This window comes from Centrocercus urophasianus, unplaced genomic scaffold (genome assembly GCF_019232065.1).
Source record: "Centrocercus urophasianus isolate 14NV4802_14NV808 unplaced genomic scaffold, USGS_Curo_1.0 seq_14, whole genome shotgun sequence".
Lineage (NCBI taxonomy): Eukaryota > Metazoa > Chordata > Aves > Galliformes > Phasianidae > Centrocercus > Centrocercus urophasianus.
The window spans coordinates 604,936-749,114 of record NW_024884586.1 but is presented as its reverse complement, the minus strand read 5'-3'; the positions used below and the strand labels follow the sequence as shown (position 1 = coordinate 749,114).

Genomic DNA, 144,179 nt, shown 5'->3' with positions numbered 1-144,179 from the left:
AACGGACAAAGGCATGTATGGACCCCAGTACAGGGCAGGAAACTTCGGTGTTCCTTCAAGATGGCTTCTCTTAGCCTCTTAGGTGTTTGTTAGCTCCTCCACTTAGGGTGCATTGTTACTGTTTAGATCTTTACTGGCATATACAGACTTTTTTCTTCTAGATGGTCTTCTGAAGAAATTGACATGAATGATTTCAGTGTTGAGAATTTTGGCCAAACTTGCCTGCGCTATCCTAAGAGATGGCTGTAAAGGCCACATGTGGCATAGCAATGTGCTAATCTGGTTTTGATAAATAGTCACTTTAGTTCAGGTATGTTGTAAGTGTGAATGTCACATTTGTAGGCAGCTTATGGGAATTTTGGATTTAAATGCCATTCAGAAATGTGCTGGAGTTATTCTTTGTACGAAGGCTTATACCAAAATAACATGAGAAAATAGTCTTGGAATGCCATCTGATCATCTCAATTCTGTTTAGAGAAGGATTATGTTGCCTGAGGGTTAGACTCCAGCATATCTTTAGTCCAAGGTATTGTATTTGTCTCTTTTGTTACCATTTAACACTAAACTCTAGCTAATCTGAAGTTGAGAAGACTATTTTCAATACTGACAAGACACAGGAACCTAAGGAAACTGGCTTCTCTAGGAAACTGAGCAGAATACTTTCTTAAATATAGAAGTGGTCTTTTTTTAATTTGTGTAATATGGAAGCAGACTATATTTGCATAATTAAGCTATGTAGAGTAAGGCCTGGGCATAAGATCTAGTATGCCTGTACAGCTATGTAAGTGAGTATTTTCGTAGGGTTGCCTAAAAAATACAAATTGGCATGGTCTGCTGAATCAGAGAGGTCTCTCCTTTGTCTAAGCAATTTGTGCAAATTCTGGTTTATTATGGAGTTTCTATATTTACTCATGAGACAATAGCAAAAATTCCCAATTGCCCTAAATATGCAGTATGCCCTAAATATTATGTTTCCCTAATTTTTAAATATCCTTACCTGAGAAGAAGTCTAATGTTGCAGTGGACATCGTGGACTGTATTTCATGAGAAATTTTCTCATGTCTCTGCTTGCTCAGTTTTAAATACACGGAGGAGTGAAGATGATAGTGTTAAATAGACTGGTTTTGAATTTATGGCAACCACTTTTATGTAAGTTAGTATGTGTGACCTTGACACTAGGAGGTTTTATTCATCAACTATGAAGCAGATGTATATTTATTTAACTACAGGACTGACATTTTAATTTTCATGTGTTTCTCTTTGAACAGTAAACTGTGAAAAAGTCTGCTTGGTCCTCAACTGACTAGCTTCAGACACTAATTTAATATGACTGGAATAGTGTGTCTTGAGATGAGTAGATAAATGTTTTTTTTTTCCCTGTAGGCCGCTCTATCTTGGCTTTTACATTTTCTTTTTTTTTTCCTTCTTAGGTTGAGGAATATACGCTATGGATTCAATACAATTCTGGTGATCCTGATTTGGCGCATCTTTATTGCAAGATCACAAATGGCAAGAAATATCTGGTACTTTGTGGTTAGTCTGTGCTACAAGTTCCTCTCCTACTTCAGAGCCTCCAGTACTATGAGATACTGAAGAACAAGAATTTAGCATTAGGGCATCTATGCATATAGCAGCAGTCTAACTACACAAAATCTGTTACATGTAATCATCTCACATTTTGTAAAAACATTATTTTAAATTGGAGTGCAAAATACATAGTATGGTATATGTAAAGTTAGTTATATATCTTCCTGAAAACAGAAAATAAAATGTTCAAGTGCCAGGCTGAATTGACTTTAGGCAAGTATTTAACTTTTTAACCTGAGCAGAACATTTTAGACCACTGACCAACGTAACTGTGCAGTTCGGGACATTTTTGATTGAAATCTGCCTTAACATAATTTTATTTTTATTCCACATTGAGAAAGGTGAATATTGATACAAGATTTGCTAGTTACTGTAGACCTATTTATTTGAAATCCTGCTAAATTGCAAAGGGTTTTACAGTCGCCACAGTGCATAAATGCTGGTGGATCTCCTGGAAAAACTATTTTTGCCACTTCTTGTCTTCTCAAAGTAAGATTGTAATGATGACTACTTGTCTTTACGAGAAAGTCCCCTCCCTTTGTTACAGAAAGGCCTTTTTTGTGATCTGGTTTTAGGTGTGATTCAGTTTCATGCTCAAAATTGACCCCATCCTACTTGAGTTTATGTCAACATGACCAATTTGCTTTTCTGAAAGCAGAATTGATCCTATCATTGAATAGATAAAAGGAATATAGCCCTGAGGGGGGAAAAAGTGATCATTCACCATCCTTTTTTTTTTTTTTTCTGTTGGTAACACAGAGCCAGCACTTGATTGTTACAGTTCTGACTCCAAAACGTAAATGTATTTGAGAGGAGTTTATTATGCTTGATAGTTATTCATAGTACTGGTAACTGTAGTTGGACAAACTGTAGGGTTTTGTTGAGATATACCTGTTCGTAAATTTCTGCATGGTGTTAGTGAGTACTTCATGAATGAATAATTCTTGAAATTAAGCGATGAAAAATTCCATGCATGCATAACACCATTGCCTAAGCACTCTTTCTCATTTTTGCCCCAATAAAACCTTTGTTTTGCTGGGCAAGCAGAACAAGAAGCATCGTGCTTCAGAATGGAAATATCTTAACAGTTCTTCTATGATTTAGTTTAAATTATTAGGTTTGAATATGAAGTGTTTTGCTGCGTTTAATTCATTCTGGTAGGTAAAACTCATCAAAATAGCAAATTGTAAGAAAAGACTGAATTCCTGTTAAAGGCAATAAGTAAAGGTCCCTTGAAATTTTTGTTACATAGAACTCTACTTAAGAACAGTCATTTTCCTCTTATTGATGCACTGACCAGCACCCTTGCCCAGTGTTTTTCATTAAAATCAGTTTATACTGTATGTTAATATGTTCTTGAATCTGCTTGAAAAAAACAAATAATGACTTAATTACACAAGAGCTAAATTATACTTGCCCTTGGTAGTTGTCCTATTTGAATTAAGTATGTAAAGAACTTATTTTGCTATTCTTGTGGAAACTCCTTACTTTAAGGAGAACACCTTTCATGCAGGTGTATATCTCATTTTGAAAAGACAATGGCTTCCTTGTTGAAGCTAAGTATTCTGTAGTAAGTAGTTAAGCTGTAATTCCTTTTTAAAATGATCTGTGTATGTGTATATGCACACACACACACACACACACACACACACACACACAGCTTGTGATGAAAAGCCTAAATGGTCTAGGACCACACCTTGTGTGAGAGACCTCTGGCTGTGGCTGAAAATAAATTATGGCTTCTATGACTGAGGATGTTACACTTTAACAAATGCATTAGGTGTATTACATTTTTAGTTACCTCTCCAAGTACCTTACTAGACCTGAAAGTATGCTTAAGCGTTCCTGCACTGTAGACTTTTTCAGAGGTGCCTACAATCCAATGATGTCCTCATCTCATGTTGGCATGTGACTGAAGTTTGCAAAAAAGACAAGTACATCATTGTCCAAAAATAATTTCTGTGCAACAGCTCAATTAAAAAATTTGTTTTTCATAGTCATTACTACATGTGATACCTTTAACGTTGATCTCTTAATAATGCAAACTATGAAGCCAATGAATTGATTATTTCTGGTTCATAGCTGCTTAGGAATCTACTCTTGAATACATAACTGGAGGAAAGGACACTTCACCTCTACTCTTTAAGCATTTAACAGTTTAGAAACTCAGATTTTTTTCTCTTTGGAGTCCATGGTTATCTGTTGACTATTGGTATCTTAAACTCATCAGTCATCCTATTTAATTGATGATAGATTTAGTGTCACATTTATTACGTTACTTATGTTGCTTCCTGTGGTCAGTCTGTGAAATTCTAGTTGAACGTACTGTTTTCTTTCCATATCAGGACCCTGTTCTATTGCAGTTCTTCAATGTTTGCACGTAATAAATGTTGGTCAGAAATAGACTGGAACTTTGTTTTGATACAGGAAGCTGGATTCGCTGTACTGAATAGCAAATAACAGGAGGTATTCCAATTGGTTAAGTAAGAAGAGCAATTGAAACAACATGATCACTTAACAGTTACAGGTATTAAAATTTGGGACCAGGAAAAATTATATTTTCCTGTAATGTTTTTCTGCTGTAGGAACAGATGTTCAGAAACAAATGCTAAATCTGTGAGCTTTTATAAGACAAACAGAAATATTGGGTGCCTTTGTTTGTAAACCAAAAAATAAACAAATCGCTGAAAAGTGTTGTGTTGATTGTATTTTTGCCCTCTAAGTTTTTGTTATATTTCTGCATGTTTTTAGTGTAATTTGTGGAAAATAACTGAATAGCGTGAATTCTAGTTTTTATACTCATGAACATTTTTTTTTCCCTGATGAGTCTTTGAAAATCAAGTTAGTGACAGACTTCATTTTTAGTAAAAAAGCCAAACGAAACAACAATAAAAAACACAGAAACAAATGTCAGCTTAAACTTTGGTGAGCTGATATCAAAATGCATGGTGTTTGGTCATAGAAACTTTATTTTAAACTTCAAATAGCTTTCTCTTAGCTTTTTTTAATTTGTAATATCAGTTATGTGTTTATTTAGATGGCTTCTTTTTCACATAGCTTAAAAGGGCACTTTGGATTGGCAGTAGCTGGCACGTGGATTAATATTTCAAGGAATTCTAAGCAATCATAGCTGTTGCAGCATTTTGATTTGGTGGTCAGTCAGGGGAAGGTAGCATTAACTTCGTGCATTACCTAAATTGTTTGTTTTTTTAACCTCCTGAGTTGCTTCAGATAACTTTGTCCACCTTTCTGTCTGGAGTTGATTGTAAGTTAAAGGCTACTTTAACGAATATGACTCACTGAGATAACCACTAATTATGCATTTGGCGTCTCTGGAATATGGGATAATGATGGTAATGAAAATTTTAAAGTGTGTGTGCATGCATGTGTTCTTACATCAGTTATATCCGTTAGCTGCAAGAGTAATGTTTATTATCAGAAGCCCTTTATTTCATTCTAACAGAATTATTTCTTTCAGGGTGGTAATTTTCTAGTTATTCTAGCTTAGGAAAAACTAATATCCTCAGGTAGAAGCAAGGCCTCTTGTTTCTGTGTGGACAAGTGGGGGGGGGGAAAAGCATGGCCTTTTATTATTGAAGCATTATCAACTTTACAAATGATTCTTTGAGGAAATAAGACATTAAAACTGTTCCTTGATGAAAATTCACCATGCACAGAAGAGAGGAATAAATCTTAAGTTGTTTCTGCCTCGTAAGTTAGGGCATACAGGAGGACATAGGGGATGATCTTATCTGTATTGTAGACCCTAGGAGGGTCAGAAAACAGTTATGTTCGTGTATTTGTCAAGAAACATCTGTTTTACTAGTTCATTTCAGTGCAAATTATTTAATGCTTAGCCACTACTAGCTTTAAGGATCATGTCTGTCTTAATTCAGATTCGAGACAGTTTCATGTGCCTGAAAAATTTTATCCATATGAAACTGTATCTCAACTGTTTTTTGTTTCCTGATGAAGTGATCTCAGAACTGGAGACATAAATAGCTTCAGGTTTAGACACCTAACTTGGATGACATTCAGCAGTCTGAAGTGAGCAGGCGTGATTTCCTTTATTATCCTTTATAGGTGTTTTCTTAGTGTGATTCAGCATCGTAAGGCACATGCTTAAAATAAATAAGGATTTCTCAAAAGCAGTCATACTGTAGGGTGTGAAAATGAAATAGTTAAGTGATGGGAGAGAGCTTAGTGCTGTCAGAATTTGTTCTTACTTTAACAGGAATGTGACACTGTGGCTGTATTGACACTGCATTGTCATGTGATGCGTGATTTGCGTTATATGTTATGCTTACTGTCCAAGCAGATAAATCAGACAGCAGAAATTAATTGTGACTGGAGTGGTACCTGATGACAAACTTAATGTACTTTCCTAGGACAGTGCTCATTCCAGCTTAAAGATTCAGTCTTGAACTGGGCAGGGGCAGCAGTTAATGAGATTCTTGTTTAGAGTGATGGTGTATGAGAATCTGCAGAGTCTGGAAGGTGAGATTTTCCAGTTTACAGGATAGAAATCTTGCAAGTTATTTACGTGATATAAAGGGCAGCAGATGTCCTTCAGATTCATATTATCACTCCCACACAGGATGTTTTCAAATAGGCTTTCAAATAAGCTCTTGCACTAATTTTGAACAAATTGCCCAGGCTAGAACAAGACAGCTTGGTAGCTACTGTATGTCCTCTGCAGGAAGAATGAGCATTGCCTTGCAGTTCACTTCCTTGCTTCGTGTTCCTTCAAGGTATTTTGTTAAATGCATGTAACTCTTAAATTGTAGTACACTTAATAGTTGCATATAATTACACAGTTATCTGAAGTTTTCACTTAAAAGGATTTGTTTGATTTTGTTTTCCAATTAACTTTCAAATTCATTTCACCTTTTCTGTTTGATCCAGGCTCTCCCAGTTTTGATCAGATCTACTTTTAGTTGTATAAAATAAATATTTTTCAGAATGTTATGCCTAGTAACTGGGAAAAGAATTCAAGACTAATTTAGGCACAAGAAGCCCAAACCTATTGAATTGGATGAGCTTTCATTGAGTAAACTGAATTAACAACATAAGCTAATGCTCACTGATAATGTGACATCAGGTAGATCTCTTTTCGGAAGCTATGATGGAGGACTTAAAGATTTTCCACTGCATTCTGTTTATTTGCTTGCCAGGCTCTTGTCTGTAATCAACTATTTAACACTAGGTAGCGCCTTTCTCCTCTGTATCATGTTGCAAAAATGACAATCCAGAAGGCTGCTCTTGTGTTTGGATCTTAGGCTTACTCTCCCTATGCTGAGCGGGCACTTCTTCTGGGCTCCTTTATTTCCTCCCCCACTCAGGCTCTGCCATCAGTTCCTCTGTTCTTGCTACCTACTCATTTATCTGACCGTCGCTATAGTGCTAAGCCTACTGAGATTAAAAGATTGTATGCTTTATTAATGCCAAGCACTGAATGTACTAGGGAAATGGATGGGCCACTTTTGTTTCTTAAAGAATGTTAAATTCTGTTTATTGGAAACAAATGGCAGATTTCTAATTCCTGTGTGACTACAGTGATCACTTGAGTTATGTACTTATAAGGTCATGTGGCAGGACAGGTCCTGCATCTTTTCAATCCATGTATGTGGTTCTAAGCCACAACTAATATTTCCTTGTCAGTGACACCTGTGGTTTTCCTCTGTTAAATATTTGATTTGGAAAGAAAAACACGCAAGGTAGCTTTCACTCTTTGTGACTCTAATTTAAAACCAAGCCTATTCATTTTTAATAGGAATCTATGGCACTTAAGGACTAGTAAGTCAGTTTGTGGGTGAATTAGCTGCCACTGTGCTGTTTTCTGTGTTTCATATGGCTTCTGCATTTTAGAGCCAATGTGTATTTAGTGCCTATACATCTCTTCGAAGAGTGTGAAAGGACTTGAAAGTAGACAGAATATTAGGTTGCTGAATTTTGTTCTCCAGTAATATTCTGTGATTTGTTTATAATAGTAACAATATTAAATCTCTGATTAGAGAGAAGTAGAACACTCCATTTTTCTTCAGTGATACTGCTTTTATCTTACTCTCCAATATTCGACTGCAGAGAGAGGAAATAAGTACTGGGGGAGTCAGTTTTTCTCAATGGTTTTGTCTGCTTTCAGAACTATATGTAATCCTATTATTTTAATCATTCTCTTGGGAACTTGGACTTTGTGTTTCACTTGACTTGTTGAAATGCCAAGAGTTATTACCCTCTGTGTCAGCAGTGATCAGTTTAACTGGCATATAAACTGAATGGGGAATCTGGAAAGCAGATGCTCTCTTCACTCATTTCACAGGTGCTTGGCATGAAGTTTTAGTAATTGACTTTTTAATGTCAGGCATCTCTTAGGATAAGATGGATATGCAGTGGCTTGCCTGAAATCTCTGTCTCTTGAGGCACTTGATGTGGGGAGCAGAACAAAAAGCCTATCCAGAATAACCAGGCTAAAAACAAAAGTCAGTGTCACCTGCATACTTAAAGTAATACTGTTTCAAAATCTGGAGATTTTGTTATCACATTTTCTGGATTTTTTTTTCACAGAAGTTATAAAACATAAGGTGATGATTTGCATCTCGAAGAATGTTGACTGCATTTAAGCACAAAATCTGCTTTCGGGTCATCTTAATTCTTCTTCCTGCTTATGCAAGCATTGGTATTCTCCTGTTTGTGATGAATCACTGTAGAAACCCAGGTGGGAGTGTTTAGAACAGAGAGTCAGCATGTGTTGTTGCAAAAGACACAGGTATTTTACATAATTAACTGCTTGGGGCCTTGATGAAGAACAAGAAGCCCATCTGGGCCTTAAACCATGGTGAAAGAACGGGCTGCCAATTCAAAGTGAAATCACCTGTTGCTAATTTTCCTGCCTAGTTTGCCTTCCATTCTTTTGATGTGATTGTCAGGGTTATTTGCTATATCTTCATGATCATTCTTTAAGAAGCTTTCCCTTCATTATTGGTGTTTCGTAAGGTTCCCTAGGAAGTTAGTCTGGAGATGGAATGCAGGCTTTCAGGTAAGACAGAAGCAGGAAATAATTCAATTTCTTAGAACAGAAAAGGCTGAGCTGTTGCTCTGAATAGCAGCTTGTTTGAACTGACCCACAGTGAACTCCTTATTGATATGTCTCTTCATCTTTTCTACCTAATCTGTGCTCCCTTTCATGCTTACTTGTAAACAGTTGCTTCCAGGTTGTTTGCTGCTGCTGCTTCACTGCATTTAATTAAATCACTTATCCTCAAATACAGGCTCTTTGACAACTATAGTTCTCTTGATTTAAGACAGCCTTGCTGCATACTTTTTTTTCTGTTAGCTGGTATTCAAATTCATTTCATGGTCTTTGAGTTCTGTGGGGCTTCAGGAATGTCCTACGAACTAGACTGCAGTTGGCTTCCTTTACATCATGCTTTGCCTACTCAGTGCCTCAGCATCCTTGGGTAGCAAGTTCTAAGAACAGGAATTGCTTCACCGGGGAAGCGGTGATACGAGTTCCTATGCACACAGTCACCCACCCTTGAGGTAACTTTTTTCCTCTTTTAATGTGAAATGCATATACTGGAAAATTACTTTTTTTTTTTTTTTCCAGTTATATGTAATATGCTGTCTTTTAATTGTTGGGTTTATAAGACTTCTCTAACAACATATGTGGTGCACGTGGCTTCTGTTGTTCCATCCCCTGGATTATTTATCTTTTATTTGCATTCACTGCAAATAGACTTTGACAGAATATGATATAGTGCAAGTATACGCACAGCAGATTCAAGTAGTCTTGTTTCTTCAAAAATATTACTTGGGTGTGTTGGTTGAATTATGAACATAAAATATTAATTTGCAAACGTACAATAATTTGAAAAGTTTCTGAAGTGTGTAAATGTGTATATGGCTCAGCCTCCATTTGCTTGTGCGTACACATAAAGATCAATATATTTTGCTAGTTTTTCTCTACTTTTCTGGCTTGTTCAGTTACTTCTGATTTGCTGTTTTATCAGTGACTATTTCTGGAGATGAGAGGAAACATGTAAACATTGTGTAATTAGCCTTCTGGTAAAGCGGACAGTGCCTGTGATACCTTGTGTGAGATGTTAGGGACCTGGCTTTTGCCAGAACAGTCAGTGTCCTTTTGCTGCGTTGTATGAAGGACCATTGATTCTTCTGAGGAGAACATGTGAAGCTAGTCCAGGCACAGCATTATTTTAAATTCTTTAGGGCTGCTAATTGATGCTCTTAAGCATGCATCTGTTTGTGATCTTCTAAAGGAAGCCTTTGAATCATCCACAATTGATACGTGCTACAAAGATGAACAGTTAATTTACTGGGGCATTGGAACTGAAGTGCAGGGTGCACAGCTTGTCACCAGTATCTCCAGCATGTTGATACAATGTGAAGAATGGAAATAAACCTTTTATTGCAGAAATTACTTTCTGAAGCTCATCTGATGTGTTTGGCTTTGCCAGCTTTTGAAAGTAAGTATGTGTGCATAAGATAAAAAATTGAGAAGTGGGTTAGGGAAAAGTGTTATTTCATTAAAAAGGGTTAAATAAAACTTGTATAACTTGTGGTATTATTTGCACTTGTCCAAAGGAAGCTGGGTGAAGAATCTTCAGGTATTTCTGCTGTCCTTCTCTTTAGGTTATTAAGTATAACTGCTCTTACTAAGTTATTGTGAATACTGATTTTTCTTCCTGCAGGAATTGGTCGTAGCTCGTTAATAAAAATTGCTGGAAGATAGTTCTTTGTGGGCTTTTTAATTCTTCCAAGGCAGTGTTTGATGGAAGATAAACTATAAAGATTGTAATTGAAACAATGATTGTCTGACAGGTGTTGAGCCAAAAACTCCTGGCCGCAGGTTGAAGTGTCTTGGAGCTGAAGTGTCTTGAATAAATGTGTACCATCAATAGGTGCACAGAGGTTAGGCTAAGTAGGATTATCACTGTGGAAAGATAATAAATGGAAAATGCTCACTGATGTTGTAGGCTTGCAATAAACTCCACAAGGAGCGATCTCCAGGAAGAGATCTTCAGTGCTAGTCAGCCCTTAAATTGGATCTAGGAGAGGTGCAGCTAGGCTCCACTCCTTCTGGTCACACAGGTGAATTGCCTTGACCTGTGCTCCATGGCTGACTCATTGCTTGCCTCAGGTGATCAATCAGAGGTTCAGGCTGTGATTCAGCAGTTCCCACACAACATGTGATGTCTAAGCTCCGTTTAGATTTGACTGCTATATCAATTTGAACTGTGTGCATTAATAAGCTTAACAGAAGAGCAAGGTACAGTGTGGTAAGGAAATACTGCAGTTGTTGTTAGTACTTAAAGTGTAAGATTCTTTGTTTTTTCTGACATTACTCTTTCGCCTCTTTTAGAAGAATGGCTGTGGAGATTAGTTTTTGGAAACAGTAAGAAACAGCAGATCCCAGATCTATCTCAGCCTGGCAATTAACTTCAGGAAAAAATTAAATAAGATTCAGGAGCCTATTTACAACACTGCATTAAGTCATCTTTATAGTTGGTATTTTTTTAAAGAAATTTAAGCTTAGCTCTAAAAAGACAATACCAGCTCTTTTTGTAGTTTTGACAGGCTGTTGTAGTTGTAGTTGAGTTAAATAATTTCTATGACACTAGTGGACACAAGATTGAAACACTAACCCAAAATCAATCACTTTTAAATAAGTCATGTAATTTAGAGGATGATTTATTTTTGTGCAAGCCCTAAAACGTGCGTGTGTATATATACAGATATGAATGGCTTTTCAATGTCGATCTAGCAAAATCTTAAATGTTTCAGAGCAAGATAAATGAGATAATTTTTGCTGCTTCACGAAAGTAAAATGTTTATAATCTGAATTTCATTTTGGGTATGTGAAATAGAGTATGCAGTTTAGAGCTATACATGGCTTTTTAATATTGAAGTTGAATTGTTAGCACAGAGATGCATGTTCATAAATTCTGCTCCGAAAAATTAAATTTGGAGTGAGAGAGGATTAATACAGCCTGGAAAAAATTAAAGTATAAGAACTACTTCCATGGTTGTGTAAAGATATGTAGGATGTAGTCTATTTACCAGTCAGTTTGAATGTTATTGTAGGTAGAAATAAATGGAAGAGTGAGAAAAGAGTGGCAAGTTCAGTTACAAGGTACTTTTTTTTTTTTTTTTTTTTTTTTTTTTTTTGCAAATTTATGAAAACATCCTAGGAGCTTGTAACCTCACACCTTTTAAGAGGAAAATCTTTTTTCCCCTGCAGTTTGAGTTGTTCTCTTTTAAAGCAGTTGAATGCACAGTGAAACAGAAATCGAAAGGGCTGTACACCACGGATAATGATATTGCTGTTGTTTCAGTGGGTTTATGAACTCTTAATTCATTTCAAGTGAGAGAGCAAACCAAAGAAAGAAATCTTCAAACAGAGAACCTATGGTGGACAGTTGTTGCAGGCAAACTGTTAGGTAAGCAGTGATAAACAGTCGGACTGCATGCTGATGACAATTACTGTGTGCTCTGTTTTGAAAACTTAATGATATATCTGCCCTAACATTACCACTCCAGTGGTTGCTGTTTGACATTTTGCTGTTAGATGCTGGGGCTTGGCAAACAGACTGGGCCCGATATTGATTTTAGCTGCAGGATCACAAGCTGAAAGAGGGAACTGAGTCTTCAGGGGGTTTGAAACAAATATTGCATCATGGATGTTTCACAATGCAGAAGCATCTCTTTCATGCCTGCATGCAATTAGTGTCTTGTTGGAGAAGAAGATTGTTCTGATTAAGGGTAATTTTTCTGAGAGAGGGTAAAAATGACCAAGCAAACAGCATGGTTCAAATGCTGCTTGAGGTTGGTGGCCTATTAAAACTGTTTTGGTACCTAGACAACACTGAATTTATAGGCATCTTTCTTGACTTCAAGAATCATAAGCGGCTACAGAAGACTTTATGGTAGTGAAGACTGTAGCGTTTGCTGGAAAGTTTGTGTGCCCAAAGCAGTCCTGTGGCAAAATAGAGCTTTCTCTGGGCTCAATTGCTCTACCAAAAGGAGTCAAGGCAATTAGGGATCTTAAGGAGTTTTAGATAATAGCACTTCTGGGTGCTCAAATGGTCACAAACGAGTGTGTAAAATCATGTGCAATAGAATTCAGAAGCTCTGAATTCATACTGTTTTTTCTCTAATGAGGTTAATTTAGCTGTTGTGCTGTTCTGACCTTTGCAGTGGCCACTCATGCAAAGGGAAACCTAAGAAATGAAGTTCTGGCTTTGTTTGTTAAATTGTCTCCCATAATAAAATTTTGTGTAGCAAACTCAAGATATTCCAAGGTGAGAATGTGAGGATGAATGAAGGTGCAAAAGAAAACATCTGAAGTTCAAGAAAACTTAAACTGAAATGTGCAGTAACACTGAGAACACTTGTGAAGCTTAGACAGTTGGTTTGTGTATTTCAAGTTTCAATTTTTTTTTTCTAGGAAGCAAAGGAAAAAATAGAGAAGTAAAAATGTCTAGGCTGAAACAGCTCACAAGTAAGACTGTAAAAGCACAGAAGAACGGATTTTACATGGAAGCTTTTCTTTGTGTGCCTGGTGTTACATCCTGGTATGCAGTGTATGCTTTGTGGCACAGCAGTGTCAAACTTTGATTTATCTTGAGTTTAAAAATTACTCAAACGCACACCTCAGTAACCAGTAGTTCCTTGCATGATTTCTTTTTTCTTGCTTGTAACAATTGAAATGCTAGAGGCTACTTGAATTAACTCTTCATGGTCTTAGACCTGGAATCCTTCCGCTGAGATGAGGGATTGAAACTGCAGAAATCTTTTGATTTACTTTGTTGCACGTGGGACAGTTCAGGACTCCAAGGAGTATATTAGTTGCATGGAAGAAATCTAAAATTCTAGAAAAACAACCTGGAAAGTAAACAGCACTTTTCATCTTTCTGAAAAATTCTGCAAAAATGCAGAATCTGCTAGAAAGGAGTTCCTTGTTGGTACGTGTAATTAAATGTTAATGGCAGTTCTTTCATTTGCTGCGTTTTCTCGTTCACTGCACTGAAATGTCTCCTGTTTTCAATGTCACAATTTCAGTGCTAGGAAACCTTTTTAAAGAGTTACTCTGAGCATAAGTTGTCTCACTGATATTTACCATATCTGGGTTGCAGGTTTATCTAAGCTATCCTTTTTTTTTTTTTTTTTTTTTTTTTTTTTTTTTTTATCATCCATCCACCACCACTGGATTTGTTTTCTTTTTTTTTTTTTTTCTTTTGAGAAAATAAAGGCTATAGTTTCTTTTGACCTCTGTTCTGGAGAAGGCAGAAAGTTGATAAATCATGAATTACTGATCCAACCCCATGCATATTGCATAAGCGTAAGGAACAGTGCAACATCTGATGTATAGTAATTCAATATAACCTAGCACAGAGTGGTACAAAATTACAGTATTCTGCAGTATTTGTGAGCTGCAGTATTCTAGGGGTTTGACATAGCACTTTCCTACATGAAAAGCATTGCATTGTGTATGAAGTTGTGAAAGAAACACTGCTATTCAGAGTTTTTCAGCTATTTGTCTGTAGGGAGTTAGTATTTGCTGTCTAGGGTGTTTTTGTTTTTTGTAGAATTGGACAGAGATCTTGCCTGATCAGCACAGTGCTGCTCACAAATATGTGGCAAACCCCCGTGGTAATGAAGTTTAAGTTGAGCATATGGAGAAAGAACATTCACAAATTCACTGTGTTCAATCTTGTTTACATCAACTTAAGAATAAAGCTTAGTTGTTTTAATTGAAACCTGTATCTGTATTGGTTGAATTCATTGTTTTGAGCTTCTAATAAGCATACTGACCAGTCTCCGATTTCCACATGCCACTACACCAGAAGTGCTGTGTTCTGAAGGAAGTGTTGATATTAAACCTTAAATGGACAGTTTTTCAGTTGTTCTGAGTGGAAAAGAACTTTGCTGCTTAAATTAATGCTGACTGTGTGGAATATGGTGCATCTCTGACTTAAAATAAAATGACACTTTGTCTTAAGTGTAGTGTTTTCTCTTGTGTTCTATGATGTTCATTGAAGGCCTTTGGTTTTTTTACTGTATTGCTTTGAAAAAATTGGCCAGTGTTGTAGTTTAGTTTTCAACATTCTGAATCTTTGACAGCACTCAAACTCCTTTATATTCATTTTCTTAAGATCCTAAGGCTCTTCTATCACCATTCTGTTGCCATGTGCTGCTTGGAGCTTGTTCTGTCATTACAGATGTGATAGTGATCTTAAATCCTCAAATTCTGACGTCTGCCAATTTTTGCTGACATAGTTGTAAGTTATCCTCTCCAGCAGAGGTGAAGAGGAGCTGCTGTACATTCATGTCTCCACAGCATGCATGACCACACTTGTAGTATAAGGCAGAATTTTATAGTAGCTCTTATTCTGCTCTGGCTAGACCCAGAGTGTTTGAAAGAAGCTGTATTTACCAACAGTTCAGCAGCCTTGGCATGCTCAAATACCTGTGCTTGTGCTTCCCAAAGCTCCTGTCCAAAGGAAGACCTCTAGCTGTCTTGAAATCATTAGATATTCACATATTGAGACTTCAGGGTTTTTTTTTTTTTTTAATGCACTTCTGCCTGATTTAAAAGTAAAAGCAGAGGCCTGGACTTCATTCCAGATGCCAGTACTTGTTGCTAGTTCTTTTTGCCTCATCTCACCACAGTTATCTCAGCAAACTTGTGTTGAGTTTGCACATTGAAAAAACTGGTTATCTTGTAAGATAGATTTTTTTTTACTTCCTGCAAGTCTTATAGCTCCATCTACCATTGCAGAGAAGGGCACTTCTTTGGCTTTGGTACATGTTTGTACGTCCTCTATCTTTTTCATTCCTCTGTGCTATCTCCTGGTAGTAGAATGTACTTTGCGTGTTTCACTGAAGAGGAGTACTAGTTGTTCATTGCTAGTTGGCAGTAGCTAAGCAGCGAGTACCTCTGGCAGAAAATACTACATGTGGTTGTAGTGATAGAAGCAGCTAGGTAATTGGCTTCCTGGAGTAGAAAGCTAGTGGGAAAACAGGTATGTTAATGCAAAGCTAACTTCAGTTTAACGCTTCCAGGAAACTCCAAATATGTTGTGTCAGTGTACGTGCATATACTGGGTGGATCCTGCTTAGATCGAGTGGGGAGGGGAGAAGAGTTTGTGAATTACTGTCCCTTGCAGTTGGCATAGAGAATAAGATAGCAAACTGAAAAAGCCATAGAGAAATCAAAGACCAAAAACTGTTGACTGTGTCGCTGTTATTTGTAATAAGGTTCCTTACAGTTACACAGTATTGCAAAGATCTTCATTTTCCTGAAGCCCTTTTTTTTCTGCCATCATGAAAACAGTTTTTTTTTGTTTTTTTTTTTTTTTGTTTTTTTTTGTTGTTTTTTTTTTTAAAGCAGTTTAAAAAAGATTCTTTTAAAGCTTGTTAAGATGTTTATGAGCTAGATTTTTTTTTTTTATCTCCCTGATGTTATTTTCGGTATCTCCCTGGGTTTGAAGTGATTTGGTTTTGCAAGACATAAGAGTATGCAAGGGAAACTTTTATTTCCACAGGTAACTTTGTTCTATGTGTTTGCTGCAACAGGCAATGTGAAAATCAATTACCTCTAACAGAAATGGTGTTGCTCTGCCATCTTATGGTAGAGCTGAAAACAGAACATACTGCTGGTTTTGGCTGTGTTGCAGATTTCTTTGGCTTTTTCTATGACTTTTGCAGTCTTTTGCAGAAACAGACAAATGAAAACCTCACCACCAGTAAAAACAAAAAGAAAAAAAAAAATCCTCTTCACAGCCTTCTGCCTGGAAATCAGCCCTGACATTCTCAAATTTACCTTTCTACAGATCTGGCACAAAATGAGGAGTTTTATGAGTGTGCTGCTTTCATGGCTCTCTCCTCTCTTCTAAAAGCACCTCTCAATCTAAGTCAGAGCTGAATGCTGTCTGCCTGTTTCTATAGTTCTTCCTATGCAGTATTTTATACTGAATCTAAAAAAAAAAAAAGTAATAAAAGCTGTTTAGTAATGGTGGCCAAGCAGGAACAAGAGCAAGTAAACCATGGTTACATGTTACTTTCTGCAACAGGGGAAGCTGTTGACTGACACAGAGAAAATACAGTGATTAGGGCTTTTTTTCTGCTGTTTTAAATGACTCTGACAATTCTTCTCTGACCTGCTATCATTTGGACCTGGTTCCATCTCTGTATTTTTACAACAGTGATACCTGCAATTTTGGATGACCACTTCTGAACTTAACCAGGAATCTGTCCTGCTGAAGTGATATGAAGTACAAATACTGCAGTAGCAGCATATTCTTGCTAAATGCACTACATATTTATCTTCAGTATATTTCTTGGAAAATACACAATAATTCATCGCAGTCCAACAGCAATTAGATAGGGCATTAATATATTTTAAGCCTATTTCTTACTGTTGTCTTAAGTTAAATATTTCTCCCACGTACTAAAGTCAAGTGTTAAAATCTGCATTCCCTTTGCTGTCTAAATGTCAGGTAAATGGCTTTATTTTGGACCATGCATCTGCATAATAAGAGATGTAGGGTTTGTTTGGTGCAATTATGTAGCTGACTAATTCTCCCTTTATACCTTGCTCTATTATGGAATTTTGAGCCTTATTAGAAGAAAAAATATAACATGAGCTTGCAAGCAAAAGTTTACATAGAGTAAGAGCCCCTAAAGCTGGTGAGGGAGAAAGGTGGAGTAGTTGTCTTGTTGATTTTGTTTCATACCAATGGCAGAGGAGAGATTAGATGTCTTCTTTTTGCAAGTGAAGAGCTATTGCACGTGTTAATTATCAGCGTGTATCTTCTTTATAGGATCAGGTGTATAATAAAAATTATAATGCAATCATAAAACAGATATGCTAAATGTCATTCTTAAGTTCTTATGTTCTGAAGTTGTGTTTCATGATAAAATGCTAAGGCCATCATAGAAATACTTAATCAGAATGAATGTTTAGACTTTGTAAATCTGTGTGTCCAGCATCAGCCCAAACATGAGAGAAGCAGTGAACAAAGTGAGAGTTGATACATGAATAGTTGAGTATTTGTACAAGATGTTGAATATACACTCATGCAAATGATTCCTATCATGAGAATGCAAGGGAACAAATTATAAATCTCAAGTCTGGTATGCATACATATAAGCATATTTAAGTGGCTTAAATAATTATACTGGAAAGCATTCTACGTCACTGGTTGTGCTGAGAGGACTAAATTAGATTTTTAGGAAAAGAAAAAAAATCCCACCCTATCTAAAAAGCCTGTTTGGATGTTTTTTTTTCCTGCTAAATATGCTAAATGGGACTAGCATCATTTCAGCTGCCCTCCTCAAAGCATCGTTTGGTATGAAAGTGTGCTTGTTAACATATATACTTGTCTTGCAATAGGAGCTGTGTGAAGACTCATCTTTATGCATGCAGTCACAAAGATGGATTGTGGTAAGACTGAGGGGGGATAGATGGACTTGATTGCAAAGCAGTGCAGACCAGGTAAGGCAGCTGGTGGGAATGGAGGGCCTGTTTTCTAGCGTCGGCCATATTTCTCATACTGTTGACATGCCTGCTAAGTGGGGAGAAGAACGAATGTCTGCCCTTTGTCTTGATAATGACTAACTTGTACAAAGCCTCGTGAGCTCACATTTATTGCATTTCAGACTTCATTTTCCTGGATCTGATGAGGGTGAGAAAGGGCTAAATATAGATCCTGGAGATCTGCAGAACAAAGCGAGTAATAGCTGGTATGTTAGCTCAGCATAAGGCAGTACAATTGTGTGAAATAAATGCCTTAGTGTTCCTATGTTTGTTTTATTTACGTTTATACTGAGGAGCTCTCATTGTGCTTGGACTGTTTCATTAGAAATAAAACATTCCTGAGGGGATGCCATAGGTTTGGGAGCTAAGCAACCAGGATCCTCTGACCCTCGCTGACTTGCTTAGTATGTATGGCAATCTTTGAATATTGCAAGTTCTGCAACTGCATGCAGTAAACTAAGCACAGTCCTGTTCCCTTTCTCTTCCTTTGTCCTTTCCCAGTTTATCAATTATGCTGTTGATGTAATACTGAATCCTATCCGAAGAAAGCTTAGGCCTCTATCTTAACATGTGCCTTTTTTAGCGCACACTATGCTACATTTGTTGACATTGCTCATCTTGTTAGATTTTGTTCTTGTTTATTTTGGAAGATAAAATCACTATCAGTAAGAAGGCTTAGCTTCTAAGTAAAAACGTGTTTCACAGTATTATCTACTGCAGGTACAAATAACCGAGCCTATGTCTATGATACTTGTGTACTGTTGGGTTCTAAGAGCAGGAAAACAGAGCTATTGTGAAAAGTAGGAAAATGCTAGCAGGTGTGGTTTCCTTTGGTTCTTGATTTCCAATTGCTTTTGTCTAGTATAGCAACTATTCTGCTTTGCTTTGCCTCATGAAGAAGAGCTTAATGCATTTCTCTTCCAAAGCTGCTCTCTATCTTTGTGTGGGAAATGTTTATATCTGGAGAACAAATGACCTGGGGAAAAAAGTCGTGGGGAATTTCTGTGGGCTTTTATTCTGCTGAGCATTCTTTTGAAGGAACTTGATATTGTACAGTTTGTTTTGTGCCCTGGCAGATCGGCTCAAGAATTTAGGAGAGTGTAATAAAAGTAAAAACACTGTTTAAAGCTAACCTTTCTTGCTTTACTGCTCCCTCTGAGTTCTTGCTTTAGTTAATTAGAAGCAATAAAGCTTAACTGAGCGTCTCTCTGTGAGGCAAGAACACTGTCCCTTTCAGTAGTGCTGTAATGGGCACACAGTAGCATGGGAGGATATGCTTAAAGTACAGAGTCTTAGACTCTGCCTTAGTCTGCATCTAAGGGAATCTGATAGATCAGGGTAAGGGGTGGGTGTAAGTAGTGCAAGGGTGGTAGTAACTATCCTCTTTGAGCTATGGAGATACAAGGTGACTGTACCTTCTAATTCCTGTTATCCGGCTGAAAAATTATGATGATGCTTTGTTCTTTCAAGGATCTTCACATCTTAAAAAGGGCTTTGTAATTTCCAGTGTGCTGGTTGATACTTCAGTGTTGCTGGACATTTAGCTGAGGTGCAATTGCTATCCAGAACCAGATAAGAAGTCATAATAAAATCCAGTTTCCTGGTTGGTTTGGGTATTTTAAACTGTAAGTGGAGAGAGGAATGGAAAAGGATGAGCTGATCTGTCTAGTGCATGCATTAATTCTTCATTGCGTTGGTACAAGCATTTAATTTCTGAGTAACAGCTTTGATCAAGAAACCAGTCCAGCTATAAATGGAAATGCAGGTACATGAATAAAGATTAATATTTAGCTCTCCACACAGCTTGACCAGATCTGAGACTAGCACAAACAAAAGAGCAGCAACAAATGCTTCCATTGGAGACTGGTGCAGCTGCCCTTCTGGTAGCAACCTAAACTTGTGTTAGTTTAAAGCAGCCATGAACCTACAAGAGTGTGAAAGACATCTTAATTTTTGGATCACTTGTAAAGTTTTTTTTTTTTTTTTGCATTTTCAACAGTTACTGTTTGTTGTTGGTATAGTAGCAATCAATCATTAGCACTGTTTTTATTAATAAATGGACATTCAGTAAATTCAGAATAGTCTTAGACGAAAACTTGTCTCTAGCCATTTCTGAAGTACTATTTTGCTTAATTTTCAGTCAAAATTTGGCTTCCCAAAAGTGTCCTAACAACTGAAAAAACATTGGTATGAATCTTTCTGGAAAATTAATTGATAGCATTATGAGCATTTTGTAGCAAAATTTTAGTTTTCTAATGTTTTAAACAATGTTTGCCAAACCTTGCTATATTTGTGAACCATAAAAAATAGCCTGACTAGGAGCTCCATGGTTGATGTGCGAATGTTAAGATGAGGTTCTGTTGTTTGTATTAAGCAAGAGGTCAAATTAATTTTGCAAATGAGTTTTGCTGGTCAAAAAGTACACAAATCCAACCACAGAAACTGAAAGTGTAATGAGATACAATGGCATGGTACTCCCAAGATGAGACTATTTGTAGAAGGGGAAATATATTTGTGAGTATCTGAATTATTTAATATTTTAATTCTGGGAAAAGAGGATTTCAAGGAGGGAATGCCTTCAGCTTTTCATAGAATCATAGAATCACAAGGTTGGAAATGACCTGCAAGATCAGCTACTCCAACCGTCCTTCCACTACCATTGCTGCCACAAGCTACTAAACCATATCACACAGTTCCTCATCAATCCCAGCTCCTTCAGCTGCTCCTTGTAAGACTTGTGCTCCAGACCCCTCACACCAGTTTTGTTGCTCTTCTCTGGACATGCTCCAGGGCCTCGGTGTCTTTTTTGTAGTGGGGGCCTAGAACTGAACACAGTACTCAAGGTGTGGCCTCACCAGTGCTGAATACAGGGCGATGATCACCTTCCTGCTGGCCACACTATTTCTAATGCAGGCCAGGATGCCATTGGTCCTCTTGGCCACCTGGGCACACTGTTGGCTCATGTTCAGCTGAGCATCAACCAACACCCCCAGGTCCCTTTTCTCTTCACAGTCATCCAGCTGGTAGCCCTGGAAGTGGAAGTGCAGGACCCGACACTTGGCCTTGTTGAACCTCATCCCATTCACCTCAGCCCAGCGATCCAGCTTATCAGATCCCTCTGAAGGGCCTCCCTACCCTCAGGCAGATCAACACCACCTCCCAGCTTGGTGTCATCTGCAAACTCACTGAGGATACACTCAATCCCCTCATCTAGGTCATCAATAAAGATATTAAACAAGATGGGCTCCAGTACCGAGCCCTGGGGGACACCACTTGAAACGGGTCACCAGCTGGACTTCACTCCATTCACCTCTACCCGCTGGGCACAGCCCTCTATCCAGTTCCTTACCCATAGAAGGGTATACCTGTCCAGGCCACGGGCAGCCAGTTTCCCCAGGAGAAGCCTGTGAGAGACCATGTCAAAGGCTTTCCTGAAGTCTAGGTAGACTGCATCAACAGCCTTTCCCTCATCTACCAGTCTGGTCACCCAGTCATAGAAGGAGATGAGGTTGGTCAAGCACGACCTGCCTTTCATGAAGCCATGCTGGCTGGGCCTGATCCCCTGGACACCACACACATGCCATGTGATTGCACCCAAGACGATTTGCTCTGTGACTTTGCCTGGTACTGAGGTCAGGCTGACAGGCCTGTAGTTTCCTGGATCCTCTTTATGGCCCTTCTTGAAGATGGGAGTCACATCAGCGAGCCTCCAATCCTCCAGGACCTCTCCCATTAACCAGGAGTGCTGATAGATGGCCGAGAGCAGCTCGGCAATCACCCCGCCAGCTCCCTCAGCACTGAGGGTGCAGCCCATCCGGTCCCATGGACTTGTGACAGTCCAGGTGGAGAAGGAGCTCTCTGACTGTCTCCACCTGAATCGCTGGAGGTATATTCTGAGTAGCATCCCAGACTTCCAGATCAGGGTGTAAAATGCCAGGAGGTTAATTGGTTTGCCTATTAAAGGCAGATGTAAAGAAGATGTTGAGGCCCTCATCCTTCTCCTTATCCTCAGTGGCCACATTCCCTGATGCATCAAGTGAAGGATAGAAATTCTCCTTGGTTCTTCTCTTACCATTGGTATATTTATAAAAGGATTTTTTATTCTCTTTTACTGCAGTGGCCAATCTGAGTTCAAGTTGGGCTTTTGCCCTCTTAACTTCCTCCCTGCATACCTTATCAACTTCCTTGTAATTTCCCCAAGTAGCCTGTCCCTTCTTCTAGAGGACATAAACTCCCTTTTTCTTCCAGAGTCTCAACAGTAGTTCTCGGCTCACCCACGTTGGTCTTGTCCTGCAGCTCTCCTTATGACATTCAGCCTGTTCTTGTGCCTTTAAGATTTCCATCTTGAGGAATGTCCAGGCTTCCTGGACCCCTTTACCCTTAAGAAGTGACTCCCAAAGGACCCGTGCTACAAGTGTCCTGAACAGGTAAAAGTCCTCCCTCTGGAAGTTCAAGATAGTAGTTTTGCAGGTCACCCTTCTGACATCTCCAAGAATAGAGAATTCTGCAATTTCATGGTCGCTCTGCCCAAGACAGTCCTCAATCTTCATATCTCCCACCAGTCCTTCTCTGTTAGGGAAGAGCAGATCTAGCAGGGCAACACCCCTGGTAGGCTCTCCTACCAGTTGCATTAGGAAGCAACCTTCCACACACTGTCGAAACCTCTTGGACTGCTTCCTCTGTGCTGTGTTATATTATCAACGTATATCAGGGAAACTGAAGTCTGCCACAAGAACAAGTGCTGGAGATTGCGTGGCTTCTGCAAGCTGCTCATGGAATGCCTCATCCATCGCTTCATCCTGATTAGGTTGTCTATAAAAGACCCCCTCCAAGATGTCACCTCTACAGGCCTTCCCACGATCCTTACCCATAGACTCTCTACTTTGTCATTCCCAACCCCAAGCTCTTCAACATCAGGACAGTCTTTAATATAAAGGGCCACACTACCACACCTCTTTCCTCCTCTATCCCTTCTGAAGAGCTTGTAGCCATCCAATGCATGGTCTTTGAAATAAGATGAAGTCTTAGTCTGAAACAAGCGAACATAAAGTTAATCATTCTCAGTGTGTCTGTTTTTACGTGTAATTTGTTTGTAAGTATATTAAAATTGAATGATCTCTTTTATTATTCTTTTCAGGTCTTTGTATGCATATTAAATGCCTCTTGTTTTACAAAAATGCTAGGATTGTGAGAGTTAAACTGGATTTTCTTGTTACATTGGAAAGAGGCATAATATGTGTCAAGTGATTGGAATTACAGTAGATCTAAATTGGTATAAAATAAATTTGTTTGAAAATCGAAATTAATGTAAAACTATCAAAATTTAAATAATTTAATCCCTATTAAAACTAAATTAAAACTAAAACTGCTTTCACTAGATTTCTATTTCCCAGGAACTACTGGATTCATAAATGTATATATATGAAAGCATTTATAAAGTATAATATTTAATCAATTATGTTTTTTTTAAGATACAAAATTATTAATTTTATAGAATAAATAGGTTTTCTGGTTTTCTAGCAGTGGCCTTGTAACAAGTTCAGAAGATCAGTGAACCTTAAAAACACGTTTTTCATTCTGGTCCTGTCAGTGGTGAAGAGCAAAGGGGTCCTTAAGGTATTCAATTACAAGGGACCCTCTGAAAGTAATGCCTCCTATTTTATTGTGTTGGCCCATGATGTCAGAGGTAGATGTTGGTGGTATGGCAGTAGAACTAGAACCTTCCCACCAGTATTCTGTTACATGTTGTTGTGTGACAGATGGCACTGACATGGAAGTGTGAATGAAGCAAAGGTGTAGAATTGAATTCTTTCATGCATGAAGAAATGTCACCCATTGATATTTATCAACACTCTAAAGGTATTTATCTCTACATTTGTAGAGACCAACCAGTGAATGTGAGTGCAGTGACACACTGGGTGTTTCAACAGTGGTGATGATGAAGATAGGTCACCTCTAAGGGTATAGACTTTTACAAGCATGACATGCAGGCTTGTGTTCGTTGCTGGCAAAAATGCGTAGGTAGTGATGGTGACTATATTGAAAAATGTTTTGTAGATGAATTTGCTCTATCAAATAGTGTTATTGTGCTCTTTGTATCTGTTGTAATTTCCATGGAAAAAAAATTATTTTTGGAATAACCTATGTGCAAAGATATGAGCTGCTAACAGGACGAGGCCAGCCCTACACTGGGATTCGGAGTAGGTGGGTGGTTGGGGATTGTCGTAAGATTTGACCTTTGCCTTTGTTTCAGGAGTGATGCTGGCAGTGCTGCTTGCCAAAGCTGTGAGTTTTAGGAGCAACGGAAGCAAGCTAGTGAGAGAAATAGGTAAATCATTGTTGCCTCTGTCTGTGCATACTGTGTGAAGATAGCTTCAGGGGGAGAAAGATTAAAAAGAATAAAATGAAAAGAACAAAGAATAGTTAGACAGGAAAGCCTGTCTCCCAGGCAAGAGACAGGTTGTACAGAACATGCCATTCTGTGCTTTTTCTTCCTGATCTCCTGGGCTGCTGCACAGTAAGTGTTGCCTGTCTGCCATAAATTTGAAATGAAATGATTGTTTCTGCATTTGCCAGTGGACCAGATGTTTGTATTTCTTATCAATGATCAGACATGTGTTGTTTGCACAGCATCATTGCTGAGATTTTTTTCTCCTTTCTTTCACATCATCCTGTTGGATGGCATCATTCCAAGGGATGTCACTGTGGTGGATAATCAGAGAACTTTGCAGTATACAGAACTGATACTGGGGATTTGAGGCAATGTTTTCCATGACAGATTTTGTATTCTGTTGCTTCCTATGAATTTGCTTATTTGGGGTAAAAGTTGATTTCTGTTATCCTATTCTAAAACTGATGAGACAAAACTTTTAAGTGGCAAATTCACAAGGTAAGTTATTTTATGGTTTCTATTTCAAATCTCTGACTGTAACTGCTAGTTTGTTCTTTATTTAGGATTCAGACAGCCTTCTAGGAGACTTGCACTTAATTTGCTATTAAAATGCAACTTAGTCATCCAAGTGAGTTGGAACTGGTGCTGCTGACTGCAGCAATACTGAAATATTGAAACGTTTTTAAAAAGCTAAGCCCTGACCTCCTTAATTGCTTTTAAAAAAGGAGAGATAACACTGCTTCTCTGAAGAAAAAAAAAACATACTGTGACGCAGAGAGCTATCTTTGTACAGCAAGAGCTATTTGTGTGTCTCATACAACACAGCGTGCTGTCAGCCAAATTACAATCTCTTGTTGTGTTTCTCAGACTAAGAAATTGGCTAAATATAAAGTATGCAGGAAATATGAAGTATTGCCTGTTCAGGAGCTATAGAAATTGTTGGGGCAAATATCAATTGATACTTTGTTCATATGTGTTTTTCTGTGTTTAGGTCAGCCTGGTTAAGTGTTGCTAGCAGAGCACATAATATCTACTTCTGTTATTTGAAAAACAAACTCCTAGTTTTGGGAGGGGGGTGAATTTTAGCTGGTATTTTACAGCAAAGACTTCTGTAATGAATTAAGTCTTATGAAAGAATCATGCTTCATTACATTTGAAAAACTTACTTATGCAGTTAAGTGCTCTATGGCTGGATTAATGAGTAACTTCTGCCTCAATTAGTTGATGTTCTCCTGCAGTGCAATATTTGGGCTTCTTTGTCACTATAAAAACTCTCCTTGTTTTCAGACTGCCACTTCAAACCCCAAGATGTGCATTACTAACAGTGAGCTGCTGTTACTCCTCATGGGGGTTATTTGTATTGCAGAGTCCCGTGCTGTATCATACACTCTTCAGAAAGGTAGGATCAAAGTTTCACATCTAGCTTTAACAATTTTCTACACACTAAAGGTTTTGTTTGTAGGCAATGACGGCAGTGACTGCTGAAACAAAGGAGCTGCAACAGTTTCACCCACTGGGATTTTGATCCTGAGTGGTGGTAGATGAGGTACAAGGTAGTGTTAGAATAACTGGTATGGTTTTAATTCCCTGGTTTCATTCCATTCCTCTTTTTTAATTCCTTGGTTTTATTCCATTCCAAGTCTGTAAAGTAATGTTATTTTTAATGAGTAATTTTCAAGCAACTTCTGACTGATTTATTGATGATTCAGAATGAGTAAAATAAATATGAATTATAAACAACCAAATTAACTACTCTCAAAACTGCAACAGATTAATGAAGGTCCTAATTTGGCAAGTTACCTGTGGGATGCAAACAAAATATGAGTCTTTCCTTACGTTGTCTCAGATCTTAAGATCCAGAATATACTTCATTTTGGCAAAATTATTAAAATTGCAATTGTTCTCTTTCCTTTGTGAAGAATTACTGATCTACAGCAAACTAGGAAAGAAAACACTGATTTTATGCTTCCATTTTAGATTTGCAGCTTGATTTCCTTCCTAAGTTCTGCAGAGCACTTTCTTCATTGCAGAATTCTATTCTGGCTGTCAAAACAGATATGGTATCTAAAGCATTAAAATCTGCTCATTTCAGCAGTCCAACATATAGCAGCATGTCTGTCCGTGCAACATTCTCTTGCTTCATTACAGAGCCATACAGGTGAAACTGATACAGCTTACATAGAAATTTCTCATCCAACCAATGATGATTTTATTTTTTTTTCCCCCATTTTTAAACACAGGACCATATTCTTTTTGGTACAAGCTAAATCTCTGTAAAAATGTTGTCTTGTGGTCCTTTTTTTTCTTTCCTCACTTCATATTTGCACATGGCAGTGCAGTGACTTATCCCAGTGTGGATTTAGGCTGGGCAGCTCATCATAAACTGTGGTTCCTGCCCTAGTAGAGGCACTGCACCTGACCTATGTTTCAGGCTGTGTCTTCCAATTGTATTTTGCTCAAAAGTGGAAAAAATTAAATCTAGATTAAATCATTCCTTCTTTTTCTTGTTTTTACCTCTCAGATCCTAAGTGCGGGCAGAAAGTTCATGAGACAAGACCATGGAGTGACTTTAACCTTTTCACTCGGATTGTTGGGGGGAACCAGGTGAAACAGGGCTCACATCCATGGCAGGTTTGCAGAAGCAAATGTGGTTTTATCTTCAGAACAAAGCCCTTCTTTCTTTGTTTTTACAGAAATGAGAAAAGAAGAAAACCGTTATACTTTGTTATACTTTGTACTTATTTCCACTTAGAATGTATCACTGAGCTCTGCTCTGTTTTTCAGTGGAGCAGACAGAGAGGATATAGATCTGTTATGATCTATGACAAACCTTTGCTTATCATTTATTATTTCATCATTAGTTCTGAAAAGAGTGTGTTTAGATTAGGCTGTGTAAAGAGGCACGAGTGAAACTGGTCAGAAATAAAAGAGCACCTCAGCACCCCAACCATTGTCTAAGATCACAGACTTGCAGTTTGGAAGATGGAATACCTCATGAAGCTTGGAGTTTTAAGTTTAGAACGAATTGGTTCAAGACTGTGGTATAAACATCAAAGACTCTCTCGTGCTCTGATTTGCCCAGTGACCTACAGAGGAAAAATTCTCAACTTACTGGTAACCTTTACACAATCTTGAGTAATTCAGTGAATTGGTATCTATTACATGCATGTTGTTTTTATCCAGGTGCAAAGTCACAACCAAGGGAGACAGCAAAGTTTAGAATCACTTATGCTCAAGGAACATGAGAATGCCATCAAAATCTGTTTGACTGAAGTGCTGCATGAACCTTAGCTATGTGAATCTTTAAAGAATACCTGCGTACACAACTCTGTCCTTTCTTTCTCAAGTGCAGTCAAAGCAGATGTAAAGATCTTGTGTATTTAACATGTCGTCTTTATGTGAAACAGGTTTCCTTGAAACGAAGAGAAAAGCATTTCTGTGGAGGCACCATTGTTTCTGCTCAGTGGGTGGTCACGGCAGCTCACTGCGTCACAGACAGGTATGGATGTGATCCATGGATCACACTGCATTGTGGAGCAGGCTGCAGGCGCAAAAAAACGTTGAGTGTAAAAGCTTGTATAATGTAGCGTCTTTTTCTGGAGATTGCTCATGGATGCTGCTCTTTCATTTGTAACTAGCATTTTCCACTTTTTATCAGAAAGGGAGAACTACCTTTGAACATTCCATAAATAAGAATAAATGGCCTTTCAATTTGGATAGAAACTGATTTTGAAATTGTAGATCACAGAATCACAGAATCACAGAATTGTAGGGGTTGGAAGGGACCTCCAGAGATCATCGAGTCCAACCCCCCTGCCAAAGCAGGTTCCCTACAGCAGGTCGCACAGGTCGGCATCCAGGCAGGTCTGGAACATCTCCAGAGAAGGAGACTCCACCACCTCCCTGGGCAGCCTGTTCCAGTGCTCCGTCACCTCACTGTAAAGAAGTTCTTGTGCACATCTGTACAGAACTTCCTATGCTGCAGTTTCTGGCCATTTCCCCTCGTCCTGTCTCCACTCACCACTGAAAACAGTCTGGTCTCCCCATTCTGCCCCCCACACCTCAGATATTTACAGACCTGGATCAGGTCCCCTCTCAGTCTTCTTTTCTCAAGGCTGAACAGACCCAGTTCACTCAGCCTTTCCTCATAGGAGAGATGCTCCAGGCCCTTCACCATCTTTGTGGCCCTCCGCTGGACTCTTTCCAAGAGATCCCTGTCTTTTTTGTACTGGGGAGCCCAGAACTGGACGCAGTACTCCAGATGAGGTCTTACCAGGGCAGAGTAGAGGGGGAGGATCACCTCCTTCGACCTGCTGGCCACGCTCTTTTTAATGCACCCCAGGATGCCATTGGCCTTTTTGGCCACAAGGGCACACTGCTGGCTCATGGCCAACTTGTTGTCCACCAGGACACCCAGGTCCTCTCCACAGAGCTCCCCTCCAGCAGCTCATCCCCCAACCTGTACTGGTGCATGGAATTATTCCTCCCCATATAGAAGTCTAATATCACGATAACCTACTTAAGATTATCAGGTGATTACAATATTTTTGTCAGAGGTAGAAGCTGGCATTATATATTCAATTAAATGGTGAATAGTCAAGTACTGATCTCTTGCATACTGATAATTCAGCCTATGCTCTAAAAAAAAAATAATTAACTAGGCAAGGTTTTGGTTGTGCCTTCACAGAGATTATAATGATCTTGTAGCCAATACTTTGTACTAATGAATCATTTGGAATTATAAATTTGATCTTTATTGAACATGGTATGTGATTCCATCTTGGTTAAACTACCCAAAAACTGAAGCTTGTGTTAACTGCAGAAAGACAGGCAGTAACTGAATTACTATGAAGCCTCTTCATACAGTAAGTCATCAGGCTGATGAATAAATTTGAAGCAGAATAGTAAATTCGTCATGGTGGCTTGTTGATTTTTTTGTTTTGTTTTGTTTTGTTTTGTTTTTTTGATTCCTTGCTGCATGTTGGCTCTTGTGAGGCCTCATCTGGAGTACTCAGTCCAGACCTGGAGACACCAGTACGAGAAAGATGCAGAACTCTTGGAATGGGTCCAGAGGAGGGCCACTAAGATGATCAGAGGGCTGGAGCACCGCTCCTATGAAGAAGGGTTGAGGGAACTGGACTTGTTTAGTTTGGCAAAGAGAAGGCTCTGGGGAGACCTCATTGTGACCCTCCAGTACTTGAAGGGAGCATAAAAACAGGAGGGGGAATGGCTGTTTACAAGGGTGGGTAGTGATAGGACAAGGGGGAATGGTTTTAAACTGAGACACGGTTAGATTAGAAATTAGGAGGAAGTTTTTTACTCAGAGGGTGGTGACACACTGGAACAGGTTGCCCAAGGAGACTGTGGACGTTCAATTCCTTGAGGCATTCAAGGCCAGGCTGGCTGTGGCTCTGGGCAGCCTGGTCTGCTGGTTGGTGACCCTGCACACAGCAGGGGGTTGGAACTGGATGAGCATTGTGGTCCTTTTCAATCCAGGCCATTCTATGTTTCTACGATGATTCTATGTTTTGAGTTGGTACTAGGAACCCTAAGTCAGGATTCACAACATTTTTGAAACATGAACTGCGAATGCTAGAGAAGTGGTCTTAGATTTTTTTCTGTACTTCTTCCACTGGAGAAGCAGTGTGATCAATCAACTTTAAACACAAGAATAGGATCTCGTTCTTTAGCAGATCACTTAAATACAGATAGGAGTGAAGCAAATCTGATTTTTTCACTGTTCTTGTACCTCCCAGTTTCTAATGTAGGGCTGATTCAACTCGTGTTGACTGCACATATTATACTCTAAAATCTGAAGATGAAAGGTATTAGATACCATTAGTAAAACTGTTTACAAACAACTACATTTTCCCTTTCATTTTAAAGATTCTGTAGTTGAATTTTTATTTTGCGATTCTTACAGGAACCTACTCAAGTATTTGAACGTCACTGCAGGAGAGCATGACTTAAGAATCAGGGAGAATGGAGAGCAGACACTGCCTGTTAAATATATCATTAAACATCCAAACTTTGACCCACGAAGGCCGATGAACTATGACATAGCCCTTCTTAAGCTGGATGGAACCTTCAACTTCAGTAAGATCATATTTATCTGTGGCTAAAATAAAGCAGCAGCAGCACAGATAAATTATCAAATGATAGATGAAGTTTTAAATGCCATAGAAATAATTCCCTTTTTAGAAAGTGAGAAATAAAACATGGGATTTTTTGTTACTTTTTTTTTTTTTATTTTATGATGATGCTCTTTCAAATAGTTATCAAGAAATGTCATGTATGGCAGGTTCATCAGTTTTGCCAGCATGTCTTCCTGATCCAGGTGAAAAATTTGAAGCAGGATATATCTGCACTACTTGTGGCTGGGGCCGTTTAAGAGAGAGTAAGTTACTGGAATTTTTCTTTGACATTCTGATTTCACAGTGTTTTTGTCAGTCATTCATTCCTGTGTTCTTCCCTTTCTTAAAATGGGCAATGAATTGTGAAGCAAATCCTATCTGCATAGAAAGCAGATAGAGATACTGTCTTCAGATCAGTGAATGTTTTCTTGCCAGATTTTCTTACTGAATTTTAGATATTTTTTTTAGAATTCTCTCTGTTCCAATATGCAGTGTTTATTGCTGAAGCTAAGAGCTTGACTGCATAAGCTGTACAGAGACCAGAAGTAACTGTCAACTGGGAATAAGCTTATAATCTCAAATTCGAATCTCTGCGGGCTTCTGTCTATCTGTAAACTGTTTCAAAATGGATCACAAAAATATATGGACCTGTATATTATGTTGGAGACACTTTGAAATTTATTCAAGTAAAACTGCTTGAATATGCAAAACTGTATGTTTATCAAAACACGCTCATAGCCATAGGAAGATATGGAGCAAGTTTTCAGCGTGTTTTTCTTTGTGTATTAGCAGTGACATTAAAAGTTCACCACCCAGTATTTCATTTTGAACAATTTTTTTTGTTCCAGATGGAGTGCTCCCTCAGGTTTTATATGAAGTCAATCTACCAATTCTAAATAGTAGGGAATGTTCAACAGCATTGTCAACTTTGAAGAAGCCCATCCAAGGTGACACTATACTGTGTGCTGGATTTCCAGATGGAGGAAAAGATGCCTGCCAGGTCAGTTGAACAAAGAGCCTTGTGTACTTGAACTGTTTCTCAGAAACTCAAGTTTCTAAGCGCCTAAGTGAATAAATGTAATTTTGTATTCTATTTCGATGTGTGAATTCTTTAAAAGCATCTATATGGGAGAATACACTTAATTCCATGAAACTATTTTAATTACTGTTATCACAATCCTGACTAAACACAATAAAAAGGAAAGTCTTTTTTTAATGTTTTTTTTTTGCTTGGTTGGTTGGTTGTTCCTTTTTTTCTTCCAAATGACTTCTCCCTGTGTGGCAGGTTTATTGCTATACTACAAAAGACGACTTAACAAACTCTTCAAGGCTAGCTCAGTGGTACCCGTGCTCTTTTTGTGACCTGTGAGTTTTGGGGGTTCTTACAGGGAGACTCTGGGGGTCCTCTCTTGTGCCAACGTAAGCACGGTGCCTGGATTCTCGTTGGTGTGATTTCCTGGGGGATGGGATGTGCTCGTGGCTGGAGAGGTAATGAGAAGAAGAAACATTATGAAAGAGGGTCTCCTGGAATATTCACAGACCTCAGTGCAGTGCTTTACTGGATTCAAGAAAATATGAGTGCTGGTATTAAGTCTCTATAAACATTTCTCTCTCATCTCTGTCGCTTTTCTGTCTCATAATCATATTTCATTTAATTTTACCGTTTTCAAGATATTGTACTCATATTTCTCCCACTAGAAACTGGCTTCAACTGATGATTAGGGAAAAAAAAAGGACCTTCGTAATGTCAAAGAAAAATGAATAGGGTTATTTTCTGAAAAATATGTTCTCAGTTAAAGGAAAATAAGAGAAAGGCAGTGTCTTTTCTATATGAACTTACAATAATGGATCACTGAGTTTTCAAGAGAAAAAAAAAAATTAACCAAAATTACTGTAGTAACTGAAGATTATTGGCTCCAATGAGCAGCAAAAGTGATTTGGTAAATGAAATGGGCAGCCAGTTCTCAGTTGCATTATGCTGGGTTTCACTACCCACTTTTTTACACCATAGCACTGGTGCAAAGAATCTTGACTGTTACTGCAGTCAGGCTTAGCATCTCTGTGTCCCTGGTAATAAGGTGGTAGTTGGATTCTGCTACCCTACCTTGAGATGTGTAGTTCATCAGGTATATACAGAGAGAATGCTGCTCAGACTGAGAGGCCTATCCATGTATTATTAATTCTAGATGTATCTTCTCTAGAGTTGGTTATTTAGAAGCCAGCTTTGCCTGAACTTGCAATTTTGATTTCAGCCATAGTTTACTGTAGGCACGATGTCCTCAAGAATTCAAACTTTCATCAGTGCTAGCTGTATAAACCTACTATCTCACACTGTTAAAATAAAGCCTACACTGTGAATGAGAAACTGTAATAATACTTTTTTTTTTCACTCCCTTCCCTACCCCTCCTTCATTAGATCTGAAAATGAAAAGTTCTACACGTGAGTAATATTTTTTCAACATTTTGTATCTGCATTAGAATCTAACCAGCCTTCTCAAATAATCTCATATGTGATCTGTGAAGAAAAAAACCTATTTATAGTATGACTTATTAATACACTTTAAAATGTATACTTTAAATACACAGGGGTTTTTTTCTAGCTTAGTAAGGAATTTCCTGAAGAAAGATAGTACATATGTGCAGGTGACTTCAAAAAGGAATTTCCCTTAAGGCAGATAAGTATAAGGCATTAATTTATTGAAATGCAAATAGAATTAATGGGAAAAAAATGTAGAACAGAACCTCAAGCAATGCATGAAATCTAATTAATGATGATGGTTCTGTGTATGAAAGCATAGATTCTAAACAGAAAACATCAGGTAAAATTAATAGTAGTTTCTGCTCATCTGTGATGAATCTATCTACTTATCTGGTGTCTATTTCTGTGAATGAAATATAAAAACAAACAAACAAAAAATTGTTTTCATCTATTCCTGAATATAATTTATTTAACAGCTGAGGTTATATTTTGATTCCGTGTGTGTACTTTGTTTTTGTCTTGCTGGCTTACCTTGGCAAGGAGAAGAAAAGGCAAAGAGGAGGCATTTTATGGGTATCTGTGGTTTCTAGCAGTAGTCATCCAGAGAAAATCACTTTTGCTTCCTCCAGTCCCCTACTGTACTGTTGCAAAAGTGTTCTGTTGCAAAAGTGTTCTGCTGCAAAACAACTAATAATTTTATTACAAATGGTCAGCAATAAAAGCATAATCCTGAGGTATGTGTTTTTCCTGTCCAAAAAATCCTGATACCAAAATCATCATTTAACAAATACTTTTGTTAAGGTGATAAGAAAGCACCACTGTTTTTAGAGTGGCAGAGCTTGGCTTTTGCCTCTAAATTATGTGATTTAAAAGTGACTTGCTGTCATTTCAAATAGAAGAGAGGGAAGACCTAACGTAATTCTGCCATCAGAAACAACGTACAGATGAACAGTCTTACATCCCACAACATTATCTAGATGTTTGGTGTAACAGAGGATTGTGTATGTGTCAAACCTGATTCTTGTTCTAACTCTACAATGCAGCATTTTGTAGTGTTCAGGATGGCAAGCTCCCAGACAGTGAAGGAGAATTAAATTTTCCTGGAAGTTCTGAACAGTTCTATCAAAACCATCAGTGAGTAGACAAAACACAGATTTCCCCAGATTTTTCTGGTACCTGTGTTGTTTTTGTTTTTTCTTCCAGTTTTGTGAATGGGAGCAAATTTGTCATTACAGGTTGTGTGTATGGACTCTGTTTGTATCAGAAGGAAATTATATATTGCTTCGTTTTTCCCACTTCGATATAGAGCTGGAAACGTTTTGCGACTATGATTCTTTATCAGTCTATTCAAAAGACAACAGACTTGTTGGTGAGTTGCTGTCTTTTTATTCTATAAAATGATGTCAGTGTATCCTTTCATTTGTTAGAACTGTGTCAGCATATGAATTGCTGATGTCAAGGATTTTTAAATGTGCATCTTTTATTTGTGCTAACGGATTAATAGGCAATAGGAATAGAAAGACAATTTCTTTTTCAGCTACAAAGTTTTATAAGCAAGTGCTAAAAATTGTACAGCAGAGTTTTCTCAAATGACTGAAGACTTTAAACAGTGATTATTCTCTGAAATTTTGTTTCAGGGAAATTCTGTGGAGGAGATCTTCCATTACCTATTTTGATTGGGTCCGACAGTATAAGGCTGAAATTTGTTTCTGACAACAAGGATCATGGAACTGGTTTTTCTATGTCTTATAAAGCTCTTGCACCACGTATCCATCCTGGTAAGTCTAACTCAGAGAAAGCTTCTGTGATTTTTCCTAAGCGGATGCCATTGTGAACAAGGTAAGTGTGCTTTGGCTGATGCGTGGCATTGTGGAAAAACTGAGATGCCAGTAAGAGATAGGGACAGATGCTGTTCAGAAAAAAAACTTCCTGTTACTTTGCCTCTTCCCTAAATCCTCTAGAATGATTTAATTTCCTTCTCCACTTACAGACAGTTTTAGAAATTAATAGAATCAATCACACAAGCCAAATTTCCAGTGAAAGCTACTTTCAATTTTGCTCTGCAGAGTGGTTTATCATCACTAGGGGGCAGGTACCAGTGTCATCTCCTGAGTCTGGACAGTACTTACAGAAACAGACACCTGTTGTTTCTGTTTCTGCAGCTTTTTCAATCAGTTTCATTCCTTTATGATCTGCAAGGGCAGGGAGGAATCCCCTCTGGGGGGACTTGCCACTGCTTAGCAAGAAAGTCATACCTGCTGATTCCATACCTCCACTTTCATTTCCAAATAAAATTGGCAAATGTTCTTCTGACGTGCCTGTGTCCTGCACTTCTATCACTCCCACACAGGTAACTCACTCTGCAGCACACTGCCCGTATCACAGGGGACGTGCTGTAGCCACAATTGAACGTCTCTTCTGCCTGGGAATAGATGAAAACATTTTGTTGTGTTTTTCTTGCAGAAGGATTTGGCTTGCTGCTGTTTTCCTATTTGTGTGAAAGCACCACAAGAGGTTTTCTGGGTTTCTTTTTTCCCTGTCGTGTGTGTGAATAGTTTAATAGGTGCCTCAATTTTTGTTTCTTGATGGATTTCTAGATTCTGGCTGTGAGTCCTTAGCTGTCCTTTTTGAAGAAGGAGTGTTGCAAAGTATGCACTATCCAGAGCACTACAGCAATCTGGCAGACTGTCAGTGGATTATTTGTGCACCAGAAGACCATGTAATAAAGGTAAAGGATGTGCCCTTCTTGTGTTTGTGGAATGAAAGTGGGCATCATTTAGTTGACAAGAAAGCGTGCAGCTAAAGACGAGCAAGATCCAGCAACATAAGCTTGAATAATGCTGTTGGACACACTTGAGAGAAATCCCTTTCTGTCCCAAAAAGCAGATAGGTTTGGACTTCTCCTTTGGGCTATAGTAAAATAGGATTTCCTGGTTTAGATTTTACTGTGATGCTTTCTTCTATCAAGTTTAATCTTATGTGAGGGGCCTGAACACCACAGAGATCAGACTTTAAGAGAATCCTTGAGATTATTAAAGACATTATTTAGAGCTTTGAATTCCAGTTCGTGAATTCAACAGGATCCACTTTCTTCTTCTTCTTCTTCTTTTTTTTTTTTTTAAAGCTTACATACCAGTCTTTTGAAGTAGAAGAGAGTGAAGATTGTTCTTATGATGCTGTTACTGTGTATGAAGATGTGGAAAAAGAAGAGGAAATTGGTTTGGCTTTTAATTTTGGCATACTTTGGGGACCTATTATTTCTGTGACTTTCAGTAGCCTTCTTTTACAGTGTAAACTGAAATTTACCTCCAGAGTCTCAGGTGTTGCTGCAGGTACTAGTTTCAGTACCTTGAAAGTGCTTGCTTGTATTGGTTCTTCTGTTCCTTTTATGGAGACAAAAGGTCATCTAGCAACAGTTGTGTGCATTTACATTCTATATGGAATGCAATCTGAATTCATGTCTATTTAAAAAATAAAATGGAGGGGGGAGAGGCATAAGGCTGTCATTTGTTTTTATGGTAAATAAATGATGCCAGGCAGAAAGCACCCTGGAATTCTCCCTTTCAGCATCCAATTCTTCACTCAAGATGAATGTTCATGCAATTCTCATACAATGCTTAGCTGGAGATTCCTTTGGCTTACATCAAAAGAAGGAAAGACTTGTGCCACTCAAGTCTGATACTGGTACTAAGGTTAACACTGGCAGATGTTAGTGTTTCAATGCTGACAAGGAAACCCAAGTTTCCATTGTAATCTACATGCACTGGCAACCTACGGCTACAAGTGCTGCCATAATATCTTGTGAAATAATGCCAAGAGTCTCCTTGTTCTTGTGAGATAATTACTGAACAAACTGACAGAAATAGTAGAACAGTTGTTCAGCCTCCATTGGCTTATCTGACCCTCTCTTGTGCACAGTTTTGGGTTTGTTTTACCCTCTCGTGTAACAACTGGAATGCACATTCTGTTGAAAAAGGTAAATATGAAAAACTACCTTTTAATCTTGTGTGAACCTTTGCTTTCTCGTTTTTAGCTAGATCATGTGGGTTTGTCCTACCAGCGCCTGTTCTAAGCTCCTCTTCCATGATGCTGGTTGTCTTTCACTCTGATGAAACAGAGAACTTTGAAGGATTCAGAGCTACAATCACTTTTGTACATGTTACAGGTAATAGAACTCTGTAACTTGGGAGGCTGCCTCACTAGGGCAGCAGAAAGGGCTCTGCAGTGAATAGTGATATTCAGAATGATTTTGCTCTAGGAGATTTCACCTAATGCATTGTTTCAGTGAAAAAATCTTTATTGTGATCTTCTGAAGGATTGAACAGAGGATCAGATGAGTGGGTGAAGAAAAACAATGAATCTCCCCCAAACCTCAGGGTTTTTTGTTTTGTGTAAAGTATTCCGGTACATTTTAAATGGTTCTTTACTACCATGTGAAGTTGTATTAACATAGATTCCTCAGGTACAAATCTATTCCTTCCGCAGAAATGATTATAAAGGAAATAAAAATTATTTTGTAGTTAAAAAATATTATTCGGGACAGCCTGCTAACACAGTTGCTGTTTTCATTTGCTAGATTTAGATACCTCGGATTCTGCTAGTGTACAAGTATTTGAAAATATGAATATGACTGAGGAAGAACTGCAGGTTACAGCAGGTTAGTCCACCTGAATTCTTATTTCTTCATGGGAATGTGAAGTACCTCTTGGACTGCAACTTAAATGCCATTTTCTCCAAATGTTTCAGAACTGCACTCTGCATTGTCTCAAGATGTTTCATTTTCGTGCCAAGGAAATAAAAAGATGAATAGTAATGTTTCTGTGTTTTAGCTTTCAAATGACAGAACCTGTTTCTCTTGTTTCCCTCAGCATCTTGAATTATTTAGAACAATACAATGGCATTATTTCAGCCTGCAAGTCAAAATACGCACTGCTTTATGGAAGATGATTGCGAAGACTGCAGGATAGCTGGAATTAATAACTGGAGTTTTAAAGCTTTTTTTGTTCTTGCCTCTAGTAGTTTATGAAGAATGGAATATATTTGTATTCACTGTAAATCTGAGACTAAAACTTTTGAAGCGCCATAGGTTGCTTTCACCTCATTGATGCTCACCTTTGGCAAAAAGCACCTCCTTGTGCTATCTCTAAACATGTGGGTAATTTCTAAGGAGAGAATTTGAAAGATGTAGAAAAAAGCATTGGGGGGGAAGCCTGGCAGTTGTGGGGCGGCTCTTAAATGAGCTGTTCTTTGCCTCATCAATCTTAACCTCTAAAAAGCTTCTTGAGACATTAATCTTTTTGTTTTTAGATGATGTTTGTGGAATGCCTTCAAATCAGCCGAGATTCATCTTCAGTAGGATAATTGGAGGTGAAGAGGCTGTACCACACTCATGGCCTTGGCAGGTCAGCATACAAATTTCAGATCAACATATCTGTGGAGGAGCAGTTGTTGCCAAAGAATGGGTTGTCACAGCTGCTCACTGCTTTAATTCTAAGTAAGTACACTTGGATGAATCCTCTGGGAATGTCTGCATTACACAATGAATCTCTGCAGGGTAATATTTGTGCCTGGGGAGATTGGCACAGTATTCTTCTGCTCCACATGCATGTACTAGGATTAGTGTGGCTACCTAAGAAATGACCTACTCTGTAGGCTTGGTTTTCATTCAGATCAGTCTGCAGAATATATGTCAGGATACTTGTCATCCATCAATTATCCTTGGAGAACTTCTCTCTGGATCCTTTGTAAAGGAGCATTATTTCCTCAAGATTTTAAGAGGACACAGAGGAAGCTTTTGTGCCCAGAGTTGATGCTATTTCCTTACTAGGAAGCTATCTATCTGTTAGTTCAGATTACATGGATGTTTTTCTGTTTTTATGGACAGTAGCCAAGAAGGTACTATGTGTGACTTTCAGATTCTTTAAAATATTTTCTAAAATGCAAATTGATTATTCTTCTTGTAGGCTGAACTGACTCATTTCCGGTTTCAAATGAATCATAAATACATTAATTTAAACTTCATATACTTTGGCTCTTAAGTCATTAAACTTTTCTTTTTTTTTTTTTTTAAATCCTCCCAGGATTGATGATAACTCAGTATTCTGATTCAATTTTTAAATAAGTTGCAATTACTGAAAATGAGGGTAAAATTTCAAAAGCCCCAGATGCCAAATATGCTCAGATATCTCTATTATCTGTTGGAACTTGAAATGAAAATGCTGTTTTGAAACTTGGACTTTGGCTTTTAGGTTTCTAAATATCAATTTGCAAAATATTGTCAAGAGCATTATTGTAGTGTGGTGAAAGTATGGCTTTAAGAGCCATAGTATATGGAGGATTTCTCTATTGCATGTTGCAATCACATCAGAATTTGTGTATGTGGCTTAATGTGATTTCATCAGGGAGTTACGACACCTTTCAATGTGTGAGAGGGTTTGGTTATGAAAACAGAGGATGAAATATTTCTGTTGCATTTGTTCATATCATTTATTTGATGTTATGAGTTATTGTGCTTTAAGTGTTATCTATTTTTCTCTTTATGATAGAAACCAGCACCATCCCTGGAATGGTGCTGGCCATGATGTGGAGGTATTGAGTTCTACAACAGGCAGCCTCAGTCTTTGTGAACCTGATCTTTCTCTTAGTTCACTGTTTGAGGGATGCCACGGCCTCATCATGAGAATGTTTCATAAGTCAGTAAGAAGATTTCCACAGATTTTCGTGGGAATGTTAGCCCAGGAATATATAGGGCTTTCAAACTTATTTTGGATGGGGGAGATTATAAGAGTCTTGCATTTTAGGAATGTTGTTATAACAGCCTGAGAATGTATTTATCCCTCCTCCCCCCCCTTTTTTTTTTTGAGGGAACTCTTCAGAAACTTATGGATGGTGGTCACAGGAATTCATGATCTTACAGAGCAAGAATACAGACAGGTAATTAAGGTTCAGCTTAATAAGAAAATAAAAATAAATCTTGCCAAATTATTTTTAATGTAAATGCACCTCTCAGATTGCTTATGATGCAGCAATCTTTCAACCTGAATGCTGGTCTTAATCTGCACTTGCACAACAGTTTTTATGTGACTGCCAGGGAACTTGTATCAACACAGAGCTGTGCGGTCATCAGTAACAAAATCTAAACCTTGGCATCCCAAAGGGTGCTTGAGTGAAGAGTATATTGTCTCTAGTACAAAGATAGAAGTAATAAGGGCTAAGGGCACAGTTTTCCTGTTTACTCAGACTGGACTAATGTTTTTCCAAGACCCTCTGCCTACACTCGCTGAATGGAGTTTCCTGCACATTCCCTGATTCATATCTGAGAGCTGTGATCTTGACTTGTTAATGTAAGGAAGTTGGTAACTTCAACAGCTGCTTTTAGACATTTCTTTCTCCTCAAGCATCTTGCATATATCCTGAAAATTTATAAAACCAACGGCTTAAATTCCCAAGTCGTTGAGCAAATGTCAATGTCCTTACTTTCCTAGAAAAGATCAGTAAAGCAATATATTATACATCCGAGCTTTAACAAGATCACTATGGACTCTGACATTGCTTTACTGCAACTGGCTGAGCCCTTAGAATTCAACCACTATGTGCATCCTGTGTGTCTCCCTGCGAAGGAAGAAGTGGTTCAGCCCTCCAGCGTATGCATTGTCACAGGGTGGGGAGCACAGGAAGAAGGTACGTAGTCTTTGCCATTTTGAGGGCTGAGCAGACTGTGGCTGTATTTTATAGTTTGTTCCATGTTGCAACATGAATTCTATCTATACTTTTGATTCTTGGATTCCTGGATTTCACTTACATGAGTTCAGATGGTCTTGCATGGAAATGAGTAGAAATAAAGCAATCAGTTTGAAAGGAGGAGAGTCAAGCTGTTTTCTGGAAGCCTTAAATAAGCAGACTGTATAAATGATATAATGTATATACTGTATAAAATCTAGAGATATGTAGAGGAGAGCATAGGAGAGCATAGGAGTGCTGTACTAGAAGAAAAAAGCAAAGGGAATAGGAGATATTTATCATTCTTTGTGGTAAAAAGTGAGGCGGACATTGTATCATTAATGCCTCTGCCAGTTTCTAAAATGTCTTTTATTTCAAGAAAGGGAAAAGAATAAAAAGTTGCATCAGCTGGAAGTTCCCATCTTGATGCTTGAAGCATGTCAGACCTATTACATAAATCTTCCGAGTAGAGTGACTCAGAGGATGATCTGTGCTGGGTTCCCTCTGGAAGAAGGCAAGGATTCATGCACAGTAAGTGGCTTTCTAATACTTGGAGTACAGCCAGATGGATTCTGAAAAAGAGGAGTATTGAAACCTCACTATGAGCTGTTTTCTTGCAAACAGGCTGTAGATCAGGCATATCCAACCTGCAGCCATCGCTCAGCAAGAAATAACCATCACTGTTCTATTAACTCTGCCTCAGCTGAAAGCAGGCCAGGAGAGTGCAGTGCAGTGCCAAACCATGTTACAGCATGGCATGTTGCCATGTTATGCTATATGGCATGTTTTATGCATGGCTAAACACGTGAGCAGCTTAGACCTATTTTTACCAAAGTTATCTTTTAAAAACTTAAAGAGTGCTTTTAGATGGTAACCACATTCCTTTGTCCTTGTACAGGGTGATTCTGGTGGCCCATTAGTTTGTCCTTCAAAAGATGGCTCAGGATTTTACACCCTTAATGGAATCACTAGCTGGGGCTTGGGCTGTGGAAGAAAGAGCTACCCAGGAGTATACACAAATGTTGGTGTTTTTGTGGACTGGATCAAGCAGAGCATTAACAGTAGCGGTATGTATGGAAACAAACAAAAACAGTTCAATGAATCTTTTGGCTATTGCTAAATACTTTGAGGCTATCTTTATTATTTCTTTGAGGATACCATTTTTATACTTGGTGTGCCTAGCACTCCCTGAAATTTAAGCTATTTAAAGTATTTCTGGTGAGTGCTCAGAAGTAGGTGAATCTAAATCAGTGGTCACTTCTGAAAACTTTATTGGTGTATTGTTATTCATGTCTTTTGTGTTTTTCCTTCTGATGAACAGTGCGTTTCTATGAAAATCACTCCATGATTTTCATTACTGCTGCTTTGCTGCCTTATTTCTTAAGGCTAGCAAAGGTGAGGAGGTGTGAAATGACACGTGGCAACAGTGAGTCCACTTTGATAAGTATACTGACAGCCTTCAGTGATCTTTGCAACATCTATCCTGTTTTTTTGTTTGCTTTTTTCTTTTTGTAGATCTGCCCGTTTTCATGGTGTAACTGTCAAAAGAGTTGTGATGGACTACACTGTAGAAGGCTTCCAAAGTACAAATGTCACTAAAAGCAAAATTTGGTGAGAGCGTACTAGTTTGTGACTGCTGAAGAGATCATGGAGTGGCTGATACTTACCTTGATCAATTTACTGCTTGTTTTCCTGATTGAGACCTCAACCTTACATGTGTGTTCTTGGGATATACATAAGTTACTTACAGGTTTCTGACACTGTCAATCTATATTAGAAGGAAGGATAGGTCACCACATACTGTATGTCAAGCATGCACTCAAATGCAGCCCTGGAGAAAACAAAAATCTATGCAAAATAAGCATGTATGTTAAACAACTGAAGTCTTTCCCTAAGGTCAGTGAGAGTGTTAGCTCTGGCTCTGAGGAGACCCAGGCAGTGGTGGTACATCTTTAAGGATCAAAATAACACTGTCTAGTGATTAGTCATGTAAATCAATCCAATTGCTTGGAAAATAGTATTTTAATATGCACAAACGATGGTCCTTAGAAGCCTGATCTGACTGACTTGTGTATCTATTATTACAATGATTTGACTACGTTATTTTCCTGTTACTGTAACAATTTTTCTACATGTAATTGTGCCAAAAGAATTTTGGTACTTGGGAAAGTGCCACCAAAAGCAGAATAGATATAACTGTGTTCAAAACTGCTTGGGCTTCTGGGATGTAAGGAAGGTTCAGTAGGAGAGCCTGGGTCACTTACATGAGAACCTTCTGGTCTGCCTACCTGGTGGAATCATCCATCGATGTGAATCCCCATGAACAAGCCCAGCTTGTGTGTAAGATTGTGCAAGATTTTACCATCTTGTTAGATTAGAATTCCAGTGAAAGGCATTTTCTGGGCATTAAGTGACTTGTTATCAATGTAGGGAATTCTACACAGTAAGGGCTGTGCTTGGTGCAAACACTCATCTCTACGATCCACAGCTTTTCAATAACCTGGGGTACTGAGTATGTTTCTCATGCTTGATCTAAGGTTTCCCTTACATCAACCATGGTCCCATTTTAAATGTTTTAAATCAGTTACGTACAGTATGTTATTTTAGGTCTGTTAATCTTAGCAGTGGAAGTATTGACAGAAGTCTGAAGGAAGCCTCGATGACCTGTTGAAAACATTTATAGCGTGGTGTTGCTATGTTCTGTTCCAAATTTCTGTATTGAAGAAAAGTTGGTGTTTTGATTAAAAAGTAACATCACCTTTTCTGGATAAGAAAACTTCCTATTTTAACAAATTGCTTGTTGTTCAAACAGAGGTGTTCAAAAAGACAGGTGGTCCAGGCCAGCAGCCTCTGGCAGCATGCAGTAACTGGCAAATGTCCTAATTAATCTATCCGTATAATCAAAGAGGTACTGTGTAATTCACATGCTTCAAAGTGAGCACATCTGCTTGTAAATAGCAATTTGTTTAATGCCTAAATGGCTGCTTGCACTAGAAATTGTGATGAGAGGCTCCAATTAGATTTGCAGGCTGTGCTGTGCACGGCTGTAGGTTTAGAAACTAGATCAGTATGGATAGCATAATAGGTGACGTGAGTATAATCCTTTGACTCAATGGCCTGGAAAACAGCTAGGAAGGAAGTAAGATGTCTTGTCTCTGCTGATATTAGTGGCAAAACATTTTGTGTCCAGATGTAAAGTCCTCAGTACAGGAGAGATGTGGACCTCATGAAGCATGTCCAGGGGAGGGCCACAAGAATGAAAATACTGCATGGTGAGAGGATGAATTCAGATTGATTTCAAAGATGCATAAGGCATAGTTGTGTTATTGACAGAGTATGCTTGTTCCATCTCCGAGCTCTTGGAAGGGACTCCTGAAAAGGAAAGGAGGGGAAATATCCTTTGTGGTTTTTCGTTGTAGAAGTTTGTTATTGTTTGGTTCTGGGGGGAGTTGCTGTTTGCTGATGCATCAAGTGTAACTGTGCTGGAAGTTGGGGTGCCTCATCTCTTGGATGTGGTTCTGTTTTACTTAATGGGAAGTTGAAGGAGGGAAGATTTAGGTTGGATGTTAGGGGGAAGTTCTTTACAAGGAGAGTGGTTAGGCCCTGGAACGGGCTGCCCAGGGAGGTTGTGGATGCCCCGTCCTTGGATGTGTTCAAGGCCAGGTTGGACGGGGTCCTGGGCAACCTGATCTGAATGTGTGTGTTTGGTGGCCCTGCTAGGCAGGGGGGTTGGAACTACATGATCCTTGAGGTCCCTTCCAACCCGGGTGATTCTGTGTGAGGACTTAAAGTACCTGTAAAGTTGTTTTTCTGTTTGTTTGTTGTTCTGCTTATTAAACAAATACAAGAAATAACTAGTTTTAAAAAAGTGCAGAAAACCAACCCCAAACCAAGAAAAAGCAGCGATGGGGGAACTGCAGGTGGTATCAGCTGCACCCCTATTGAATGCAATGGACATATGGATAGATGCAGAGCTAACATCACTTAAAATGCCTTATGTGTGTTAGGAGACCTATCTTCCTGTATTTGATTTGATTATTACAGTACTTATTTTTACTTGGCTGCATGACGCCAACCTTTTGCATTTCTGCTGGTGGTTTCTCAAGTAATCTCATTTTGCTGTTGTTATATCTTTCTAGGCTATTGAAAACTGCAAGGATCTTTTATCAATAAAAGAAGCGTGAACTGTTTTGGGATGCAAATAAAATCTGATAGAAGAAATTAAAAACAATGCTTTCAATTGAGTTAATGCAGTGGGATTGTATTTTGGCTTGGACTCTTGTGTAAATGTTGTACACTTTATTCTGACCTGTGGAACAGCACTCAGAGACTCACAGAGAATATGAATGTAAGGTAGTTTTATTAGATTTAAGGTTTATACCTTACAATATGCAGGCTCATAATACTGCAAACTAAAAAAATGCCCACTCGCTCTGGACAGTGGGTTGTTCTGTTGTTAACTAATTCCACGAATGTTTTCTTGTTTTTCACTTCTTCTTGGACCTGTGCAGTGTAGTGTTTGGTCCTTTTGAGTTTTGTTTCTTTTGTAGTGATTGGTCCGGTTTCTTACCTGAAGGCGTTAGACCTGGAATCCCAAGTATTTTCTACTTCCCACCGTACCACCGACAAGCGAAAGCCTTAACCCGTTTCTAGCAAGCCCCTCCCAAGTCCCGCCTATACCGAGCAAGCCACTCCTTAATTAATTAATCTCCTCCTTTTCTAAGTAGGCCACTCCTCGATCTCCGCCTCGCCTCCCTTCAGCCTATTCTCACGAAATCCAAGTGTGGACCCCCTCTCCCCAACCCCTCTTTCCCCCCGTACACCCCTGCCTACAACCCCCGTGTACAGGGACCACGCTAGCAGCTCTGCCTCCAGTCAATTCCTTAGCGGTTGCAGGAGAGCTCCCTGAGCCCTGCAATCCAAAGGTAGGCTGCTGCTGTAAAATCTCAGCAGGGCTCCCGGAGTGCTTAAAACCTGGACGTGCACCTTTTGTATTGTTCTGTGTAAATGTCTTCTTTGTAACATGGCATGGAAGGGAATTTACAGACTTCAGGGAGGATGTTTCCGTATGAAAACAAAAAGCTGCTATCTTTGGTTGTGAACCCCCCACTGTCTGCCGACAGTATGCACTGCGCTACCTGGCCTGGAGGAGCTGACTGCTGTCGCTTTACAGGCGGACGGCGGCACGCGGCGGCGGGCCGGAAGCCCCGCGCTGCCCACTGCGTTCTGCTGGGCACGGGGGAGGAGCAGAGCGGTGAGCGCTCGCCACGGGAAGCGCCGTACGAACACGAGGCACTGCGAGGCGGAGCCCGGAGGCGGGCGAGCGGAGAGCGGAGAGCGGAGAACGGGAGCGTCGGTGCGCCTGCCGGCCGTGACCACAGCCATGGAGCCGTTCTCGGTGAGCGGCCCGGAGCGGGGCCGGGGCGCGCGGGGGGTGGACCAGGTGTTCCGTGACCGCTGCCCTTCTCCCCGCAGGGTATCCCCGCTGTCGTCGCGTTGGTCGCGGTGGCCGCGACGGCGCTGCTGCTGCTGCTGCTGAGAAGGGCGGGGCGGGGGCCGGGCCGCCCTGTCACGCTGCGGGACCCGCAGGCCAAATACCCGTTGCCGCTGGTGGGCAAAGAGGTGAGCGGTGGAGCGGCGGCGGGGCCCGGGGCTGCGTTACGCGGGGCGGAGCGGCGTTCCTGGTGGGTCGCTGCCGGCGCGGTGGTTTCCCAAGAAGGCCGGGCTCCTCGCTGTGTGCCTTGAAGTCCTGTCTTGGAGCTCCGTTAAACCCGAGGCTTCCGCGGAGTGGCTCCGCAGCTCGCGTTGTCCTGCCGTGCCCGACCTTTGGCCATAGGCAGCGCGGGTGCTGAGGGGGGCCGTGCAGCTGAAGGGGACAATTCCTTGATCCTAAAACTCAGAGTTGTCTAAACTTCGTTTACAAAGCTATTTGAGCTGCTCTTGCTGGCTCCTGGCTCCGTGCTAATAAAGAACAGGCTCCTAACTCACAGTGTGGGGTAGAGCTGAAATCAACAGCAGTGGTGTGTTGGCTTCATTTTGAATTTCGTGTTTTTTAAATAGGAGATCAGCCACGACACTAAGAAATTCCGGTTTGGGCTCCCTTCACCAGATCATGTCTTAGGATTACCCGTAGGTAAATACTTACAGCATTTAAATACGTCTATTTTTGAGAATGAGGATTGTTAAGCTCTTGAGTTTCTGTGCTGGAATTCAGAGCTCAGCTGGAGTTGAGAGCTGCACCTGGAAGCTGCCATGTCAGAAGGAAGCACCAACTGGGTTTCCCAAAGAGTCACATTTCAGATTTTCTTTATGCTCTGTCCTGCTTGTGTTACATGGTGTGGTGTAGTTCAGAACAAGAAGGTGAAATGCAGGTGAAACTGAACCAGTCTGAGAAAATTAACCCCGCTCAAGATACAAGCAAAAGAGGTACCCGTCTGAGCTTTTTAATACAAGTTACTTCTGTTCTGCTTTTCTCTGGTGTTTCAGTTTGTCAGGTGTCCTCAGGTTTTTTGGCAGCTGCAATCACACCCATGGATAAGGAATGGAATTATTCTGCCTGTAACGATTGCATGCACATCCCAGTGGAAATTTATATCAAAGATGTTGCAGTGTTCAGAGCCGTTTCTATGCATGCACTGAGCTTTGACACAGATACGTGTACAGCTTTGGCTTATTTTCTGCACTGGGCAATTCATTTCAGACTAGGATTGGCAGAGTCTTCTTTCTCGTACTCTGAAAGTGCGATGGCATTGAACCTTGGACCTTGAATTAATGGTAATTTATGCAGAACCGTGTCGTTGGCTGATATGGCAGATGGAGCCCTGTTTGTATTGTGCTGTGTTTGGCAGCTTTCTTGCTGTATGCACAAGTTCCAGTTCTGTGCTGTGGGCATGTCCTTCTTGCATGCACCTGATCAAGCACCAGTCTTTCTTCAGGTTCTCTTTAGGGTCATATGGGACATGGAATTGAACTAACCATGTTAAATTGGCAAATTATAAATGCTTTGCTACATGCTGCCTTTTATTTGGAGTTCATTCATAAGAAATTAGGAATATGATACTGGAATTGTATGGGCTGGATTCCTGCCTCCTACTTTTACCAAGATCGTTTTGCCAAAAGTTTTTCTGCTACTGCTGCTTCTGCTTTTTGTTTTTAAGTACAGATCAATGCTGCTGCTTGTGAAGCTGGGTGGCAGCAAATGCTGTGTTTTTATTAGCTAAATACCAAATCTAAATACAGAACAGAGCATCCTACAAGGCAGGTACCCTCTACAGCCAAGCTGTGTAAACTGGAGAAAAAATATGGGAGTTATGGCTGTGAAGATTGGGGTTTTTTTTCAGCAATACAGATCTGGTGTGAATACATAACAACACAGGATAACACAAAATAACATCAGTTGGTGAAAGCCAAACTTTCTAGCCTTGGCCGTTTGCTTATTACCTATAGCAACCTTTGCATAACAGTAACTCCCTGGAACTGAACTAAGAGAGATTTACCCTTTCCATAATACATACAGTTCCATAATTTCTTGTGGTTGTAGAAAAATATGCGCTTCTTGTGTTGGCTCTTATTTGAAGGTGAACTGCCTGAGAATACGTGTGCATGTGTGTGCCATGAAAACAATAATGAATTATACAGCTTTTTAAAGGTCATTTTTCCAAGCTAGATGCAGTGCTTAAGGCTACATGTTTTATCTTCCACTTGGATTGTAAAGATTAACTCCACTGTTGCTTGTGCTTGGTGGCTTACAGTACATGTTTCTGTTTTATTGTCTTTGCCAAATAATATTTTGAAACCAGGTAATAAAAAAGCTCATTAGATTGTAATTCTTTCTCCATAGGCCAACACGTTTACCTTTCTGCAAAAATCAATGGCAATCTGGTGATCCGAGCTTATACCCCAGTTTCCAGTGATGAGACAAAAGGTTATGTTGATTTAATTATAAAGGTAAATTTTAATTTCCTTTAATACAGATGAATTGCTTACTGGAAGGAAAGGAACTATTTCATTTTAGTGAAATAGAGTTTATTTTAATTGGTTGCCTTTCAGATAGGATGACTGCATGGCGAACTCCACCTGCTCACGAATAATGAGTTGTGTATCTGTTGCATGTCACAGAGAAATAGAAGAGGCGAGGGAGATGGAGCAGGGAGCTGGCAGTACTGCAAGAACTTCTCTGTTTTTGTTTGTGTGGGTTTTTTTTGTTTGTTTGTTTGTTTGCAATGAACAAATAGCAATTGCTCTCCCTCAGGCTGCCTTATGCTGCTATTAGTACTCACTGCTGATACCTGAAAGAAGGAACATGTTAGTAAGAACTGTCTTTTGTGACCCTAGAGAGAGAGCAAGTTGTGCTAATGGTCTTATTGAGAAAATGGGGTAAGGAAACAAGGAAAATCTTATAAACTAGGGATGCTAGATGATTTGATCCCAGGTCTTCTGGATTTTCCAGTTGTTTTCTAAGACATTTTGCACTTAGGCAAAAAATCTGGGCTTCTTTGTTCTCTCTGTTCTTCATGTTACATATACAGTGAATGGTTATTAACTACTTAATATTTGTCACGCATCTTGAAAGGCTGAAATGCTAGCATGTGGCTGAAAGCTCACAGCAAGAAAAGATGCAGTAATGCTATTTTCAGAAGGGGTGCTTACAAAAATGGGGGTAACGTAAGGTTCTTGTTGGAGAGGTGGTGAAATGAGGGCATAATCTGCTTGACACACGTTCTGACTAGCCTGGCTGTTTGCATAGGGTGTTTTACTTACTTAGTCTGCTTACTGTTGCACGGCATGACAGGTAACTGAACAAAGAATTGTTGCAATCTTTCTTCCAAATGGTAAATGTCAGACCTGCAGTGCTGTGATCTTCAGTATATCATTCTGACTCCACGAAAGCTAATGGCTGATTTCATAGAAATGCTTGTTTTTATAGGTTTACTACAAAAATGTGAATCCTAAGTTCCCAGAAGGTGGGAAGATGTCCCAGTACCTAGACAACATGAAGATTGGAGATGTTATTGACTTCAGGGGGCCAAATGGACTGCTTGTCTACAAGGGGTCAGGTACTGTGACACAAAGGTGGGAGAGCAGAAGGGAGGAACTTAATTAGTTATTATCAGAGGCGTTTGATAAACTGTGGTTTGCAGAGAAACTACTTTGAAAAGTACAAAGAGAAAATCTACGCTTTCTGATCTTGCCCGAAAGCCCATCAGAGTTGCTTATGATGGGAACAGTACTTAGTGTTTGCAGAGTAATAGCTGGTTGTTGTCTTACTCCTGGGACCATGTAATTAAATCTGAAAGATCTGCTGTTGCGTATTACTAAGAAGGCTGCACTGGAAATCCCTCAGATATGGACGTGGAGAGAGATGTTCCAGATACATGGCAGGTTGTAGCCTCAAATGCCCTCTGAAAATCTTGGCAGTGTTACTAAATAATTTATTAACTGCCAGCCAGCTCCATTTAGGTATTAAACTGGGTCTGAACTGGCCGGGAGGAAGTCGTCTGTTCAAAGAAATAATCTTTGAAGATGCTAGTAAAAGGCCACAGGATTTTGTATTCATCTTGACTGAGAGGCACTGTGCACTTAATATTCCTGCTTCAGGGGAAGCAGTGCTCAGCACTTCCCTGGATCATGGCCTTTTACAATGAATAATACACTGATGAATCAGTTACATCTCAGAGGACTTGAGTGGTGTATGTTTTACAAACGTTCCTTTCATCTCTGATTTGGTTGCTATGAAGAGTAGTAGCTAGGAGAGCTGGTTACTAGTTATAGATTTCTTTAAAGATTATTGGAGTATGTCCAGTGTCTTTTATGTATGATACTTCTCCTGGGCTTTTCTCTTGGGTGAATATAAACTGTCTGGTTTTGTAACAGTTTTAAAGTGACGATGCACTCAGGCATAGAGCAGAAATCAGCAAGGTCTTATGACAGGACAGTAAAGGCAGTCACCTAACTGACTGCAAGCAGCACAATGATCTCCTTAAATGAAAGCAAAAGACAGAAATGAAGTTCTTGATGAAAGGATGCAAGGATTTGATTATCTTTGTGGCATCTTGCTTGATGCTGATTTAATACAACTCCTTTGAAAGTGGACACACAGAAATGGCTGGATCCATGGTGTAAATGAAGATGATGAAGGTGGCCTAATAAACTTTTCTGTCGAGGCTATGGTTACCTTTAGCTATCACCAGCTTTTGCAGTTGCTGAGTGATGTAGTTAGTGATAAGGGAATTCCTAAGTCGATCATAAATGATGCTGGGTAGCTGGGAAGATGAAGCTAAGAGTGTACAAAGGCTTCTAGCCTTTATGCTCAATGCTGTGCTGAGCACATTTAGCGTGTCCAGCAGATCTGCCCTAATTGATTGGTAGGCAGTAGTAATGTATTCCCATGGAAGTTGTATCTGTTTTTGTTTAGGAGTTAACGTGTCTATAGGTTTTGAATATTTCTTCTAGGTACCTTTCTGATCAAGCCTGATAAGAAGTCTGAAGCACAGAAGAAGTTTGCAAAGCATGTGGGGATGATAGCTGGGGGAACAGGTACAACTATTCTCATCACAGCAAATGTCACTCTGGAGAATTAAGCGGTCTTCAGGGATGCTTGGGAGGAGTCTAATGTGCTATACTTTGGCAGCAGAGCGCTTCCATGAGCACTAAGCTGCTCTTTCACACTGATTGCATGTATTTGGTGTTTGGATCCATCTGAACATATTTGAAGTGTTGAGTCAGTTGTGTGTTTTAAGAGTTGTGCACTTACTGGATCTTCTCTCTTCTGAATCCTGTTATGATCAGAATCCAACTTGTATTTGTTTTTATACATGAGTGTTTGGTGACACTGAAGCATTCCGGCAGCTTGAGCTCTGTGCCGAGGGTTAGCAGCTTCTTTGTAGTTTTAGTCTCAATTTACTGTGTGGCCTCAGAGAAGTCACTTTACACAGAGCTCCAATGTCAATGACAAAAAATATTTTAGGAGAATATCCCGCAGGTGAAATCAGTGTTCTCTTATCACATCCACTAAAAACGAAAGCCCCAGAACGCAAGCACTGTGGTTTTGTTTTAATCTTCATCTATATGAAATAACAAAAACCCTTCAACTTCTGCATTTGGCACAGAGTAGAAATTCAGTGTGCAAAATAAGCTCCCACTGAAGACCAAGTGAAGGCAGCAAGAATATTGAAAGTGCAGCTTTATGTAGATTGAAATATTTGCATTTTTAACTGCTTTGTTTTGAACAGGAATAACCCCTATGTTGCAGCTGATCCATCATATCACAAGTGATCCTAAGGACTCTACAAAATGTTACCTCCTTTTTGCTAATCAGGTAAGTGTGCTGATGCATCCGTTTGTCCTTTTATGGCCTGCCTTTTTTGCTGGCTTAAGTTTTTGAAGCTGCTGTGACACAGAAAATACTGCTCTACATGCTTCATATCTTTCAGTGTCTGTCTGATCTGTAATTTTGGCTGAATGTGTATGACAAAATGTGACCTGAGATGGCGTATTTAGTATGATCAGCATAGATAGGACCAGAAAGTAGTTACTAAATAAATTCTTATTGTATTGCCTTGGATTAAAATGATTTAAGAAGGAGAAAGTGAATTAGAAAAGTATTTGCAACTATTTACCAATGCTGTATGGTGCTGTTGTAGTTTCAGTGATATTTCAGTTGTTTTGAAGATGGCTCATAGTTTCACTCATACTCCGTAATTCCTGTATTGGAATAAATTGTGAACAGATTGTTGCTCCTGCTAATCTTACTCCTTGACTGATTGCAAAGAAACAGGACTTTGTTCTGTTTAATTCTGTTAACCAGGGTTAACAGGAGCTAGTTGTGATTTAGACGTTGTTCAAATTGACATCTTTAGAATTGTGTTTAGGTGACTATTAAGTCTCATATTTGGAAGCTCTTAATCTGTAATGATAGTAGCCTGTCATGCAAAGGGAAAGTTTGAATGAGTTACCATTGCATTTGTCTTGTTGCATGCTAGGTAAGCTCACAGCAGAGGCTATCTTAAGATGTTTTAGAGCTAAATAGCAGTCTCGTTTTGCAGACAGAAAAGGATATATTGCTCAGAGCTGAGCTAGAAGACATTGCTAAGAGGCATCCTGATCAGGTCACACTCTGGTATACGCTGGACAAGCCTCCACAAGGTAGGCTACTGGTACACACTGGATGTATGCTTGCTCTTGTGAATACTGCTGCTGTTCTCATAACAGCAGTATCTTTGTGTTGATAAATCATTTTAAAGCACATATCTTTGTGCATTGAGATAGTGGGGAGAAAAGGATGCTTTGTTCACTTAAAGCAGTAGAGGTATTCAATGATACTGCTCCTTGAAACCACCTAGCATTTCTTTTTCACTTTTGTAACAACACTGCTGTCATCACCGAGTTTGTAACCTTACCAGTCTTTTCTAGAGTTTTCCAAATGTGTTGAGTAGCACAGATCTGAATAATCTGCCCCTGTACTGCTGCCCTGGGTGACCTTTCTCTCCTGGAAGGAAGCCTAATTTATTCTTCATGTTTATTCCTGGCTGATATCTAATTTGTTTAAAGCTGTCATTTATTCATAGGCATTCTTGTCTGAAAGTCTGTATAGTCCCTTTTCAGCCAGATTCTTGTTATCCATGTGCTTACTGTCCTCTTTAAAAGGAACCACAGGTTTTGAGCAAAGTGAGAGATGGGTCCCTGTCTGCTTGCAGTGATGGTGGCATAGCTTCAGCTACTTTGTGACAAAAACATACGCAGTTTAAAGAGATTTCAGACTGTACAGAGTCAGATTAATAGTTTGATGTGTTTGTTTCAGATTGGAAGTACAGTTCTGGCTTTGTCACTGCAGACATGATTAAAGCTCACCTCCCTTCTCCTGGCAGTGAGACGCTCATTCTTATGTGTGGGCCACCACCTATGATTCAGTTTGCATGTCAGCCTAACCTGGACAAACTCGGCTATCCCAAGAGCATGACATTTTCTTATTAACAGTGATGTCATCCAAGCTCTTTTTCTTAAGTAAGTATTGCATATTTTCCTACAGGAACGACTGGTATGTAACTGTGCAGCATTTCTTAATTTTGTGTGTGTGTTTTTTAATGGCATAGTTTAATTTCTGTGAGTTTTAACTTCATAGTGACCTTTCTCTACTAAGAGATGTGAAATTATTTTTCAATTATGTGGGAAGTAACTAATTCAATATGAAGTGTTACACCTGCAGTTCTAAGAAAAAAATGTGTGTAAATTGAAAAGCAGGACAGTGATAAAATGAGTTGTTTGTTGACATGATACGGTATTTGGGAGAGGGCTGTAAAAACTGGAATAGGATGTGAGCACTCTGTAAGTAATTAATTCATTCTGGTGAAGGTGAGAACAAGGAACAGTGTTTTCTCAAAACGCTGTTCTGCAGCCCTTTACAAGAAGGGCTTACATTTAAACAAAATGCCAAAATAAAACAGTATGTCACTAAAAAGCATCTAATCAAAATTTAGGTAATATGTAATTGCTTATTACTGTAATAGTAATTCTCATTCATGTGGAAGTTATTGAGAAGGATTCTGTAACATCATGCTGTTTTCTGATGGCCTGAGTGCTTGTTGTTGTGGCCATTCCCTTTGCGTAAGAGAAAGCACGGCTTCTTCCTTCCTATTGTAAGCCTTGCTGAGTTGGTCTTGCATTCAGCTGTACCTTGTCTGAGTATTCTTACCATGTAGCATTGAATTTTTAGTCATCAGTGCATGCAGTACTGCATATTCATTTTCAGGAATTAGTTCATGCTGCAATTGCTGTAAGGTCTGAAAAATCTCAAAGACAGTAGACTTGATTCTTCAGTTGCAAACAACTGTGCTTACTAAATATTTTAATTCCTCTGAAGCAAAATAAACCATTTAGTAGTTAAAGCTTGACTTAGCGAAGTTGTAGTAATAATGCAGAGGAAGTCACAGACATTCACAACTGTGATTCTGTCACTGATAAGAGATCAGCTACCTCTGTTTCTGTTAGAATCATTCCACAGTCAGGAAGTAATAGAAGAATATTCAGAATTTATTCATAACAGTCAAAGGTGTAGGCATGTATGCCTGTGTTATAACTAGGATTTCTTACTATATTAAAAAAGGAGATATTCACATCAAGCTTAGCACAACGCTACAGTGAGTTATAAATACTCCCTCAGAAGAAAAAGGGAAAGCTGCTTGGAATAGCTCAGTGAGACTAAGGCTGTCCCTGCCAGAGCAGTTGTTATAGTATTATGACTAGGATGAATCTGATCAGTTAATCTGACAGGGTATTTCGTGTGTCTGTTAGTTTATGCCCACACTAGTGCTGACTGCACTACATTGCCAGAGCAGAGGGGGCATGTTTAGTTTGTTCACGTGCAGATTCATGTATCGTTCCTTTGGATTTTTATTTACTTAATTCTTCAGTGACTGAAAAAAAAATCAGCCTTAATTTTAACATTTTGGGCATGCTCTGGACAGCACCTGAGATTTCCTGTTTATTTTGGAAGGTTTGTGGGTAGGAGTAGCCCACCCTTGGGCGTATGTTAATAGATAAACCAACATCTCACAGCAAGAAAGGAGGAAGTAATGCAAACCATGTATATTCATAAAAAGCCTTTTCTTTCCAGTTGGACGGATTTCTTTTTTGGCATTTCTCTGTATAAGATACAGTGTTAGTTATTAATTACCTTATTAATACATAAAAGGCATGTGCTATCAGATTGCACAAGCAGTTGCAGCTGTGAACACAACACTTTCACCCTTGAACTGCCCCTTGCGTAAGTAGGCAGAAGCTGCATTTCCCTGTCACTGTACTGCTGTCTTACCTACCTCCATGTGATTGCTACAGATTTATTGTGTCAAAAGAAACAAGTCTGCTTTACTATAGTCCTTGATGTGCCCTAGTCATGTTTTACATGTGACAGAGCAATAGCGTTGATTTCCCACTGCTAAATAAAACACTATGTGAAAATCTGCCTGTAGCTGGAATGAAAGGAGAACTGAAAGTGTAAAATAATATGACCAGTTCTTATGCAAATATTACAGTTTCTACTACCAGCTCCAATCCTAAAGGCTGTTTACAGGCATATGTTTAATTAGCTTTAACCTCTTCTAGCTCTTATAACTTATTCCTTGTCTTCCTGAAAACTGTGCTGCATCTTATATCAACCAGGTATTATGCTGAGAGTGTTCTCTCTGAACTGTGTGGATTGTTCAGAAGGCTTATGAGCACCCTGATGCTTCCACATGTGCCTCAGTACTAACCATTTTAGACAAAACAGGAAACTACAGAAAGAGCCCTATCAACACTTCAACTTCAAGGCCTACAATTTAAAGTAATCACACAGAAAATTTTGTTGCAGAGTACAGCAAGCATCATCCTAGTATTCTAGTTATATTTTGCATTAATTATTTTGCATTAGTTATTTTGATTGTGCTTTGAGTTAGCTAAAGATTTGTGAACAAGCCATCTTGATTGTCACTCTCCTGCAAGGGCTTGGTTGGATACAATTACAGTTTATTTTTCCTATTCTAAACCATGCTTATTGAACAACAAAAAAGGGCAGGGTATATTCTAGTGAAAGGGGTGAGGGTCCTTCTATGGCAAAGTATCTCTGGCATGACTGCAGTAATAATGAGCCATGACAGGTGTGCTTGCCAGCACATCTGAATTGCTAGGTGGCTCTGATTAGTCCATGTGGTATAATAGAATATTAATGATTCCTGCATTACAACTTAATTATAAAAATTAAAAAAATATATATAAAAGACTTTTTCTATAGCAGTACATAAACATACCATGTAAAAGATGATAAAATATAAGGGTAAAACATACTGGCTTTCCAGACTCTGCATAAAAAACAACTGTGTAGCACTTCTTTCAGCACCTCTTTTACGTTATATCATATGGAAAGAGTGCAGAGGAGTTACCTGTGAAGTGTTGCCCTGCTAGCAATACTAAATACTATGTGGTGTGTGTCACTAGAGGAAAAGAGGTAAAGCTTTTCTGTACCACAGCATCAGGCTTCTCCTGGCCTGCCCCAGGCAGGCATGAGGTATTAGTGGTCTTGGTCACGCTGAAATATCATCTCCAATCTTCTAAGGTAGGTGTTAAAAATCTGCTGTCGTTTAGCATTTCATCTTGGCTTAACATTGTCTGAAAAAAATCACAGCAATATTAAAACAAGTAGACATAGTCTACTCTATGTCCATAGTTTAGAGAAATAACTATAGTTTAGAGAAATCCAACTGTAATGAGATCAGATTCACAACAGAGGGGGTTAGAGCCACGCAAAATTAAATTGGAATCTCCCAAATGGCTGCTTTAAATAGCAAAAGTAGATATTTTCACACAGATGTGTGGCATTGTTCATACACCTTCAGTCAATTAACTAATTTAACAAAAATGGACCAACATGGAGTCAGGAGTACATAGTTATTAATTTCCCTGTGATATTTTCTCTCTTGTACATCTTCAAGTCTTACCTCTTTGCCAGTCCTTGGGAGGGATGCCTCTTACTGTGTCACAGAGATAAAATTGGTGAAAACTTAGAAGATGCTGAAGTGAAACTTAATTTCTAGTAAAAGTGATTCTTTTGTTGAGTGTCCATGCATGCATAGAGCATGCAGCCAAGCTATAAAGGAGGTGCATAACAAGAGTAGTGACCCACTTACTCTTAACCACCACTAGCAATACCCAAATTTCTCTGAGTTGTAGCAGATTACTTTTGTGACTTCAAAAGGAATAAAATTGGTACATACCGTAAGATTGCTTATGCCTTGAGAAAAAGCCCCTATTTGCTTTACTGTTCCTTCTGAGTGTTCCATCTGTAAAAGTATTCAGCAGCTAATTCAATTCAGACAGTATGTGCAATGTTATTCACTGTACATGCATCATGGGGAGGTACCTCTGCCTTGACAAAGGGAGATGCTGTAGTTTTAAAAGCTAATTTCAGCACATTTCCAAGTTGCACGTGAATAAAAATGTCTCCATGCTGTAGAGTGTATGAAAATGCATTAACAAAGGATTAAATCCTGATTAAGAGAACTGATTTATGGAACCCGATCTGTAATTTAGACAAGAAAAGGAATAGCATAAATAACTATCAGCCAAGAGTAATATTTTCCAGAAGATGAAACACGTAATTCCAGTAGTAGAACTGCCTCCATAGGCAAGCAATAACAATCCCACCTCTGCTTACACAAAAAGGCTATCAGTACTAGGGCACTGAGGTTTTGCTGTGTGACCACACTGGAAATCAGGCTTAAGTTAAAGGCCACTCTGCTAGTGAAAAATAGAATATTTCTGTAACGTTTGAATAGCTCTGTGTTGTAAGCTGTCAGCTCAGAGTTAATGCATTTCCTTTCAACTCATAATTGTGTAAATGGACATCCGTACTAAATTAGTGTGTATATTTGATTGTCAGGGCTTACTACTGTCACCATGTAGGAGCAGCTCTGGATTTTTACTACGGTGCACACTAAAAAAGACAACAGTTAGATAATGAAAACGAATGAGATGTTAGATGCAGTAAACCATGCAAATGACAGAATGACTTCCACAGGATTAGCAACTTTGTGGCCATTCTCTCACTGAGTTTAAAATGTTTCACTATGGTCACTGGAATTAGAAGGCTGTACCCCAGCTGCCTCTTTGTGGGTCTTGCATGTTGTCAAGTCCACACAAACCTCTGGTAGCTCCGTTTTTCAGGGTTTACATTCCTTTACACAACAGCAAAGTACAGTAGAGTTTGGTGGGTTTTAATTTTCATCATTTATGCAATGTCTGGACACAGTTTCATTAAGCAGTTCACTACTAAATGACAAAAGTGAATTATTTAAGTGTTGGTTTATTAATAATTTTGTTCATTACTGAGGCCATTGTTTCCATGTCTACTGTTTAAGCCTAACTACTTCCCATGTACATAATGCAGTTGGAATCCTTGATTAATCTGTTAGAAATCTATGATCCAGTTGTACTTTAATATATAACTCGATAGTTCTGTACAAATTAGTCCAAATAAACTTATCACATTAAAAACTGCCCATATAAAGAAAAAAGGTGTGTGCCATACTCAGTTTATGAAAGCCGGAAGTACAAAAGTCTTCTGTTTACTGCAGCCTCTACCTTAATTGCCAAAATACACTGACTGTGGTAGTGTAAAGGTGTCAGGTTCCTGAAAAAGGGCTTGAAGATGAATGAGTTCATTGTTATGTTGATGGAAAAAAAAACCAAAAAAACAAAAAAAAAACCAAACACACCTTGACATTCTTAGTATAGAACTCTTTCAAGTGTCCATAGCCAGTACTTTCTCAATGAGTTCATGCAGATACAGCAAATACTGTTATACGCTAACATTTGATTATTTGCAAGCTTTGGAATGCAGGAAGAGGATGAGATGAGAATGGCATCAGTCTGTTTGTCCCACCTGATCCAGTTCCCTATCAGTGAGTGGACTGAGGCCTTTGTATCCAGTGTAGCTCTTCTGAGTACCATTTGTAGCACCTGGGTTTGTATCCATAGGACAAACATAGTCCGTTGATTCATCAAATTTCTTTTTTCTTAAATTTCCAAAATGTGAAAATCCAAGTTTCTTTGGCTAAAATAAAAAGAAAGCAAGTATTAAACATGAAAAATAAGGTTATTCTTTAAACATTCAATATCCTTTCCTTTTTATTTATTTAGGTACTGTAATCCTTCAAATTGATAGATTCAGAACTATATACATTGAATTGTTTACAAAGTGGGGAGTTAGAGTTCATTTTAAGTAAGTTCAAGTAAGTTCCCTTCTAAGAAAAGAGGAGATTGCATGCTCATTTCAGAAACAAATTTTAAAAGTTAACTGCAAATTAAATGCCATGGTATCTAGAGTTAAGAACAACGTAGCACTGCTTCTACAACAGATCTTTCCCCACTCACATATGTAAGTTCTGTATTTTCTTTATGAGAAGTGAAGGAGTAAGGCTGAGATTCTGTAATATCTTGTTTTGAAAAGCAGCTCATACCCGAACTTTGGCAGTGGTGGTCAGAGGTGTGTATGCTGTTGACTCCGTTATGTCCCTTTTTTCTTGCTGTGTCTCTGGCCCAATTAATGCATTAAAATTGGTTGTTAGGTGGCGTCGCAGTAGGGTCTTCTGAGGTGGAATATTCAGCAGCATTGCCAGTGTGTCACCGTTGAAGCGAGGTTCAAGAATCTATTAAAATTGGGTTTGTTAGGTTTTTTTTAATAATATGGTTAAATATTTGCAATAGTAAATCATTATGGTCCTTAGCAGAAGGATTTCTTCATTCCAGCTGTCCACATTAGGCATTTTTAAGTCAGTAGTATTACGACTTTCACTAGGTTTGAATAGGAAATGTGTGGAGTTAGACATTAAAAAATGCAGAGTGTAACCAGACAAACGCCAAATTATATTTATCATCAACAGGGTTGCTTTGGGGATTTTTGAGCTCTTCATTTTTTTTTTTACTACTGTATTATTATTCTAAAAACAAACTTAATCTTAGTACAATTTTTTTTCTATTTATTTTTTTCAAAAAATCTGCAGCACATCAGCATCACAGTATTTCAGAACTCTTGGCTTTTCTAAGCTACAAGTTGTATTTTGGATCAGAAAAACTCTTTTCAGGCAAGACAAATGTGAGTTCAAAACAGTTATTTCCTGTGGCAGGGTGTTAGCATAATTTTATTAAAGCTGCTCCAAGGGACACTCAGCAATAGAGTAATTTTCTCACAGTACAGGTTGTTGTTCTCTAATGTACTACTGTTGCTGTTAAGCATACACAGCTCAGCATTGATATCTTAACAGTTGCTTTGCTATTTAAATTTTCTTTTGTAAAATTAATACGTACAGATGCAGAAGCTTTTTAAAATGCCTGATCATGCTTTTATTCTGCAAATGTCCACTTGTGTTTCTTGCTACGTGACCAGAACAAGATAAAGTAAGGCTTGCAATACAGTCTTGTCAATTCTTCATAGATACGTAGTAGGATGTTAAAAAGAATTCTTACAATGAGGCCACCGTGCACTCCACTTCCTCGGAGGTTTGGTGCATATTCTGCCAAATCAACTGATCTGAGCCATTCCATCACTCTGTGATTGGACCACTGCACCACTTCAGAAGGTGAAACATTGCTCTGTTCAAGTAACCAGAAAAAATGGTGACAATACAGCCTGGTCTGTCACAGCGTGTTCACAAAATGAATCTTGAGTTTAGATGAAAACATTGTTCCCTTCTAAACACAGAGGAGCATTTCCTCTTTCTGTTCAAGGCATCTCTTAAACATCCTCTAATCTGGTGGTATGTATTAGTGTAGGACAGACTAAACCTATGTACAGCATCAAATTCTAAAATAAGAGGACACATGCTAAATGTAAAAAAAAAAACAAACATTTTGAGAAGAGCATTCTTAACAAGGCTGTCATAGTATCACTAAGAATAAGCTCTGGTAGGTAGAGTGAAAACAATATGCAGTCTTATAATTCAATTAAGGCAGCCAAAAAAGAGCATTCCAAATAATTCGCTCGAAAGTTGAATTAACGTAACTGAGAAAGTAATTTTAAAAGAAAGATGCATAAGATTCAACTAAGTAAGTAGCTCAATCACTTGTGAACTGAGCAGGTTTTTATTATCAGAGAGGACATGTTATATTCCAGAACAGGAATGCAACACAGCTTCTGCTTTAGAGGCAATTCTGGAGGCTTGCCAATGTGACTCCCATTTATAAGAAAGGTCGTAAGGAGGATCCGGGGAACTACAGGCCTGTTAGCCTGACCTCGGTGCCAGGAAGGTTATGGAGCAGATCGTCTTGAGGGAGATCATGTGGCATGTGCGGGGTGACCGGGGGATCAGGCCTAGCCAGCATGGGTTCATGAAGGGCAGGTCCTGCTTGACCAACCTGATCTCCTTCTATGATCTAGTGACCCATCTGGTGGATGAGGGAAAGGCTGTTGATGTGGTCTACCTAGACTTCAGCAAAGCCTTTGACACTGTCTCCCACAGCATTCTCCTGCAGAAGCTGGCATCCAGAGGCTTGGATGGATACACTCTTGGCTGGGTAAGGAGCTGGTTGGAGGGCCGGGCACAGAGAGTGGTGGTAAATGGAGTCAAATCCAGCTGGCGACCGGTCGTGAGTGGTGTTCCCCAGGGGTCGGTGCTGGGGCCTGTCCTCTTCAATATCTTTATTGATGACCTCGATGAGGGCATCGAGTGCACCCTCAGTAAGTTTGCAGATGACACCAAATTGGCTGGAAGTGTGGATCTGCCTGGGGGTAGCGAGGCCCTACAGAGGGATCTGGAGAGCTGGGCTGAAGCCAATGGGATGAGTTTCAACAAGGCCAAATGCCGGGCCCTGCACTTCGGCCACAACAACCCCAGGCGACGCTACAGGCTTGGGGTGGTGTGGCTGGAGGACTGCATAGAGGAAATGGACCTGGGGGTATTGATTGATGCTCGGCTGAATATGAGCCGACAGTGTGCCCAGGTGGCCAAGAAGGCCAATGGCATCCTGGCTTGCATCAGAAACAGTGTTGCAAGCAGGAGCAGAGAGGTGATTGTTCCCTTGTATTCAGCACTGGTGAGGCCGCACCTCGAGTACTGTGTCCAGTTTTGGGCCCCTCACTGCAAGAAAGATATTGAGGCCCTGGAACGTGTTCAAAGGAGGGCAACAAAGCTGGTGAGGGGTCTGGAACACAGGGCTTATGAGGAGAGGCTGAAGGAGCTGGGAATGTTCAGCCTGGAGAAGAGGAGGCTCAGGGGAGACCTCATTGCTCTCTATAACTTCCTGAAGGGAGGTTGTAGTGAGCCGGGGGTCGGCCTCTTCTCTCGTGTCATTAGTGATAGGACCAGGGGGAATGGCTTCAAGCTACAGCAGGGGAGATTCAGGCTGGACATTAGGAAGTATTACTTTTCAGAAAGGGTGGTCAGGCACTGGAACGGACTGCCCAGGGAGGTGGTGGAGTCACCGAGCCTGGGGGTGTTCAAGGAAAGGCTGGATGTTGTGTTGAGGGACATGGTTTAGTAGGAGCTATTGGGAGTAGGTGAACGGTTGGACTGGGTGATCTTTTAGGTCTTTTCCAACCTTGGTGATTCTATGATTCTATGATTCTATGAATTCCCTAAAAGCTGTGATTGAGGTATTACTGTTCATGGAGTAATAATAACAGAGTAATTAGTGCTTGCATAAATGAAGTTACTTAAACATACTTTTACCTCCTCAACTGGTCGTCTGCGTAGACAGTGGGGGTTAAAACTGTTGATGTGCAGCACATGAATGGCACACTTAATACTCAGATGATGCAGCTGACTGGTGACTTTTAGAAAGAGAAGGTCGTTCTGCAAAGGAGAGAGTCTTTTAAGCAGCACAGAATACATTCAAAAATAGTACTTTTGCCAAGAAGAAAGATTTCAAGCTTTGTACGTAGTGTTTGGTTTATAGTATTGTACCATATTAACATGGTTAAAAATAGGAGGAGAGTTTATAGCCAGTTAAATAAAACCAAGGCTCATGGACAGTTTTTGATTATGCTGCAGTGGGATCACAGAAGCTAGCAACTCATACCTGGCATGGACCAGTAGAGATCATACTTCTGTGGCAAAGGTTCTGCAAGCAGCTTAGACATGGTTCTGTTTTTGACTACTGCTAAATTATGTTACTGTGCTGTGATGAAAATGCAAGAACATTTTTCTAAACCTGGGCAGGGAAGCTGTACAAGTAACTTCCTTTAGGAGGAAGTTTTTCACTCAGAGGGTGGTGACACACTGGAACAGCTTGCCCAAGGAGGTTGTGGATGCCCTATCCCTGGAGGCATGTAAGTTCAGGCTGGACGTGGCTCTGGGCAGCCTGGTCTGGTAGTTGGTGACCCTGCACATAGCAGGGGGGTTGAAACTACATGATCATTGTGGTCCCTTTCAACCCAGGCCATTCTATGTTTCTGTAAGTAAACCTAATATGTACTGTGTTGTTTGCTGCTAATTTGATGAGAGCTGTACAAGTTACTGGATTTGTTCTTTACCTTTAATTTACCTAATGTTGTTGATAACTTAGTGAGGAGAACAAAACATTCCAGAAGCTGTATGTAAAATAGGTCATTTTACCATCAATTATTTTGTATGCTATTGAAAGAGAAACGTCTTGCCGAAGTCAGCTGTAACACTGTATTACTAGTCCTAAGGTGCATAAAACAGGTAATCTTGCACTAAACAGTACATAGAAGTTCCTACCTGCACTGTTTCTGGTTTGCAAAAAAAAAAAAAAAAAAAACAACCTTGTAATTCTTTGCTCACTCTGAAATTCAGAGTTTGGCAAAAAAAGATTTTAGCTTACCACAGTTAAGTACTGCAACATTCTCCCATCAACTCTGGACTCATGAAACTGGTCTTTGTACTGAGGTAAACCAATATCATCAAGCCAGCCTGTAGATAGAAGAACAATGGTGTACCCAAATTTGTATCAGGGAGAATGAAGCCAGCTTCCTCTGAGGCACTCCAGTAGCTCATTCTACCTATTCACTTTCCAAAGGACAGCCTCTTATCGGGAACCTTCCAGCAGCCTACAGCCAGCTTTGTCAACAGTACCTCTGCTGTATTTTAAGTATGTACTTTCTGCAGTGTAATTTAGCTCTTGCTAGACCGAGACCTCTCACCCCTATTTGTATTCCTTCCCCCTCAAGAAGGATGGGCTGCCTGAGACACGTGCATGTTTAAGCAGTCACCAGCCATCTTTTTAAGAGCGCTAAGTTTAAACAGGACAAGTTATTTCATGGAATGATGATTTTTGTGTTGTTCTGAACATTCAAATAGGCAGTTTTATAGTATGAACTTTCCATGGGAACTCTATCGTTCAGATTGAAGAAAAGTTGTGGAACAATTTGTGAAATGTGGATGCCATCATCAGATTCTTACATGATATTTATTAAATTTTCCACCCAGTGCTGTTACACACTTGAGATTGTGCTGAAAGACCATACAGTTTATCGGAGAGAAAAATTCATCTGATGACTGATCTGAAAATACTTCCGTTTTTTGACTGCTATTTCCCTATAGTAAAGAAACACAGAATTTTCTGAAGAATTTTTCACTTACGCGTCACCCAGATATGATCGAGTTGTGCAGACTTCTCATCTTGTTTTGTGTTTATTGATTTAATGGCCAAAACTAATTTCTTCCTGTGCAGTGGGTGCTTTATTCCCATTTCCTGTAATAATAACCATTAACAAATAGTTTGCTTTGCCTCTGGCCCTCTTCATCTCATTAAACATCTATGAAAACATTTCAAAAATGTAGAACTGCCTATTATTGGTAGGGGCCTAGTTATACAGAAGCAACTGGAGTTTGCTTAAGTGAAACAGGTACAAATATTACCTTTTCCATGTCCTGAGGTGTCGCAGTTAACAGTGTATGGCCTGAAGTCACCCACTGCCGGGCAAAAATGACGTACTGCCCAAGACCAAAGTCCTCAAGCCAGTTACAAACTCTTTCAGTACTCCACTGAGCAAATGGAGCATTGTAGTCACTGAAAAATAAAAGAACTCCTTGAAATTCATAAAGGAAAGATGATGGAAATTATGAGAAAGACCATCGCAAACTAGAGGAGATACTATAGGCCAGTTTCTAGCACGCTTTATTCTGTGCAGTAATCAGCTCTAGCAGCCATTCTTGCAATACATGCTGTGGTGTGAGTATCCTCTTAATTTGACTGCCCAGCTTCTTTTTCTGGTCATTTTTAGCAGGGCAAGAAGAGAAGGATAAAAGTTTCAAATAGAAATGGGAAAGGACAGAAAGAGGTAATTGCTGAATCTTCATGTCTGCAGATATTCCTACAGGAGATGATGAGAAATTTTCGGAAGACATTTTTTTGCTGCTACCTGCAGTTGAGGGAGTGCAGATAAGCAAACTGCTTGGGTTACGCTTTCTACCAGAGAAATTCTTTCCAGTTGTAGAATTCCATGTGTAATTAAGTATGTTAATGCATATTTCACAAAAGGAACATTTTACCGTTCAGTATATTTAACAATACCATATAATAATCTGTGTTAAAAAAAAAAAAAAAAAAAAAGAAAAAAAATGTTACTTTTTTTGGCCTTTGGTTTCCTTTGATCTGGATAACCGAGGTCCGGCTGTTGCACGGAGACCACCCCTTCGAAACTCTGCCAAACCCAGATCGTCTGCAGGGAAGTTGCCAGACTGAGTTCTTCTTATTCTTTCAAAACAAGAGCGCCAAGACAGTACTGTTAGTGTCCAGCAGCAAAGTGTTTCATACGGAAACTATAATGACAGCTGGAAACTGTATTAATCTCCCCGTAGAGCACAAACATCTGATTCAGGCAGCAGCTGATGAAGGAGCAGGCAAACACTGTCTAGACTTATCTCAGAAAAGAAAGAAAAGCTTTGCAAAGCAGCCATGACCCTTCAACTCAAATAATAATTCACAGAGGTCAGACTTGTAAATGGCTGCAGTTCTGAAGTAGATAAAAGGCACACAGTAAAACTTGGTATTCTCAACTGTCAGCATAATTACACAGGAGAACATATTATTTCTTCCAATAGCACGGCACTCTGAACCTTACCATCCGCTTTCCTCCAGCCATGTATACCAAGAGACACAACTACCCGTACAATCAGAGAGCTGCTTTCCCTCCTCTTCCTGAATTTTATTTTACTCTTGCTGTATCTTTCCATGAGAACCAAATGAATTCTCAGTTTGAAATGCTGCGATGAGGAACTAAAAAACATTATCTTACTTTCCCCAGATTTTCTTGATTCCTTTTGGACTCTTTCTGTTTTCTGGAGACAGTGGAGAGTGTGGACCTGAATCCATTCCCAAAGAAAGAGGTGAAAGATCATCTGAAACTACTGTACCGTCCGTGTTCTCTGTTTCTCCTGGGTTAACAACAATAATTGACAATAATTAGTACAAAATGTGACAGGGTTGTTATACGGCAGACTAATACTTAAATTAAAAAAATATACTAATACTTAAATTAAAAAAATATAATAAAGTACAGATACCTATAAAAATATTCTTGTATAAAAATAATCTTAAAAAAAAAAAAGAAGAGTAGTTGTACCTTTGATACAAGAAAAGGGTATTATAATATTGTAATTTCAGTGTATTTTAAAACCTTAATTCCTGATCTTGATCTGCTGTTGCGTTTCCTATTTTTAATACCAAAATTCATCCATCAAAATCAGTGGGAATTTTACTGTTGACTTCAGTGAAAGTAAAATAAGACCAAGAATAAATATCTTTAAAAAAAAAAAAAAAATCCCATCTGAATGCTATACAGCTAAAGATTTTCTTTCATTTCAGTATTACACTTAAGGAGTTCAGTCTGGATTGCCCACTCAGTGTCAGTATTTTACAGAGAAGACGAAGGGAGGGAAAAAGGAAAGGAAAAAATAAGCAGCAATATTCACGTTAAAAGTTGCATCTTGTTTGGATACGATACCTAGCACGGGTGCACTGACACTCCTGATGCGATCTTCCAGTCCCAAGAAGCAGAAAGTCAGATGAAGAAGCAAAGAAGATATAAATCACCAGCAAAATAAAGTTACAGAAGAGCAAAGTGGTAAGCTAGTAGTAAGCTAGAGTAAGTAGTAAGCTATTAAAAGCAGAAACAAAAAGAAAAGAAGCTGTTATGCTTGACATCAAAGGGATTGTGCATTGGTGTGCACAAGCCCCAGGAATCCTGGACCAGTCAAAGAGATAGGAATGATCATTTATATTTCATCAATTCTTTGGCAACTGTAACACATCAAGCATATACTACTGAAATAAAGCAATGTCTAAAACCACATCAAATTTCTGTGAAATACAGAACTGGAGGTATAATGAGTTTACTGCATGTGGAAGAAACAAACCAGACTCTGGTAATTCAGTGCTTTTAAGAACTCATTGCTTGTTTCTGGAATAACATTCTGCTTTACAAGATCCCCCATCCTTTGATCCTGCATGTAAAAGACCTAACAGCATGGCCAATAAATTATCTGCTGACTATTAATGAGGATCTACAACGCTGTGATCACAGAAAAACTACAAAAAAAAAAAAAAAAAAAAAAGAAAACAACAAAAACCAACAAAACAATCCACCAGCAATCTATTGAAATCTTTAAGCTATGCTACTTAGTGGTCTTAGGACCATGTGGCCTTACCAAACAAATGAAAAAACCATCACCAAAAAAATCCACAAACCAGCAAACAGCTGTGACCCCACAACAATTAAAACAAAACAGATTTTTCCCTGAAATGTGTACATTACTGTTGGTTATACTGTAAAATGTCACACATTAAAATGTAGCGAGAAGGGAACTGGGAGACTTTTCTTTTTTAACATACAGTCTAGCATAAATGTGCGGTTTTGTTTCCTTGTTTTTTAAGAAAGCATCAACAAGCTCAGGATCACTGCAAGTAGACAAAAAAGAGGACCTTATTCCTAATATGAATATGTTTGGATCACCAAAAATTCTAATTTTCAGTAATAGATTTTTTGGCTTTTAAGAATGCTGCCTTCCAAAAAAAAAACAAAAACCACTAAACCAACAAAAAGTCTCTTCATTACACTGCCACTGGTATTCACAAATTATAACATCTGGTGCAAAAAGAAAAACAAATGCTCTAAAGTAAATCTAGTCTTTAGTCTCTAGCAAACTTATCTAAAATACTTATATATTGTTAAAGGAGCAGAGCTTTCCTCACTGAATCATCTGAACTGTTCAGTTCATTCATGTAACACAGCAGGTTACACAGTGTGCTATTTCCCCTTGTTGGTTTGCTTTTTTGCCTCTTCCATAACCCCCATGCTGCCTCTGAGAGGCATACATACTCAGATACAGATACATACTCAGGCCCAGGATGCTGTTGTACTCAGTGTCATTCGTGTCAGGTGCATTTGACTCATTATATGTCCCCTGGTCTCCATTCTGCGTGGGTCGAGGAAGTTTTCCTGGCAAAGTTTGATATTTGCTGCCTTTCACAAGTGGCTTACTCTGTAGATTTGTTTTTTTAAGAGGAGAAAAAAAAATAAAAAAAATCACTCATTGCATTTAGAGTCTGGCACACAATAATTTGAAAGTTTAGAAAAAGTATTTTGCAGTTTACAGTTCTAAATGACACCACCACCCTTCATGGTCCTTTTTACAGATACTCAATTTAAGTCTAATAATCAGCTGCCAAGAAGTTCTAGGTAAGAGCCAGCCTTCTCTTCCCTTCTTTTCCCCTTCACCCAGACTGTAAATTATATTAAACAATAATATATACTGAATATTTCCTAGTTTCCTCATAAATATTTTTCTAGCCAGCTCCGCTTCGTTCAGGACCCTGACACCACATAACAATTCAGTCCTTCCAAGGCCAACTTTGATAGCAGCATAAATGCATTTAGTCATTTCCCAGCCCATTCTTTGCTGTCACATTTTTCCTTTACACTTCACCCAACTGCCTGTGTTTTGGTCTTACAGATGTGTCGCAGTTTAAGCCAAAGGCATTTTGATAACTCAAATTTGGTCAGACATTTTGCCCATCAGTATTAATGACATACAAAGAATCAACAATGAATTCAGGATACAGAAATTTAACTTTTGTAAGCTAAGTTACAGGAATAGAGAGTTTTTTTTCTGGAAAAGAAATGAGCCTGCACCTCCAATTATGGCAGAGGTGTACATTCAACGTGTGATTTGAAAGCAGCACAAAAACAATTAGTATTCCCCTATTTAGTAACATCATTTAATTGTTTTGGAACACCTCGATCAAACTTGTCTGGGACAGGATAATAATTACTGGTCTATCCATTCTTGTTTCAAGGCCAGAAGTGATTTCAGTGATTCTGTAATCACAGAGCAGATTCCTCAGTTTCAGGGACTGTGTGTCTGACCCCTGCTCCTGTTTTGCCAACTGCAGTTTCACAACTGTCCCAGCTTGTACCAAAGATTACATGAGTAGAGAAACTTCATACTACTTTTATCAAAGATTAGCACTGTGTTTCCTGATGCTGACTGACTTCCAACCTTAGATACCCAAAAAGCTTGGTTGAATAAAAAACACCACCACCATCACACAGAAAAAAGAAAAAAAAAAACCACTACCACAAACCAAACAACTCTTCAATCCTTACCCCCACTTTCAAATTTTGTCAGGTAGCTGGACTTTACAAACATTTTAAAAGGGAAAATGAAGTGAAAACACAGCCACGACATCACAGCAGATAAACGTTAAAAGAGTTTACAGTTAATATACCTCTTGTTCTACAACAGGCTGTACTGGTTTTCCATCTACATACTATGGAGTTGCAGGGAGAGTAATTTCAAAGTTTTATGGAAAAAAGCAACAGACAAATGTTAGTATTAATATACATACACAAAACATCAACTGTAGCTTGATTACTATAGTGATGCTATTTAATGCTATGACAATATGTTACAAGGTCTGATATCTCCTCATTTTCATTATGTATTTAATATTAAAAGCATAGGTTCAAAAGATTACAAAATTTGTGCCCAGTTTACGTTCTGCTATTAAAAGGATTTCAGTATTTCTGGGCTTCTGAGGGTTTCCATTGGATGTGCATTGAGCTGGGAATGTGACATTCACATAACACTTGAAACAATGTGAAAGTGACTGACATAAGAGAACATAGGCAATGCTGTATGTATCCAGCTGAAACTATAAAAAAAGAGCTGTGGTAAAAATGAAGTGATAAAAAAAAAAACAAACAAAACAGCATGGGGAGGTCAGAATCACCAGAATGTTTCATCTTACTGCTGGATGTAATTAAAATTTGAATCTTGTACAAAAAACAACTCCAGAAATGGTGTCGTTAGCACAAGTTCCACTGGACTCAGTGAAAGGAGCAAATTCTGGTGCTGAGTCAGCAAAATAATCTTTGTTTTGGCTAAGTTGTGGCTAATTCATATTTAGTCAATCACTTATGTGCATAGGGAGGTCTGTTTCACTAAGAACCTCGTACCTAAATGAGGGCACATAATTTAAATGCCCTGATAAACATGGGGCTCACTGGCTATGGTTGTGCCATATCTTTGATTTCAGCCTGATCTTATCATAATGACAAAGGTTTTTCAACTTAAGACAAAAATAATTTAAAAGTTATGAAAAGAAAGCAGACCTTCATAAATTCCACATGGAGTAAAGTGTTAGTTGTCATTCTGTCGGTCCTGTGTGTGACCACACTCAAATGCAACATAAATTTCAAACATTTTATTTGGTGATTATTGTTTTTAGACATTTAAGAACAAATTTAATGAAATTTGAAGTAGGTAAACAATCATATTACTAGGGAATGTGGTTATTATCCTTTTTAAATGGCATTACTAAGTATGCATAATTCGTGTTAAGCCTAATTTTGGTACAGAAAATGTCAATAATAGTTTCACAGATTTTATGTGTAGAAAAAGCTTCAGTGTACACGACAAAAAATAAAACCTCTGGACCATAGCATAAGGAGATTTTGTAAATTGTGAAGTCTTAATTCTGGAATTAAGCCATAGAATTAACAACAGTGCTCCTGTTTTTAATGAAAACAGCATTGCTGCCATCTTCAATAATGCCATTTATATTAGAAGTCAAAGTTAGGGAGTAACACTCATAGTTATGTGCAAACACTCAAAAAGAAATCCTATGTGAAAATGCATGCCCATTCTCAATACTTTTTGATTGCTTTCAAGTTCTGTTGTCTTAACATTTCAGCAAACAGGAAATCAAAATTATCTTAAAAACACCTTTCTTAAACAAAATGTTATACAGTTCAACAGAATGGCTCCTCATTATAGTTATAGTTATACTTCTCTTAAATACTTTTATCATAGAAATTCTGAGTACAAATAAACCAACCTTTTCCAGGGATTCACTCTGCAAGTCTTCTAAGCTACTTGACTTTTTTTTCTGTGGAACCCTTAAAATTATAAGAGGCAAAAAGACCATAATAAATATAATATGTTTACATCACAACTCTCTCATGATAGTTGTTGTATATCACAATTTCTTTGTCTAGCAGATAACTCACAAATAGATTTGTTTGTACCCTAAAACTCACAGTACTGGGTTTAAAACATAGTGCTGACATAGATGAAGTCAGAAAAGTGAAAAAGACTTTTAGTCAACAATGAAAGGCAACAAGTACAGTGACCAAGTTCAAACCATAAATGACTTTTTAGAAGCTCTGAAGCAAAAGTAGATGTTAATAAAGCTCTGCGAACACCATGCAACACTAAAGGCTTTTAAAAAGATTTTTAAAATGGAAGGAAAAAAGTTGTTGAAGAGCAGAGAGGACTAGATGCAACATTCAAACAGATTAAATAATGTAGACTTCAGACAACCTGCACAAAAAGTAAGAATAGCCTTGCCTGATTTCCGTAGTTTTGTGCGTCACTGGAGATAGCAAAGCTGGTGACAATTCTCCTGCAGAGGCCTATGCAAAATAGAAGTATCATGCCTGTAACTCTGGTGTCTACATCTGAACCTACAGTGAGGGTGGTGAGGCACTGCCACAGGTTGCCCAAAGCTGTGGTGTAAGCCCCATCCCTGGAGACACTCAAGGCCATGCTGGATGGGGCTCTGAGCGACTCCACCTAGCAGTGGGTGCCCCTGTTCACTGCAAGGGAGTTGGACCAGATGGCCTTTAGAGATTCCATCAAATTCTAAAGATTCTGTGATTACCAGTAGGCACAAAAATTTAGCAAGGTCCAAACCCGTGTCTGCATTACCTCTGCTACAACAGAGAGACCAAGACAAACAACTTGAATTTACAGCAGAACCTACTTCTAAGACATCTTTACTAAGTACCTCTGCTTTAAATACTTCTCCTTGAGGATTATTCAAAACATTCAACTTCCTTAAAGTTGCCTCAAGTTCTTCTTCACTGCCACCAGAGACAATTCTGTCTGAAGAGCCTGCAAGCATTAAAAGCAGAAATGGAGATAAACAGTAAAAATACAACATTTAGGACTGTATTTAGGCTATCTAAATACTAGTTTCTAAATTCCACTTTTTGACTTCATCTGATGCATATAGTTCAACCTCAGCCGCTTCACTCTACATGCCTCCTTAAGGCTCTGACTTGTAAGCAAGGTGATTTGTATTTGAGCAACAAATATAACACTTATAGTCATCTGTTGTGCTCTGCTCAGAATACGTGAGCTGATTGTGGGTGTGAACCACGCTAACTCAGTTTGGTGTTCTGAGGCAAGATCAAGTTGGTACCATTTTCTTTCTCACACTATGTCACTTTATAGGAATTATGTTAGATGCCAGATGTATCATAAAGCAGTGTCCTATTCTCAGTTTGAGGATAAACATGTAAACGTTTTTTTTTCTGGATATCTTGGAGTGAAACAAGGTTTTTATTCTTGTCAAATGTAAGAGGAGGGAAAGGGCAGCAAAACTTAAGGTATTAATTGCAGCTCTTTTTAGCAATATGTCATGTACAAAGAAGAAAAGCATCCTCATAACAGATTCCTTGTGATGAACACAAGTATAAAAAGCATGACATGAAGGGAAAAGTACTCCCAGATGGATGGCTGGTGGCTAATCAGTGCTGCCATTCCTGAACTGAATGGTAGTGTAGAAATCTCAATATCGGATGCCATTAAAAGTTCATCATCTGCTAAGTTCTCCTGGTTTCAGTTTACACTGTAAGAACTTGCTGTTTGTTACCTAATGGTCATAGAAATAAAGCATCATGCAAACGTAAGGCCTATCTGTATACTTTAATTCATTTGCAGGAGATGATTAAAGTGTCATTTTAATTTTGAATAACAGATTCCAGAAGGGGATATAATGCAATCTAGCAAGACTACTTTAAACTTGTGCCTTTAGCTAACTTGATTGAACTATCCTAATTGTTTGTGTGTGTCAACAAATTATTTGTCAGCACAAGCATTCGGCTCAGTCTTCTTTACCCTTTCTTCTATAATTCCTTCTCATGCAACATCTACAGCCCTTCATTATATGGATGTAGGTGTTCTGCAGTCAAAGCCCGTTGCCCCGTTGAGGTGTATAGAAAAGTATTTTAAGGAAAGCAGTGCTGACTTTGGATTGCCTTGACACATAATGAGTAGAACTGCAGAACTTCAGACCTGACAGATGAGCAGTGCACACAGCTAAACAACCAGAGCAGTCATCTCATCAACCATCATTCTTTCATATTCTATGATTCTGAATGATAAACATAAATAGCAGCAAAATTAGGCCCAAGAAGGAAATTACTAGTAACTGATGTTGAACAAAATTTAGGTAAAGTCTTACGGAATTCAGTTTCTCTGAATATTAATGTTGTAACTAAATCCTCAAATAGCCTTGATTTTTATTTATTTGTTTGTTTGTTTGTTTTTTTGCAGTGAACACAGGCTAAAAACCAGGAAGGCAACATCTACCAGCTAGAGACAAAAACACATAAGCCTGCTCAAGCAATAATGTCGCTCTCTCTACTCTTACAGCACTCCAACACGATACAAAAGTATGGATAATGAACTATATGAACTATGTAGAATTATTCATGTATATTTTAAAGCCAACAAATAGTAGTCATAGTGGATGCAGTTTTTAAAACACTCAGAAACAGGAAATTATTCACAAGACATTTTACCTTGAGCTGCAATCATTATCTCCTTGACCCTCCTGTACTGGCTTAGCAGTAGCGTTAACTCCTCTATTCGCCGATCCTGTGAATAGCATTAAATGAAATTTAGTTGCGTATTTTCTGCCATAATTAACACAAGAAACCATTCTCAGAGTTATTGAAAAAGCTGTTGAGAGATACTCCCTTTAGGAAGAATACTTTATTTTGCAACATTATTGAGCGTAATAGCTCTGCACTGAATATTTATGAGGCTGTGGGTAAACCATCTGACGACTAATTTAAACACTACATTATCCAAATAAATGACCTTTGTTTCCCTGTGAGTATATCCAGGTATTAGCTCATAAAAACACCACCTTATGTTCACTTCAAATGTTAAAATCTTATACAAACTTGGAACAATTTTGCAAAGCAATGATGCTACATCTTATTTTCTAGATGTAAATTCTAGCTTTTTTAGTGCTTGAGATACTAGATACTGTCTCACTGATGCTCTCCAGAATTAACATTGCTCTGTCAGATCCCCCATTTACTGGTTTTTAGGGATGTATGTTATTGTCATTACACCTTCATTATATATGAAGGTGTCACCATCAAAGAAAAAGCTAATTACCTGGTTTGTTATCATAAAACAAGAATTAAAATTTTGTCAATTTAAGCAAGGAAAAAGTACTACAAAAATAAAGAACATTTTATGTAATCAAGTCAGTGGTACCTGAAGGTCTTGCACTTGAGTTGCCCAATTAATAGACTAACAGCATAGAGGTTAGAGAGACCAAAGCCATATTTGCTATTTCAGTGGGTTTAATTTTGCATCCCCTAGATTTTTATTACTCCTCACACCTCTTTTTTTTGTTTCGTTTGCTTTTAAACTCGTCCTTATTTTAAACATGGCCACATTTTATTAAAATATTTTACTTTCTTTTTATATCATAATCTGATCTGGGCATACCATTGCAGTTCAGATCAAGTTTGAAAGACTAAGAGCTACCTGTGCAACCTGGTGTAGGGAACCTGCTTTGGCAGGGGGGTTGGTCTCAATGATCCCTTCCAACCCCTACAATTCTGTGATTCTGTGAGATAAGCAAACCTTAGAGCCTTTCTCGAGAGCTCTAGCAGAAAACAAGAGATTTTGCTCATTACAGGCTTTGCTTTGCTTTCTGCTCTTCTCAGGAATCCCATGTACCTAACAAGTTCTGTGACAAGTTAGCAAGGTCAGCCATGCTTACTATTAAAAATCAACCTTCTGGCACAGTCTCATGGGATAATCCAAAAACCAGGGCACTATCATAATTAAGGAAAGCAAGTTATTCAGATCTTTACAGAGATTCAAAATTATAATTTCAGCTTTGTTACATAGAAAGAAGATTATTTTCTCACCTTTTCTTCATTTGCAGCCAATAATGATTCCATTCCTATCTTCAACCGTTGTACTTCTTGATCTAAAAATGTGATCAGAAAAATTCTTTCTATATTTAATCTAAACGGTATCTATTTTGCAGTACTCTCTCTTATGTTCTTACAAGTAACCCAAGCCATGTAAATTACTTTTAATTTAAAGCTTTTGAAAAGCTGAACTATTTAAAGCACCACGGAATGTGAACATGCTGGGTTTGCTTGTAACAGTCTACACAATGCTTGGGAAGATTTCATATTCCCAAATTCCCGTAAGAGAAAAAAAAAGAAACAATGAAACTTATTTTGCAAAAATGAGAGGGTGTTTGCTGTTCTGTATTTATGGAAATAAAAGTAAACATGACTGAAAATTAATTATATTCCATGTCAGAAAAATATTATCCAGTTTATGAGAAGTCATTCAAGATCCTTCTTTGAGACTTGAAAAATAGCAATAATTATTTTCATATTCTCTAATAAGGAAAATTCGTAAATATTTTTTCTGAAAATGTCTCAGTGTAAATAACTGAGTTAATGTCTGCATCAAGAAGTAATACATAATTGCCTTACACAAGATAGCAGTACAATACAGATTCAGAGGTTATTAAAAATGTTGTAGTCAGTGACTGAAAACAAACTTTCTGAAAACTGACAAGTACTTAATGACGTCATCCCAACTTTGCTGAACCACATCCTTTGTTTTTTCTTTAGATAATATTCGTATCAGTTCCAACCTGCTTTGAAACAAGTATATATGATGGAGACAGAACTGCGTTGACATTAGAGCAGACCCATTTGTTTCACAGAACACTATGAAAAACAGATGTGGAAGGCATGAAGTCAGAGTGAGGAAGGAGTCAACAGCATAAAGAACAGTTTAAAATGTTCTACAACTAAATGTTGGTATAAAACGTAATCAATCATTTTCCAGAACTGTAATTGTTTTCTCTGGTAGTGATTCTGAGAAATAGGCACTTTGTAATGATTACATTTTAAAACACGTAAAGGAACTTCGCAACATTTCTCTTTCAAAAAAGAACACTTAACAACACAAGGCATGCTCAGACACAGCCAAATCAAAAACTGAAGCCAGCAGACAGTGGGCAAGCAATTGGAAAATGTTTAAGAAGGCGTTACAAATCACAGTGCTGCTCATTTCAGCTCATAACATAGACTTCAAAAAGACCTGGTGTTGAGGTATTGTTAAGCACACAAAGCAAACTTTACTTAGAATATATTTATAAGAATACCAAGTATGGAAACAGATTTTTATTCAGACTGATCTTTATTTTTATTTTAATTTACTGCTCTGATTAAAAACAAACAAACAAACTCAAATGCTTTCCTTTGAGGAAAAAGGCTTTCAACTGAAGCCATCTTCTCAGGAATTATAAAAAGAGGTAAAGGTGAAGTGTTGGCTCTGTTAACCTTGACAATGTCAGTTTGAAGTCCCCAGCCATCTGATTAGTGAGCTTTTGATTTATTTTCTGAAGTGAAATCTTACTGAACAAGGTAAGTAGCTGTCTGCTTGCAGCAAGCAATAAAAGCAATTTCTCATGTATATTAGAATTAGACTGTCAAATCTAAACAGACATTGAATTACTGCTGCAGAATGCATTTGAGTTACAATTTGTGTGGAAGGAACAGTAAGAAAAAGCCACAAGTGAATTGCAAGGCTTACGGTTTTTTTTTAGCCTTCTCTTATAAACTTCCTCTATGGTGGTAAATGGTGGGAGTCAAATAAAATATATAGAAAAATATACAGAAAAAGCACAGATTAGATAAGGTTTGCATTTTAAAGAGAATACACATTCTAGTATACTAGAAAGAACATTATTTTTCTACTTTATTTGAGAAGACTCCTGAAAATCTGATGAATTGTTACAATTTTTTTCAAAAGCATTATTACTGCTGCATACTGTCTCTTTTCAAATATAGTCTAAGTGTTTTCCTTAAGGTAGCATGAAGAATCTGTACAGACTCTTCTCCCACTGGATTCAAGCTGAACTGCACCTATCTTCAGTGTGAACTGGACAAGACACACTGCTAGAAGCTGAAAGTTGCTGAGCTCTCAACTTGATGGCATACAGCTACCTGTCCCTTGAAGTATCACCACTTGAGAACCTCATAGAAAATACAACATTCTATTAGTAGGAGAGTCTGCCCACAATACAGTGTTGTTAGAGAAAGTAATATCTAGTTAGACATGCAGTATTTCACATGCACAAACTCTGCAAATGAGTAAAATCAGCACATGTTAAGGTTTCACAGAACAGGACTGTCACTGCTTCCGAATAAACAACAGTCAAGTGAGCACTAAGAATGAGGGAGCACAAACCTCCTGAAGTCTCAAACAAAGGCACTATTTGTAAACAGTAGGTAACATCCACAAAAAATTTAGTGCAGCTATATGATACACCATGGTAAACCTGCACACAGATAATCCTGCACTAAGAGTCAGTATTGTGGATGAAAAAGTTCACTAACGTCATAAAGCTCACAACTGACAGAAGCTGTAGGAAGACTGTGGCATCACTGGTTGTGACCAAAGGATAAGCAAACTGATCAATCTGTTATTCACCTCTATCAAGTATGCAGACTTAACACAGAAATCTGTGACACAGTCCTGAACAAAGGAAAGATGTGCATTAACAGATTTTTAGAATGTTAAATCATTCCAACATTATACCTCGCTACTATTGAGACTGTTTGTCTTAAAAAATGGCAACTGTCAAGATTTCTCAAAGTAATTTTGAAGGTATACACAAAAATATATATTCCTTCTGAACAAGAACAACTCTTTGAAATTATAAATAGAATCCCAGTTGAAAAAATTTCAGTGGAATTCCCCTTCTCTTACCTCTTTCTGCAACTTCGCTATGTGATGAGGTCCTAGATAGCTGACATTGTAAGCGTTCAATTTCTGCATCTTTGAGAGCTAACTGCTCCTGAAGCTGGGCTATCTCAGCCTGAGAATAAAACAAATTCAGAATAACATGATTATGTGTTCTCTGTGATTTTTTTCTCATGATTTCTAAACATAACACTACTTTGAATTAAGTTATTTTCCCAGTTTGGGACATTTCATAAACACTATACAACCTGGTGTTCTTCTCCAATTCCTTTCACAGAAGCTCCATTTTACAGTACAATGAGCTCTCAGAGAAGAGAGGATTGTGAGACAGGTAACATTTTCAAGGACTCATGTATGTAAAGAAAATACAACACTACAAGAAAGCTTTCAATACTACACTGCTGATCATGCAATATTGACTGTGATAGGGCAACTCCTGAGTTTTGCATGAAGACCACTGTAAGACAGCAAAGCAATTTTTTTTTCATATATTGTTTTTTATTCTAGTTACTACTACATATAACTTGGGAAAAGTGATTCTTCAGCTTAAAATACAGTGACTCATCCCTTTTTTCTGTTTATGATAAAAACTGTCAATAGCATCCTTTACTACATCAGTAACTAAGTTAAGATTTTCTTCAGCAGCCTGTAGTCCTTTATATTGAATCATTGCATTTCCACCAGCAAAAGCATCAAGAACTTGCTTCTAGTTTAAAGAAAATAATTAAAATCCACTAATGTATGACTAGTCTTTCAAAATATTAAAATAAAGGCAGAAAAATGCAAGACACCGAACATCAGCTGGACAGGATAAAATATAGACTAAAATATGGACTAACACAAACTTTCTGTTTTTAAACCAAGAAAGAAGGAGGCAGCTGGATGGCAGGAAGAGTTCACCACAATCCTGCCTGCAATCCCTCGTGGAACAGAGAAATCTGCCTTGTTGCATCTCTGAGGGGCTCCTACACTTCCCAGTGACTAATGTGCTTTTTATATCCAGTCATGGAAATACTCCAATTCCTCATCTAAGAAGCTGAAGCAACAGAAAGACAAAGCTGCAGACCTCCTAATACCAGATTTGGATACGCCTCTGCTGGTCTATTTGACCTCATAGTTCTCTTAATTCTCTTTTCTTTTAAATTTTTCATTCCTGTCATCTCTGTAATTATTTTTCTTCTTCCTCTCTTTTTCCCTGTACTCTTTTTCTCCCTTCCTATTCTGTAACTTCTCAGTAAGTGTTACTATTCATTGTTATTTTTGCTCTGCTTCTACCCTTAATCTTCATGTGTCTTGGCAGCTGACCACATGCTGCTTAACAAAATATTTTCCTCAAGACTGTTCATTGCTGACACGTCAGAGGAGACATTTTCATGGATATAAGAGCTTTTAACTTAATAAATAAATAATAATTAAAATTAGAGCAAAACATCAATATTCATCTAAGAATTCTCAAAAGAAATGTTAATACAGAAAACAGCTATGTGTCATTTCTGGATCAAGCTTTCAGCTATTACAATCACAACTCAGTTTAATAATTTAAAATGTTCTTCCACGATACAGCCACTCAGAAAAGTCAGTCATGCATACAGTGATTATAGCACTGCATGTATGAAAGGTAACATGATGACAGAAGTGTTCCTTTGATCTAAAAAAGGGCTAAAAATTCAAAGTAACTAAAGTGTAACTGTTTAACAACGAGAATGTTCAACCAGAAAAAAAAATTACTGGCAAAAATGGTCAAGTGTGTCATATTAAGTTCCTCTAGATTGAATACAACAGCTTTCCAGAAGTTAAGGTCAACACAGGTGTAAGCAGATACACATGCTCTCTGATACCGTCACAAAGTCAAAGTACATGGTCTACTGGTGTATTCTGGGTTTAACATCTAATAATCACAGAATGGAAGGGACATCAAGGATCATGAATCTCCAACCCCCTGCCACAGGCAGGGCCGCCAATATCCCTATTTAATACTAAACCAGGTTGCTCAGGGCCCCATCCAATCTGGTCTTGAACACCTCTAGGGATTGGGCATCCACAACCTCTAATAAAATTCCATGGTAAGCAATACTCATCCAATTTTGCATGTCTCTTCAGTCTAGAAAGCATATTCTGCAGAGACTTGTCACCATTACACAAAGCAGGTATCTTCCCAGAACAAAATGCCTTTAAAAAACAAAAAACAAAACAAACAAACAAACAAAAAACACCAAAAACCCCCCAAAAAAACGAAGGTGTAGGAGACTGGAAACTGCAGGGAGGAGGGAGCAAAAGGCACAAAAAGAAGATACAAAAACTGTTCTCCAAAATACTTAATACACAGACCAAGGAAACCCGGTTTTATAGTAGGCACTGACACTGTCACAAAAGTAAATGATGATCATCAGGAAGTGAGTATATCCCTTTCTAACTGAAGTAAGTCTGTCATTAGTAAATGCTAAGCATTCTCCTTACTTTAGTTGCTTTTAATTTCCACTCATATTGATTTCTTTCATTTTCCAGTTCTTCCACTTTAATTTTGAGGTGTCTGAGTTCCTGTAGCAAACCCTGCAAAGGAAAAACAGATAAATATAAGATTACTCAGGCAGATATTAATTCTCCATGGTTATGAATTAAAGATCATGTATTAACCATGTAGTAATGAACACTGAACTATCAGATAAAAAAGCCGTGGTTTCGTCTAACCAGGTAACAACTATTTTGAAAAGAGAGATTGTTCTAAGGAACAGTTTTCTCTAATTCTCTATCAGAAATTATGAGCAAATTTCTTGGTCCTATTAAGGAAGACAGCTAACCTGGGGAAAGCTGACCTCGGAGAAAATGAGCCCACAACTACAGTCTCATGCAGCATTAACTATTGCTTATTTACTTGTTTGCTTTTGCCACCATTTCAGAAAACAAGCAGAAGCATATGAAGCTCTAACGTGAGTTATTTCTATTAAAGTGACAGTCCAAAGGAACACTTAAGCTACTTACCAAGAAAAACAATTCAGATTACAAAATGCTTGTTTTTTGGCATTGAATGCCACACACGTATAGTGTGTGTATATGACTATCAACATAATACTTTCTGCATGGATGATTGCAACTTGGCAAAAAGAGTTGCTGCAGAACAGAACTGCAGCAAACTCTTGTCTATTCCTCTGATAAATTGTCCCTTCTCCCTTTCCACCAGCCATATCTTAGTGTTCACTCTTGAGGACAACACAGTGACACACTGGAACAGGTTGCCCAAGGAGGCTGTGGATGCCCCATCCCTGGAGGCATTCAAAGCCGGGCGGGATGTGGCTCTGGGCAGCCTGGTCTGTTGGTCAGCAACCCTGCACATAGCAGGGGGGTTGAAACTAGATGATTGTTGTGGTCCTTTTCAACCCAGGCCATTATACGATTCTGTGATTCTCAATAGAACTTCGATGAGACCAATGAACTGAAGAACGGAAAAATTCGGAAGCAAAGCCACGTTTTGGAATCTTGTATACTACATGCATCACACAACCACAGTATTATCTTACTAATGATCATTGGGAATATTAAAAATTGACTTTTTAAAGCCAGATCAATATCATTCAACCTTCATTAAGCAGTTTATGCACAATAGCTTTTGTTTTGACATCTGGCATGATTTTGACCAAATACAGCTAGGATCTACAAAGTAAATTTAAGAACGCTTTTCTCATAACTGCTAATGTCAGAGTCAGTAAAAATGTGTCAGATCTGCTATGTCACACGCACAGGGAGATAGTTTTTATAGGATATACTTCAAATAGACTTACCTGAATCTGCATTTTATACCTGCGTTAAGCTTTTTGATATGCAGAAATGAATAATGATCAGCATTCAGAGGACTGGTTAGAGCGATGTTATTGTGAGGAAAGTTAACAAACTATCAAACCATGCTACACAGCAAACAAATCTCACTGAAGGGAAAAATAAAAAAGGCGGAGAAGGGGAAAACCAAGCCAACCAACAAAACCACACCAGTAGCATAGGCCTACAAATAAGATGCAAATAATATAAAACCTGAGAGAGGTGATGGTTCTTATGGATATCTGTGTTTATGTAGATAAGAGTGCAATGATGACCAAATTTGTCCTAGTGACTGGGTAGAAGATAAGGGGGCAAGGCGTCTAGGTTTTTTTGTTTTTGTTTTAGTAAGTTTGACAACCACCTCTCTCTTACTCCTACTCATGAGAGTCAGAATGATTAATGTCACTAATTCACAACATAACCCTGGTTAACATAATTTAGTTTCTGCAAGAGAAGAGGCAATACACAGGCTGCTGCTAATGTATACCTCTTGTACATCGCACTGAGAGCAATTCTTCTGGCTGACAGTCTCTACCACTGATGTTGGGCTAGACTGAGGACCATTAGGTGCCACACTGGATTTCCTATCTTGGGATTTTCTTTCTTGGATTCTACTATTAATTTCCAGCTGCAGTCTACACATCTGCTCCTGTAGCTCACTTATCAGGTTCACTACCGACTGAAAATATGGGAATAACAAAAAAAGACAGATGAGAAATAAAAATGCAGACAATATGCAAAGAAAGTATTGGTACAGCTGCAGCACAGATAAATACAGAAAGAATATCAGAGGCAACCTAAAAAGACAATGTGTTCCCTTTCTGGTAAAACCTGAGAATGGGCTTTGTATAGAACGACAGATTAAATAGAACAGAATCTATGTTCCAGACCAATACATGACTTCTCATTTCTTCCAAGTGAATTAAATTTAATGAGATTAATCCATCTCCCACAGGAGTAAAGAAGTTTTTAATGGACAAAAGACAAAGTGTATATACACATTTTTTTCTTCATTATCATACACATAAGTCTTGTTGTAATCCCAACTCTGCTGATTCAGTAACTTCAAAGCTGCAGTGCCAGAGCATAAACTGCAAGAACCGGGCACTGCTTCAACCAGGTTAAGTATTGAATTATTCAATCTCAAGCAACCACAGACTACTTCAAATATTCACAAAGATTCTCTTTCAAAAGCTTACATTAAGTTAGCTAAAATAAATTTACATCTATTAAATATTTTTGAAAAGCACTGTGCTTAAAATGAAATTCAGAATAGCAGCTGCAAATATTTCCCTTCCTGCATATCACTCTGAGTCAGGCTCACAACATTTGATGCTCAACTTTTCTCATCCAACAAATCTTTTACACACCTAAATGAGGATTAAACTCCTTAAAAAAACCCAAGAAGTTTAGTTGGTGCACTTGGCTCCAGCACACCAACTCTCTAGCACCCAGTGTTTTATAGGCTGAGATGCTTTTCCAGGGCTATTCAGTTAAGAAAAAGATAGTTTATTTCATATGAGCTCACCTAGACGAAACTACATCCCTTGTATTTTCAGTACTGCCACTTCGCAGCAACACAGGATATTGGTGAGGAGTGCATCACTGCAGCTAATCCATCCTCTTAGCAGAGCACTGCAAAGCAGAACACTCTTCATACTTGCTGCGTGTATAATTTAAATGCTATCCACAATCCTTCCACCTTCCATGCTTCGAATTTGTTTCTCTTCTGTCATCATCTCCACACTCAGACACCTCACTGAGGAGCAGAGTCCTTGTGGTACATATCTATCTCCTTTCTTTTAAGCACCACTTGTCTTTGTCAGAAAGCGCCATTAAACAATTTGTTAAGCCACTGGTCAAACAAGATGCACAGACTGGTAATTGCTCTGGTTGTAGCACAGTGAGAGTTCAGAATCACAACTACTGCTGCTACTTTTCTGCCTCATGTTCACAAAGGAAATGGGAAACTCTCTGCATCTACACAGACTTCCTTCCGGGAACACATGGCAGCATACAAGTGGCAGAAAACTTCATTCTTCACAGGGATACCTTAATCTTTTCCATAAGCCTAACTCCAGAGGCAATGTATGTCTCACAGTTGTTTTCAGTTTCCAGATAAAAATGTCTCCTTTTTTGAGATTCTTTCACAGCATGATAAATTATTAATATTAAAAACCCTGTCTTAAACTTGATTCAGTTGAGGCAGCACAATCAACTCCACAGTGCTGTGCTGTGTCAAAGACCAGAAAGAATTACTTGGCTCGCTGACTCAAATTTCTCTGAAATGGCAAGTAATTGTGCACTAGGTATTTATATCAGAAGTGTCCACACAACAGCCATAACACGATTTCCAACAGCATATAGCAAACTTCAGATCCTCAGCACAAAAAAACCAAACCCCACAAAACTTACCACATTAAAATAAAATATAGGAGGAGAGAATAAGGGCTGTTAGCAAGTTGAAATGGGCACTTATTCTTGAGACCTAGCAATAGGTCATCTCTATTGCCCATGTTTGGGTAAGGCAAGCTGCAGATAATCACTTGATCGTGTTGCTCTCTCAAAACTTGCAAACACTGAGGAAACATATTTCTAAGATTTCTAAGTTTCCTCAGGTCAGAGAAGTTACACAAATGCCCTCGGGTGGGATCTCAGAAACCTTCACAGCAAACAAGACAACATTATTCCACATACAGGGAATTCAAGTGACAAAGGCAGGAGTGAGACCATCCACTTACAAGTAGCTATTCTCCTGGCTCCTGTGTTATAACTAAATGCCATTATAAATTTAGCATGTGCATTTGAAGAGCCAAAGACAAGTGGCATTCAGACCTGAAATTAATACCTTTGAGAGCCAGATACTCAAACTCTTTGCTGCTAACTATAACTACAACTAAACCACAGCTGCATAAGATAAACAGAAATAAATCTGATTAAGACTCATTAATATTTAGAAAAATATCTTAATTTGCTTTGTTTCTCCTCAAACCAACCAGAAAAATAATTATATGGATAAATTCTATGTGACTGGAAACAGCTGCTGTGAAATGAACTGACACAAAATTAAGAGTACAAAGGAAGTATGTTTTAGCTGACTTGTTTCACAATTTCACATCTTGTTTTAAACTTTTATTAACTTGCTATCATACTCAGAAATGGCAGTCAACCATAAAGTATAATTAACGGGCACCTTAACATTGTTTGAGTTCAAGATGCCTCCATAACATGTGGTAGGGTGAAAGCAGTACTATTCTGATAGTAAGAACACTATGAAATCACTGTTCTGCTCACCTCTGTCAATCCTAATCTTAGTCTTGAAAGCAGCAACCAGCCAACTGCACATAAGAGAAAGGCTCTGTCACTGACAGCTTCGTCCCACTTGTATAAAAGTATTAATTGCAATTTCATTTGATATATTAGACACTGAAAGAGCCTGTTGAAGTAGCCACAACACTCAGAGATACAATTACAGGAAGATTAATTTCATTCAGCCACTATCAGTTTGGAGAACAGTGTCACCCAAGAAATTAGGTTACCCCAGATTCTTTGCTTACTTAAGAATAGATTAACTCACTTGAAAGTCATAGCGAGGCAGTGAAGGCTCAGAATGAATTTCAAATGACACTAAAGGCATGAAACATAAGCAGCATTTACAGTCCAATAGTATTAAGAAAATATAATAATAAATTTCACTGTGATGTTTGAAACCATGGTTCTATTGAGAATTAACAAAATATAATTTAAAAAAAAATAATAGTAAAGGGAGCTGAAGTTGATAGAGTAAAGCACTAGAACTCCAGTAAGCATTCAGTTGAACCCCCTGTTTATCTTGAAAAATTGGATTACCATTTACTTATGGCAATCTGAAATAAATGTATAAAAGAGTTCAACAAGCAAACTGAAAATGCTTTTTATTTCTTACAGTTTTAGTTATAAGACTAATTTTCCTTGCTTTGTATATGTAGGCTTGCAACTTTCAATAGGCCAGAAATCTAATCACTTCTCGGGGCAATCAATAATTCATAGAATACTTAACACAATGATTCTCAACTTTTCCATTAGGTTAGGATTCTTTTCCATCTCAAGAGGGCATTTCCTATTACTTAAAAATACAACAAAGCTTCCAGACCAATAAAACTAAACTTCCATCCTAGTAGGCTACACGTCCTGCTGCAGTAGCAGAAGAATTTCACAGATCACAGACTCACCTTCATCACAGCCCCAGGCCTACTCAGCACTTAGAAATACTGTCAATGCAAATGCACTGAAGAGCTTTGTTGCTTTCCAGGAATTAGGCTGACTGTGGATATCCTGAACTAATTCAAACAGCTTCTTCCTGGTATTCAACATGTAATGGGAAGTGCTAAAGGCCTCTCAGAAAGATAGCAGCTGAAAACAGGCTCCCACCTGAAGCAAGTACACGTTGCACAGACCTTTTTAGATTTCCAGGTAGTATGACACTGCTCAGGCCTTCCGTACACAGGACACTAATAATTATGGGTGAAAGAGCATGAGAAGGCCATGGATAGTAAAAACAGCAGCTGGTGCCTCTCTGGCTTGCAAACTGCCAGAAAATGCTCTCTGTAAGCAATCTTTGGATCTCTAAACAAAACTTCAGAGGACAACTAAGTCAAAAAACAAACACACCCAAACTTATGTCACTGCAGGTAAATTACTTAGAAGAATACTTGATAAATGTCTATTAACATTACAGAGAGCAATCTGTTTTCTAATACTGCCTGTATTACAGTTTCTTTTAAGGCAACATGGAACAAAGTCTTTTTTCAGTTATCGAAGCATAAATCTTGGCCAACGCACAGCCCTACTAATCCTTTCCTGCCAGGTAACCCTACCAGCTTATGTGGTCTCTCTACAGGAGATGGCACTTCATCTGAATTACTGTCTTCCATAATCCGTTACCTCTCCAGTTCCCACCTGCTGCTCACTACACAGAGGTTTCAATGGAACTGTGCTCCATCAAAAAAATAGACGTTCATTTTATTCCCATTTCATATTCTCTTCCTTAGCTAACACAGTGAAAAATAAAGCTGCGTTGATATTCCGAACTCTCCAGTTCTAAAGGAGAAAAATGATTAGAATTTCTTCCAGTGCAAGTGATTTCCACCCCCCGCCCCACTAAATATTTGTTATGTAAACACAAGGGAAAGGGATTATTTGAGGAAAATACCCTGCTCCTTGCCTGTCTCTCCCAACAACGATGAATACATCAAAATTACTGAGGGCCTCTGCATACAATTTTCTGTAGCATTCCTGATACTGCTAAACTTACAGTCTTCTCTGTCAAGAAAACATGGAAATAGACTCAATAGGCTTCAAACAGCCTTGCCTGTGGAAAGGAAAGAGTTAAGTGGAAAAAAAAACAGTATGCTGCTGGAATGGACTTTGTGTCTTGATTAAAGCCAAACAGCAAGCTCTGAAACATAATGAGAGAGGAAAAGAAACCACATCCCAAAAATGCATAATCATATTCCTCACTGAATTCACAGGACCAAGAGTACAGATCGGGCTCTAAGAACGAGAGGAAACTGCATGCTGTTTCCAGATCAGCAGATGTATGACCAGAGACAGAGGACAAAAAAATGATGAAAAAGAAAGAAGCAAGAAGCTCACCTCAGCTTTGTTCTGTTTCTCTTCGTATTCACTCTGTTCCTTTTCCATGCCAACAAGCTTAATCTTCAAGTCGGAAACTTCAGCCATTAAATCTAATTTCTGAGTCTCCAGTGATGTTCGACTTAGCAGCTCCTGAAAGCAAAACAGAATATTTTCCCAAGTTATTTTCATTTAAACACTGACAGAATGCTGCATGATTTGCTGGCAAACTCATAGGTCTCTACCCCTTTGTTTACACTTTCAATACAAAAGCAAAATGGTTCTCTTCTTCAAAAGCCACAATCACTACTACTTTACCATGCAAAAAGTTCTTAACACTGCAAGTAGAAAAAGTATCTAAAAGAGTTCAGAGTGATCAACTAGTTCACATGAAAGCAAATTTCTCTCTCCCTCTCCTCCTGTTGTATATACTCTGAACTGTTTGAACTCTGTTTCTCAAACACTGCAGTTATTTTCACCTACATGTTCTCCTGTGTTAATCACTAAACCACTGTCCTCCTCCTCACTTCAACACAATGTCTGGCACAGAGTCAATCCCTGTGCAAAACACAAAATCAGAAAACAGTACTAAGGCTGAACTAACACAATGCTACATAATGCCACAAAGACCTTCAGATGACACATTACAGAATGATTGACTACTTTCTAAAACACTCAGACTAAGCCATGTTTTAGTATTATAATGCAAAGTTCTACAACATTTTATCACGTGTTATTCAGCACAGGATGTACTGAAGCACAAGCACTGAACCAAAACCGAGTACCAGTGGGAAGCAAAATTTCTGCTGTCAAGCTAACAGTACTTGAAAAGTTAATACTGTATAGCAGTTAGTAACTTCACAAGAATACTAACTTTGGAGGGAACAGTACTGAATGAGAAATGGTGTGACATAAATAGAACCTAAGTGCAATGTCTAAACTGACTAACACCATAAGCTAGAAAACAACTGACCATGCTTGTGTGTCCTGAGCTCAGTTTTCAGATTGCAGAAATAGGCACCCTTGGTGGAGACAATATCACCGTCTTTGGAAAACGTTCCACATTCACCTTTATTGCAACTTTCAGTTTCCAAGAAAGCCAAAACCAGAATATACTATCCAAAATTGCCCCTCTTGGTCTCTAATTTCAAAATGAGAAATCCATTCAGAACTTTAAGTCTTACAGAACATTCAATACCTAACTTTCCAAGTGCCTAACTTCTTCTGTAAAAGATCTTAGGTTTCAGAATAGAGGCAGGTTGCTCCCAAAGCCACAGAATGTGTCTTGTCCTTCACATCACTGTTGCTGCTGCTCAGACACACCACCCACTGCATCTTACTTTGCCAACATCCACCATTTGATCTCCATAAACATTCAGCCAGTGTTGACGAACATCAGTCAGTACCAATTTTTTTTCATGGAAGAATTCAGTAACACACTTGTGCTCCTCCTGCACTTCCATGTCAGACACCATTCTGTCAGACTGTCCCTCTGCTGCCATCTGTCACACAGCAACAACCTCTACTATCATCCCACCAAAATCCACCTCTGATGTCATGAGCCAACGTAACAAAATAGAAGGCATTTTTAGAGCATTCTTCATGTATACTAATTTTTAGCTTGTTTTGTATTTTTAATTAGATGGTAATCCATAACTGACATTGATGTTTTGGTCATATTAAGCATACTGACAAATTTCAGCAGATTCCACTTTGGATTACATGGAAAGTGATTTAGAATTTGCATACTTATTCTGGATCTGTACTAATGCTACTGAGAGTTCAGGAGCTGCCCTTTTGACCAGCACCCTTTTCTCATGTCTTCCTTTTACCAAGCTATGTAACATGTTGTATACCACCCTTTGGAGCCAAGGAAGCCACAAACCTTATTGTAAAAATGATGTCGTTAAAGATCACTTGGAACCCAAATCCGCTTTACATGTAAATTGTTTTAGTCTGCTGGGGAATACTGCCCAAATTAGAAATGGTACTGAACTCGCAACTGCATTACAACACCAGTTATCTAAGCCACCCACTATTCCCAGTGTCATGCCCACTCCTGCTGACAATGACAATGGGATTTGTGTATGGGTGGAAAAATAAACAAATGTAACCCACCCCCACTTTTTTTTTTTTTTTTTTTTTTTGACCTTGAACAGAATAAGTTAAGTAACAATCAAGATCATTCAGTTCTAAAAATCAGTCACCTAGTGAAATCCCAGAGCTAGCTAAATTCTACTAATATGATTTCAAACACAATTATAAAACAAACAAACAAACAAAACCCCTTAAGATTCCAGGAATACAGGACTACTTCTCCACTATCTTGGACAAATTCCAGAGGAATATACCAGCCCAGACTGGAATGGGCTCTGTGCAGCTGGTAACACAGAAAACTTGTAGAGATTAATATACAGCTGAGATATAAATGAGAATTTGTATATGGAAATAGGGACAAAACATCAAAGAGACTGGCAGGATGGAGTGACTTTAGCCTCACTGACAGGCTCTATTCACTGTTGAACTGAAATAACATTTAGACTACTCTTTTTTTTCTTTGACATTGATGTAGCATTTGATGATGCAAGGGGAAGATTTCTTAATAAGTCAAGGAGACAGCATCCATCTAGACATTTTCAACAACAGAGCTCCTTTGAGGTACTGTCTGGTATTAATGCTTAGTTTTTCAATAGACTCCTAAATTAAATTTGTTTGTGCAACAAAGAGTAATACCTCAGTCCTCTCCTGAGTTCCACAGCTCCATGTGAACAGTAAGGTGCTACCTGGGATGACTGAGCATGAAGGCAGCTTCTATTTATTGATTTTTTTAAACTCAAAATCTTAGTTTGTTCTGAAGATGGACGATTGGATCCTCATCTCGTGTAAACTGGCATAAATCTCTTGCCTTAAAATAGACAAAATAGCTAGCTATCCCTGGTTTGTTTTCAGTGGATTTACACTGATTTAAAACAGCTGACAATTTATCTTGCATCTAGAGTGCCTAACTTTTGCTTTGAAAGAAAGTGCCATTTTAAGTAACTGTCCCCTCTTGAAATGGATAGAACATCTGGAAGCAATTATTTTCCTCTTCAAGCAGATGCTCAGAGAGAACAACTCATTAGAGAATGTGACCCATTTTGCTACAGAGAAATTATAGTTTATTTCAGTGGTAAGATGCAACATGAAGCCATCCAGAATAAATATGAATTGAAAGAAAAGAAAATACAAATTTAAGTTATTGGTTTTAAAGTAAAAAAAAAGATAATGTAAGAGAGGGAAAATTGTAATTTGGCTGTAGTAGCTTTAGGAGGATCTTAAAGATCAGGCGTATAGAACAGAAACAGAATGTATACTATGAAACCTTATGTATAATAAGCATGTTACTTGTTTTTCATTTAGTAAGTACTGTACGTATAATTTATTTCCCTGTAGTTCTTTTTCTGAAAAATCAACTTTAAAAATTAAGGAAAAAACTGTTTTAGAGTAGGATAGTCACAAAGATGGTTTTGCAGAACCTGCAATCTGTGTACATCAGATGGATCAATGCCAAACTACTTCCAAACAACTGTATTTTTAAAATTCACACTGTATATTTTTTATTTAATCATGCCTTTTTTTTTTTTTTTTTTTTTCCTCCAATATTCTCAGTGAAACTGAAGCATGTAATATGTGTCACTTTCAGATTTTGTTGGCTTGGAAATACATATTTCTCATAAAGCTGCTTATAAAATTTAACATCATAGAAAATAACTTAGAAAGAAGCACTGCTCTGTTCTAGGCTGTCTGTTGCAAGCACAGTAAATTACAGAATATTTAGCAGTCTCCAAAACAGAAAAAAAGGATCAGGCTACACTGATTCACAAATCATAAATAAGATTTTAGTCAAGTGGGCAAAAAGCACCCCAAAATCCCATTTTGCACTTATACAAAATACAACAGTCAAAAATGTCTTAATTCTCATATTCATTAAAGCAGCCGACAGAGAGAGAGAGAGAGAGAGAGAGAGAGAGACAGACCCACCTACCTGGTAAGCAAAATTCAGCAAGAACCACTGCCAGAGAAGACCGTACTTTTTGAGTGCTGTGTGTCAGCTGTGGTGGAAATAAGATATTCTAACTGAAAACACAGCTGACAGCAATGTACGTGTGTAATTGCTATGAAATGGTGCAAGTCAGTAGCCGAGAGTGAATTACAGCCCTCCAATTCATCGTTTGTCTATTACATAGTTAAGCAACAGAAAGAATTTCCCAGCGCACTGACGGTTTGAACAGTCCTTTGCGTACATCTGACAATCAGATGTGCCTGTAGCTGTTAAATAGCAAAATGGTGTATTGCTCACCTGTATAGATAAGCTGCACTTGAGAGCACGCTCTAAAAATCTCAAGCCTTCTAACTAGAGCAGCACAGAACACATTTCAAACTCTGAAACACTAAGCCAGCAGCTGGCAAGAAGTTACTGCATGTTATAAACAAGTGCTGAAATTCATTTAAGATCAGATAACTCAGGCAATTGAAAGCTGAAGGAATGAACCTCGCCAGCCAGCAAAGTTCCTGAGAAGCAAACAGATATATACCAGATTTAAACTGTGCAAAAAAGATAGGATTCTTGCTTCTTCGAGTACAAGACAATAGAAAACCAGAATAGGTTCATGTTAAAACACACTGAATTCAAGTTTTTACTCTTTTATAGCTCCTCCTTGCATTCCTTTAATCCAGTGTTTTTTAAAAAGAGTCTCCACTGTGCCTCACCAAGTCTTTGTCTAGCACACATTCACCTGCTATGTACACCCAGGTAGAAGCTGGCCATAAAATTACATCAGAGAGAAGGAAAGCACTGAAATTAACTCCTGTTTGCATTTAATAATTTCAGTTTCCATGTGTTCAAGACAGAAAGAACCATAAGGCCAAGTCCTTTGTACTCTGCAACAGAATTTACTTCATGGAAGACAATTAGGTTTATGCAATGCAGCCATCTGACCGGTCCTTCAGGATTTGGTGCAGGTCTGATATAAGACAGACACTGCCACACAGATCAGTATTTTGGCAAAATAAACATAGAACTTCAATGGCAACAAGTATCTGTTAAACCAATCAAGTGCAGAACAGAAATAGCAAAGAGTGTTTTTACTTGTGGTAATTACTATACCAAATGCACATAAACTGTGGAGGTGAAATCTCTAAGTGCAGACTTTTCAAACTGAACTAGCACAACTGACAAGAGCAACAACACTAATTTCAAAGCACTGGTGCATTTACATTACGCATGGCTGGTTCTTTCTGATATGGGCCAATATAAGCTACTTTATAGAGCAAAATTTACTTTTGCTTTCCAATCACGTTCAACAATTTGTATACAGTACAAATATATTAGAAATGGATTGTCATAGTATAAGTATTTTTTTTAAAGATAATTCTAGAAATAGGATTGTTTTTTATTATTAGAGACAAATTCTTCTCTATCTAAGGTGCAAGGGAGCTAACAATTCACACAGCAGCTCCATATCTTTTACAAGCTTGATGGTAAGACTTGATGGCAAAATTGGAAGGTAACCCAGAGAGACCAAACTGGGGTCTTGTTCCCAGACAGCCTCCAGAAAGTTTTCTTTTATCTTTGAGTATGACTGAAGGACAAGGAAACATTTTTCTTACAGCATAATACAAGGATACCTAAGAACTTGTATCAAGTTTTGCCATTAACTTTCACAAGACAGTCCTACTTTGTTTTAAAGAAATTGCAAATGTCTTCAAGACAGAAAACGTTGTTTCTTAGAGTCTGTAGTAGTGCAAGTATTCTTACGTAAGCAAAATGTGGAGTTTGATACTGTAGTATTACAAGTCAGGGAAACATACAGGTGATATTTTCTTCAGCTGCAGCTCTATAAACAGCTAGGTCAAATGAGCATCCACGCCTACCTTGACTTCTTCTGTGAGCTGGCTCAATTCAGTAACACAGAAGAAAAAAACACAACAAAAAAAAGCCGAACATCCTCTTCTTTTTATAACCCTCCTTGCTTTCTATCCAGTCACTGGGTCAAAATTATGAAAAATTATGAAAGTGAATACAAGAAGAGTTGTAGAAGCACATGGACAAGGACAAGAAAAAGAACAGAACGATGAAGCTTTTTTTTTTGTTTTTTTTAGTAGGAAACTGCTAGATGATATCAACTAATTTCCTCTGTGCTTTCAGTAAGAACTATTGCTCCCTCCTCTTAGAGAGATGAAGAATCACAATTTCTCCCAAAGAACCTGCAATCTCTGTTGCTGCTATTCAGCATTTAAGATGCCCACTCTAAATGCTGAACAACCGTTTTACGTAATTCAGATAAAGTTTGTTCTAGCTTCATTTGAAAAGTTGCCATGATAGCTTTGTAGCTGAGTTCAAAACAACTGCATAAATCATAAGCCAGAAGGATTTTAGCCAGTAACCCCACCCATACAAAGTGGGCAAGTCTCTGCTAGCATAGATTTAGCAAAGACTATTTTGCAGGGGAGCGTTGCACACCCTTCTGTTCTGGTACCACCAAATATCTTGTTATGTAACTTCATTAAATTATCTGAATAAAGTGCATTAGTCTTTAGTGTAGCATTTTGGGGGCAGAATTTTGTAACATTTCTTATAGTTCCCAAATTCAAAAGATATGGCTATCCTGGACTCATGTATACTGCTTCCCAAATAAGTAAATATGCTGTGCCTACTTATACTATATACAGCAGTTAGCCTAGTTATATATAAAAAAAAACAAACACACATTAAACACATGGCAATGAAAGGCAATTATTCTCATCCATTTTCCCATTTAGAAGCAGCAGTTGACTTAAGTTTACAAAGGTAAGAATCAATGTAGTTCAATAGATTCTAAAAAACAAGCGGATTCAAGTAAGATTAGATTTACAATGCACCTCAAGAGAATAACAGAAGTCTTCCTGGAAAGCAGGACTATCTATACCCATAGTTAAGACTGGATGATTATTTCTTATTACAAACAAGTTAGTTTACTGTAAAAATAAATACAGTTTGATTGCCCTTGAAAGACCAGAAAGAAGCCTTTTTTTCTTTTTTTCTTTTTTTAAACTGGAAAAACGTAACATCAACATTAATATCTTTCATTTATTTGCTAACTACCACGGGCTTTTGTACAGAACACTGGAAACCTTTGGCTAACAAGATCTCATTTAGATTAAAACAGGAACTTTCTACACTCCATCTTCCTGAAGTTTGAAAACATTTCCATAATTTGTTACTGTTCTTTGAATTTCACTTCAGATATCTAAATTAAACATATCTGCTGGTTATATTTTCTAAAATGTCCCCTCCCTCCTTTAAGTAAAGCATAAAACTTTTCTCAGTTGTAAGCATTTTGGGTTGCAACAGTTGTGTGAGACCAATTTTGTTTTCTTTTGGTGAAGAGCTTTAACTGCAAGAGGTTTAGGATACACATTTACCAGATGGAACACTACATCCTGCACATTCCTGCTCTAGATTTTAAAGGCTTTTTATAGTTTAAAATTTATTTTCAATATCCATGTGCTGTATTACCAGCAGATTATCTGCATATGTAGTAACTTGTCTTGATAGAGACCCAAGACTGCACATGGAAAGTTCTTTCATGTCCACAGACTTGTCAGCTCCGCAGTAACATGAAATGTAAGACACTTATTATTCATTCATTCTCCTCAATATATACCATGAAACAACAGCAACGAATTAAACCACGTAGCTTGAAATTATTGATTGAAATAATGAAAAGTATCTTCATATACTTTTTGATTTTTCAAAAATAAACACTCCTAAATAAAGCAAAAATCATTAAAGAACCAACTTTGATACAATAATTCATTTCAATGCACTAATTGTTCAGCTTTAAAGATATAGAAAAACTGAAACTATTTAAGTAAGACAACTTAATTCTGTAACTGCTACATACAGTAGGTACTCATAACCTGTCTAACCAGTTACTCAACCACATCCAAATTTAGTTCGTCAGCACAGTACAAACAATACACAATAGTTTCATTTTACATGCTGCCACATACGGCATTATGCAACCAGCCAATAAAACATTTCTGCAACAGGAAAACAAAGAAATATTTATTGCAAAAAAGTAGTTTGCAAAGTAGCAAGAACACAATAAAAAGAGGCAATTCTTTTTCTGTTTTCTCTTGCTACCAAAGGCACTCCCACATGCAGGCAAACAGAGAATGTATGTTCTCATCTTTCTCAAAGGAGATTATGCAAAAACCTTTCCAATCTAGCTCTTTACCTGTTGAAGCATTTCTTCTGTAGCATTCAGTTTCAACTGATGTCCCTCAAGACAGATTTCTAAGTCCCGTATTTTCTCTCCTTGAGCTTCTACCTGGTCTGTAAGAACGCTCACCTGTAATAAGAGAAGAGAAACACAATGATACTGAACTGACAGTAAATAAGTTTGAATTACCTTGTAAAGTGAACATTCAAATGCACATTTTTACAATGAATTCCCTTTTAAAGTCCTCAGTTGTTTCATACACTTTCATAACTTGCTCTATTGAAATAAACAACACTCCATTCTCATGTACAAATAGTTTGATTCAACTCCTGCCCACTTAAATTGGTTTTGATGGCTTCTTTTTTTTCTTGTACATGAACTTTTTCTGAGTATATAGAAGAACATTTCTAGAAGAGCTAGAAGACTACTTACAGGTAGCCTGAGTCAGTTCATGTACAAGTCTGAACAATCAGAAAACAGTAAACAAGAACATAGTACACTGAAAATATTTTAAGTGGTATAGAAACACACATTGCTATTTCAGGTTCTATTGGTACTTTGCTTCCCTGAGCAGGTAAATGATAAAACTGCTCATTTGGAATCTAACCGATTAATTGACTTCTTACAAGAAGAGAAAAATAGCTTACCTATAACAAAGCATGTCGAACTTACAAAGAATGCAGTAAGTAAAAGGCATGTTTTAGCAGAGGCAAAGTTCTATTAAAAAAAAAAAAAAAATTCCCAGGTTTTGCAAGCCAAAACATGAAATCAAAAGAAGTGAGATACAGACAACAAATCCCAGGAAAAAGAAACAATAAGCCATACTGGTAAAGAACTGTGGGAATACTGGCTTGTGAAACTTAGGAAAATTAAATGCAGCACAACATTAGAAAGATGTGAAAAAGCAATGTTAATTCCTATGTTAAGCAGCACATACACTCCACGTATTATTTTTGTTATTAATTTATATTAAAACAGTTTCCACCACAGACAACTTTGATTACACTAGAAAATGTTACCTCAATCAAAAAAAGAAATTAATATCAGGTTTGTATACTCTAAAATGTTTTAACGAAAATTTACCTATGCTCTCACATCCAACTCTGGAGTACCTCTGCTTAAAATCAATAACTATCCATTTTTGTTTTTACCTATTTTCGTTTTTTACCTAAGCACAATGACAATGCTAGCTGGGAGAGGAATGCAGAAAAGTAGAGTGTTTTATTTTGATGTCTTTAAAATCAGCTGGTCCTAGAGAAGAGCACAGATGGATACAGAACAAGAGAAGACAGGAAGGAGCAGGTGGAGGGAGATCATGATATTTTGCCACTCTTGCCAAGAAGGGCACTAAGACACATCTGAGCTGGCGGGGAGAAAGTAACTCCACAAGAAAGTTTGTTGCTTACCAACTTTTTTAAATTTTGCTCGCATTACAAGGGTAATGGAACACAGAAAACCCTGAGAGGTCAGAAAGCAAGAAGAAGCAAACTCAAGCCCCTCCTTCAATCTAATGCAGTTTCCAGAGAAAGAAAACAAGCTTGACAGAGGGACTGAAGTAAAGTTCCACCCAGTATTGTAACCTGCAAGAAAAGTTGTGTGTATTAAATGTGACCTGCAAAGCCATTTTGTAAAAGCTTAGCTTTAGAAACATTCTGTTGGATATTCCAATGCTAGGCTGAGATACATTAGCTACTTTAAGCTCATATTTTCCCCTCCATTTAAGATCACACCTGCCAGACTCTTCTGGGAATCAGTAAGCAGCACACGGAGTACAACCTCAGTCAGTGTACGTTGCACTAGCAAGTCCATCTTGCCTTAGCAGTGCAGCACATACAGAAGACCTGATTATCTGACCATAGGTAATATGTTTTCTTTGAATATCTATAACGGGGTATATTGTGTTCAAGAAATATTTAAACCTTGTACCGAGGGACGTGCTTTAGTGGGAAATATTGGTGGTAGGCAGACAGTTGGACTGGATGATCTTGGAGGAATTTTTCAACCATGGTGATTCTGAACAATTGGCCAAATTTAAAATGGTATAAAGGTTTAAAATATCTTAGAAACAAGATATTTGTAGGAAAAACAAACTAACAGAAAAAACATAAACAATAAGAACCAGATAGCTCAGAACCTAGCCCAATTCTGTACCTTTGCATCCTCTTATTTTTGTTATTCATGTTCAACTGCCAGAGAATTTGAACACCATGAGAAGTCCACCAGTGCAGAATGACCATAAACAGCTGGCTGCGTGGCTTGAACTACAACCAAAATGTGTATATGTACATGTGATGACACAGGGTACAAAGGACCCCTTCAGGGTCAAGGCCACAGATACTTTAATTGAACCCTATGCTACTGAATGAACAGCTGGGTTTGGTCAATGTTGCTTCAATTATGTGTATGCGTGCAAGTGTGAGAAATGAGTGTACTGTGTGAAAAGTTGTTTGTTCAAAATAGAATCAATGTGCTTCACTCAACTACAACTTGATCCACAAAAGGTAATCTAATAAATATTAGTTGCAATGATGTCTCCCGTACTAGAAAAAAAAAAACAGGAATTAAGAAAATACAAACATTTAAGTTCTAACTAGAAAAACTTATTTTTCACCCAGGATTTGTTTTGTTGAATTTTTACTTCATAATGGCAGATTTCATGTAATTGTAACTAAGCTTCAAGAGTGTGTCTTACAAATAATTTTTTGTTTATTTAACAACTGTGAGAATTCTGCAAACTTCTGTAAACAGTGCAAGTGTGAAAAGAACATAAAAGATAAAATATATTCACAGAAACTAACAACAGAAAGGAGAACACTTACCCAGTTAATTCAAGTTGTTTCTTTTTTAATGTGTGCATACACATACACACATACTCTTATGATGTCCTTTCACAAGTGTGCAGTGAATAAATATGCAAAACCATTTAAAGAACATCCAGCTTCAGTTTTAAAATCATGCAGTGCAATTCCATAACAGTGAGGATATTCAAGCAAAAAAAAATCATTATTTGTACAATATGCATTTTTCCCAGAAAGAAAACATACGTGGAACAGAAATCTATTTGAAAGCAGGTTGGCTTGGTAAACTGAGAAATGGGAAACTTGGAAGAAGTTTGCATTTTTATTGTCATTTTTTTAATTCTCTGTTTTCACTGTCTCCTAATCTTTTTGATGATGCAGAGTATACAACATACAAGTATGAAAAACATCACTTCTGTCCACCTGTGATTTATCAAAAACATTCAATTTCTGATTTTTATTCCTGAGATTTACAAATCCTCCAGTGATGACCAAACCAACATCCATATGGGGTGTGTTGTTTTGCTTTTGAATTCCTTTTCTCAAGATGCTGAATAGCTTCTCATATTACAACCTATCCATCCTCATAAATGGTAGCATGAAGAGACAAGCTACCCAGAGGAATGATAACACTGATGTGGCACACTTTTCTTAATTGAATTTTAAGGACTTTTATAGAGAAGAAAGTAAGGGAGGACGTGTTGTCTAGGAACTTGATGGTATACAATATGTTTAATTTTTCTCTCCCTTGAAGAATTTCAGTCTTGCAACTCAAAAAAAAAAAAAAAAAAAAAAAAAAAAGTGGCCTGCAGAATCTAAAAGGTAACTAACATAACCCAGCAAACCTAGTATAAAATCCACTACAGCAGCATTAAGACCATGGAAAAAAAAATTAGTAACTGTCAACTTTCTTAGTCATTCTTCTTATTGCTGCTACTCCCTTCTCCTCCACTCAGTTACCTCACCATGAGACAAACTACATTAATTAAACAAATAATAAATTAACTCCTGACTAAATATCACTTACATTTGCTGACATGTTAACATTTGTACCACAGAAAATACGCTATCACTCAGCTTCTATTCACTGAATGTCAACTACATAGACAATGTTTTCTTTAAAACATACCTGCAGTATGAGAGACTCTTTATCGCCTTCTAATCGTGCCAATCTTTCTTGATAGGTTTCATTATTAGTAGATGAATGATGATTCACCTGTGACTAGAGAGAAAAGGGCAGTACGAATTTTTGCAGTTAATATTAAAATTTCAAGCAGTAGTTCATAAAAATTGATATAGTTTTCATAATGCAAAACACAGCAAAAAGTTTGTCTACATACCAAATCTTTACTTTGTACACGTTAAGCCTTTTGAATGTGCATTTTTTAGCTGGATTTTGAATACTTACTCTTTTCCAGCACTCAGTAATTGTATAGGAATAATTTTGTTATTTTCCAGCAAATTACTGGGGTTTTTTTAGAAGATGCCAGCTTACCAACATAAAAACAAAACACTGTTTACACTATTTGGACTCAACAGTATTTTGCCAAAGTCAAGGAATTTTGATATTTCTTTATAAATACCTGCCATATGTATCACCCTATTCCTAGAAATTTACTGAAAGAAAAGTACAAATTCTTTTCTGATAACTAACAAATTATTTCAATCACTAAATTCCCATCAGGAACTATTCTGATTACATAATTACTTACATATTTCTAAACATCTCTGAAGAGCGAGACCCCCTAAAGCTTGTCCTATTCCTAAAAATTATATCTCATTTTCTATAGATTTTAATACACCAGAGACAAACACCCCAATAATAATAATAAAATAAATTCTTACAAGACAAAGACATATCTGCAGATTTTTAAACAACAACAACAAAAAAAACAACAAAGCAAAACAAAACAAACTTTGGAAGAGTTCATAGTTCCATGGTTCATCATGCATCTGGAAGCTTTATGTAATTGCAGGACTGGAACTGCTTGCTTAAAGTACCCAGTTGTAATATTACCCCATAATGGTTCATTTCCCTATTGCAGGCAATGCTTTTCTGCCTCGAAATAAAGCATGTTTTGGCTACATCAGCTTTTCAGCTAACATAAGAATCCAGCTACAGTGTTGCCTGTATCTGCGCTAGTTTGCAGCACGCTACTCAATTACAGTTGCATGTACAGCAGCAGCGGGAGGATTGTCATCTGTGTGAACTCTGTTCTTTTCCAACCAAACAAGTTTACCTATTTTTTTTCCATAGTCTCCTGATCTCAGCTGAGGTTTAGAGGCCTAACTGTAAAAGAGACCATGAAAATAAACATAGCACTAATTTACGCAAAGCAAGGAGTAGTTACCAATCAAATGCCAAAACACACTTTTCAATCTATGAAATACTGAACTATGTATAAGTTTAGCATCTTTAGTAGTTAAGCTATGATAACCTTCGTCTCTGATATTTTTGAAAGTATTTTAATCAAATATATACATCAACAAACAGGACTGAGACATATCTGAAGAAATAATCTGATTCGTTATTCTGCCTTGGAACAGATGATTATTTGCAATTCTTGTTTTGTCTGCTTCTAAAATCTCTGGAAATGAAAACAGGTACCAGTCTTCACAGGTAATCAAACACCATCAATTTAACTTAGGTCCTATGTATTAAGCTGCATGGTCTTGCAGACTTAAATAACTTTTGTAGTACTATAACAAAAAGAAGGAATCCTTGTAAGTAAGCACGATTTATTTCTGTATGTCTGTGTAGGCAATCCTTCGACCACGGCTATAAATCCTCAATCACACTGCCAGCGATTTTGCTTTAAACTATGTGAAGAGCGAAGTCCTTTAGACCAGAAATCTTTACCCTTGGCAGCTAGGTTTCCATTACAGCCGAACACTCCTCTCCATCTCATTACAAGCTTTTCCCAACAGACAGCCCACAGCCTTCCCCAGCATGTCTCTGACCCATACACCATGATAGGGGAAGACACAACTTCAAGCACCTAGGGTACAACAGCAGACTTCTAGGCAGGAGAAGATTCTCTGAACAACAAAAGCCAGCAGTGAAAACCACTGAGTCAGGCAGATCTTTGCACCTGTTATGCTGTTGTAATTTGTTGTTTTCCTATGCTAAATGTAACCAATCATGTAATCATTCCCCTGCTCCCTTTACAAGCACAGCGTTATTGCCAACACGCTTTTACATAAGCAATCCATCATCAGCATAAACTACAGTTCAACATTTTATATAATCAGTGATTGAGAATTAATTCAACAACAAATAAAGCAAAAATTTCACTGCACTCACATTTATCAAATATGCAGCCCCAATGATGTCTGCAGCACTGACTGACAAGGAAATATCCTATGTTGGAACTTCAATACTCAATACCCATGTAAGACCCAGTAGATCATACACCAGTGTGAACATGGAGAAGGAAAAAAATACCAACCCTGCCCACAGGTCAGACAGAACGCTCAGATAAGTACAGGACAGTACAGTAGACAGAAAATGGCCTGCTTAAAAAAAAAAAGTGGCTGATTGACACACAACAGTTGTTTGAGACTTTGGAAGTCTTTGTGGCATGCATAAAGACAAGATAAAAAATGTAACATGAACCAAGGCCATCTGTGCATGGTTGGAGTGCATTCAGCAGTTGTGAAAGACAGTACTGAGATAAAACTAAGTATAGTTACATATCACACGTATCGGCAGGACCCAAATATAGGACACAACACTGAAGTCAAGACTAGACAGCAAATCAGGGTAGGAAATCACAAACACACACTAAACTTATGTAATCACATGATCGAAAGGTTGAATCACCAAGATTTTCTACAAAGATGTTACTCCAGAAAAAGCAGAAAATTAAAAACCATTACTTGAGCTTCACAATTTATAGCTAAATGTGTTAAATGTATTTCTTGCAATGAAAGAATGGGTAGCATAATACACAATAAACTTTCTGATAACGTGATGAAGAAATAGAAGGAAATATATGTTCAGTGAAGGTGATTGGAACAGTTACAACTGCTGCAGTGCTGCAAACAAGAAGTCAAGTATACAGCCTACGTGCTCTGTTAAGACAGAAACTGCAAAGCAGTTTCTTGAAGCACCTATACTACACTCTCCATAAAGAACCTGGGTATACTTTAGTGCTCCGACTGCATCAGATACAAATACAAAATATTTCCTTGAACAATTCAAAACCAACCATTTCTTCCACTTTTGGAAAAAAAAAAAAAAAAGAAATTTTTGCATGTCAACACCTACTTCAACTTCTTATTCATCTGAAGTTTCCAGGTCTATCTTGAAAATGCTCTTTTACCTCTAACTTGGACATAACACTGATATGTGCTGGAAAATTGAGCATTTAAGTATCATTTACATGATCCAGGAACTACAGAATCCTATTCCAAGAAAAAGGCTCAAACATTATGATTATGATACCATAAATAAATTAAATCAGAATATAGATCATGATTCAACAGCTTCAGGTCAAAATAAAGATAAGCAGCAATAAATACAGCAAGAGTATGGCAAGAAAGGCAGGACATCTGATCAACTAGTTAGCTTAATTTTCAATAGCCTTCTCAGATAGGAGCTCAGAGTCCAGCAAGTGAGGAATTTTATGGTTTCTTCCATAGTTTTATTATTTTTTCCGTGTTATTTTAACAGGATGCAGCATACTGTCAGAAATGAACAACCACCACTGTTTAGAGTTTCTGTACAGATGTTCTAGTCTGAAGTTTCTGAAACAAACTTGTTGAATCATGACAGACTGTAGGAGTCCCTTAAAGGAAGCACACTTCCAAGATAATGGAATTGAACAGAGGCCAATTTATGTTCTCCTCATGTGTTAAGTTTAATCTCCAAGAATTTCCAACACAGCTAATTTTAAAACTTCTGAAGTTGATCAGCCAGCTGTTACAATTATTTTTCACTAATGTCTGGGTCTCATATTGGGTTATAGAAGAAAAAGAAGTTGAGAAAAGAAACTTGGCAGTCAGCTAGACTGGTGATTTGTAAGCTTTTTCAATAAGTCACTTGCCTCACAGAAAACAGATAATGGCAAAACCATCCTTTCCTCTTATTCAGTCACACGAATCAACTTCAGTTCCACTGATAATTGAATCAGATGCTTACGGCAACTGGAGTGCTTGCATTAGTAGGAAAGATTAGGGACAAACTTGATAAATTGTCTGCTGTTGCAGTTTAGAAGCTGAGAACAAGGAGTGTAGCCAGCACAGTTCAACCAGCCAGTTTTCCACAAACTACTAAGAGCACAAAGACTGCAGGAAAAATGTAGACTACAGACATTTTTCAGTCTATTTGGAGTTGATAATATTTAGAAGAATATGGACTTCCCAACTCCCCCCCTCCACTGTTTTGGGTCAGCAAAACTGATGCTGTGTTACAGTTTTTGCTGTTGTAATATTGAGTCAGAAAACACAAAGAGTGAGTAACCAACAAAGGAAACACTTTGATTTTGGCACCTATCTGTTAATATAAACTTAATTTATTCTTTTGATACCTGAGATATATGCCCATGTGAATCTATGTACATTCACTCAGTGTACTTGAGGAGGGAGAGATGGCTGGAATGGGATTTCTGGATTTTGCCTTTCACCTGAAAGCAGAAGTAACAACTGGATTTTCTGTTTTCTCCTGCTCCTTTTTGATTAAAGGAAAGTGAAAGTCAAGCTAAAACAGCTAAGAGCACACAGTACAAAGGTAGGTAAATTTATACAGTCCTTAAAATCAAAGAATTTTCACCAAACATTTACACTTTTATCAGGAGAACTCCTAATGCTAGTACTTAAAGGAAGATGTCCATATGCAAGTCATGACGTTCATCCTCAATATCATCAGCTTAAGTGATACAGCGTGAGTTCAACCGCGTCACCTTTTGCTAGTAGAGATTATGTATAGTAGTCAGAACCACTAATATATATCTTTCTCAGGTCAACCATCGGCTCAGCTGTGTGAAGACTTCAAAAGGTAAGTCCAAAGTAAGCTGCAAGAGTTATCAGGTGTTTTGATTTCACATGAAGGCATTTCTTTCAAAATGAAAAGCCTTAGCACTTCAGTGTTTTTTGGACAAGAGATTCTCCATTTTGCTACACTCCATCCGCTGCAGTTCAAATAGCTCAGTTAATTTACAATTTAATTAGAGACCCATTACATCATTTAGTTCTGTAATGAAACATAGTAATGTTTTTTAATTATACCTATATGCCTATGCACAAAATTTGGGCTATGTCATTTTTATTCAGAATAGTGTGCTCCCAGTTAAGGTCAGATAGCAGGATAAGAAAGCAACAGGGCCAAAAAGGAAACTGCATGAGAAACCTTTAACCCAAATCCTTTGGGAGAACCAAAGCAAACCCACGCTAAAGACAACAAACTTACCATTTGGGAGGCAGGGAAGAGAAGAGTTTTAGGCACTTTGGATTCCAACAGAAACTTAACAGCAGCAGATTTATGCTTAGATCTTGTAAAATAACATCAACTACCTACAAAATGCTTCCCACAAACTGCCAACCAACTACCTTATGAGAATGATGCTGCTGTCTTAGCTGCAATGATATAAGTGCCCTATATACATACAAAAAATTTTCCATATCCTTCTAGAAAGAGACAACTTCAAGACATGCTTCTTTTGTTATTTCCCATCACCTACTTAACTAGGCTTTATGCCTCACTAACGAGATGTCTTTGAACATCTGAATCACTAACAAATGAAACCAGTGTGGTATCATGTTGCTACGGCAGGTACCGTTCAGATCTAGGCCAGAATAAACAGATCAGATAGTTCTGACGTTACGACCACGGTATCATATGCCATAAAGTGAACATAGCTGTGCTCATCATAGAGTTATGCCTTTGGTATTAGGCAAAATATTGTCAACAGAGAAAGTGAGAAATTTTACTACTACTGCAGGCAATAATATATATACACATTTACTGTTAAAAGATAGAAAAATTAAAATACAAAAAAGCAGTAAACAAAGGAAATCTGTGATTCATATGTATTTTCTCTTTTTTTTGCTCTCTCTGCTCTTTTATTTTTGTACCGACACTGCACATATGTACAGCCTATTCTTGGCAAACCACTTTTCACAGATCATTTTAACATCAAGAAAGCCTAATGGAAAGACTTGAAGCGTGGCAACACTTTATTCAGATTTGACCTAAATATTGCCTTGTCTCTCCCGTTGCTGCATGGTGCTTCTGTACATATTGTGTTACAAGATTACTGATTAAAACCACATCCTTTGTTCTATGCATCTGAAAATTGTAGTTTTATTCCTTATTTTCCCCTGCCTGGATTCACCATTATTTATTTAACAACTGTTTGCTGCCCTAATACAGTCCAAGCCAAAAAACACCATGCAAATATGGCATGACAGATTGACTGCAACATCAAAACTGATCCTGGTTTCTGAAGTGACTTCTCTTAATGATGAAATTGGAGCCAGTTCTAGCATATTTCACCAGAGTTTATGAGAGTCTTTTGCAATTACTCTCTGTTAAGCGCCATTCATTAGTCTGGAGCACAAAGCAACGGTATTTAATCACAAGGCCTTGGATCCTTAATGCTACCACAGTGCCAGACATGAGATGCTAGGATTCTGGAATATGGAAATCAAATAAATAACCTTGATTTTTTTTTATTTTTTTACAAGATCACTTATCAAATAAACTTTGTATCACAGTGCTCAAAGTTCTCCTGGGAACTACGAAAGATTGTTTTCAGTTCTCCTGCACCCCATATATATTCAACCCCTAACAGCGCCTGCAAGGAAAAGAACCAATACCGATATTCTCCTTTATCTATCTTACATAAAAAGAATTAAGTGCAATCATTTAGTTATGCAAAACAGTTTGTACTATATTTGAACACAATGTCTTTTCCGAAAAGGTACCCTCTGTTGTTAGTTCCTCCCAAATCTGTGAACATTTCTGCATGACACCATGACACATTCTTCTCTGAAGCTACTTCTTTCTCACTGTTTTATCATTCTCAGTGCACAGAGAATGCAACTCAGTTTGATAATAGCACACCTCAGCCTTTTGTCAGCAAATCTATCTTTTGGATATTAATAGGGAAGCAGAGGTGGCAGATATATCATATTTAAAACATCATTTAAATAACAAAGTAATGTGATCTCAAAAACCACTAAAGAGTTATCTAGTTTTAACTATACAAAACACAGATTAAACTAATAGTGTAATGTTCCCAACTGCTACTTCCTGTTGTCTCTTCTCCTTCACTCACCCACTCAATTCCCCATTTAATCCCCTCCCCATCCATACTCCAGAAACACAAGGAGTTTTGAGGAAGAGATCTAAATATTTTGTAAGTAAACTGAACTTCAACATTCCCAAGCTTTTGTTAAAGACTCAAATATCACAAATATTTTACATTCAAAGAAGCTACCCAAGTTAAAGTTCCTGTTCACATTTAGCACAGATATTCACCTACATTTTATGTTTACGCAGCCAGTTAAAAATAGTGTGCACATATGTATGCATGTGTTTTTAATCAAGGGCCATGCAGAAGCACTAACATAAATAGCGTGCATGGAATTTATAACAAAAGTACACAGTTAAAATAGATTTTTTATAAGTATAATGGCAAGATGTACTGCTCACATGATATACAGTTAAATCAATATTGCAATTTAATAGAACAGTTTACTATGAAGGAACTATTCACATCCTATTTTAAAAATCATAAAAACTGAAAAGTAAATAGTTAGAACCTAAGAAACTTAGAAGCAAAGACTAGATGATTTTTCCAAGATGATCAGACTTTTTTTTTTTTTTAATTTTGCAGGAAAACAAAATTTAATCTCCTTCTATTACGCAGTTAATTCATGTTCAAATTCACATTCATCACAAGAATGAGGATAATAGCACTGCCTTTTAAAAAAGCATAATTTAATCAGAGAACTGTGAGCAGGAAAAAAAAATACCACCATTTTTATTCAAAACAAAAGCACACTAAAAGATCTCAGGCAGTTACAGCAGTGAAAAATTAAGTGAAGAACCAGTGCAAATGTTCCTTAATTTTAAACCACAATGTGATAAACAATGTATTCTAATTTTTCGCCATACACTCCAATGTATGCTATGCTTTGCTATATTACAACCTCAGGAAAGCACGAGCGCTTACTAGAGCCTATTGCCGTTTGTTCACAGACTGATTCTAGAGTTTTGTTTTTAAAGACATAGACAGCTGATCGTCCCCCTGCACAGCCTCCCCCCCATCAAGCTTCCTCCTCCTGCTTGAAGAAAAGTCCCTAATTCCTTTCTCACAAAGGAACTTACATTATTTCAGGTCTGAGGCACTCCGTGCGTTTCCTTCCGCAAAGCTGAGAATTCTGACTTAGATTGGTAACATGCATTTACAAAGACAAATCAAAGAACAGCAAATCACTTACCCGCTTTAGCCACGTGAAGTGCTTGTAAATATCAATCTCACCATCCATGCTTTGGGCCCATCTCAGCAGTCACGTTCCCAGGGCTAAAAGAAACTTTTGGAAGCAAGCGCGCTGCTTTGTTCTACAGGATATAGCTGTGACTTCTTCCCCTTTAAACCCATCTACTTCTAAATTCTTGAACGTGTGTACACATTTCAAGTTAAATCTACTGCCTCTGTCCCACAGTCTTATCCCAAACACTTCTCATAGATGTATATATAATGCACAACTGTATAAACTTCAGACTCTCCCCCAAACATCTGTTTTTTTAAACAGCAGATCTGGTTAGCAACCAGAACAATGTAAATCTAAAAATACTAAAAATATAACTTGCTAAACGGTCTTTAAAAAGGGATCTTTCAAGAACAGTATAAATCTGCAGAAACTATTCACTTTTAGCGCTGAATAACAACCTAAAATTATTAAGCTGTCACTGTGAAACTATTTTCAAGTAATGCTTTCCCTGGCTTTCTGCTTCAAGAGTGGCTGGAATTCATTACAAAGACCCCCTATTTCCTGTCTCTGTTTTACTCCCTGTTTATCGTAACACTACTCAGCCTTCTCAGTTTATTTCAGGCCCTGACTAAACCTAAAAATAAGTTATGCTCTTTGAATTAGTGGCCTGTCCTCACAAAAGACATTATAAAAAAGGAGAAATTCAAGGACGAGTCAGTGGATAATCTGATTATTCCATAAATAGTGCCAGGAAGGCAGTTTTCCATCTTAACTAAAGATGATGATACCCTTTTTAAGATTTTTGTCTGCTTTTGCTGAAACCTCGTGGAATGGCAACTTTTCAAACTTGCAATACGGAGATTAATGCATATGCAAAGCAACATTCTGGCAAAGAAGGGATCTTTAAAAATACTCCCTGTTACTGTGGGGTCCTCTAGTGCCTCTGCACAGTACTTATGACTACACTCTAACCTTTCCCAACAAACTTCAGTTTCTTGATATGTCCCTCTATTAAAAGCGGCTTTGGTCTTAAACTGTAAAACTGTTCTATATACAAACACAATGTATTGGGCAATGCCTGTTAACACCAAAATGCTGCTGTCCCCTAGGATTTTTTGTGATCATCTCAGAATATTTATTTTGCTCCACTTTTTTTTTTTTCTTTCAGTTCCTACAGCCAAATACATTCATTTAAGACATTTAAGACAAAGTGCAAGAACATGGAGCCAGGACCAAAGTTGCCCATCACACTAACAGTATATGCAAAGAATTCGAAGTCTCAAACTGCATAATGCTCTGAAAAGCAGTTCTTAAAGGGATCTATCATACTTAGCCATCTATCCACCCTTCAAACTGGAAATCGTAGATAAAGGAGTTTCTGCAAGGAGTTTTACTATTTCAAATATTCTCGATCCTTCTGACCAGTGCATGTCTTTTTTGGATCTTCCAAGTGACAAGCAGAGAAGGATACAAACCTAGACTACCAGCCTTCTTTGAGTACTGGACAGTAATAAATATATCAAGTTCTATGACAAGAAAAATGTGAAAGGTTTTTAAAAAGTTAGTACTACAAGTCTTCTAAAGATGCTAGAGTAACTAAAATTGGCAGAAAATGGAACAAGGTAAAAGAACTTTTCTAAAAGTGAACCATGCCATGAGACAGCACCTGAAAAGAACTCAACTTTCTCTGTACATCAAACATGCTTATTCTATGCCAATTGTACAAGTTTTTATGCTATGATAACATTGGTGAGAGCAGCTCTTTCTTGGATAGAAATCATTTGAGATGCACTCAGTACAGGACATTTCTCTGTGTCTGATAGCCTCTGTCATAATTGACTAAGGGGGTTCTCTTGAGATTAAAATATGAAATCCCTAGGGGCACTTTTATTTCCCAGAAAATGAGTTATCTGATTATAAAGAATAGCAAATGCATCAGACTTTCTCACATTATGGTGTATATACATACACATGTATATATGTGTATATTTATACATATACTGTGTACAGCCAATTACAGAATCCCATATCCATATTTAATCCAGCTCAAAACAGAGGTTGCAAGACTTATTTCAGGCTTATTTAGCGAACTGGGGGAAAGTACTCTGTACTCTCTTAAGACGTTCCACAACATATTATGTCTTAATGATTTTGCTTTACAGCAGAGAGAAAAAAAAAAAACCAAAAAACCAAAAAACACTGAAAGAAAATTGTATTCTTCCACTTACAAGTACCTCAGTGTAGCATCTGCAGCTAGGCAAGTATCAATTTTTCCTGTTAAAAGTATTTTAAATCACAAACGTACCTTATTTTTGCCTTGTCACTTGTTCTGGATTTCATGCAAAGGTCTCTTGATTTTGTTACAGTCATTCTTCCTGATTAAGAGGTAAGCGTGCCTGAATTTTCTGCATCTTATCAGCTATGAATGTTGACAACATACATTCCAGACAGTCACGTGTTCCCTTTCAGCCTGTCACCTGCTTGCTGAACTTTATGTCCTGCTTGAGCTTTGGCCTGAAAAAGTTTCAGGCACCAAATGAATTCAAATCCAAATTTGCTTAGAATTTCTCTGGAAAAACAGGTTATTTCCTCTGGGCAGTGTGAAAGCATGGAAAATATGTTGCAATGTGAGGATTGCTTCATCGGGTTAGTGCTGTGTTTAAGGAAAAAAAAAAAAAGCAAGTGAAGGAAATGCATGTTTACGCATAGTTCTTCACTGAGCACTGACTTTTAGTTGAACGGAGAGCTAAATATCAAACCAAATAAAATAAAATCAGCCCCCAACATCACTGTAATGCCAACACCCTCATATAAATAAGTCAAAGAGAGAGAATGATCTAGCTGTTCACTCAGTATTAAGTTTTCCTTCATCCATTGCTCTACATCCATTACTTCCTGATCCTTATGTTTGAACTGGCTTGGAAGCAAAGGGATTAGAAACACATTATATCTGGGAAAATGTCCTCAACATGCCAAATTCACACACCTCTCAGTGCTATGATGCAGAAAAACGTGAGAACTGGAGAGCGAGGAAAAAGAAAATACGAGAATGCACCTGCACGAGAATACAGGTAAAAAAAGAAATAGCAACAGAAATCCTTTTTATATACTGAGGAAAGTTAAGCATTTCCGGTAAGATTGTTGTTCAGAGTCTTAATAATTACTAATTGACAATTTCTAAAGGACAGAGCTAGATAAAACTTACTGAAACAAACAAACAAAAAAGGCCTACTTCATTCTCTACGTGAACATATTTGCTTTAATTGTAATAAACAAATGAAATCAGCATCCTGGGAAAGACCATGAAAAACATTATGTGGACAAGCTCATCTATTTACAAAGACAAGAAACGTGCCAGCCTACTGTATGCTACTTCATAAATGTGAAGTGTAAAAATAACTGTAACTTGTTTTTCTTTCTGAAATATCACAAAACCTGAAAATGTTTAGTTGTGTTTGAACTGAACGTCTTTGTTGACTGTTGCATTATTGCCTACTATGTAGGTATTTTTTAGAATTACATTTTTACACTAAAGTTTGTTACATTAATGCAGTATACCATATTTAAAACAATGAAAAGCAATGCAGCCAGAAATGAAGTGACAGAACACAACGTCAAGTAAAAAACCGTTACCACCCATAACATTAGCTACAAAACTAAAGACAAACGTGATACTCTGTGACTTAGTGCAAAGCCACTGAAGACAACAGCTGAAAGAGTCCTAGGCAAACGGAGTCCTAGATAATATAAATAAATCATATTCATCCTTTTGAAGGCTAGCATGCAATTTCTGCATACAATCATGAATTCCTACGAGGAAGCTTGTAGTCCCTCTGACAATATCAAGGTATCAGATAGCCCATATGGGTAAGAATTGCCCTCAAGGGCTAAACTTCATAGCATGCCACCAGGCTATCTTGAAATATTGGAACATTTAACATAAAAACAAGTCTTGATATTATAACCAGAATACTGTCTCTCATTCATGAGTGCTGAAAGCCTATGGCCATAACACAGTTCTGTTTAATTGCTTCTGGTCATTGTAATTGAAAGTTGACTCTATTAAGTATTATTGGTCATTACATGGTTGCAAGAAACTGCAGAAAACTAACCTCAGTACATCATTTTAAGAAAAAGACCTAGACCTACTTGCTGCAAAGGTATTTTCAACTTGCTTTAATTATTTGTGCAGAATAGATTTTCCTATCTATGAAAAACAGCTAATACAGAATTACACGGAATAGCTAGAATTGGAAGGGACCTCAAGGATCATGAATCTCCAACCCCCCTGCCACATGCAGAGCCACCAACCTCCCCACTTCATACCAGACCAGGCTGCACAGGGCCCCATCCAACCTGGTCTTTAACACCTCCAGGGACGGGGCATCCACAACCTCTCTGGGCAGCCTGTGCCAGCACCTCACCACTCTCTGTAAAGAACTCCTCCCTGACATCCAACCTAAATCTTCCCTTCTTAATAATAATATCCATAATAATAATAATAATAATAATACAATGAACTTCGCTGACAGAAAATATGAAACTGACTCCCAGACAAGCAACAATGGAATGTTAAATAATAATAATAATAAATCAATTCATCCTGGCTTAGGTAAATTCCATGCAAGCCATTTACACCTTCCTTCCCAGTAGTTCCAAGGCATTCTCTAGTATTCATAAAGAGTAGGCATGAAGTATATTGCTGCTTCCTGTGTGCTGAGAATTACTCTAACATGTTTGAGGAAGTCAGAAGACCAGACCTGCCTGTTCAGGGCTTCCTTGCATCACTAACTCATTGAAAAGGAGCTGGAGCACAGCAGAGGACTGGGTCACTCAAAATTCAACTGGAACAACTGCTGAGAAAACATATCCATCTAGTATTTCAAACTGGAAATAATATACATAAATGCATACAGAATAATAGCTTGGCTATACCATCCCAAGCAGACTTTGCTGGTATATTTTCAATTTAGCATGTGCCAACGCCACTTGGTAACGGGAAGATTCAGCTATATATAGCTCTGTCATGACTCTCAACATTTGAGTCCTGCAGTCAAACCTACCAGGAGATAGATGTACTGGATTTAACTGACATTGCTCACAACATATTCTCTTCCCATTCAGCTGTTGTTGAAGAGTCCTACTGCTGCATACATGTAATTCTTCTGTTTTTAGTAGCAATAACTTACATTCCAATTAAATATTTATACAGTACACTTCTAAAGACTTCTTGTAACAACAGTTCATATACAAGAAATACACAATTATTTTTTCTTTTAACTAGCAGAGGATATTACTACTATACTCCATCTTTATAAAAGTATTTGTTCGAGTCTGTCTTGAGGTATCTTGCCCTGAGGAGAATGACCAGGGGGTCCTGATGGACAAAAAGCTGGACATGAGCCAGCAGTGTGCTCTTGCCATCCAGAAGGCCAATGGTATCCTGGGCTGCACCAAAAGAAGGGTGGTCAGAGGGAAGGGATTTTGCCTCTTGAGAGGCCCCATCTGGAGTACTGTGTCCAAATCTGGGGATCCCAGTACAGGAAGGGCTTGGAGCTGTTGGACTTGGTCCAGAGGAGGGCCTAAGATGATCAGAGGATCGGAGCACCTCTGCACCTCTCCTATGAAGAGGCATTGAGGTAGCTGGACCTGTTTAGCATGGAGAAAAAAAAGGCTCCAGGGAGACCTCATTACAGACTTCCAGTATTTAAAAGCAGCTTACAAGCCAGAGGGCGATTGATCTTTTCCACAGCCTGATAATGATAGGACAGAATGGCTTTAAACTATTTAAAAGAGAGGAGATTTAGGTTAGACGTTAGGAAGGAATTCTTTTCTCAGAGGGTGGTGAGGTACTGGAACAGCTTGCCCAAAGAAAGGATTCCCCATCCCTGGAGGTATTTTGAGGCCAGGCTGGATGGGATCCTGGACAGCTTGATCTAGTGATTGCAACCTTGCCTGTGGCAGGGGGTTGGAACTAGATCATCTTTAAGGTCCCCTCCAACATAAGCAATTCTATAATTCTCTCCCCTTTCTGTTTCCTCAAATTTAGTGCCTTCAAAAAAAGATTTTCAGAATTAAGCTTCTAAGAAAAAACATCATGAGGAAGATACTCAGGATTTCTCATGAAGCAGCATTTTAAGGATCAGTATATAAAGCTACACAGTGAAGTGGCTGAAATTTAACATAAACACTCCACTAGAAGTAAGATCAGGTTTTACAATCATGAAAATAAGGGTTTTCACCTATTTTTAAAATTATTTGAGGACCTCTGTAAGAACACTAGAGTTCTCCTTTGTACTCAAAGAAGTGATCAACAAAGATGAATTAATAAATGAACAGCGTAGACAGTCAGAGTTCTAAAATAAAACTGTACCTAAATGTATTCTCTCACAGCTCATCAATTCAAACATAGCCCGTTGTTACCGCAACAGTTAATTTTTAATGCTGAAATTATTATCTACTTCATGATATGTCCTGTGGTTGTTAGCAGTACTAAAATATTTATTAAGAAGCAGTGAAACCACACGCAAAATGGTTTTATGTATTTGAAGTTTCCTTGAAAATTCTTTTAAATGTCTTACGACAACCCTCCTCTTCTTTGTTGTTCAGTTTTCAAGGCCAAAGAATTTACAAACATAAAGCATGTACAAGACTGCATGAATGCACTTGGAGGCACAAATTTTTAGTATAGTTCTTAAGTAGTAAAAAAGCTACTATTACTGAAGCTTTATTCCATTTTTGTTTCATCAGAAGAACAGCGCTTTTCTAACATCACAAAAATTGTTATATCCTCATTTCATTCTATGTAGTAACCACCTAAATTCAATGCTACTTCATCTATCTCAAATCAATGTTGTTGAGGTGAATACAGTACAGCTGAGTGCAAATTGAATATCTTGACGTTCAGAGATGCCAGACTACAGAAATTCAAAAAGGAGCCTTTGCAGAATACACGAATTCGCAATATGTGGAAATTTTAGTTCCACAAAAAAGTACAAAATCCAACTCCACTTGAAACACTCTATCACCCCCAGAGGTCCCATTAAAAATAAATAAAATTAACGCCCTCAAATGACGGAATAAGCAAAGTAATGTCAGATGTGAAACAAATCCTGAAGTTTTCATACCTTAGACACAACTGAATTTTCACACATCTTTGGTATATGTAACAGAATTGGTAAGAAACATTTGGTGATACTTCACACCTAATAATGGTACTAAATGATAGAATTAATGGAAGGCAAGACTCAATAATGACATCCAACTCTCAGCTCCACACAGGACTACCAAAAATTTTAAAACATGGAAGTTTTGTGCATGCTTATAGTTGTTTTGTTTGGGTTTTTTTGTTTGTTTGTTTGTTTGTTTTAACTGTAAAGAAAAAGTGCACATTCTAAGATTGAGTTTAGCAGATGTTTTGTAGTAAATAAAAAAAAAAATACACCTACTATGCTCAAATCCCCTCATGCATACAGATGTCCTTAAAATAAGTGTAGAACTTGTCCGTACAAAACAGGGCAAAATATTTTAAGAACACAGTGGTCTCAACATACTGTGCTATAAGATCTGCTCCTCATCTGGATACGGTTCAGTCCTTTCAATAAAGCCAAATGTTTATTCCCTATCTATCCCAACATAAACATCTCTCACTCAGAAGCTAATGCTCTTTTCATTTACCATCATTGCCTGGTGTAGAATATACCTTGGAGTTACAGAATACCAACAAGCAAAAGGATAAAGAATCATGCATCTTATTCCTATTTCTTACTTCATCAGACAACATCACTGAATTCCAAATTGATAGATTTAAAAATGATAAGCTTTATTTATATACACACTCATATGTTATCTTCAGGAAAGAATGAATATCCACAACAGAAACAAATAAAAGCAAAAAATGTCACAGAAAAGTTCACTTTAAGCTTTGCTTTTATTACATCCAACACAACCTAAGGCCTATCAACTATTCATACTCCTGTGTTCATTTAGTCATCACCTCATAAAGTGGTGATATCAACAGCTTTTTATGATTACTTAATATCTGCTGCAGTTCTCTAAGACAGATTTCAGTCATTATAAAAGTCACTGAAGCATGAGAATACTTGACCTAAGGCTGTTTACAACAAACAAAATGATAAAGTTAGAAGTAAATACTCACCAGATTCTCTTCAAACCACTCCCGTATACATATTGCTGTGGCCCCTGGAATTTGATTTCGCAGTGCTTCTTTCTCTTGAGGATCCTCTAACATTTCCAAAGCCATCTTTAGATCTTCCAGGAGATGCAAAATTTGAAATGTGCCCAAATATACTGATGGAGCAGGTGACACAATATCATAAGCACAATTAGCATACTCTGCAGCTGACTTCGTACCTAAAAGAAGCGAAAACAGGAAAGTCTTATTTCAAGTGACAAATATTTAGCTACTACACACTGCTATATTTGGACTTCAAATATTGACAAGTTTCGATACTTCCAGTAAGACTTAGAAATAAAGCAGTTATTAGTTAAATAATGAACACTTTAGAATTAAACATCAGAGCAATATACAAGCATATTTCAACCTAGACAACATTTACAATGTCTCTTAAATAACAGACTCCAAACTTTACCACAAATCACCTGTAATTTTCCATGGTTACCATGAGATGTCACTAACTTCTCAGCTACACAGAAGTCTCCACACAGAGCAGTGTTTCTCAAGCAAAACAAGCAAGATTCACTCAGCCCTTTGACAAGAAACTTAAATGAAAATAACCTGTATTACCAGAAATGGAAAAATATGGAACCTCAAACAGGTTTAAAGCACTTTTCACTGAGAACAAAATACCCAAAGTTCTGAGAACTTTGTGAGCTCTCCAAATTATGGAAAACTCTAAAACCCAGCCACTCGCTGACATCCTTTCAGCATCAAACATCTTTCCTCAGAAACATACCTCATGAAATGAAGAATTATAATATCTTTGAATCTTTGGTTTTAATACCCTGTTTAGCGACCTATCTTTTTTTCAGTTCTGAGTTTCATTTGACACCGTTTGGTTTACTTAACAAATACTCAGATGGAAAACTTGTAAAACTTGTAAAGCTTGTATTGGCTTTACTTTTTATAGTTTATTTTATTATATATATAGTTCATTGCTCCATGTACATAACAGATTGCACTCATGTATGAATTCATTCCTGTTCTCTGGCATAAACAATCCCATGTTTTCTCTTATTTGACTTCATGGGAGATACTTACAAAATAAAAGGATTGAGAGGAGGACAGTAACATTTTACATATGTATTCTGTACTGCATCATTGATCCATACAAGGTGATCAAAATCATTTCCACAGATTTTTCCACTCACTCCTCTTTTTACCATCACTTTCACCTTATACTTTAGTTGCAAGAGGAAGAGAAGTCTTCATCAAGTTTTAAAAATTACTGGCTAAGATTTTTTTCCCTGAGCAGCTGTATTTAATTTGAAACACAGACGTATGACTAATCCAAGTTTCCCTCTTCTGTGCACACTACTTTGCATTAATCAATGTTCTTTCGTCTGTTATGGTTGTTTATCAGCTCTGATTTGAACACTACATGTTGTTTGAACCCAGTGAATCTAATGGTATTTTACATATAGCACTATATATATATAATTTAGTAAATATAGCTCACAAATGCATTAACATTATGTCCTAGTACACTTGAATATCTTCTGCACCTAGATGGGCTTTTTGCCAGAACACTAATTGATCATTTGATCTAACATTGCTTTCCCATCTCAGTGAGTCATCAATCCAAATCTCATTTTGTGAATGCTAAACTTCACAATAATCTTAAGGGAAATCTAAATAATATTAACCAGATGTTCTTCAACCACTGCTTTGATGACTGTGATCTACCAGATCACTTACCTGTGCAGATGACTGCATCATTTTAATTCTGCTGTTCTATTTATGTTATTTATATATATATATTTATTTTATCTATTTATGTGTTGTTTGAATCAAAACAGTGCAAAGGCATCCTTGGACATTTCTAAGATTTAGCAACACTCAGCAGTATTGGCTGTCAGATAGGTTGTTTTCTTTGTTCGTTTTAAAGCAAGACATTTATCTTCATTACCTGACTATTTAATATAATTTTAAGCTCTTTTCAAACATTTAGTCCTATTCACTTGTGTTACATATAGGTTTATTTTGATATGTCAAGTGTAAGAACTCATCTTATTTTCTGTCTAAGACTGCAGCCAAGATAATATTTCTCTTCAATATCCAGTTCTAAGACTGCTAAAGACAACAATTTTACCTCCTAAATCAATTTGTCTTCCAGATTTTTTTTCCTTTTAAGAGAATCATCTGCTTTACTGAATTTGATTATTCTAACCAATAAAATATATATAAAATATATATTCTTGTTTATTTACATCCTCCTCAATACCTATGCAAGCTGTTTATTTACTTCCTAATGCAATTTAATCTAGCACAGTATGAACTAAAAACAGAAGTTTGCAAATTATGTACAACAGGAACTTACATCATATAACATCTTAAATCTTTTCATTTGGCCAGAGAGGTCAATTCTTATTTTCCTAAAGAGATACACACAAGCTGAAATCAGAAATAGCGTTGCCAGCAGAAGAATTGAAGTGATTGTGCCTCAGTACTCAACCTGGTGAGGACAAACCTTGAATGCTGCGTTCAGTTTTAGGCCACTCACTACAAGAAAGAATTTGAGGTCCTGGAGCATGTGGGGCAATGAAGGGCAATGAAGCTGTGAGAGGTCTGGAACATGAGTGCTATGAGGAGCAGCTGAGGGAGCAGAGATTTTTTAGTCTAGAGAAGAGGAGGCTCAGGGGAGACCTTATAGCCCTCTACAAGTACCTGAAAGGAAGCTGTGGTGAGGTGGGGTTCAGTCTCTTCTCCCATGTAGCTAGCAGAAGGACTAGATCTGCAGACGATGCTTCAAGATAAATACAGATTTAAAGCAAATGTCCTGGGTTTAAATTGATTATGTTAGCAGCTCAGACAGTTTACACAGGCAATGTAAAGCCAAACTGTACAAACCACTGTAACTTGCTTGTGGACAGTACTGGTAACATCTTCTCTTACCCAACTAAACACCTCACTGCTTATCACATCTTGCTTCCATTCTCTGATTACAATGGTGACATGACACATAATTACTATCATATCCACCTTCTTCAAAAAACAATTTAAAATTCTGTAGGAAAGTTGTGATTGTTCAATTCAGTATTTTACTTGTGAAAGCTTCCTATTTTACTGCTTAGATTCAAGTGGATCATAAGCTTGCTTCTCTTATTTGCTCTCCATATAGTTTCATATTAAATAGATTACATACAGTTCGACAGAAGGACAAGAACACATCCTGAAAAATTAAAAGTGCGTAGGAGTAAGTACGTCAATTTGCATTAGTTTAAATCTTCACATCATCACACTGTAAAATACATTAAACTTTATCTCCAGACAGTAAGAAACTGGATCTCTTTGCTGACTGAAAAAAGAAAGAAAAAAAAAAAAGGAAAAGAAAAAAAAAAGGAACGCCCCAGTGCAAACAAACTTCTAGATGTTACCAGTAAACTCTACCCTTAACAGCAATTGGTATGCATCTGACTTCAGTATAGGCAACTGATGCAGGGAAGAATATGGTTCAGTCACTAGAATTTTATTGATAGTCAAGAGAAATGAGTGTAGTTCTGAACTAAAAAAAAAAAAAAAAAAAAGCAGCAACCTCACTGTATGATTTTCAGCAAGTCAGATTGTTCCTGTATCTTTTTTTTTTTTTCCCAAGGCCAAAAAAGGACACAGGGGAATCTTTTGTCATTATATTTATATGAAGTTCAACATGATGGTATTCTAGGGCATCACAATTAATCATGATGAATGTATAACTTAAAGAGGGAAAATTATAAAGCAGGAAAAAAAAAAAAAGTAGTGGATAAAGACAAGCTGCTCAATTCTCACTTTCACATACAGCCAGTGGATGAAGAGGTTAAAGTGTACTACTTTCTAGAAAGAATAAGAAAACTATTAAAAGAAAAAAAAACAACTTCAAGTTACATGTTTGGGTTACACATTGACCATGGAAGCACACTGTGTGTTCAGAGTTCCTTTCAGTTAGCTGAATGGTTTCAAAGAAAAGTCCCTTTTGGGCAAATACATAACCTATTCAGAGAACAACACTGTTTGCAGCATGTGAAAATAAATTACTAAAGAGTACTATTTTATTATTATTTACTATTGTAAACAGTACAATAAAAATCAGAAAACCTTGCCAGTTTGAAAATCCACTCTCCTCAGCTTCTATTATAGACATTCATCTGTCATTCATTTATTATCACTTTTAGCAGTAAAAACTGTTTCTCATCTCTCACTTTTCCTTGCCCCTTTACTTCTTCTCCACTGCATTCATCAGTATGATCTGTTCTCTCTAGTATATGTATCTATTCTCTCAGTATAAGTCTATTCTCTCTAAAACTGCCTGAATATGGTAATATTAAGCTCAACAATTAGAGGTTTACAAAGAGATTTTTCCTGAAACTGCTGTTTTTTTCAGTCCAGAAAACAGTTAAAGAAAACATTAAAAAAAAAGTTACCTCAAAAAATCCAAACCAAACAAACTGACCTTCAACAACAGACACCCCTCTATTCCCAGAATAAAACCAACAGAACCCAAAAGCTAATTCTAAAGTGGGGTACAGATTGCTTCCTATAAACCTGAAATACACAAATAATTGAGTTTTATCATTTATTCTAATCACCTTTGGACAAAGTTATAAACATTTACTCTGGCTTTTTAGTCAATCATTGTTGCACTGCTACAATTTTTTTTTTTTACCTGAGTTTTTACTCAATGAGTATATAGGTTGTCCAAGTTCTTCCTCTCTCCTTCAACTCTGCAAAGTATAATTCCCTTTTGAAGCATGGGTCTCTTTTTCTCACGAAGCCCTGAAAACTTGAATTTATGTAAACTAGCAGTAAAGTTTTGACGAGACAAAATTCAGACTTCTCACTCCTAAGTCTTCTCTCAAAGGAGTGGAGAGGTAACTCACACAATCCTTTCTTTTAATACAATAATGCAAAATACATCACAAATGTTGTATTTTGAATCATAGCTTGCATTAGCTGATCCTTAAATGTCTGCTTTTAGATCTTTAACTACAGTGAACAGCAACAGTTAAACTGGATTAGCAGGAAGCCCTAGAATAGTTTCCAAAGCTAGAAGTGTAGATTATGGCTATAGGTCATAATCAGATGCAAGTTTCATGTAGCTTGGATGATTTTCAGCTGAGCTTTATTTACAACCACTTGTGGAATACTTTAGACAATTTTCAAGAGCGTTCTATAATTTCATATGCAAATCATCTACTCAACCCTTTTCCTTTTACATGCTTATAGATTTCAAGCAGTGATGCTCAGCACGTTACACATGGTACACACAACTGCAACAAAGATCTCCCTTATCTGGAAACACAAGCCAAGCAGCCTTACAGGTGGTAGAGAAAGGAGGATGGATTCTGCAGTAACAGTGCAAATTTAGCAAAGGTAGAAAAACACAAATTTTAATGTTGTATTTGAGGTCAAGTATCAATAGCACAGGAAAAACACAATCAACACATTTCATTAAAAGACAAACAATTATTTCCATCAATTTCTTCACTTCTCAAACATAGGCATTTACACACACACACACACACACACAAACTCACAAAGAGTGCATTTAGAGCCAAAGAAACCATTAGTCAATTAAAAGTGTTGCAAGTCAACAACTACCTCTTTTTAGCATAAAAATTCTACAATGGCTGTAGCAGCTAGTGGTAACACTAAATAATGTTTAATGACAAGATACATCTCTGCAATCAGGAGGAAAATATCTGCATCCAGTCTGTTAAAAAATAAAAGTATAATTTCATAAAAATCATATCTTTCTGATTTCCAAAAATTAATACTTTTTTGAATCAATTTCATCACCTAAAGTAGAAAACAGAACAGCTATGATTCTGCACTTAAAGAAATTCTGTTTGATAGAAGTTGCTCCAATCTACCTCTTAGAAATCTAACAACCAAATGAGTCATATACTGAAGAATAGATAATGCCCTATAAACCACAAAAAGACCTCTGTGTCTCAGATTCTCAATTATATGGGGCTATGATCGTCATGGTTGAACTGCCTTTCTTTGCTACATACTGTATTGGCAGTTATTTACATTTCTCTGTCTTTTCCACCCTTTGCTACTATGCCAGTGGAATTTGACAACATCATACTCTGAAGCCAGTTTCAATCCTTTCTCTTCAAGCCAAACTTTCTGAAACTTTTCATGGCAAGCTGCAGAACATCTTGTCTACCAGTTTGAACTTTAGCTAGAAAGTGGTTTTAACATCAGAGACAAGTAATTAAATACTGTTAGGCAATTTCCTCCACTCCACACTGGCATAACAACTCCATTAATCCTTCTAAAGAATTACTCTAGGAGAGCAATACTTCCAAATCTATTACACTAATAGAAATTTTAGCACATATGGACTATTCTCACATGAATTCCATCTCATGCTGTTCCATGGACATGCTATATCTGCCTTGAGTTAAATTACGCCAAAACTTCATACAAATACCTATGATGCATGGATTTTGTTTTGCATAAACACAATGCAGTACTGCAGTTCAGGTATGTTGTTATTGGTACCCAGTCATTATGTGGTTCTTGTTTTATACTGACAGTCCTGCTTCTCAGTACTCAGAGACAAAAAATATTCCTGTTATAAAGTTTTCTACATTTTGAATTAAATCAAGAATTTGCAAGAGATCTTCTAAATCTGCTGTTTTGCTGAAAAGGCAGGACCACATTCAAGGGAAATCAAAGACCAACTTGATCATAAAGGACAGCTTTGTCTTTTACACATGCAGATGTTTACAGTTGTTTTAAGTTGATTGTTTAGACATTATTAATTAGCTTTCCTAAGGTCAAGTATCTGAAGCTAAACCCTAGCATCTAACAAGCTATAACAAAGGTTACAAAATGAGCACCAAGTATTTCTAATTTTATTCATTATTATTAATTTTCCTCTAATATTAAGGATAATTGAAGGTCACCTTTTTCATCTTCTCTTACCCTCTTACTATCTTGATATACATTTTTACGAGATAGTTAACGATAGGAAACTATTTATTCCTCTATCAAAGACCTGATTTCAAGTCATCTACAATTTCATTTCCTTCTGAATATCTCTACTGCTATACGATCTATGCATATTTTCTAGCCAACGGATTCAAAATGTCACTGTACTATAGCAAGTATTGTAGAATTTCTAAAATGCTCACCTTAATTAATATCTAGAAGTAACAAGGAAAACAAGTACTGTAGATATAGCATCTCTTTTGCTCAGAAACAAAAGCCTAAATTATTGAACATGAACAAGAAGTAAAAAGAGAAATTCAGTAATCATAATTGAAGCATAAATCATTAACACAATTACAATTTATCTAGAAAATGTAAGAAAACCACTGCAGTTGTTGCTTCAAGCTATAAAGAAACAAATTGCTCATTATTTCAATTATTCTGTTCCTGTCATCACTGCTTCAACTACAGTTTGTGTTAATTTGATATTGGAAATGAAATTCTACACAAATCCCTGTCCTACAAGTTATAATTAAATTATACACTGTTACTATAGAAATTAAACTTTGAATGTAAAAATTGTGTGACAAAATCATAAAAATAAAAAGCCATCTGGTAGTATATAAAACCGAAAATGGTAGGGTCCATTCTCTATTCACTCTTCACAATCACAAGAGGCTTGTACTGCCTGTCAGCTGCATGTCACCCAGCATGCATTTCAGATACAACATCCCTTCAGAACAGACCACAAAAAAATGGAATTAAGTGCTCTCTGTCTGGTCTGGACAACTTCAAATCCTTATGAAGCAGAACAGAGAATTCTATCTTCTTCATTTAAAGTGCTGCATGACTAGTGCTTACATTCTGAACGAATCCTCTGAGTGAATACCTGATTGTTCATGGGTGAAGCATAAGGTCATTAAGAAATCTTTCAATTTCTACTATTTAAGTAGAAACTCAGTGAAAACCTTACTCTACAAAACCTAAAATCCACTCAAAGGGGTTCAAATACACGTGTCAGTATTTTTTGTCAGTTTCTGCATTTTCAATCCAATTTCTGATCACCTAACTAGAGCTCTTTTGGTAATCCAACACACACCAAGTAAGATCGCATAGCTCTGGAGCTTGAGCTCTTTCATTTCTGTACTCCAATTAAGATGGGTGAGAAGTTGTAGTACACAGCCAAGGTGATGGCTGAATGCGAGTGGACTGCCCTTGGAGAGAAGGGAATTAAAATACTAACAGACTTTTAGAATTACTTTGGTCCGTTAATCTTTCAGTACTAATACTGAAATATCAGTACACACCCATGTGATAATACACTTACATTATTCATTATTTTTCATTAAGTAATAACTGCTGGAGCTTCTGTTAAAATTACAATAATTACACTGATTAACCACTGAATTTAAAGAGATTCTGGATCTACGGAGGATTATAGTATTGTGACATTAATTTTTACACTTTACACTTATGACAGTTGTTCACAAAAAAAAAAAATACATGTCCAAATTATACAGAAATATTTTGAAAAACTAAAGTAAAATAAAAACTACTTTAATTCATTATGATTTATTGAAAAGAAAAATTAAACGAAGTTTATAATCCTGTGGAGAAACATATTTTAATGGATGGGGTACAAACCAAAGAAATGAGAAAGTAATGACTTGGGCAAGACACAGATGGACACAATGTCATAAATGTGGTCTACAAGTAAAGAATATGTAAACAGATTTGACATATGAATGCTTCCTTTAAAAACTCCCTCTGTTTCAAGTGCAAAGCATTCTGGCTAATGGATAAGTCATGTTCATTGACAATCACATTAGTCCTTTTTGCTATTTTAGCCAAATAGGGGTAATCATTTAGCATGCCTAATTTATATAGCTAAGAGGGTGGGTATCAGTAAAGATGCACTGAAGCATTAAAGACTTGGGAACACTCACTTATCTGTCAAATTTGATCAAGCCCAAAGAAATTTAATTTGTTAATCTTGTTTTACAATCCTACTCTCATGCACTCTAAACTCTAATATATTTTGTATTGCACTGAGATGCACAATCTACTTAAGACTTTTTATTTCCATTAACCAGAATCATCCAATAGGTATGCTAGCATTTGAAGTAAGTACTTTTACTTCCACAATTAAGAAGGCTAAAACTAGGATTACAAATCTATAAATATTTGTATTGTGTTTGCATGCCCAGTTCTTTCCTCAAAATGTTAGAACAGGGCCTTGTGCTGTAATAATAACTTCAGCTATTACAAGAATTCATGGTTTTCTTACTAAAAAAATTTTTTTACTTGCATGTGTATACATATATACCTAAATGTATATTTGTATACATATACATGTACATGTACACACCTCCCATACTCAAACTTCAGAAGTTAAATACCTCTAGACTTTTCAGTTCCCTGAAGCAATGATTAATGATCATTTTATGCCTGAAGCAAAGGTTTCTGAGGTCACAAGGAAAACATAGCTCTTCCTAGTACCCATTCAGGCCTTATTCTAAGGGATACCTCTTTTTCCAACTACTTTTCCATAGTCATGAAATTTAGTCTTTGAATCCAGTGCTGCCTAGATTGTGTCCAGACACCATGGATCTATGACCTGAAAAAACTTTCAGCAGATGATTTTTACTATCTCCAGTCTGATGAAATAGCTCAGAACAACTGACTTTTGCTGTTTCTAGACTACTCTAAAAGCACCGATGTTGGTGCAGATAATTTATCCAATATTTGCATCACACAGTATTTATAAATCTGCAGTTAGAAAAATTCTTGTTTGTTTATTAACAGTCCCCACCCTGAAGGAGTTCTGTACATTATTTCCTCTCTCACTACATTAAAGAGAATATTCCTGTTTTCCAGACCCTCCCCAGATTGCATACAGAAGCCTAGTGGATTGAATTAGAGAGAATCAAACTTGGATAGTAACCATGTTCCTCAATTTGAGGCAAATTGGGATAATCACCAGTATCCAAATACAGGCTCCAGCAGACATATTCAGTCTCTCAATCATACCAGAATATGTGATAAGCAGTTCTGGAACACACAGAACATTAGCTGGAAAAGAATGACCAGAAAAAACTTCAGTTATCCTATCTTAAAATCACTTTCCTAATTCTAGTAATGGAAAACAATAATTAACATAAACAATTCTCCAAACTATTTGAGTTTTGTGTTACAACTAAAAATAAAGGAACAAAGTAATATTTTTTGGTTGGTATGGGTAGATATTCTGAAATCACATCAATTCAGTTAACATTCTGAAATCAAATCAATTAACATTGATGAGATCTGACAATGTGTGACTGGAAGTCTTATTTTTTCACCATTATATACCTTAATATTATCCTATGTTCCACATAATACTGAATATAACTGGAAATTAGAAAAAAAATTAAGTAATGTGAAGTCAAAGTCAACTCTCCTGAAGCTGTCAATTTACTCACAACACTGTGGAAACATATAACCAGCACATCTAAGTCTTTTTGGTTTAGTCTGGGAATCAACACCACCTAGTTGAGGCAATCTCAAGTATGAGTACAAACTGGGAAGAGAACTTACTAAGAGCAGCCCTGAGGGGAAGGGCTCGGGGGTCTTTGTGGATGACAAGGGGATTGGAACTGGATGGCCCCTAAGGTCCCTTCCAACTCAAGCCATTTTCTGATTCTAGAAAAACAGCTGTGAATGAGATGTGCAAAGCACCAACTGAAACAGATTATTTCTTACAAACTAACTCTACATATGAAAAGCATGTCTAAATCTTTATTTTGATGGGCAATAACACCACTACAAAACAGCTGTGAATGGGGTGTGCAACCCACTGATAAATGCAGATTATTTCTTACATCACGTATTTTGCTTCTCTGTGTCATTATCTCCATAATCATGACAGCTTAGCAGAGGGTATAAAAGTAATGCTGGTAGGCAGCCTGGAACTATGTAATTCTAGAGCATATTTATCAGGATGAAACCCTAAAAAGTTAGGGGTTTTAAAAGGAATGGGGGAAAGAAAATTTAAAAAAAAAAAAAAAAAAAAGTGAAGTCTAGCTCAATTATTTTTCTATCAAACTAGTAGAAGTATGTGATTATTTAATACAGTCAAATATTGCCATGCTGTCACGTACTGTCATATATTTAATGGATTACCTTTCAATACCATAGGGGAAAACAAACAAACAAACAAAAAGAAATGTAAACAACTATTATATTACCCAGAACTGACCTTGCAGCAACAGTTTTACAGAGCTGCTAGTCATGGAAATGCTACTGAGTAGCAATGTTATCTTTGTGAAAAAACTACATAGCTAGTATGTCTTGGAAGGGAATATGCAATGGTATCTTCAGGCAAAACAAAAGTTCTCTAAACAACATATATTCAATATATTCAAGGAAGTAGACCTCTTTGTCGTCTAAGGGCATCATAACGATCATATGAGGAAATACTAAACAACTTGAAATATTTTTTTGGAGCTTGCTTCCAATACAGAAGACTGAAATTGATGAAAATCTTAGGAAGAATTCTGAAAATCATCAAAATCATGTTAACTTTTCCAACACCTTCCGTTAGAAGAAAACATACCACAACTCCTGGGAGAAAATCAGTATGTAATCTTAGAAAGTTAGAAATCTCCTATTTAAACTTCTTTGTTCTCCTGGAAGATACAAATTTTCTGAAGAAAACCTATCCTAAGAAAACAGAAAATATTCAGAAAAATGAAAGATACATTCACCAAATGTCATCACCACTGCATGTTGGGAAATGAATCAATTATCTCAGAAGAAAGAAAAGAAAAAATAAAAATATCCAGATGTATGCAGATAATTTAGGAGCACACGGGCCTCAGTGTTGCTTTGGCTCTTTTAAAGCATTAGCTTTAAAAAAGGCACAGCATAGGCGTCATTATTTAAATTTGAAAACATTTAGTAGATGATTTTCCATCCTGCAAAAGTGAGATCACAGCCCTACCCAGATGCCTCTTCCAGGAGCTCATGCTGAACACTGTGTGACCACAAACCCCAAGGGTACTGAGTCCTAACCATAGGATTACCTTCTTTTCTTAGATGCAGCAATGTTGAGACAAGAAGTTTTAATTGCGTTACCATAAGAGAATCAAAAGACAGCAAATTCTGTCTTGCATCATACCCCTTTCTGGCAGAAAACTATGTAAAAATAAAGTTCTAATTTCACTCCTGGATATGAATGCTAACAAAAAAAGCTATACATTCTAAATTATTAGGCCATAAACATTATCATGAATAAGTTCTTTCATACACACACACACAGAAAACTACATGGTTTATGAATACATTCTAATGTACTTGTGTGTAAGATACAGATATATACTATCCAGATAACTGAATACATTGGTGAAAACATCACATTTTTCAACAAACACACAGAAATACAAAAACAAAGAAACAAAAATCTAGCATATACTATTTTACAATAAACTAAATGACCAAGCAAACTATAAATGTAAATTTTCAAACTAGTCATTGCAATTATTTTCTACAAAATTTCAACAAAATTCAAAGTAACCACAGGAAATAGGATTTCTTGGAGTTATCATGTAACACTAGAACAAATTAAATCTCTTATTTCCATAGTTATATGTCTGAGATAGAATTATACGCTTTCTTCGGTTATATTACTTAAAATTTTCTTCACATAAATACTGAACCATAAAAACTTGTGTGTCACAGGGAACTTGGCAAACTGAGACAAATAATTAAAAACAGAAAATTCATAGGAGGTAAAAAGATGAACAAGGTTAAATATAAAAATAATCTGTTGTAAATAATGCTGTATTTATACCTGCAATTATGTCATCCATCTGCTCCAAAGCTGCTTCAAGCATATGACTAGCATCAGAAGCCATGATCTGCAATTTGTTGAGACCTTTACTTTTCCAGCTGAAAGACAGATGAAATCACGTGTTATACCCCACCCAACCAGACAGAAAATATATAATAAAACACTGAAACATGTTACACCATGCAAACAAAACTGCACACTATCAGAAATTCAGCTTTGTAATACAAAAACTAACAAATTGTTCCTATTCCTGATAGGAGATGTGGATTTCTGAGGTTCTCATTTATTCAATTTTTTCTTAAGGTTCTTTACTAAAACAAGGTAATACACATGGGAACAAAACCAAACAAATCTCAGACACTGGAAATCTGAGATTTGCCTGCTCCTCATTATTAGAAACAATTTTCTATATCAAAGCTCTGTATTTTCAACCTTTAGCACCACAAGAAGAGGGTTTCAATAAATGAGCAAATAAAAGTGGCTTTTACTGTTTCTGAAAAAAAAAATTGAAGCTCACCTATAAGCCAAATGTCTGAACTGTGATTTGACTGTTGCTACAAGAGTAAAGAGTTAATGCATACAAACGCGGTGCTGGCTCAACCCCAAAAGTAATTATATCCAACATTTTTCACTTCTGACCCTTACATTACAGCACCCCAAGATCAGCCATTCTGAAATCGGTATTTATCATACTAACTGTCTTCTTCTAAATGTATGCAACAATCTCTGGTGTTCATTCAGTGACACTTTTTGGCACTGGCCACCACAACCAGTGACATGACAAATAGCTAAACCATCTACATTTACTCCCAGTTAGATACTTCCTAAATCCTAAGGAATCCTAAATCCTAAATCACCTGAATCAGAAGCCAGAGGATAAGACCAGATTTAAAATAAAAATCATTTAATTGTAATGATTTTATTGTCATTTCTAATGCACCACCAGAAAAGAAAATCCCTTAAAGTACACTTAAGGCTGACTCCATATTACTGCATCATAAGAAACACTGAAAATCAGTAACAAGACTAACGTAATGGAAAAATAATTAGTAGCAATTAAAATTGTTTTCTTTGTTTATAAATTACAAGCCCTAAGACAAAGTCGTGGTGAAAAAAACACACAAGGCTACAAAGAAAACTAATTTGTTAGTAACTTGTATGTTATCAGTGGTCCGTGTGTGCTACATCCACTCTGGTCAACACGTTCAACCATTATCTAAAAGGGACAACTGCAGGAATTAATGTCTGAGATCACTAGATTCTAATTTGAGCTCTGCCATTTAGCTTGTCATAATGGTTAAGCTGTTATCTAATTTCAGATCAAAGAGATTCAAAGAGCAGCACAATAATGCCATATTAAAAAAAAAGAAAAAGGAAAGAACAATCCTTAGTTTCACTCAAGGCAAACATCTATGAGAAAAAATGTTGGTTTTGTCTTTCCACTTTTGTCTAAATAATAATTCAAGTATGAACAATGCTAAATGTAACTGAATTTCATCTAATCTCTATAGCAACTGACCCGAATGCTTCATTTAATGATATTGAAAATAATGCAAATTATCTTCAGAATAATCCTGAAAGTCCCTATGTCAGCTGATATAAAGTCAAAACACTGGAACGCTTACATGTGAACATTTCAGACACTTCCTCTGATTCTGTTGCATCAGTTCTTTAATTTGGGTAGATTTCCATCTTTTGTTATCATATCTATCTGCCAGTAGCTTAGCAGATTCATTAAAAACATTAGAGATACCCAGTTCTTAACTGCAGTAAGTCACCTTCCTTGCAATTTTTCCTCCCACCTCAAAGCAACAGTAACATGGGCCACAGTCACCTCAGTGAGAAAAAATCCACCTGTGGTAAGCAGCTGCCAAAGAGGTGCCTACGCTACCTTGCTGTTTGCGTGGATGTGGAAGAGCCACTCCTCCACAGATCCATGGCCACCAGCTGCGCTGGTAAATCAGGCCAGCAGACTGACTCAAATATGAAGAAAGAAAAAAGTGAAAAATACTAAAAGCAGTGCAGAGTTTCTACCACTTGGATATGCTGCATGCTCTTCTTTGTTCTCTAAGTTAAGCCATGTGCTTTAAAGTAGGTCGAGAGCTGCACATTTATTATTAACAAACTACTGTTTTTTAAAAACATCAAATGTTGTTTTCAACCATCTAGACTAAATAACCTACAGAAAACACTGAAATATTACAAACTTGAAATTTTACTTATAGAAAAGCTTGCTATTAAGATCTTGAGGTAAACCAGAAAGTTTTGTTGAAAAATAGCCCAAAAACTTTCTCCTATCTCCTCCCAGCCTCCACACCCCTCCTGTTTTCTCACCTGTATCTGCAGTGCATTTGCTGCTTAACTGCATCAAACTAGAGTACAATCTGCTGACCAAACAACCCTTCATTAAATAAAGTAACATGCCTTGCTCCAGAGTGGTAATGTAATATTACTTGCTTGACATCTTTTTCTAGACAGACCTGTTGCTTCTGCTTCAGGCAAGTCTTATTTTCCCAGACACTCCCTCCTTCAGTTTGACTGTTCAGATCATTACTATGAAACTGCTTGTTAAATCTCATACTCCTTCAGTTACAATTTCTGATCTAGTTCTATAGAAGTCCCTGAAACTGGATTCTCTCTCTTTTTTTTTTTTTGTTATTGTTAAATAGCATTAAACAAGACACCTGTATCACCCTCAAAGCATGCTGAGAGCCTAAATGGGATTTGTCTATTTGCTGGTATTATAACTGCAATTCTTTTTATAGCTTTCATTCCTAATGACATCAACACATGCAAAACACCATGACTTATCTACATATATAAATACATATATTTTGAAAAATAGTTTTTGCTCAGTTTAGCAAAGCTGAAAAAAACTTCTATAATACTACAGTAAAAGCTTTAACACTAGCAAATTCTAAACTTCTTAACATTATATTAACTTGCACAGCAGTAAAATACAAGAACCAATCTACTCACCTTTTCACGTCCCTAAGAAGAATTAACTTTCTCCTCTGATGACTAAAAGCTGCTAGCTATTAACAGCCAAAATTTTACTGTTAAGCAGATGGAACTCTAAATTGTTATCAACTCTTCTAAGCCACACACTTACAATATTTTAGAGCTCGGTCCACAGATAAAGAAACTGCAACCCTGTTTGTCATAATTACCTAAGTAATAAGATCTTCCAGGAAGTGCAGAGCAAACTGGTCTGCGTGCACTAAACTCATTCTGCTCAACTAGCTTTACCCTGTAAATCCCAACATGAGATTTGCATTTCAAATAAAGATTTCTCATAAAACTAACTTGCTTAGAGCCTGTACACTTTGCAAATTTCTGATCCTAGCTTCTGTACGTAAGCCTATAGTTTACTGTGTCCAAAAAGAACATAATACTGAACAGATGCATTGGCAATTATGAAAAGCCTTAATTAAAACTGAATCTTCCATAACCATTCAGAGATTAGAGTGAGTATTTAGGCAACTTTTATTTACAGTCTTTTTCGTTGTTTACTCCAAATAACAAAACTATAAATGTTATCAGTTGTGGAGGGGGTGGGGCTTTTAACAAGAACTCTAGATCTTCTTAATATAACTTAATATCAGTGCTCTGGGCAGCCTTATAATTCCTCCTGTGTATAGAAAACACAGCTAATAATTAAATACCATCACTTTCCTCCCCCCCATTTCCACCCTCTTTTTTTTATTTTTATTTTCCTCTAGGATAAATAAACACATGTTTGCAAACCGTATCAAAGATTCACACTGAAATATCACTTTGCTCTGTACATGATGGTATAATGAAAGACAAGTGTCTTAGCTAAGGCTCAGAAGTCCTCCACACATTCAGCTGCAGGACAACTCGAGGGCTGGAATGAGCATATGAGCACAATTTCCAACCCCACCATTTCCCACCTTGCTTCTCCCCCAGCCACCCACAGTACTGCACACAGTCACCCCACAGACCTACAATTGCTGATTCATCTCTCCAGCTTGGCTCAGGAGTTTTCATGAAGCCATCAAATACAGAAGTCCTATTTGGGTGCTGGCCTTTTAAAACCTAGCATACCTCTCTAATTAAGTTAATCCTTACTTCTAAATAACTGTCCACAGCTGCTGATATAGAATTTCTGACAATCCCTAGAATGGCAACCTCGTGAAACACTACTTATACAGCATCCTCTGAGACTATGCACCCCAAATCATGTTAATCTGATTATAGGTTAAAATTAAATTGAAGTTGTTCATATAAACACTACCTGCTCTATTTCCTCTTTGTGTGCTTATTGAAAATACAGAAGGGTAAATAGAACTCTTCCTCATTCATTACTCTTTAGGAAATAAACAAAAACAAGATTAAAGCTTTTCCGCTTTTTTTAATAGAACAAATAAAATGGAAATACAAATCCTTTTTCAGCTAGAAAGTGTAAAGGCTCCACCAAGGGAGCGGGGGCAGAAATGGGGGGGGGGGTGCAGAGGGAAAGCTCTAGGCAAGCGTAGATTTGCACAAGTTGTACAGAGACTTGTAAAAGAATCATTTCCAGTCTGTGGAAGAAGAAAAGCACTGGAAAAGTCAGCACACTGCTGAGACTCCCTCTCTGAAATGATATCCTTAGGTTGAGCACTGTGCTAGTACAATACCTCTACGAGGAAATGAGCTAAGTTTGTTACCTAAGTAAATGAGTTAAACTAACTTAGATAGGCAGGCATATAAAACCACCATACTGTATACTGCTGAGAAAAGTTAGGGAATAAAAACTACACCACTTCTAAATATACTGTGCAAAATACTTTAAAAATAAAGAGAACTGAGCATAGTTAAACTTATTGCATTACAATGTAGCCAAGTCAAAAAAGCAAAAATCTGTTTTCAAGAATAAATTAGCTAATCAAAGTCTAAATTTAAACACTGTATGTAGTGAAAAGAAAAAGGAAAAAAAGGAAAAGGTAAAATGAAAGTACCGTTAAATATCTTGTAAATGTTTTTGCTGATTCTTTATGACACTTAAAGAACACAGATCAGCTCATAGCACCTCCTCCACAAGACACAGGCAGTCTGTTACTGTTGTTACTGGTACTGGAACTGCATTTCCTAACTCATGTTTGTGCAAGGACTCATCCTTATGTATAAAAGCTGACACTGACAGAATGGCATGAGAAAAGTGGAGTTTCTTCAATGCCTCCCTACAGCAGTTTTATCAGCTGCAGAAAGCTTGGTCAGTTTGTTTTTTTTAAAGAAATCTCTCATAAATCTTTAAAAACACTTCACCATTTCATTTTAAATTGTTATCAGACACTTTAAGCTTTACCTCTTTTACACACAGTAGCAAGGGAAATTTTGTAGCTTCTGACTTTGCAAATCTTAAAATAAAAGTTGCATTCAACATGAATTATTATATTAAATGAAAATAAAACCCTATTTTTATTCAGCTGTCATCTAACTAATTCAAATTTCTAGCTTGTAAAAATTAAAAAATGAGCACCACCACATGTCCCAGTTTCCTTTCATGAAGGTCAGTATTTCAATCAAGCCTTATGCAAGCTACTGAACTCCAAACCCCATGCCTGCAAAACTCCTTTCTACTACTCCTCTAAAAAAGAAAAACAAAGCCAGAAAGTATGCAAGATTTGGAAACCTTAAATGAGAAGAGAAATAATGAATGATTCTGTCAAAGTTAATTCATGGTGCAGTATACTGAAAGATTATAAACTGCAATAAAACACAGCATTAATTCTTTTCCTAGAGTAAAAAAATGAGATTTTGGCAAAAATCTGGGCTGTGTTAAAAGAGGAGTGGCCAGCAGGGAGAGGGAGGTGATCATCCCCCTCTGCTCAGCTCTTGTGAGGCCCCATCTGGAGTACTGCTGGAGCCCCCACTATAGGAAAGATGTGGAACTCCAGGAGGAGAGAACTAAGATGATGAGCAGGCAGGAGAACCTCTCCTATGAAGAAAGGTTGAGGGAACTGGGCTTGTTTGGCTTGGATAAGAGAAGGCTCCGAGGAGACCTCATTGTGGCCTTCCAATACTTGAAGGGAACACAGAAACAGGAGGGGGAAAGACTGTTTATGAGGTGGATAGTGATAGGACAAGGGGGAAGAATTTTAAACAGAGACAGAAGGGATTTAGGTTAGATATTAGGAGGAAGTTTTTCACTCAGAGGGTGGTGAGGCACTGGAACAGGTTGCCCAGAGAGGCTGTGGATGCGCCATCCCTGGAGGCATTCAAGGCCAGGCTGGATGTGGCTCTGGGCAGCCTGGTCTGCTGGTTGGTGACCCTGCACACAGCAGGGGGTTGAAACTAGATGAGCATTGTGGTCCTTTGCAACCCAGGCCATTCTGTGATTCTATTAAAGACTTATTGAGAGAAAGTATAAGATTAAAAAGAGCATTACAAGATTTCCTCAATAGACATTCTAAAATCTCAGACAAGCTACAATGCTGGGAAAAAAATAAATAAATAAAACTAACTCTTAAAATCTTGGGGACTGGGAAAAAAGAACATGTCTTGCAGCTTATAAATACTTCTTACGCTTTTTCAGATGTCTGAGAAGGTGTGGCTACGACAACCTACTGGATCAGGCCAGTCCCTTAAAACACCAGTGTTCACATTTTGCTTGCCTTCCTGTATTTCAGTAAGTTTTGTAAATAGAAATTCTTGCTAAGCTCTTATGGAAACAACTCTTCAAAATAAGCATTATTAACAAAAGCTCATTTATTAATCAATTAGATTTATGTCCATACATTTCTCTAGGGCTACACGAGTAAGTAAGGGCACTATGAAATAGATTTTGCATTAATTCTACTGTAACTGATATATTTATAATTTGGAATGTTAGTCTGAAACTGTTCCATTGAAGGAGGCTAGAACTAAAAAGAGGTCCAATACCTCAAATCTACCCACACTGCCTTTCCGTTTCTTTCACTTTCTTAATATACACAGCATATCATTCTAGAAATCAGCTGCTTTGTCAACAAAGACACTCCTCAGCCATCTGGGCCTGTGCAATTCTTGGTCCTAGTGTTATACTTGTACTGTATTCAAGACAGGTGGCCACCAAATTTATGTGGCCGAAAGCAGAGAATTGTTGTGTATTTTTTGAACAATACAACACCATAAGAACAGTCATGCTGGCTCTGACTAGAAGTCTGCCTGTCCCAGTGCTCTGTCTCTAATGATGTTCAGTGCAACGCAGGTGTGGAGTCATCAGTCCCCTGCTCTACCTTTCCCAATAACCAGAGAGAATGAGACTTATAAAATCACAAACTGCATAGGGATCATCATGTTTCATAGATGTTGAAGGACCAGTCTTCTGTGGATTTATCCAATTTCTTTTTGACTCATTTTTGAGTGCTCTTTTCAGTGAATGCTCCTATATTACCAAGAGAGTGCGTACAGCTGCCCACTTTCCATGCCACTATTTTTAGTACCTTCCCAGCCCTATTCCACTTTCTCTCCTATAACATCCCCATTTATCTGAGGAGCAAATCTCTCCTCAGAATCAAACCAATCCATACCTTCTGACTCACTCAATGAGGTGAACGAGACTATGTGTGGCATTCAAGTTTCCAACCTTTAGAAAAATGACACAAAAGAAATACATGATGCATGATACGTGACTGTGAACGCTTCCACACAGAGTAAAAGCAACAGATTTTTACAGAAACAACTCCACTTTGGAGGATTAAAAGAATGGAAAGTGCTAAGAATTGCTTAAAATGAACGGACGAAGTAGGAGAGGGTTGCTAAAGGACACTAGTGGATACTGAGACATGCGAGATTCCTTTGTGTTGCACAAAAACAGAACAAATAGGAAGATTATCAGAAGAAAACTGACTCCCTGCAATCAAAATAAAGAATTTTCAACCACAAGATTTTCCAGGTAAAAAAAGCTCAGGTTCAGGTTAGGCCGCACAGAGAAACAGTCCAACATGGATGCAACACAACTACTTCTGAATATTTCTCATTATCAAGTGATCTACTTGCGCATCATCTGGGCTATAAAGCTCTGTTCTGAATTTCCCTCAACTTTATCAATGTGATAACAAAAACTTTTGTGAAGTCTGAACTCAGTTTTAGACAAAATTTAAAAAGAGACAGCTTTTTTGATTTTGTGAAATCAAATGCTTCCCCTCACTGAAACAATTTCTGCAGTACTTCAAGAGGTTTAACGCGGCCCACCCCGCATCTGTGAGTGTATGTGCTGAGTTCACATAGGCAGGAACTGACCAGTATCAAGTACTTCTACTTTCAAGTACGATTCAGGTTCAGTAGTTATTTTAGGGAAAGTGACTGTGGGAAACAAAGGAAAAAGTCATACTCCTAGAAACAGCAAACAATTTAAATGATTCGGCTTGAGTTAAAAACATTCCAACTAAGAATAACAAATGGGTCAGTATGGAAAGGACCATATGCCAATATTACTCATCACACCACTGAAAATATAAATTTTACAGCTGCATCAGTTTCATGACTATGAGTATTTTAATTTCAATTCTTTCCTGGAGATTAACGAAAATAAGGGAAAAGTTGTCCTCATGATTTTCTACCTCTGAGTAAAGAAAATGTACAACCAGGAAATAAAATTTATCCACAGCTTGTTAAAATCCTGATCTTTCTATTTATTTTACTCCTTTCTATTCAGAATCTCCTAGCAGAAATGGCCAATGAGTAAGGAAGTATCTGTATCAGGTATAATGCCACAGCTGATTTCTAAATTAGAGAATGGTACATTCTGTCACACTGACTTTTCATACTTAATGGATTAACCTAACTTTCTAATTATGAGTGAAGTAATGTTACACATCAATAACTTGACATCCAAAAGCAACATTCAATATTTTTAAAATCCACAGTCCAGAGAACCTTGTAATATCTCCCAGTTGAAGAAACATTATTACAGGTGGCAACGAAAATGTGTTATCCTTTATTCCTGTTTACTCAGCAGACCCTAGAAAGAACACGAATACCAGGATGACTGGAGACAGATTAAGCACCCCCTGAAAATAGAAACTGACTTTAGAGGGAAGAAGCAGCAGCCCACAACAAACATGTGACCGGATGCGTAGGTCTCCTCAATGAGCTGTTCTATGGAGAAGCTGCATTTTCTCCCTGGAAAATGCATTTAGCTAGGAAAGGACCTTAATAGTGTCATAACATTGAAAACACTCAAGTGCTCAGCTTTTCTATTTCACTTTCATCTGTGCAAGCTATTAGTGTTCCCACTTTATTGCCATAGCTGGAATGCTTCATGTAACCAAATACCCAGTTTTTACTATGTGGCATGATCTTTTTATAGCTTACAAACGAGTTCTGAAGTGACCAGCACTGTGCTTCCGTACAGTAGATACATCCGATAGAACATGAAACAAAAGAGAACCTGGAAATGTTTTTACATTGCACCTTTTACAATCAGTCATGCCAGGCGTTTTTAAGTTCCTACCAACGAAGATCCTACACATTACATCACACTGCGCCTGTGGAGCGTTTCAAGGAACTCAACCAGATTCATTTTTCAAATAAATATATTACTTACATTTTAATAGTGACCAAAAAATATTTGCCAAAACAAAAACTATAGTCTAAAAATTGTTCCACCACGTGCTACTACCAGCCCAACCAAAAATTCTTTCATAGGGTTGAAATAAATTTAAAAAAAACTGCAGTTAGGGTGAATGCTGGAGTAGAAGAGTAATTGAAGCAGTAAGTTGTTAGGGTTACCGTCTCTGAAATAAAATCTTTGAACTGACATAGAAGAGAAATGAAACAGAACCATTTACTTTACACGACCTGAATGTCACTGGAGCAGAGCCAGGAATATCCCGAACAGCAATGACACCTGAGGGGATACTTAGTGTCAGGCTTTTACATATCCCAAGCTCTCACTTGGGAGCATTTCATGTTTCACTTTTGATCCTATTTCAAAAAAGCAATGGAGTTTCTTGAAGTAATAACTGCATTGTGTATTTAACTGTTTGATAATGCCTTCACAGAGATCTTTTCACTGCAATAACCACAGTGCTAAAAAACTTCAGCTTTGAGCTTGCAAAGTTCTCCAATTCCTACCAGCTACCAGCTGATTTGTCTTCATTGTCTTGGCTTCTTCTCTCGTCTAATTGGTGACAGAACTAGAGGAAACGGCTTCAAGCTGCAGCAGGGGAGATTCAGGCTGGATGTTAGGAAATACTGCTTTTCTGAAAGAGTGGTCAGGCACTGGAATGGGTGCCCAGGGAGGTGGTGGATTCACTGACCCTGGAGGTGTTCAAGGAACATTTGGATTTTGTATTGAGGGACGTGGTTTAGTGAGAACTTTTGGTGTTAGGTAGATGGTTGGACTGGATGATCTTGTAGGTCTTTTCCAACCCTGGTGTTTCTGTGATTCATGAAAAATTCCTCACAAGTTTCTTGCACCTGTGGCCAAGTGACAGTGCGTAAGTATCAAAATAATAATAATATTTAAAAAAAAAAAAAACACAAAAATTATTCAAAACATCCATCCATTGAGTGAAATTTATTTTTCTCTTTTTAAGTATAAGTACCACAATTAGAGTTCAGCGTCTTTTTTCAGACTGTTCAGATTGTTCAGCAACTGGGTAGAAGCCTTACCACAGATTACCATACTGGTAATTGTGACAATGTGAGACTAATTTTATAAGTAAAATTTGATTTGCTATTATATGATACAGCCCACTGTGTTTCAATGGTCCTTAAAAACTCCAAGTGGAAATATAAGAGAAAGTTCTATTCTTGGGACAAATAGAAGAATCCACGTGCTTGTGACAAAAAATACTGAACTACTGACCTGCCATGAGGAAATTGTTTATTTTCCATTAGCTGTCATTGATGCGGTATCGTTTTGGTCCATGACAGAACAGTTCTTTTTACTTGATTATTTAAGAAAAGCAAATCAAAGACACTCACTACAAAATTAATTTTTACCACCAAGCCACCTAGCACATCAGTTTTATCAGTCTCTACTAATTTGGAAGCTCTGTTTCTGAGTATCCTAATCCGGATTTCAAAGGACATGAGCAGGCACTTGCTCATTTACCAAAAAATGACTAGTGAATCCAAACCAAATTCATTCTAGTTGTACAGGAACAGTTGAGTCACAGCCTAAACCACTGATTGAGCACCTGGGAAAGGACCTGGTCAGCCTTGAGAGCACAGGTGAAAGCAATTCAGCTGTGTGACTGGAAGGGGGGGAGGGTGGCTGCACCGCTCTTAGATCCCACTTAAGGGCTGACTGCCATGGGAGAATAATCTCTTTCTGGAGCTTTCCCCTGTGAACCTAGAATCTTCTGATACGGGTAAGCAATCTTCTTCCCTTATAGCATGTTTCTATTGTGCCAATCCTTCTGTCATTATAGCTCTGGTGAAACACCTTTTCCCATCATATTCATCTGTCCAATTGCTACACCAGTGCATGAATTTCCTTCCTGTACAAAACAGTTTGTTCTGAACACACGCACAGCTCTCTCCATTTTCACAGCCCAAGCAGTTAGTGAAGCGAGAGCCAGATAAGGCATCGTTCACAGTCCACAAACCAAATCGAACGTGTTAACGAATTTCCTAACTAGCGGAGAATGCAGTCAAAGCAAAACAGATTCAGACCACAATTCTTGCAACAATTTTCTAATCCTTAGCCTCATATAAAGCTCTTACAAAATGCAGCGTGCACTGGACAGAGTACTGGTAAGTAACTGGTAGGGAGTACATTAAAATTTCTTTCACAACATACTACATGATTTTCTGTAAAGCAGGCCAGAACAGACCTTTTTCTTGCAAGAACTGCAAAATAACAACACGTTTCTTCCAGTAAGAAAGAGTTCTACACAATGTGATTTTCCTTTTGCATACTTGAGGTTTGCGAGATCAGACCTTAAACTGTTTTTTCCACCTTTGGGTAAAATTACTGCTTCAGGTACATGTTCGTGTGTGTGCAGTAAGAGCATTTAATGCAGAGTTAACAAGGGTAACACGAGCCCATGTCTGAGTACACGTGCTAAAGCTCCTTCCACATTTCCTTCAGTCTTGCTGTTTCTAGAGTTGCTAATACATGCCCTGAACACATCCCAGGACACAGTGAGTCGTTTTGCCATTTTTTTTCTGTTGATGTACTACATGACCATAAATCTTCCAATGAAACTGTTTAGGGAGTGATGGTATGAACAATGGAAAATGACTCACGCTTGTGTGATTTTTCATTTGCACCCTCACTGCAAAGCATACGAAGAAGTACTATCAGAAATAAGCCAAAGCACAATTTTGTACCTTATGTTGCACACAAAATCTTGAGATGCATGAAGAAAAGGAATAAACACAATTTCACGTAAGAGCTCGTTAATTTGTAACTCATAAGAAGAGTCCTATGAAGCATATGGGAACACCATCCCAGAATAACTGAATTACAGAGTTGAAGTTAAGAGGTTGGAAGGAACCTCTGAGAATCACCTACTTCAACTCCCAGGACCTTGTCTGTAATAGTACAAATGTTAATGTTGGTTGCAACGTCACTAAGGTGCTGCACGTAGAGTACGCAGGTAATTTAACAGAAACTCAGCTATGAATTACAGAGGAATAGCACATTTTAATTATAAGATGGAGAACTCTCATGCAATGATGCTTTAATGCATCCTTTAAGCACAGTGAATCCAATCCCTGTGAAATGCAGAAACTCTGTTCTCCAGGATGGTTTATTGTTTTGGTATTGTTGTTTTTAATAAACTATTTAGGAATAGGGTTTACCTATCCACTGTCTTCGATAGAGATATTTTTTTTCCTCTTGTGTAGTGAAACATCAGAGCATTTCGATTTGGAAGCCAAATGCATTACATACCTTAATTTATCATCACAGAAATACATCAATAAATCTTACTGCAATGTCATTAAGCTAAGATGTTCTCATTATTCATTATAAAGCAGATGTTACAAACTGCACTGCATTTAGCAGAATAAAAATGTCAATGACTATATTAGAGGGACAGATTGGCAAATATTTTCCCTTGTTAAACTATGACTTCTGAAAACATACCACGGGTAGTAAATAGTACAGATGGGAAATTATTATTATTATTTTTAATATAAACAGAGACAGAAACAAGAAGGTATCTCCAGGTAAATCATCTCTGAATTTGGAGGACAACCAGATTTGTTTTCAGAAACAGATAAAGTAAAACATCCGTTGCCATTCCATTAGTGCTTGAAATCCAGAGTAGAATTAAGCAGCTTAGATATATCTCTTGTCAGTTGTTTCTGTAGCATAAAGACAGAGCCAGTAAGTGACTCATTCACCAAATATTCATACAGCATGCATCATTGCTTTGAAGAAAACAAGACTCACATTCAGCATTTGATAAGCAACTACATGAATCTGTCTTGTGTCATACAGTGTATCTTACCTTTGATTCCCCTTAACACATTCCACTTCTCAAGCTGTAATGCTATAATGGGATAGAAAGTATCACGATAATAACAGGGTGGCAAAGTCTCTGGCAACAGCAAACGAGGATGAGCCCAAATACAGCAGCCACAGATACAGAAATGAAGGAAAAGACCTGCTTACAACTTGAAGGCCTCAGTTAGGCAGGGATCTCTAGCAAGAGACACCATCACCTTCGCTGCCAGCCCTTAAAGGAGGTCTGACAAGGGGCGGATCCTCCACCCTTCCAGTCGCTCAGGTGCACTGCTTGCACCTGAGCTCCCCCTTCCCATCAGGTGCTCCATCACTGATTCAGGCTGTGACTTAGCATTTGCTCTACACAAGTCTAGTTCTAGATTTTGTTGAAGGAAACCCAGGCCTGCTGATCTGTTTTCTCCAAATTCACGTCTGCTTCAGGACTTCACCAGCTTACCACTACATCTTTTGGTAATATGGAAAGATTTCTCTTACGATTAATAGTTCACACTTCTGTCATTTTACATCTCCAGCATTCACATCCATTATTTTCCAGTCCAAGCATGATGTCCACCACATGCTGTCTTGTCACCATTCGGTTTCATGTTATTTCTTCTCTCTAAACTAGGAAAAGCTGCATTTTCAGCAGTATTCAGCCCTCAACTTTGATCCTCACGTCACATTTCAGCTGGATATTTCAGTAAAACAGCATACATTTTTTGTGGATATAATACAAAATAAGAATATATTTTATATACTAATGGCTCCCCGTTACCTTGATTTTCTGCTGAATGATCTACAAATTTTTACTGTCCACTTTAATGGTCTGGGCAAAACACATAAGACTAATTTTGAAGAGCATCTTCATTATCTCTTTACTTTGAAATGTAAGTATAAGACTGCACACTTTCCAATTCTCTGTATAGAAGTGTGTTACTGGTCCTGTACAGAATGTACTCCGCTTCATTGGCAGGAGAGAAGAAAACAAACAAACCCTTAAGAAACAAATAACGAAACAAAACAAAACAAAACAAAATATACAAAGTGTCAGAATAATTTTATATTTAATCAGTTACTACTTGGAACTTTTGACAGTGACTCCTAGAAATTGAATCTCTTCCCTGATGAGTTTCATTCAGAATATGTTACAACTATAAAGGCAGGAAACTACTCTCAGTTCAGTACACATAAGGAACTACTTAGTAAATAAGCTGCCTCACAATTTCAGCAAGAAAG

General features: G+C 37.6%; 4 protein-coding genes and 1 long non-coding RNA gene across 22 annotated transcripts in view; 4 read left to right on the top strand and 1 right to left on the bottom strand.

Annotated features, from left to right (window-relative positions):
- FAR1 (fatty acyl-CoA reductase 1) overlaps nt 1–4,278 on the top strand; it is a 33,717-nt gene extending 29,439 nt beyond the window's left edge. For all 4 annotated transcript variants that reach the window (XM_042813989.1, XM_042813987.1, XM_042813986.1 and 1 more), the window contains exon 13: nt 1,431–4,278. In XM_042813989.1, the coding sequence (XP_042669923.1) occupies nt 1,431–1,593 (163 nt within the window). In that variant the 3' untranslated portion in view covers nt 1,594–4,278. The remainder of the gene's footprint in view (nt 1–1,430) is intronic.
- A 20,288-nt stretch (nt 4,279–24,566) lies between these two features.
- OVCH2 (ovochymase 2) lies at nt 24,567–44,428 on the top strand. 3 transcript variants are annotated; one of them, XM_042815048.1, is made up of 22 exons: nt 24,947–25,034; nt 25,824–25,935; nt 27,058–27,167; nt 27,944–28,035; nt 30,460–30,632; nt 30,838–30,933; nt 31,519–31,670; nt 32,059–32,254; nt 33,087–33,110; nt 34,193–34,283; nt 34,385–34,518; nt 34,787–34,927; nt 35,747–35,877; nt 36,274–36,367; nt 37,183–37,314; nt 37,726–37,806; nt 38,457–38,643; nt 40,013–40,082; nt 40,634–40,829; nt 41,248–41,399; nt 41,767–41,935; nt 42,384–44,428. In XM_042815048.1, the coding sequence occupies exons 2-22, from the start codon at nt 25,845–25,847 to the stop codon at nt 42,404–42,406; spliced, it is 2,535 nt and encodes an 844-aa protein (XP_042670982.1). In that variant the 5' UTR covers nt 24,947–25,034; nt 25,824–25,844; the 3' UTR covers nt 42,407–44,428. The 3 variants fall into 3 exon arrangements, with proteins under 3 accessions (XP_042670981.1, XP_042670982.1, XP_042670980.1); XM_042815047.1 differs by lacking the exons at nt 24,947–25,034; nt 42,384–44,428 and adding an exon at nt 24,567–24,662 and having other exon boundaries at nt 41,767–41,993; XM_042815046.1 differs by lacking the exon at nt 42,384–44,428 and having other exon boundaries at nt 41,767–41,993.
- A 1,774-nt stretch (nt 44,429–46,202) lies between these two features.
- LOC122157570 (NADH-cytochrome b5 reductase 2) lies at nt 46,203–66,821 on the top strand. Of its 3 annotated transcripts, none has more exons than XM_042813360.1 (10): nt 46,203–46,266; nt 46,344–46,490; nt 46,929–47,001; nt 48,709–48,815; nt 49,795–49,924; nt 51,321–51,404; nt 52,100–52,185; nt 52,913–53,012; nt 53,668–53,870; nt 64,784–65,132. In XM_042813360.1, the coding sequence occupies exons 1-9, from the start codon at nt 46,252–46,254 to the stop codon at nt 53,838–53,840; spliced, it is 915 nt and encodes a 304-aa protein (XP_042669294.1). In that variant the 5' UTR covers nt 46,203–46,251; the 3' UTR covers nt 53,841–53,870; nt 64,784–65,132. The 3 variants fall into 3 exon arrangements, with proteins under 3 accessions (XP_042669294.1, XP_042669295.1, XP_042669293.1); XM_042813361.1 differs by lacking the exon at nt 64,784–65,132 and adding an exon at nt 56,025–58,912; XM_042813359.1 differs by lacking the exon at nt 64,784–65,132 and adding an exon at nt 66,604–66,821 and having other exon boundaries at nt 46,205–46,266.
- On the bottom strand, nt 56,353–111,121 carry PPFIBP2 (PPFIA binding protein 2). Of its 11 annotated transcripts, none has more exons than XM_042813356.1 (25): nt 110,905–111,121; nt 108,606–108,698; nt 100,288–100,380; nt 96,376–96,489; nt 88,136–88,267; nt 81,149–81,241; nt 78,698–78,806; nt 75,823–75,884; nt 74,449–74,524; nt 72,648–72,754; nt 72,209–72,273; nt 71,697–71,757; nt 70,086–70,127; nt 68,695–68,839; nt 66,595–66,733; nt 65,925–66,053; nt 65,216–65,366; nt 64,937–65,048; nt 64,179–64,267; nt 63,065–63,187; nt 60,864–60,989; nt 59,858–60,046; nt 59,281–59,451; nt 57,614–57,679; nt 56,353–57,008 (listed from the first exon to the last, which is right to left on the bottom strand). In XM_042813356.1, the coding sequence occupies exons 2-25, from the start codon at nt 108,651–108,653 to the stop codon at nt 56,937–56,939; spliced, it is 2,514 nt and encodes an 837-aa protein (XP_042669290.1). In that variant the 5' UTR covers nt 108,654–108,698; nt 110,905–111,121; the 3' UTR covers nt 56,353–56,936. The 11 variants fall into 11 exon arrangements, with proteins under 11 accessions (XP_042669290.1, XP_042669287.1, XP_042669280.1 ...); XM_042813353.1 differs by lacking the exons at nt 56,353–57,008; nt 57,614–57,679; nt 108,606–108,698 and adding exons at nt 77,519–77,551; nt 97,008–97,077; nt 97,767–97,940 and having other exon boundaries at nt 58,682–59,451; nt 63,059–63,187; nt 110,905–111,093; XM_042813346.1 differs by lacking the exons at nt 56,353–57,008; nt 57,614–57,679 and adding an exon at nt 77,519–77,551 and having other exon boundaries at nt 58,682–59,451; nt 63,059–63,187; nt 110,905–111,114.
- Nucleotides 66,838–78,837, top strand: LOC122157571. Its single transcript, XR_006167955.1, has 2 exons — nt 66,838–74,319; nt 76,549–78,837. It is a non-coding gene; the product is annotated as an uncharacterized LOC122157571 (long non-coding RNA).
- Nucleotides 111,122–144,179: the final 33,058 nt, after the last annotated feature.

Excerpts from the sequence above, each read along its gene's own strand:
- OVCH2 (XM_042815047.1), top strand. The coding sequence starts at position 25,845 with ATGTGCATTACTAACAGTGAGCTGCTGTTACTCCTCATGGGGGTTATT. Across the intron at positions 30,633-30,837 it reads GGATGGAACCTTCAACTTCA|GTTCATCAGTTTTGCCAGCA; the intron begins GTAAGATCATAT and ends CATGTATGGCAG. Across the intron at positions 36,368-37,182 it reads GGAAAAAGAAGAGGAAATTG|CTAGATCATGTGGGTTTGTC; the intron begins GTTTGGCTTTTA and ends TCTCGTTTTTAG.
- LOC122157570 (XM_042813359.1), top strand. Across the intron at positions 46,491-46,928 it reads TGCCGCTGGTGGGCAAAGAG|GAGATCAGCCACGACACTAA; the intron begins GTGAGCGGTGGA and ends TTTTTTAAATAG. Across the intron at positions 52,186-52,912 it reads ACCTCCTTTTTGCTAATCAG|ACAGAAAAGGATATATTGCT; the intron begins GTAAGTGTGCTG and ends CTCGTTTTGCAG.
- PPFIBP2 (XM_042813356.1), bottom strand. The coding sequence starts at position 108,653 with ATGGATGGTGAGATTGATATTTACAAGCACTTCACGTGGCTAAAGCGG. Across the intron at positions 88,268-96,375 it reads CAGAAGAAATGCTTCAACAG|GAGCTGCTAAGTCGAACATC; the intron begins GTAAAGAGCTAG and ends TTTTGCTTTCAG. Across the intron at positions 72,274-72,647 it reads GAGAAGTATTTAAAGCAGAG|GCCTCTGCAGGAGAATTGTC; the intron begins GTACTTAGTAAA and ends TATTTTGCATAG.